Genomic DNA, 107,942 nt, shown 5'->3' with positions numbered 1-107,942 from the left:
GATAATTGAATATACTGAACATTGTTATATTTTTAATGTACTAAGTTAACTTCTGTGTATGTGTGTGTGCGTTTAAGCCCTATAAGTTTAAAACTATGTCTCGTACAAATAGAACAAATGTCTTTAGTGAATGCTGAAATTTTGAAAGAGATGTTTCTCTCGAACTATGAGAAGTCATATATACAACTGGTCCTTATTTAACAACCCGCAATTGTGGCCAGCAGTTCCCTCACTAAGTGATGTAGTCATAAAGCAAGATATCACATGACCATGATGGACTTAAAACTTCACTTATACCATGGTCATTAAGTGAGACATTGTTTGCAAATTTATTGCTAGCTTCTCCATTGATTCTGAAGCAAAGATCAACAGATAGCCATTATTACAACGTTCAAATTAACAAAATAATTCTGAAAAGAAAGCATTTTATTTAATAATACACAGAACAATGTTAACCCACTTTTTAAAGTAAAATAAATTATACAATTATAACAATTGTTTAAATGATAGCATTATGTTTTACCACCTTCTAAGGAATTTACACTTGTACCATTAGAAAGAAAGAATGGTTTTTCTTATTAGTTTCCAGATATCCTTTTCAAATAATTTTTACAGTTTTTGTTGAGTTATAAACCACACATTGATCCTTATTGTTGCTACTTATAAATTACTGTCAATGTCCTCCTAGAGTTAGACAAGCCAAAGTACACAATAATGTGGCAGTTTATAATCTAAAATAGTCAAAGCAAAAAATCCTTGAATACAAATATCATTTTCCTGTTTTCAGGATAAGGAGGAGCAAAAATTTTATTGATCATGCATAGAAAAATCTAAGTCCTCTTATAATACAATATATTTTCTAAATATTACAAGGAAGCTTTTTTTTATTTAAAATTAGCCAGAAAGCTAAATTTTCAAGTCCAAATAGGCTAGTAAACAGTTTGCATCAATTAAACTATTTTGGATACCGTAATTGACTGTGCAAATCTTACATTGTATATATTATTTATACTACTTGTGAAAAGCACAGAATCTTACTCTGATCCTTGGGAAGTACCTTGTCAATCCCCTGCTTCTGGGCATTGTTTGGCATGTTATATTTCATGTTATATTTGCCACCCTGCAAGCCAGCACACTGTATAATTTTCAAACCTGCAGCAATCACAAGAAGATAGAGCCAAAGAATCTCTCCTTTTTTCCAAGGTTTCTAACTGCATGGATTCACTAGTGGTATGTGTTGTCCTTGGAATTCTAAAAATGTTATTTTTGCTTAGTATTCTATGTAAGTAAGAGATTTGTAGAAACACTAGTACAATTTTAAGTGATATTAACAGTAAACAGTGACCCCTAAGCCCAGTGTTCCTGTATTTGTTGTACTCATAGCTACTGTTTCCGTAAATCTTGGAAAATCTAGATATTAGATTTAAATACTAAATTAAAAATAGATACAATAAGACACATACTGACATATTATTAGATTGGAATCCTCTGTGTCAGTGGTTCTCAATTTTTTCTTTGCCACAGATCCTCTTTAAATACTTTTTGTGGCCACGGACCATGGCTGCGGACCAGGGATGGGTTCCTGACAGTTCTAACCTCTTCTATAGAAGAGGTTCCACAAATCTACAGTGCCGTGTAAAACCGGTTCCAGCTCCCTCCCCCCTGCCCATTCGCACATCATCAAGATGAAGAGCAAGAGGAGGAATTCTTGGAGTTGAAGTCCACAAGTCTTAAAGCTGTCAAGATTGAATACCCCTGGGTTTTTTTTCTAAAGGATTAGGAGTGCAAGGGTCTTGTAACTTGACAGCTTTAAGACTTGCGTGCTTCAATGCCAGAGTTTCTGGGCCAACATTTTGATTGCTAAGCAAGAGAGTTGTTAAGTGAGTTTCACCACATTTACAAGTTGGCCATGCCCACCCAGTCACATGGCTGACAAGCCACTCCCACCTGGTCACATGTCCAGCAAGCCACTCCCACAAAGCAGGCCACACCTACAGAAGAGGTTCTAAAAAATTTTGAAACCCACCACTGCTACGGACCACCAAGGTCTTCTAATTCAAGATTTAAAGCACTAGATTGCATCATGCCTTTGTGAACACTCTGTGACAACATCATGGCCTCTCCAGGGGTCTGCTCTATGTTGTCATTTGGAAATGTTTTTAATGTCTCAGTGGCATTTATTTCTGAATAAGTCATAGCACACCCTTAAACACAATCCACCACAACTTATTTTTAGTTGTCCCTTCTAGATAATATATGATGGATGATTCTGGAGGCTCATCATTTACCTAAAACACTATACTTTTATTTTTTAAATCAGTTTTTTTAAATAAAAAAAAACAATGGGTAGATTTGCAGAATACACTTGCAAAGTGCAGTATGCAGCTAACTGGGTCATTGAAAAACAAAGCATGTCACAGAAATCTGGAAACATAGTCAATTGTGTTTCAGGACTGAGTCTGAACAATCCTCAATAAGTATAAATTAATATTGGGTTATATTTTAAGCCAGCCAGCCAGCTAGCCTGGACAAGAAAATGAGATGAAAGGACTATAAATTGTTTGATCAGCAATCAGCAGCAGAATGATCACATTTTCTACTTTCAAATTATTCTTGAGGTCTTATAGTTGATATTCGCCTTATAATTTACAATGAATGCAGTATCACTAACTCTCTACTAGCCTTTTTATTTATGTTTGTGGAACAAACAAAAGAAATCTGAGATGGGCTACACTTTTGAACCAGAAAATAAGATAATCTGAGAGCTTCACTGTGCTTGAGATGTCACATACTGAATGTATAGTAACATCCAGTGGTTAAGCTGGCTTTTTGTCTTTGACTTCAACAGTAAGGATCTCTCCTTCCCCTGCTACGTTTGAAGGAGTCATGCTGATAACAAGTGACTCTTTATTGATGCCAGACAGCACTGATGGCTGTGGTGAAGGTTTTGTGACTGGCTCTTCTTTAGGAGCACTGGACTCAGCTTTGGTTTCTTGGACTTTAGTCTTGGGCTCTTCAGCTGGTTTTTTTCCCTGTGGATTTGGCTTGGCATTTTCTGTCTTCTTTTTTTCTGCCTTTTCTTTTTCTTCCTTCTCTTTCTTTTCCCGTTCTTCCTGGGCTTCCTTTTCTTTCTAAAAAAAAGATTAAATATTGACTTAACTTTTTCTACCATCTTTCCGTGTTATTTGCTCCTTTTGTCTGCTTATTCTTCCTCCATATTTTCCCTCTAAACATAGACTAAATATATTAGCAACAGCAATAGCAGTAGCAATTAGACTTATATACCACTTCATAGGCTTTCAGCCCTCTCTAAGTAGTTTACAGAGTCAGCATATCGCCCCCACAATCTGGGTCCTCATTTTACCCACTTCAGAAGGATGGAAGGCTGAGTCAACCCTGAGCCGGTGAGATTTGAACCGCTGAACTGTTGAACTAGCAGTCAGCTGAAGTGGCCTGCAGTACTGCACTCTACCCACTGCGCCACCTTGGCTCTTATTAAATAAGAATGCTTAATTGTGTAACCTCACAGCTTTGTCCATAGTGACCAGAGAAACGCAGACTTCCAAGCACAGTTAGTAAACAACCCTTTCTCACTTCAAAGTGGTTTTCTGGTCATAAAGTACAGTAAATGATTGGCTGATTGATATAGCACCTGGACCCCTTCACAAATTCTGCTAACTACTAAGACAAGAGACTGCTACATAAACTGTCTTAGAATTTCCCAGAAGTGAGTTTGACCATAAACATCTCTAATTATTATTTATTTCTACCAGAATAATTTTTAAATTATTTTTTAAAACCAGTCATTTATATAACAATTTGAGCATTTCCCAATATCTCTAAATCTTGAGGGAATACCTGATATCTGTCTATTCAAACATTTTTCACTCGTATAACTAAAAGATTGCATGCCTTCTATAGCATCAGTAAGGTATACTATCTAAATATAGTTTTACACTTAAATCAACCTTTTTCAAAAACTTGTTTTGCAGACCACACAATAAGTTTTATATTTAAAGCAAGTTTCAAGTGTTGTGTATGAAAAGTGCTCTTTAACCCCAAAGCAGGGATCAAACTCGATTTCATTGCGGACCACATCAGGGTTGCATTTGACCTGGGGGGGGGGAGGGCTGGGGGGGGCATGACCAGCTTGATGTCACTCATGTCAGTGGCACCTGTGGTGACCCTAGCACTTTGCTAGTGAAAATGGGCACCCAAGGTCTGTTTTGACTGCAATGACCTCCTGCAACCCTCTGCCAGCAAAAAGGAAGCTGGGGAGTACCGCCCATGTCTCTTGTGAGCTCCATTTTCAGTTGCAATGGCCTCCTGCAACCTCTGTCAGTGAAAATGGAGCTCAGGAGTGCCACATGCAGCCCTCCCAAGCTCCGTTTTTGCTGGCAGAGGCACTGTGGGCCAGTCTTTCACTTTTTCCAGGGTGGCCCCATGGGCCAGATCTAACCACCCCATGGTCTGGATTCAGTCCCCGGCCCTTATGTTTGCCACCCCTGCCATAAAGATAGTTGCAAAATTAATTTCTGAAATCATTTTTACTAATTGCTAATGTCCTGAATTTTAGGTATTTGTTTAATTTGATCCATTTTCTGTCTTTCTTGTTTTATACTGGCTATGAAAGATACATACCAGGGCCTCGTTCTCTTTCTTCACCCTGCTAATTGCAGCTAAAATGCCTCCTTTCCCACCAGTTAATGCTTTGAGCATCATAGGTGCTTCCGCTTTAGCCATAAGGAGAGCTAGACCCTTTACAGATGGTGCTGGTGGTCCAGTAGGTTTTCCTGCTTTCTTCAAAAGTGCTCTAAATTGTAGAAAAAGAAGAGGGTGGGGAAAAATCATCAAATATAGCATCAAATGCTTCTTAATGATTATTCTAATCTCCGTTAAGTCTTCCAATCCTATTTTCCTAATTAGTCAATGAAATGCAGCAACTTCTGCTGGACACTTGGGACTCATCTTATGCCCTATCTTTGTTTCCATTATTTTTAACATTACATTTTTTTATTTTATCTCTCCCTTGTTTCCAAGTCAAGAGTACCGTATATGGTTGTCTTCTCCTTTTTCCATTGTCAGTTGTTATCATGACAGTTCATTGCCCAGTTAGCTGGATGGTTGAGACTGGATTGGGCATGTTTGCCTACTTATCAACTCCTTCCTAAGGACCAAGGATAGAGAGGTATTTCTTTTTCATGGTGTCAAAGTTATCACCACAGGATGTCAAGCTATTCCAGATGAAGCTGACTTTTGCAATTGATCGATGGAGATTTTGGCAATGCCGATCGTATTCAAGTGGTGTTCCAGACATTTTGGAATTGTAGCCAAGAGTACCTATTACTATTGGGATTATCTTTGCTTTCTTGTCCCATTGTCATTCTATTTTTATTTGTGGGTCTTTATGTTTTATTATCTTTTCCAGTTCTTTCTTTTCTACTTTGCTGTTGCCAGGTACTAGTATATTCATTATCCAGACTTTTTTGGTCTTTATTTTTGACAATTGTTAAGTGTGGGATATTATGTGCCAGGTGCTTCTTGGTTGGAATTCTAAAGTCCCAGAGCTTTTTATCATCTTCATTTTCTTTCTCTGTTTTGTGGTTCCACCCAGTTCTTGGTTATAGGCAAACAGGATTTCTTGTAGATCTTCCAATGCACAATTGTTTTTATTATTGTTATTATTTAAATGAACAATTCTGTTTTGCCTGTGCATGGGTAATTTCCATCTCAGTTGACAAAAAAAATCCCACACATTCAGTACCTAATTGTAATATTACTCAGAATATAATGCTACTTTGCAGTAAGAATCTCTAAGTAGCCCCATGTAGTGTTCACATAAAACAGTAACTTTTAAACCTTTTGTTTAGAATGATGTTTTTTTTTAACTTGGCAACATTAAGATATACAGACTTCAACTCTCAGAATTTCCCAGTCAGCATTTTGGCTGTGGAATTTTGGGAGTTGGATTTAGGATTTAGATTGGATTTATTACATTTATATGCCGCCCTTTTCCCCGAAGGGGTTGAAGTCTACCCATCTTTATTAACTTTGAAGAACTTGGTTTAGACCTATAGTTTTTAACATATTAATCTTGAATTGTTTCTCTTCCAGCACTAATCATGCTTCTCCTTTAAAATACTGCAACTATAATACTAACATTATGGCTAAGATATACCATAGTAATGTATCAAAACACTTATCACAGCAACAATTTTTCTATTCATAGACATAAAAAACACATACTTTCCCTTCTTTCTCAAGTGCCTTTCAGATTCAGGATAGTGCACAAGGATTTCATTCAGTGTCTTCTTATCAAGAATAAAAAGATTGGCAAATCCATAAGCAATCACATTTGCAGTTCGCCGATTTCCTCCACTGGCTGCTAATAGGCTGAAAGACAAAAGAAACAGGCATACCTCTGTTTATAGTTAGCCATCCTGTAACAACTTTTCCTATACTTTGAATATTTATCTTTATCAGTATTTGACTGGGGGGGGGGATTTATGCCTGTTATGGATTTTATTTATTTATTTAATTTATTTATTATTATATGCACTCTTTCTATTAGTTTTATTTATTTTTGTATTTTTTTTGAGTTTGCAGTTTATTGTTTTGAATAAAATAAAAATAAAAAATTGTGACACAAATGCTATATCCTCCAATGGGATCTTCTCTGTTCCAATTCTCTCTGATGTTCTTCACATGAGCAACTCACCAGGGTTTAACTTGAGCTATTTCTAGCTTTGAATTTAGCATTGAATGGCGACAGTGGTGAGATTCAGCCAGTTTGCACCACTTCGGGAGAACCAGTTGTTAACTTTCTGAGCAGTTTGGTGAACTGGTTGTTGGAAGAAATGATTAAGGCAGAGAACCGGTTGTTAAATTATTTGAATCCCACCACTGAATGGTGGGAAGCAGAAGGCTAGCATTCTTTGGAGCAGACAATCTTTTTGGGAGGTGAACTACCACTTTCAGCCGCAACCAATAGTTGGTAGGAAACTACTTTCTGTCTGTTTTGTTTGAATGAAATGAAATTAATACATTATAAATTATCCATCATTCAAGCAAAGCACCATATGAGACATGCATAGTAAGAGGGAAAAGGTAATTGCATTCAGAGAAGCCAAGAGTTACTAATGTCCCCTTTCCTTAATCTATGAGTTATTCATATAAATCAGGACTATTCAGAGTTCACTTTTGTTAGTACAATATTAGAGTGAACAAAATCATTTTTTGAAAGTATTAGATCAAGCTTGAATTATTTGTGATCATAAATCTAAACTAATCCCGATAGTTTTTTTTATTCTTGCATGTGAAAACACTTTACATGAAAGACAATTTATGTTTAGCCTATTGGGAAGGCATCACAATCTGGTCTCATTAAGATAAGACATTTGAAAGAAGGTAAAAGGGATAAGATAATTGGAATTAAAGTATATCATTGTGAATAAAAACCTATTACTGGTCTCTAATTACCTTCTTGGTATATTGTTCGAATTTATATGCCACTTTCATTTTTTTTATTGAAAAATAAAATAAAACAAGTCCAAACTAGCTTTATCCACATTAATGCTGTCAGATACACTGGAATTCTCAATAAGATAGCCTGGGAATTTTTGGCTGGGAATTATTTCAACAGAATTGGAAGCACTATCTTTAACTTAAAATTTACAGGAAGGGCCCTAGCCAGTGATAGATAATATGCTCTGAGGGAGATGGGTAGTTTAAAAATATGAAATATATATACATGCTTGGAATCTGTTACCTGCGTGCTAACTCTCAAGAAGAAAAAGATTTCTGCACAAGAATTGGGGAGCCACTGCCAAACAAAATGCTATTGAACCCCTCTATTATTATGACAGATGCAATAGCCATTGAAAAGGATTTTTATGGTTTTGTATGCCACCCAGAGATTAGGTAGCTCTGCTAAATTTAAATAAATAAAATAAATAAATAAAACTAAATAGATAAGAAAAATCATATTATATTATGTTCCAGCTGTTCTGTATAAAGCTAGAACTAGTGCAAACAAGTCAGAGTCCATGCAAATGTATATATTCATATATATTCCTATATATATATTTGTATATATTCCTATACAAAATAAAAAGGGATATGTTTACTGAAGTTATATATTGATGAAATGTTACTTCAAATATGACTGGGGACATTCTTTTATAGTCTTTTACACACTATAAACGTACAGGGACAATTTACAGCCTGATCTGATTTCTACTGGTCTAGTAATATTAGAAAACCTTTTCTGACTCATTCATAATGCTGAGTGTTATTAGAAAAAAAAACTTAGAGCTTCACCATAACATTAAGTGCCAAATGGTGTGTGTGTGTGTGTGTGTGTGTGTGTATGTGTGTATATAATTTGATTAGAATGAGATGAAATGTTCAGGGAAGTAAAAACATGTGCAAGGATTAAGTTAATTCACTTTCACATTTTGCATACTATTCCTTTATAATTCTCGTTCTTAAAGTTATGATAACTTTTGAGGTTAATAAGGATAGTGAGATGATTACAAGGGGATGAAGTGTGCTGTATTTCACAGAATTAGTGCATAGGTTTTCAGATGTCATCATCTTCTCAACATATCAGTTGCTTCTCAGAACATTTCTGCAGTGTTCCGAGTAATATTTGGCTGGTTAGCTTGACAGAGGCAAGGACCTTTAGTTTCTCCAATAACTCCACCCCTTATGCTATTGAACACACAGAACAAATTAGCTAGGTCAAAATGGAAAAAGATGGTGGAAGATGTGGCTTACAGATTAAAGACAGGAGGAATTCAGTCAAGAACTTTATATCTTGGTTCCCGTCAGACAATATGGAGAAACTCTCGTGTGCACTGATCTGTGATGGAAGAAACATTTCCTCTCTGGAAATGATATTCATATAATAATTTATTAAAATAGCTATTTGTTTAGCTCTCTGAAAAAAATCACAAGATGAACAAAGAAGAATACCTGATTTCTCCAAACACAGCTCCAGCTTTCAAGGTGACTAGGACTTTAGTGCCATCAGGACCTCCAAGTACTTGAACTCCACCATGTTTAATGATATACATTTCTCTACCAATTTCTCCCTAAATGCACATGACGGGGCAAAAAACATATCAGGAATCATATCCAATTATGTTGGATGCTATCTGAAGAAGAATCAGAGTTAAACATAAAATCCCATTTTCAACTGGTGAACTTCCCACAAACTGAATTCCTTCTCTCCACAGCAATGTTTTTCAAACTTGGGAACTTTAAGATGTGAGGGATTCAACTTCTAGAATCATGCTGGCTGCGGAATTCTGGGAGTTGAAGTCCACATGTCCTAAAGTTCCCAAAGTTGAGAAACAGTGTTCCACAGAATTGGCTACTGAAACAACTTTCTTCTATGTGGTAAGACCATTCATCTTTTCCCAAAGTTTATATGTATTATTATTCATTATAATTTTAGATGAGGACTGAGAGTGTTCTGGACTTCTAAATTGGATTACCTATGGTAAACTATAGAGTACAATATCACCTTAATTTTCTTGGACAGCTAAGCAGCTTTCAGTATCTTTGACCAATTTAGAACTGTTGAACCTAGAAGACATTGTACTGCAATGAACCTAAACTTTTTTCTATAAGAAGTAGATACTTCTACTTCTAATAGGTACCTGGTTTAGTTAGTATTACTTTGTAATCAATTTTGAGCATGTTTTTAGTGAGTTGGTCTTTATTTTTCTTCTTCTGCTAGCCTGTGTTATAAATTTAATGTTATAACTTGCTTTCCTGAAGACTCATGTATGAGATTTTTTTAAAATGTTAATTTAATTATAGTGGGAAATGAAGAATTGTTTACATATGCAGTAATTATTAGGGCTATTATGTCTGGATTGCAAAAACATGGATAGCTGTTAGAGATGGAAAACTCACTCTTTACTGGTATCTAATATGGACTTTTGCAGATCAGTTAGGAGATCAGTTCAAAACAAAGCTAATGCTTACACTGTAGAAAGAGATGTGAAACTGAGTAGGAGGTACATTTCATTCTTTTCAGCACTAGCTTTTTATGCCATATGGAAAAATTGATGGCTCTGAAGCTTAAGATTTGTATCTTGGCTTCAAGTCTAAACATGGATTGCCTAAAGAAATTCTCTGTCTTAAGAAATGTGAATTAATTTGATATCCCCCTTTTTTGCAATTTCTTGTTAACTAGGAAGATTAACCTTCATGGAGTTTATTCTAATAGAGTGAATCAACTTTTTCCTAATAGATGGAAGTCTGCAGTAAATATCTATTTAAATTCACCTTCTTTCAGTCTTCAAAGCAAGAACAGGAATAACAAAGCAGACAAATGAAACAATGCACACTCAAAAGTAAATCAGCATTTTAAGTATTTTCCTAATGATCATTTGCATAATTTCAAAGGGGAAATCAAGAATAATCAACCAACCAAAGCATCTGCTGTTTCTTGCATATTTACCAGCTCATTTGTGAGTTGATTAGCATTCAAATGAAGCCAATTATACCTGGACAAATAAAACTGAAAATTCTAAGCTTGTGTGATATATATATATATATTCCAATCAAGGTAATTGAGTGCGCTATAAAAGAAAAATAGCATACAACTGGGACATATCTATCATATATATAGTTAGGATGGTCCAGTGACTTGAACATTCCTTTAGTGCCCAATGGATTTATATGTTTAACATATGTATTATGCTCTGTAAATAGCAGCTATGGAATACCTGTGAATTGGGACTCTACCACGTTGGCTTAGAAATTATAATTTTTTTTTCTAATATGCTAGCATCCCAATAAAAATTATCTTCCCAAAGTTGCTATTTGCTCTTGGAAATATGCTTCCATTGGCATCAATTGAAGCTTCTTCTTTGTGCCAAGCAGGTGAACAGTATTTTTTCATGGAACCAGAGCCAGAGTTAGGAAACTACTGACCTTGAGCTACTGAACACATGAATATCAATGCTGATTATTCTTGGCAGAACACAGCATATCTGTATCTCAATTTTTTTTTTTTTTCAGATGGCAAGTGACAAAGTTTTATAACTCAGCCTCATATGTCCTCCTGGGTATTATGGAGTATTTTTGTGCAAATTGTGGCTTCAATATTTCACTTCTAATGACATGTACCAATATATAATTCATATTTAAATACTAAACATTCATATTCTTTTTAAAATTATCCTATATTTTCTGGACAAAGTAAGAAATCTGAGAACATATGTGATGATCATGCTCTGTATTATATACAGTATATATGGTATGTAATTTTAATGTTAATTTTATTCGACATTCATTTTTGATCTACAGCAGAACTCCTTATTAGTTTTTTATTTTTTTAAAACAAATAGATTGCATCACCTTTTTGCACACATAGTCACCAGGTAAATACACAATGGATTTCAATCTCAGCAACATGTCGCATATCATTTGGGATTCACATTCCTGTTTAAAAGGAAAGACAAACCTCTTTCAGGAATATATTTAAGTGAAATCTTATCAGCAAAATTAAACAGTGGGCAGCTTCTGGTGGGGAATTTTGGTGAGCTAATGTTTCTGAAGGAGCAGAGAGGCATCATAACTGAGAACACCTGTTGGAAGATGGATTCTGATTGGAATAATCTCCCTAGATCAAACAGAGATTGTGAGATCTCCATATGCATTCTGGGCAGCTGTTCCTCATGGATAAACGGCAGAAACAGAAAGTTTTTGCAGTCAGATAGGGAGCTGAGCTGCTGGCAGTGCTGGAATCCCATCTATGCTCACAGTTTTAAAAAATATTGAAAGGAGAATTGAAGGAGATGGAAATGGAGTGCTCAGAAGAAACTACACAAAAAAATTGCAAAAGATGCAACAGGAACTGGAAAAAAATGATAATGAAATTGATACCATCTGAGTATTGATCTTTTCAAATTTTTGGCCTAATTATGTATTACAAAAGTTTAACATGAAATATAAATGGAACAAAAGCTCTTCAAAAGAGGAGAAATATAATTGAAAATCTTAAAACAAGATAATTTTCTCACAAACGACTAATATCAAGGGAAAAAAGATGCAAAATATTTGGCCTATAAAACTTTGGCTTTCATTTTTTGTGTGTAGAAAAATTTAAGTTTTTTTCAATGTGATTATTTATGTGGTAATTATTTTATGAGAACCACAGCCAAGCAAGGTAAAGGTAAAACATTGACAACAATTTTACTCTTGTGGTTGTTTTTTGTGAGAATCAAGCTAAATAATGGAGAACAGCTAGGACACATAGAAGCATTGTTGTCCAGTAATTCCAGGTCTTTGCCGCTATTAGATCAAGCTCAGTCACTACTTCCATGTATCTTATGTCTTTCCTATCTTAATCTAAGCCAACATAAAGAAACAGATGTCCATTTATCTAACTGTTGGAAGCAAAGATTGGAATAGGAAGAGTTCAAGGAATAACTGTTTGCTATGTGGTATGAGTTAGTTCCTTTACTGTAATGGCCTCCAACATTTTGGGCACCAGGGACCAGTTTCATGGAGAGAGATTTTTCAGTAGACTGGAGGGCGCATGGTTTTGTGTGCTGCCTGCATCCGGTGGATGGGGCTTCGCTTGTTTGTGCAGCCCAGTTTCTGACATGCCATGGACCAGTGCCTTTCCATGGACTGGGGGTTGGGGACACCTGCTTTACTGAACCTTCTGGATGGATCAGCATCTTACATGATCCTAGTACCATCAGGGTGATGACTCCAATAGCTGCAATATCTCACTTTGATGATCAAATGTATTTGTAGAATCTCTATGGATTGTTCTTATTAAGCCACTGGTAAGAACTTGATGATCCTCACCAACCCCTTAGTAATTGCTGTAATTTGATTATATCTGTTGTAGTACAAACTGAACATGCTTGTTATAATTGTTTGCTATACATTTTTTTGCTAATGTTAATTGTTGCACTACACAAAGTTCTACTGACTTTGAACAAATCGACTTTCCGGACAATAGCAAAATTGACATCAGTAGCAATGTCTAGCTGCATTTTTCCAGGCATCTGCTCCAGTAATTCTGATTCATCTGCAAGACAAAATGATAAAAGGTGGTTTATTCTATTGGTGTATACTGAAAAATGATTCCCCCCCCCCCAGTGATTTGAATGTAGGTTTCAGAAATCCATCATGGCAGGTTGTGTCCAAAATGTCTGTCTGCCTATGCAGAGTTTATTTGACCCTTTTATACAATTTCATCAAGCGGAACAGAGCATAGACAGCAACAGTATTGTTTTTGGTTTACTCCCTCTTTTTTCCCTTGTGAATCCAGAAGGCCATCCCAGCCAAGGTTGAATCTCACATAACTCCCTGATATGGCCTGTCTCTGTTCGGTGAGATCATTGGTTAAAAGAGAAACGGCTACTGAGACCATGGCAGTTTGCTGCGCAGGTCTCTACGTAACCTTACTTCTCATTCCTACATAGAATAATGGCGACTCATCATATCATCTGAACTCAGTTGTTTAAGTGATATTATTCAGTGAATGTTAGCGCCAACTTTCTAATCCTTTTCAATCAAACCAAATGAAACTGGTATTCCCAAAACAGCGGACTCAGGAAAAGGAAACATTTTGAATTTTACCTAGCATTCCTTGTGAATCCCACGTATACTCATACCATGTTCGAATACGATTCTGAACAAGCCATGGAATTGTATAAGTATTCATGTAAGCAACTGTGTCATCCATACAGGCACGATAATAGTTTTCCCCTGCTGTTGCTGCTCCAATAATATCACGCATCTGCAAATATCAGCCATTATCATTATATGTTATATTATAATAGGATCTTGCTAACAAAATTTTAGTTGCAATACAAATTGCTGTCTATGTAGTTTGTACTGGCTTTTCTAAGTTTCCATATTATTTTATCTTAGAATATATTTTAACAGTTTATTAATTCACTAATTGAAAAGAAGGTCATTTAATAAATCGAACAGAGAGATCTGTGATATAGTAGATTATTTTCTATTTTAATTTAGGATTTTCTATTTTGGCAGTATTTATTTCCACCACTTTTCTTTTTGGATTTTAACTTGAAATCTGCATGTGAAGCATATGCACTGCAAGTAAGAGCTCTTTTTCATAACCAAACTAAAATGTTGTTCACCACCCTTTGAACTAGCAGAAAATTATACTGGCCTAAAATTCTTTATCTCTTATGATAATAATGAATAACCCATATTCTTTAAAATCCTTATCCTGCCACAGGCATGGTATCATCCAATTGTGCTGTTCTTATTTATTGTCCACAAGACATCATTCAAGAAAGGCAAGGATCTTAGGAAGAAACTTAAAGTATTTCAACTGCTTTTAGAAGAGACAAGAAGCAGTACCACACAACCTTTGTAAAGATATTGAAGATGGAAACAAATCTGGGAAAACAAAGATCTTGGGACTGACGATGATATTCAAATCTCAATTAGGTATGCTAAGGGATGTCAATAAGTATTTCAAAGAAGATCAATGAGAATGGAAGGAATGTTGTATAGTAGAGAAAACAAAGTCCTAGAAAACTTGGAGGATAATCTATATCAGGCGTGTCCAACTCATGTTGTCACAGTGGCAACATGTGATGTATTGGGACTTTTTCCCCCTTCACTAAGCTGAGCATGGCATGACCAGTGCATAACACATCTGGCCTGTGGGCTGGGAGTTTGACAGCCCTGGTATACACATACAAGAAATCCTAACACTAGAACAGAATAACAATGTTGGAGGGGATCTTGGAGGTCCTACCACTAGAAGATGTTCAGTCTACACTGTGATCATTACCAAGTTGGTAGGCTACAGGAATTGATGGAATATCTATAGTAATATGGCAAATACAGTAACACAGTAATATTTTTGTTTACCTGGCCAATCAAACTGGAGAATACAAAGACACCTGAGAAAAAATTCGTAAGTTGAAAGCATATTTCAAACAAAGTGACTGGTTCTGGTAGTCCACCAATAGTAATCAAAGTGCGAACAGCCCAGTAGTAACATCTTAGATACCTGTAGATATAAAACAATTACTGATATCATTATTTTTCTACAATGGTTGTACTGAATATTAACATTCAGAGTAAGGAATAATGCTTTTTTCCAAAGCAGTTAATCATGGGAATAATAATAATAATAATTAGGTAATGAAGCACAGAGATTTTCACTACTATTTTATCTAGATAAAGAGTAATTAAGAAATTGTGTACCCTGTAAGAGTAGCTGTCTAGTTGTACAAATCGAGCACTAAGCATACAACCAATAATGCAGATATGTTCTAGTCCAGTGATGGCGAACCTTTTCAGCACCGAGTGTCTTGAACATGACCCTGAAGAGGAGCTGCCCAGTTGGCATGCATGCCAGAAAATGAACTTCTGGTTTTTGGCGCGCACATGCACATCGGCCAGCTAGTCTTCTGGTTAATGGCATGCATGCATGCACAACAATCAGCTCATGCTCACACTGGAAAATGGAAGACTAGTTTCCAGAACTGCCGCATGCATAAAGGCCAGCTGATCATTGCATATGCATGCATGCCAGAAACCTGGAAAAGGGTGATGCTGCATGTGCCAGGCAACATGGCTTTGTTTGCCACTTCGAGCAAGCATGCCATAGGTTCACCATCATGGTTCTAGTCAGTTACATGGATGTAGGTTTTTTTGTAGATCAGAATCTAAATTGACCAAGGCAAGAAAGATTATGACTGGATTTATTAGTCAAACTATCATCTCCAAGGCATCAATGGTGACATCAATGGTGAGGTGCGAGCAAGGATGAATGTAGCCTGGACCCGTTGTTGAGAACTCATATGAATGCCAACCTGTCTAAGACAATCATCCACCCTGTTGCACTCTATGGCACTGAATGCTGGGCAGCAACAACAGGAACCAAAGCTATCTCCATGCCATGGAAATGTAAATGCTCCATTGGATATTGGGCATCCCCCTTCTGGACCACATCACAAATGATACCACATTTTGTTGTGGCACCAATTATAGAGAAGATGAGAGAAGGGCGACTCCACTGGTATGGACATCGCCAGAGAGCAGCATCTTCCACCATAGCCAAGACTGCCTACTAACTAGAAGTCAATGGCTGGCAACCTGGCGTCCAAAACAGAGATGGCAAGACACCATCAACATAGATATGCAAGCCGCTGGCCTGCACCCTGGAGATGCAGCTGACCATGCAAAGTGGCACTCAATGATGCTAAAGCGGACCCTGCACCTGCGGGAATACGCTAGGAAGAAGATTTATTAAGCCAAACTAAGCCATGCTTTTAAATTGGCTTCTAAGCTGGGCTTCCAGATTTGTTTCAAATCAACCTGCATTCTTCTGGATAAGCTCTTAGGAAATTGCCCAAGTAACACTGTGACTGAGCTCACAGAGCCAAAGTTTGCTTTAATCATAGCTTGTTAAATCAATACTGCAACATGCTAAACCATAAACTTTAAATTTACTAATCATACTGAGTTCACATAATCAAAGAAACGATGCTATTGGTTTGTGTGCTGTGTGAATGTTGCCAATGTGATTGCCATCTTTAAATACCTGCAGAATAGCCAAGTAAACAATGGAGCAATGTGTATGTAACATAAAATGTATATCACACACCGTTTGCAGTGTTAGTTGACTGAATTTAATGTTTCTGTTCCTGGAAAAGCAGATGGGAAGAACGAGACAAAACAATAAATGATAGAAAAAACACCTCGTTCATGTAGCACAAAATACAGTGGGCCTGTCTGTGTCATAAACTAGCCAATAGGGCAGGTGCTTTGTCAGAGAAGACACAACTCCTGCTTCCCACAAGATAATTTCCTAATAGAAGGGAAAGTCCATGTTGTCCTTGCTAGATGTGATGGGATGAACAAAGGCTATGAGGCAGATGGTCCTGCAAGTACCTGAACCCGTGTGTGTGGAGCTTTATATGTTGCGAGTATGTTATGACCAGCAGCTTGAATTGCACCCAGATGCTCGCTGGTAACCACTATAGCTCAAGAGTCAGAGGTACCATGTGAGTGTGTAGCAAAGTGCCCAAACTTCCTACCCTGCTGCATTCTGGACCAGCTGTAGCTTCAAGAGTAACCAAATGTAGAATGTATTATAGTAATCAAGTCAGCTAGCAACTAATACATGAGTTATTGTGAGTAGGGCATCCCAATACAGAAACAGATTTTAATTTAATTTAATGCCACTCATCTCACAAATGTTGAAATGTCATCTCACAAATTTTATAGTGTAAAATACACAATATCAAAATAAAAACTCATAGCAGATGAGCATCACAAAAACAACTGCCGACAAACCCAAGAGACAGGCTACATCGCATACTTAGGACTCCAGGTCTGGTTAGAAAGCCTTGGTTTGGGGCCTTGTAACAAGCCAACAAGATCAGGGCTAGTCTAATCTCAGGTGGCATGGTGTTCCATAAGGTAGGCATCATGGCAGAAATGGTTTCTTCCAAGCCCTACACTCCTTAGTCAATAGCACCTGCCAATCTAGGTTGTAAAAAGGTTCTCTAGTCTAAGGTGACCAGATTTTCAGATTGGTAAAGAGGGACACCATTGACCGGGGGGGGGGGAGGCTTGATTAAAAATTTTATTTTTTGTCAAAAGGTCACCCCAGGACACTGAAACCAGCATAAATACAAGTCTGTTGCCAAAGAAAATTTTGATCACGTGACCATGAGGATGCTGCAACGGTCGCTAAGTGTGAAGCCTCTTGCTTATCTACCTTCACCTTATCCGTCTTCTGCTCTTTCCCTCTCTTCCTTCCTTTCTCCTTCCATCATTTCCTTTCCTCACTCACTCCCTTCCTCCTTTTTTCTCTTCCTTCCTCCTTCCATTCTTTCAGCTTCATTTCTTTTGCCTATCTACCTTCTCTGTCTTTCTGCTCTTTCCATTTCTCCCTTCCTCTTCGCTTCTGTTCCTTTCTCCTTCCCTCCTTTCCTATTTCTTGCTTCTTCCTTCCTTCTGCCTATCTACCTTCACCTTCTCTGTCTTTCTGCTCTTTCCCTGTCTTCCCCTTTCCTCCCTCCTTCCCTTCTTTCCTTTCTAGTTCCATCCTTTCTTCTTTCCTCTCTCCCTCTTTTTTTCCCTTCCTTCCCCCTTCCTCTTGCCTATCAACTTCATCCTCTTTGTCTTTCTGCTCTTTCCCTCTCTTCCCCTTTTCTTCCTACCTCCTTCCTTCTCCCTCCCTTCTTCTTTTTCTTCCTTTCTTCTTCCATCTTCCTCCTTCTCCTTCCATTCTTTCTCCTTCCATCCATCTTTCTCCTTCCATCTTCTCCCCCCTCCCTTCTTCTTTTCCTCCCCCCTCCCTCCTTCCTTCCTCTCCTTCCCTTTCTCGCACACAGGAAGGGGAGGGGGGCTATCTAGTCGCTTTCACAGCATAATTTCTTTATCTAACTTTTAAAAAACAGTGTGCAAATCAAACGAGATTTTCGTAACCTGCGAAGCACCAAGTTATATTATGTTGTTACAAATTCGCAGGTACTCCATTCTTTCTGATAGGGAACTACATTTCCCAAGATGCCTCAGGTCCTCAAAGCGCTGAACGCAGTTTTGCAATTGACTCCAGCGAAGCCCGGTAGCCGCCGGCTGGGGTGGTTGTCAGGGCGCTGCGGAGCGGACGCGCCGTTTGTTACTGCTTCCAGCAATCAAGACGGACAAGGGAAGCGACTGAAACGGACGCTGGCCGCAGGAGAGCGAGGCTGCTGCCAGCCGTTTCACCTCGCGCAGAGAATTTCCACTGGGTCCCGGGCGGCACAAGCCCGGGAAGTGAATGGAAGTTTTCTGCGTGACTGAAACAGAAGCCGCGGCAGGAGAGCGAGGCTGCTGCCGGCAGTTTCACCTCACGCAGAGAATTTCCACTGGGTCCCGGGGCTTCTGCCGGGCGGCACAAGCCCGGGAAGCGAATGGAAGTTTTCTGCGCGACTGAAACAGAAGTCGCGGCAGGAGAGCGAGGCTGCTGCCGGCGTTTTCACCTCGCGCAGCGAATTTCCACTGGGTCCCGGGCGGCACAAGCCCGGGAAGCGAATGGAAGTTTTCTGCGCGACTGAAACAGAAGCCGCGGCAGGAGAGCGAGGCTGCTGCCAGCCGTTTCACCTCGCGCAGAGAATTTCCACTGGGTCCCGGGGCTTCTGCCGGGTGGCACAAGCCCGGGAAGCGAATGGAAGTTTTCTGCGCGACTGAAACAAAAGCCGCGGCAGGAGAGCGAGGCTGCTGCCAGCCGTTTCACCTCGCGCAGAGAATTTCCACTGGGTCCCGGGGCTTCTGCCGGGTGGCACAAGCCCGGGAAGCGAATGGAAGTTTTCTGCGCGACTGAAACAGAAGCCGCGGCAGGAGAGCGAGGCTGCTGCCGGCCGTTTCACCTCGCGCAGAGAATTTCCACTGGGTCCCGGGCGGCACAAGCCCGGGAAGCGAATGGAAGTTTTCTGCGCGACTGAAACAGAAGCCGCGGCAGGAGAGCGAGGCTGCTGCCAGCCGTTTCACCTCGCACAGAGAATTTCCACTGGGTCCCGGGGCTTCTGCCGGGTGGCACAAGCCCGGGAAGCGAATGGAAGTTTTCTGCGCGACTGAAACAGAAGCCGCGGCAGGAGAGCGAGGCTGCTGCCAGCCGTTTCACCTCGCGCAGCGAATTTCCACTGGGTCCCGGGCGGCACAAGCCCGGGAAGCGAATGGAAGTTTTCTGCGCGACTGAAACAGAAGCCGCGGCAGGAGAGCGAGGCTGCTGCCGGCCGTTTCACCTCGCGCAGCGAATTTCCACTGGGTCCCGGGGCTTCTGCCGGGTGGCGGGAGCCCCGGAAGCGAGTGGAAGTTATCTTGATGACTGAAACGGACTCCAAACGGACTCCACAGCAGGAGAGCGAGGGAGCAGCCGCCCGAGAACTTCCACTCGGTTCCAGAGCTTTGCTGCCCATGCCAGCGCAGCACAGGGGCTGGCTGTGAACTCCGCAAAGGGGGAGAAGGAGGGCTGTCTCCTCCCCCCAGCGCCTCCCGATTCCCACCGGTACCAAATCATAACATGAACATGATTTACTCACCAGTGAGTAAGTGCAGCTGCAACCCCAAAACAAAGACGAAATGAAATGGGAGACTCGCGCAGACGTGCTCAGCTAAGGAGTCCAGCCAATCAGTGAGCTGGTTGGGATGGAAAATTTTCAGCACGTGGCGTGCTGAAAATTTTCCATCCCAGCCAGCTCACTGATTGGCTGGAGTCCAGGCCAATCCAATCAGCGGCAGGCTGGGCTGGCTTAAATTTGTAGGAGGTAAAAGGCTAAAAGCACGCTTTTTTTGGCGCTCGCCGCTCCCGCCCATCAGCTGCTAGCTTGCTGGGCTGGCTCATCTGGTAGGATAGAGAACAGAACGATGAGCCAGCCCAGCAAGCTAGCAGCTGATGGGCGGGAGCTGCGAGCGCCAAAAAAAGCGTGCTTTTTAAAAAAGCGTGCGGGACGCGGGAAAATGCATTGGAAAGCGGGGGTGTCCCGCCAAAAGCGGGACGTCTGGTCACCTTACTCTAGTCATATCTATTACCTGATAAATTAGAAGCAGATGTGAATGCAGAAAGCCCCCCAAATTATGTTTGAGGAGTTACTACCCAATTCAGAGATAAAAATTGCAAATCTCTGGATCCAGGGGGCTTCAGAATTCTACTACTTCTCTGTAGATTGCAACCTGGGGTAGTTTTAGACTTCCCCAGGTTGCAATCTAGCAAATCTAATTGTGCTTTATTTCTCACTTCCCAGTCCTCTCTTATATTCCTGTGAAATAAGCTTCCTGAAACTAAGGAAGTGTTTATCTGAGCTGTTTGCTCCCTTCCTCAGATTGTTTTGGGCTTGAGTCGTGCTGCTCACTGTGTCACTGTGAGAATGGATCTTGCTTATCGCTGTCAAGGTCATCTTTTCTATTCTCTGCAAAATGGCACCCTGTGTGCTTATATTACTGGAGTGTTCCCACAGGGTGTTGTGCAAGCATGATTTCTAAGCTCTCCAATTCTTCAGTTGGGGGCTCTGCATTTTGTGTGCTTTTACCTACTTTTCAGAATAGTTTTACTTACTGCAGATGTCTGACATTTGTAGACAGTAGGACACAGGGCTTGAGATTTAAGCTGTCTTTGGACATTTCCATAGTAACTATTCACTTTCTTAGAAATATATACTTCAGAGCATGTTATCTTCACTTCATCACACCCACCCATTCGTTTTAGTTTTCCTTCTGTGAATTTATGTATGATATGGCATCTCTTCCCTAGTCACTTCAAGCAGTCAATTATAATAAATACTGTTATCTTCCACAGACATTATCTTTTTTAAGAACATGTTTGCATATGACCTTCACTGTAAGTAAAGAAATGGTGGAATTAGATCCTATAAAGCCTCTTAAAAGGAAAGATATTGTCTCTTATGATCTGAATGATGCATTATTTATTGCATTTAGACTTCTTTGATCTTTTCCAAGTGGTAATTTTCTTATCACTTTACACAATGAGTCAGTTTAATTTATGAAGCCATGTGATGGCTAAATGATTGAGGAAAGAGATGAAATCATTAACATTCACTGATAAAATGAACCGGATGCTAACATTCACTGTACCAGTCTTCCATATAATAAGCACATTTTACTGCTGTTAAAACTGGAGCAAAAGGTTACCAGTGGAAACGTTTATGAATGTTTAGCATTTAATTAGGATGACAGGGGAAATGTAACATAAAACCACTTGCATGTTTCCTTCGCCATCATACACCCATTTGGTACTACCAAGTCCTTGATAGGTTGAAGCCCAGTAATATATGCATGCATTAATATGCAAGACAAACAACAAATATCCAATAGTTCGAATGACCCTGTGAAAGAAAGAAAGACCCAAAGTTTATGTAAGTTCTGAGATGCATTTTTTTTTCTGGGTTTGCTTTTTCTTAGGAAATTTTGATTTTGGTCAATAGTAACACTGACACCCACCCAATATTAACAGGATTTAAAAAAGCTACTAATATATTTTACTCTTTTGAAATTCAATTCCTATTTAACTGGTCTAGGGACACTAGTGAATTATGTTTCCAGGAGGATAACACAGCTGGCTAATTAAATTTACATTGGATATTTGGAAATAAACATTTGTTTTCGTGAAATAATATTTGGTGGAAGCTGTTGATGTTAAAATCAGAAATCCTCAGACTAGAGAGATTTGAAATGAAAACATATTCTCGTTGCCTCCCAAGGACATTGTTTATTGAGAGGCAGTCTGGTCTGATGGTTAGGGTACCAGGCTAGAAAACGGGAAACTATGAGTTCAAGTCCTGCCTTAGCCATGAAAGCTGGATGTCTTTGGGCCAGTCATTCTCTCTCAGCCCAACACAACTCACAGGCTTGTTGTTGTGGGAAAATAGGAGGAAAATGATGTGGCTTGCTGCTTTTTGCTATTTGTAAAAATAATAAATAAATTAGATAAATTGTAAAGCCCCACGTGGTTGACAAATTCAAGCAGAAACACTGATTTCAAAAAGGCATATTTAATGTGCTAGCCAGAGCAAAAACATAATCTTGAAGACTGAAAGAGTACCTACCCAGGCAGATTTACAGTAAGTCAATTAAGACAGAGACTCTTTGAAACACTTTTTTTCCATACCTCTAAATCTAGGCTGTGTTGCTGCTTTTCAGTTAAAACTACCTTGACTGTTTTTACAATATCTGGAGTAGTCTATCACAGCAATCAAAATTCTAACAAAGAATCTTTTGCCACAGATACGTGGGAAGAAAAAGGCAATAATTAATACACACACAGACACATCTCTGAATGAACCATAAATCCTTTTGTTGTGTGAAGTAAAGATTCTATCTAGCAAAGTTTTGTCTGAGAGTCTTATGCTAAGACTAGCCAAGCCCAGGTATGAAACCTGACAGATTTTGCTAAGTATTGTAGATTCCATTATATCACACCGGAACTTAATTCTGGTAACATAAATATTGTTCATTTAAATGTCAAAATCTAGATTTCCCACAAGACTCTAGACTTTATAACATGTTCCATGTGATTGCATGAATTGTTCCATTACAGATTGCAGATAAAGCTGCAGAAAACTATAGAAAACTGCATCTTCCCCCTCCTCATCATCATTCCAAAATATTAAAATATTAATGAAGACTATACTATGTGATACTATAACATTGGTGACACATACCTGTAGATGTATGCTTTATCCATTACTGCCTCTAACTTGTCATTGAATTCAAAGAATGTGAGATACTAAATATAAAACAAGAAAAAGTAAAACGACCTCTATAATGCATTTTTCTCATAAATTGCCTACCTGTTCCCTTTTTTATAGGGGAGGTGATGTTTTTTTTCCCCTGATAGCAAATCAGTGTTTTTGACACTGTTGTTTTATTCAGTTAACCAAACTTTCCTGACTAAGTTTTGCTGATTATATTTATTCATGACTTGATTTTTATATAATTAGCTTTTTGAAAGCGAGACAATTGTCTGAATAACTTCTTCTTAAACTTTGCAAATTAAAAAGCATCTTTAATCCATTAATTTGAAATTAAATTAGATAAACAGATCATGAGTCAGGACACCTCTCACCCCAAAAAGTACAGAGTCTAAAAATCATGAATAAGTACTTAATTTGCAGCATTTACATAATGAAATCATCTTACATATATAAATTTACCCTTGACCTCTTCTGTGGATGCTCATGCCTATCTTTCCTGCTGCTTTTTAAATATTTATTTATTCATTTATTTTTAAAGGAAACCGATATACGTATTGCATATATGCAATATCAGTCACAGCTATTATACTTTACATGAATAGTTTTGGGATCCACAGGCATCTTAAGAAAGTAAAAACAGTAAGTAGTTATACCCACATGCATCTTCATTCCCTCCTCAAAACACAAACAGGCAAACATTGAAAATCAAAGATAAAAATATTTGTAGAAGCATTTTGAGACAGAAATTTCACAGCAGCAATTTTGTAAATATCCCCAAAGGGAATAAAATCTAGTCCACATTCCAAATGTACCCATTAGCCTAAAGAAGTGTTTCTCAACCTCTTCAAATTTAAGACGTGTTGACTTCAACTCCCAGAATTCCCTAGTCTGTCCACATATCTTAAAACTGACAGGTTTGAAAAACTCTAATTTAAAAATGTCTTTGTAAATCTAACTGAACACAGTGAGACCTATTTTTAGATAAACTTGTACAATTACATTTATACTGTAAATTTACATTGTAAATTTACATTGCAAATTTACATTAATATTAATTCATAAAATAAATGTCTCCTAGTGTCCAACATTAGTGTATAACATTTTAAAATTCATTCAGAACTGAAAGAAATGAATGAGCTTTTTTCCTCAAAGAAAAATATTTGAAAGATACTAGGAAAGCGTGTGGCATGTTTTCATTTTGAATTGGTCTCATCCCCAGTGTGATCAATGAACCATAAGGAATATGAATTTTATCCCAGGATTAAGAGTAATAATAGATAATCTCTTCTTACCTTCATTATCCTGTTTACTCTAAATATTGCACTGATTCCAAATATAACGTATAAAACATCAAATGGAATTACTGAAAATACATCAAGCTGGTGAAGCAAACAATTCAGTTAGTCTTGCTTAAATTAATATTAATCTAATACTTGTATTAAAAGTTACTCAAAGTTTTGATTATTAGGGGGAAAATGTTATGATAAAGGATACAGTCAAATAAAGGAGGGATAATGATAACAACATATGTATGTATGTATGTATGTATGTATGTATGTATGTATGTATGATACAACATAAGGAAATTGGATGTAAATTGTAAACAGTGATTTGGAAAGGAAGATTAGAAATTTTTGTTACTAAATATTATGGATGTTTAGCTAGAATAGGCCATAAGGATTCAGTGTTATTGGAGGATTTTAGAAATAGCAAATGAAATGCCAGTATGTGATTATGTTTTAAATCTTAATATATTTTATGATGAAGGATGTTTAAACAATTATAGTCAAATGAAAATGGAGGTATGATGATGGTAATATGTATAAATATATCTGACAAAATACTTGAGTTAATATGAATTATGGTTGATGACTGTGGAAGAGATGCACGAAAGTCTTTTGTAACAAACTGATACACTTTCTACAGTTTGTAAAGAAGGGGGATTCTTTGTGTTGTGTTTGTTTTGAAAATAAAAAATAATAATAAAAAAAAGTTACTCAAAGTTAATTTGGAGTTTTGAGTTCTGAATATTTGTCAGAATTGTCAGTGTCTAATTGAGAAGCAAAGTAAGAAGAATAAATTATTCTCATTATTCCTTGTTTCTACTGAAAATATTTACAATTTTACACAGCTGGGGAACTTCTAGTTTTGACCTCTAATCTAATGGTTGCTAAGAAAACAACCACATCAATAATGATGCTGTGATCTGTTCTTCTTTGCAAGATGTTGACAGAAACATGGGATAATCTATGTTTATAATATTTTAATTTATTGATTTATTTTATTCATTTGTAAAGTTTAGGTACTTCCCATCTCATCTTCACTGACTGAAGTTAGCTTTTCAGCCTATGATTAAAATTTTGCAAAGTATTCTGGGTGGTTTTAATCTATTCCATTTCTAGAGATCAGTGACAGAATAAGGGAATTCTGCATTACATTTGACTGCCATGCTTCCCACTGATATTTCTTAAACTGGCTTCAGAAATTTCACTCAGTATGGCAAACTGGTATTGGGCCCAGGCTGGTACAAGGTCTGGACTATGGCCACTGTTTGGCCATAACCTTACTTTCACCCATGCAGGAAATACAAGCCTCACTAACTGGCTTCTCTATAGACCAGTGATGGCTAACCTTTTTATAAAGATGTTAAAATTGTGTGCGTGTACACTATTGCATGCGTGTGTATGCCCCATCCTCCTGCGCATGCCTGTGCGACCTCCCTACGTATGCATGCACAAACCACCACCACCACCGCACGGGGTGGGGTAGTTTTCGCCTGCCCAGGCTCTGCAGGGTTTCCTGAAGCCAGGGGAGGACAAAAAATGGCCCAACGGCCCAACCAGAAGTTCAGGAATGAACTTCCAGTTGGCCCGTTGGGCCTGTTTTTCATCCTCTATAGGCTCCAAAGGCTTTCCTGAAGCATAGGGAGGGCGAAAACAGCCTCCCTCGACTCTCTGGAAGGCTGAAAATCAGCTGGCCGGTGCACGTATGCGCAACGGAGCTGAGGGCTGCCCTGCTGGCAAATATGGCTCCGCATGCCACCTGTGGCACACATGCCATAGGTTTGCCATCACAGCTATAGACTGTTTCCCCAGTGACTGCCTTTTCATTTAGGGACTGTGTCTCCTTACCACCCCTATATCTTTCCTTCATTTTCCTTTGGAAATTAAGTAGTTAGACAGAATCAGTTGATTCTCAAAATATTTTGATTTTGTTCCCAGCTAATAATTGTTTCATTATTTGTAAATTGTTGGTTTACATATTTTATTTATTGATATATTTTTCTTTTAGTCTTTTTATTTATGTATAGGCATTGATTCCTGACTTTGTAAAAATTTAGATAATTAAAACTTGAAAAACTGTTGTTATTGATTGCTATGTTGAAAAAAGACCAAATATATTAACAATAGTATAGTTTCCCAAAATGAACTAAAGTAACTGTTACTCTGTCAAGTTTACCCAATTTACTCATCTTACTTACCCGAAATTTTAATGAACTTCGGTAGTACTTCTTTATTTCTACTTTATCTGTCTAAAAGTAAAAACAGAAAGAGCAAGACAGTTAAAGTTAAATAATCTCAATAACATATGAGAATTAGTATGTGGAATAGGATCATATCATAATCACTTGCAAAATATATTATATTTATATTATTTAAACACTCCAAAGTTATTTATCTAAAGAATATAGTGCACCCTATGAATAGAAATTTACTAGAGGTACTTTCAAATGTATATGGTGGTGCAGTGGTTAAAAATACATTATTGCAGGCTAATTGATTGCTTACTCCAGGAGTTTGATTCTGAACGGTTCAAGGTTGACTCAGCCTTCCATCCTTCCGAGGTTGGTAAAATGATGACCCAGAGTTTTGGGGCAATATGTTGACTCTGTAAACTGCTTAGCAAGGGCTGTAAAGCACTGTAAAATGATATATAAGTCTAAGTGCTATTGCTATATTGCAGCCCAACAATCAGCTACATCTTAGCTTGGTTGAAAACAATGGATCTTAAATTACAAGTAGTTCTTGACTTACAACAGTTCATTTAGTGACCATTCAAAGTTACAATGACACTGAAAAAAGTGACCTTTCCCTACATGACCGTTGCAGCATCCCCATGATTATGTGATCAAAATTCAGACTCTTGGCAATTGACTCATATTTATGATGGTTGCAGTGTCCCAGGTCATGTGATGATCATTTGTCGCCTTCTGAAAAGCAAAGTCAATGGGGAAGCCAAATTTACTTCATAACCATGTTACTAACTTAATAACTGCAGTGATTCACTCAACAACTGTGGCAGGAAAGATTGTAAAATGGGACAAAACTCACTTAACAAATTGTCTCACTCAGCAACAGACATTTTGGGCTCAGTTATGTATTCACAGGGAGTTCATTTGGTTGCTTTATGCAGTCCCAATTTTTCTCTCAGCACTGACCATATCTAGAACTCCTAAACCTAATTATAGATTTGAAGAAAACTTTGGAAATTATCTAGCTGCCATCTTGTCAGAAATCCTGAGAAAATATTGAGACTAACGCTTATAATTTACGGCATAGATTCCTTCAAATAACAACATTTAGGAATCAGCACATTATTTACACCTAGAAATATGGTGTGATTTCAACTACTATTAAGGCTTTCCCTTGATGCATTACTTGTTCTTAGACTTTGGCCAATATTGCTTTGGAAACATCAGAATCTCTTTCCACAGGTACCTAAGTAGAAAATAACTAATTCAATGTTGCCTCTACTGTTGCTACGTGCCTTTTAATGTTTTAAGCCTATCTTTCTCAGCCTTGGAGATACAGGACATTAAACAGGAGAATATATGTAGTCCATATATTTTGTAAGAATGCTATTAAAGATACTTAAAGAACTAATATATTGAACAAGAGAGAGAGGAAAGATCATATTGCTGAAATACTGTCAGAAGTGGGCTTTTTTCAAAACAAAATTTGGGAATACAAGCTAAAAGAAGAATAGAAGGGTAGGCAAATAAAATTTTCAGGGAGAATAAAATTCATGGTTTTGGATAAGAAATCTTCAGCCTCATTTTAAAGCCATACTTTTTTATTTTGGGTTTTATTATGGGGTTTTTACAGAAAAATGTAATGATTATTGTAATCAATCTTTGCTGGAATCTATTGGTAGTAATTATAGCAGGGATGAGCCATTAGACATAACACTGCTGTACAAATGATTTCGTTTAGAAGCCGGATGGATGTGCTCTCATTAGCATTAGAACTGTCAGCATTGCATCTATTAAGAATGATTAGTTGTTTATTTTTAAGTTGTTCTCCGATGGGAAATGATGCTATCTCCTTATCAGAGAAGTTTAAAGAACTCTAAAAATAAATCTAGTCTTCTTTCACTTGGCAACAGCCTGCTTATAACTGAAGCCTTCCATGGGCATTTTAAAAGAATTGATTGCATGATTGGAACTGTCTTCTTGATTGAAAATGAGCAGGATTGTTCTTGAGTTGATGGGGTTTAAAGGAAGTTGATGAGGTTTAAAGGACTCAATGGCCAAATTGAAGGTTTTACGTTGTAGTCCTGGTTCCTAGCTGTAGGAAAATGCGATTCTAGGCAGTGGCTAGGAGGAAGAGCTGAGACCTTTTCTAGCAAAGACAAATCAGGAAAGAAGATAAGCAGGTGGTAGCAGCCAAGTTAAGATACTACTAAGAAAGGGAAGTGGTGGCTCAGTGGCTAAGATGCTGAGCTTGTTGATCAGAAAGGTCAGCAGTTTGGCGGTTTGAATCCCTAGTGCTGTGTAATGGAGTGAGCTCCAGTTACTTGTCCCAACCTCTGCCAACCTAGCAGTTCCAAAGCATGTAAAAATGCAAGTAGAAAAAATAGGAACCACTTTTTTGGTGGGAAGGTAACAGCGTTCCTTGAGCCTTTGGCATTTAATCATGCCAGCCACATGATCATGGAGATGTCTTTGATGGCTCTTCACTTTTGAAATGGAGCTGAGGACCACCCCCTAGATTCAGGAATGACTAGCACATATGTGTGAGGGAAACCTTTACCTTTAAGAAAGGCAGACTAAGTGATCTATATTAACATTTCTCAACCTCAGCAACATATGGAAGTTTTGATTTCAAATTCCAGAATTCCCCCAGCCAGTTTTAAGAGTCTGTACTTGTTAAAGTTCCTGGGGTTGAGAAACATTGATTTACATTATAGCAATTATGACAATATAATATTTACAATATTATTGTAAAAAAAATGTTGCTATTCAGCAGAAAGTCGCAGGTTAGTTTATTAACAGACTGTGCTTCCTGTTTGTGATGGAATATGCACTTGGAGAAACAGTGGAACAGAGCCTGCATAGCACAGAGCTTTCCCAGTGAGGAGGCACTACATCAGAGAGAAGACCAAACTAAAAGACTATGCAGTCCCAAGCTAGATGAGTAAGTGTGGAGAGGGGGGGGATTCAGGGTAGCCGCATCTTAGAATCTCTCAGAACATATCTATTAGGATCAGTGACGTGCAGTGAGGTTTATGGCTGGTGAGGCACTGACACAGGGGTTTCACAATTTTTTTAGACTTGTGGACTTCAACTCCCAGAATTCCACAGCCAGGCATGCTCAGTTCCGATTTAAAGTGACAGCATTTGTTTTTCTCCTTTGAGAAAATGTTTTCCTTCATTCTTTTTCTTCTCCCTCCCCCTCCTTCCTCCCTCTCTCCCTCCCTCCCCCTCTCTCAAACAGACACATGCACACAGAGAAGTTGGATTTCTCTTTCACTCACTCACTCTCAAACAAACACAAACACAGAAGTTGGATTGGATATATTTTCCAATAGCTTGAAAGCAGCTTCTCTGCCATACCGCCCCCCCCCCCATTCCCCTGCTGCCTTCCGATCCGAGCCTTTGATTGCAGGTGGAGCCATGTTGCCTTTTCAAACTTGTAATCAGTGAAGCTGGGCTTATATACTTTTATCCAGGTGTGTGTGTGTGTGTGTGTGTGTGTGTGTGTGTGTGTGTGTGTTTGAAAAGACAACGTGGCTCTCTGCATGCAATCAAACTTTTTGAATTCCTCCCTCTCCCTCCAACCCACACACGTACCTTTTCCAGCTTTTTCAGAGAGGATTTCAACTCTGCTCTTGCCTGCCATCATGAAAAGAAAAAAAAATGTAAAAGGAAATAGGCATGAGCTGAGGTCAGGCTGAGCTAGTTGCTGCCAGAGCCTCTAAAAAAAACGCCCTCTACCGGAGGCAGGAGAATGACGTACCTCATCTACGTCAGGAATTTTTTGGCTTTTAACCCTTGCTTAACTCTGCTCAAGTGATCATAAAGTCAGACTAGATGAGGCACCTCGTTCTCCTGCCGCCTCCTGTAGAGGGCACTTTTTTAGAGGCTTTTTTAAGCAGTTAAGCACTAAGCAGAATAATCCATGGTGATTCTGGCAGCAACTAGCTCATCCTTTTTTCTTTTACATTTTTTTCTTTTCATGATGACCGTGGTGAGGCTCTGCCTCCCCTGCCTCTCCTGACTGCACGTCCCTGATTAGGATAGAGGGTTATAGATTTGGTATCTAGCAGGTTAGAAGGTTTAGCAAGATTCTGTCCATTAGGTGTAAGCAAATAAAGAATCGGATCTGATTCAATTTACTGTGTCTTCTTTAGGCTTGGACCTAACACTATTGAACTAAAATGGTTACCACAACTAATAATGTTGTGTTAATATTGTAATTCTGATTTTTTTTTAACAAATGGAAAATTGTTCTTGAGTTTGGACTGGGTGTACTCAGTAAAAACACTGGCAGCCTGCATTATGCGTGAAGATAGTTTTTGGACTAACAGGCAGAAATTTTATTTTTCTGCATTGTGACTTTGAGGATTTTATTTTTGAGCATTTAATTCCTGTTGAACACATATAACCCCTCCCCTTTCATATTAGAAAAGTAGATCCTCAGGGTCACTAACAAGTCAGGACTTGCCTATCTACAAGAAATACCAGCACTCTTGGACTTTGGAATTCAAACAGATAAGCACCTGCCATATAACAGACACTACAAACACAGTACTGGTCAATAAGAAAGACGAAATGTCTGCATAGTGGATGTAGTGGTACCCGAAGACAGCAGAATAGAAGGGAATGAACTGGGGAAAATCACAAAATAGAAAGACCTACAAATTGAAATGCAACAACTATGGTAAAACAATGCAAAGATAGTACTAGGGATGGGCTTCAAAATTTTTAGCAAGGGGTTCTCTGTCTTGTTACTGGGTGGGCATGGGCATGGTGGCATGGCCTGTTCAGCCTCCTGCACCAAAGTGTGTGTGAGGGTGCACACTTTTGCTCTCGCCAGGCCCTGGAGGCTTTCTTCCAGCTTCCGGGAGGGCAAAAACGCCCTCCCCAGGCTCCGGAGGCCCTCTGGAGGCCAGAAACGAGCCCATTTCTGGCCTTCCAGAACCATTTTTTTTGCCTCTGCATGGGCCCTGTACTTACCTGCATCCAAAATGGGTCACTTGGGGACTCCTGGCAGGGATGGGTTGGGCGGGGCCAGCCAGGAATTGATTTGGGAGTTCTACAAAATGCACAGAATCTTAGCTAGAGGTTCTCCTTAACCCCTGTGAACCCCCAGCAGCCCACCCTTGGATAGTACCAATAGTAATAGGTGACATCCAATGGTTTTCTGAGTTCTGTTTGTAGCACAAAAGTTCTAACCCCCCAAATAACATTGAACTTGATCACTTGGTGGGCTTTTCAATCTAATATTTTCTGATAAGAAATATCAACCCAGCCCACTAGGCGTCATTTTTTCTTTCCTTTTTTTTAACTTACTATTATATCTCCCCCTCGCACAAATTGTACTCGAGGTTGAAATAACAGGAGATCACAGATGTAGCAGATGTCACTTAAGATGTCTACGGCAATCCAGTATATTATGTTGCTGGATGTTTGAACTGGGAATACTAATCGCAGTGGGATGAACCAGCAGTTCCAGTTATAAGCAGCAGTAACTAAGAATAACCACATTAAATAGCGACGATCTGGAAAAGAAAAATAATATGCTCGCTTAAATTACTGTCATTGGGATTTGGGAATGCATTTCCCCAGAAAAAATAAACGAAGCGCCTAAGGAAAGTTTCATAACTTGCTATGTTTAATTGTAGTCTGAGAAGTGATGCATAGATTATTTATTAGTTAACCTGTATACTGAAGTTATTTTTAGAAGGTTCAACTTCAGTCACTATCTTCAAACAATTAATAGATTCCATGTTTCGGGTCAGAGCTGAAGTTAACAAAGGGAAAACACAATGACTTATCTATACAATAGCACTTGATGTCTGCAAAGATCTTTGTAATGTCCAAAGATAATCATTGAGAATTTCACCATCTCCAGCACTTCCTTGCTCTGGAAAATTGGACTCATACCTGTGAATGCATCTATGGTGTCTGGCAGTTTCAATTTTTTCATATATTCTTTCATGGATCGTTTCTTGACTATAGAACTTGGCTTCTCCTCAGGTTTGCTTTCTTCTTTCTTTTCCTCTTTCTTTTCTTCTTTGGCAGCAGGGGGTGGCGGCTTCTTTTCGGGTGCTAGGTAAGTTTAAGAGTCAAAAAGTTAATACCACTTTCTCAAATGCATCAGATTCACTGAAACTACAGAATTTTATCCTAGATCCTTTATCCTTTTGGTACTCTTTTTACAACTTCCCAAAAAACATTTATTATTGCTTTAGAAAAAGGATCTGGGCAGGATTAATCCCCTTATGAACAGAAATATATTAGAGAAATTGTAGAAGTCTGGACTGACTGAAGAGGCGACAGACTGCTGAGGTGAATTGAACAGCTTTTATTTCAACAGAACAATGCTCAAAGATAACTATGTACAATTTAGCACCCTGCTCTGCTTGACAGCTTTTTATACGGGAGCTGTCAAGCAGAGCAGCCAATGGTAACAGTGTAAAAAGCCCACTTCCAGCCCGGCGCATCTTAGCCAATAGGCGTGAGCTTTTGGTTGCCAGGCTGTCAGTCGTATGTTGAGGACTTGCGGCCAGTCATAAGTCAAGGACTTAAGACCGGTCGCAAGTCGAGAACATTACAGAAATAAAGGTTAGAAAAGGCATCCAAGGTGGAATTTGACTTTTGAAATACAGTGGTCCTTATTTAGTGACCACAATTGGAGCTGAGAACCCAGTTGTTAAAGTGGATGCTAAGTGAAACTACGACTGTGCTTATGGTCTTACTTCAGTTTTTCTTTGCTTTACAGACCTGCAATGGTCATAAATGCGAGGATTGGTCTCAAAGTTACTTTTTCATCCCTGTCATAATTGAAGGGGGTCACTGTTCAAGGCAGTCATTAAATAAAAACTACATGCAACTGTGTCAGGTAGCTTCATGATAAAGGAAGCAGAAGCTTTAGTGCTGTACTCCAAAAGAGTTTTCTGAGTACTGATGTCTAATCAGCTTCTAAGATAAGAATTAAATTATAATGTGTCCTTACATTTTTTAAAGTGTTTATAAAACTTTCTACTGAACATGTGGTCTCTGTGCTATGCGTAAAGACTAATTCTTGAATGTAACACCAACAAAATATTTTAACAAAGAGACTGAACTGGGCGAATAATGCTTCAGGAATAAAAACCCTAAAACATTTAGACAGCATTTTAAAGCTGAGGCTTCTACTTTTTACAAAATTACAAAAATAGATACACTATAATCTCAATTTTCCACTACATATTTTGTGGCTTTTAAATGCAGTTAATTAAATTTTAATTGAACTATAGAATATACTACAGGTATAATTCTTGTTATTTTTTTAAAAAGAGAAAAACATTTATTCTGCCAATTATTATATATGATGAATATTGATGTCAGATAAGATTCACATCTTACTGTGGCTTAATGAATCTGCTAAGTCGTCAACTTGCAACCGATCCTAAAGTCCTTGACTTACGACTGGCCGCAAGTCCTTGACTTACGATTGACAGCCGCAACAGCTCAGTCGCGCCTGATTGGCTAAGGCGCAACTGGCTGAGCACGGGCAGCCTAAGCCTTCCTATTGGTCGCCCTGCTTGACAGCTCTAGTATAAATAGCTGTCAAGCAGGGCGAGGTGCTGAATCTCTGTACATAGTTTGTTGTTGCCGTTCTTCTGAATAAGTAGCTGTTCTCTTACCTCAGCTGCCTCACGCCTCTTCAATTAATAACGAACTTAACAGAATCTATTCAACATATCAAATAGCATTGGAATTGTAAGTAACTAAATAATTAGGATAGTAAATAGGGAGACTTTTTTGATGCACCAAAAGTTATATAATTTTATTTTATTGAAAATAGTCTCTGAATGTCATAACAAGTTGACTGGGCAAAAATATCTCTGGTTTCAGTTATGATTTTAAAAAACATATTTTTTAGAGTTTATGTGATTTTCCAGCTTGAACATTATAACTCTGAGAATCAAAAAATTAACAAAGACAGACAAATTAAAAGACAAACAGTAATGAATAAGCAACTTTCATAACCTTTACCTGGTGCAAACCATACTCATGCAAATAAAGCTAGTTCTTGACTTATGATCCCAACTGAGTCTTAAAATTTCCACTGTAAAGCAATGATGTTGTTAAGTGAATTGTGCCTCATTTTATGAGCTTTTTATGCTACAATTGTTAAGTGAATCATTACATTTGTTAGGGAATCATGTAGTTGGTAAGTGAATTTGGCTTCCTCATTGACTTTGCTGGTTGGAAACTGGTTGGGAAGGTCACAAATGGTGAACACATGACTCCAGGAGAGTAATCCCATCAATAAGGGTCCAAATTTTGATTACGTAATCATGGCGATGGATTGTCTTCTCCCAAAAATATCCTTCTACCCTATGTACTTCCATGTTGTGGGTATTCTTGGAAATAAATTCAGGGTTTCAGGTTGGGATCACGGGCATACTGAAACTTTTGAAGAACACAGTTTCACAGAGTTAAACATTTGTGACCCAGAAAAGTACAGACAGCTCACTATATTCTCACCATATTTCTGTATTGATATTTCTTTGAGGCTGAATAATTAAGACTCTTGTCAAGCATTGGACAAACTATAAAAATAACTTGGTAGATAAAGAGTAACTTCCTGAGTTAGTATTGTACATAACTGACCAGGATAGTACTAATACGCTAAAATTAGCCCAGCTCGAGAACCTGACTCACAGTCCCAACTCATTACTTTCAAGCCACTCATAACACAATGTAAATAAAAAAGGTACAGCTTCCAAAACTTACATGCAGTTGGACTGACTTCTGGTGAAGAGATTACTGGATTAGTCACCTTTTCCTTATAAGTAGCTGTTCTTTCTCGCATTTTTTGGACAATATCTTGCAGCTGTATTTGTGCATATTCATTGATAATGATTTCCGGTGGTTTATTTTCTGGGCTGTTTATGGGGGTGCAAGTGGTAGGGCAATGATTAATATCCTTGAAAAAATATGACTATATCTATATATTTAGATAAAGCTAAAAGTATCTAGTAATAACACAGATGGTTCCTTATCCTGAGAGTGGAATAATTTCATTATTAAAAGAGCAGACACTGCAGAAGTAAAATGTTAGAGATCTTGCTTACTCTATATAGGAAACATATGCTCAAGTGAGACAGCATAGCCTCATCCCTGCCAATAGATTTGTACCTTTGGCTATGCTAAAGAACCAATTTCTCTATACCATAAATTATGTGGACCATTCCTCATTCTTACATAGTTACCGGCAGAAGCCAAAATTCTTTCCTCTCATTATTCAATGTGCAACCTTTCAGCTTTTCTTTTGCATCCAATAAGCCTAAACAGGCCAATTTAAACATTGTATGAAAAAATAATTGGCCACTGATTCAAAGAAAGCACACTTGTCATCAACTGCATTCAAAAGTATCAGTATATCACTATTACATTTGTCTTTTCCTTCTGCTGGTATGCTAGGAACATAAGTCATTAATTGTTTCTCATTGCCAGTGTATAAATCACAAACTGGAAAATTAAGACTGTAATTATGTGTTTGCACATTTGGGTGATTTTTAAAAAGAAATATAAAACGCATTGTACTTCTATTTTTTATTCAATTCATCTTCAAAAATACAGTTTGAATCTTTTATGCTGCCCTAAAACCTGGCTCTCCACATTTCATGGAAATAAAGCTATTAAAATACAATTAAAACAGTTAAAACTATGTCCAGAAAATGTCATATATTTTAATTACTTATTCCAACATCAAATTATTTTTATTATAATATTTTTATAACACATAAATGCAGTGTCATCCTTTATGTGTCTTGTTCATAGGCATGTTAATGCCACTTGATGAAAAATGCTACTATATTATCCTTACCCAAAACCAAGGATACTTGCTTCTCTCAAATATAATTCAGAACAGATTAGAATAACAGAGTTAGAAGGGACCTTGTAGGTCTTCTAACCCAATCCCCAGCTCACACAGAAGACCCTATACCTTTTCTCACAGGTACTTGTCATCTTAAAACCCTCCAGTGATGGAGCATCCACAACTTCTGAAGGCAAGATATTCCACTAGTTGATTGTTCTCACTGTTGAGAACAGTGTCCTTAGTTCTAGGTTGGATCTCTCCTTAATTAGTTTCCATAAAACTTTGGTAAAATCAAGTTTTCATAAAACTTAGTTTCCAGTACTCTGATCATCATTATTCTCATTCACAAAAGAAAGAAAGAAAAGAAATCCAGTCACCACATCTCACTCTTACATATTTGATAAGGTTTCTGTGAGCATAAAATTAAAGGATGAATGTTATATGCATCATCTTGAGCTCTTAAAGGACAGGAGGGATAAAAATCTATTAATCTGCACATTCCTGGAGTAGGTAGAACTGTACTGAAATTTAAAATATTAGAAATAGTGGTTTTAGAAAGGTGCTTTGTTTGACTTGCCTTGCTAAGTATAGCAGCAACGTATTTAGGAATAATTAAAGTAAACATATAACTCACCTCTCCACGCCCCTACAGATAAAATGAGGTCAACTGCAGTGTAATTGGAGAATTGCAAATCTCAATATACACTCTAATTCATTCATTCCCTTTTTGGCATAACACCCTGACTGCTGACCAAGGACTTTCACCTGCAGACCTGATAATTCTGGTCATCTAAAAGGATGCAGATAATACATTCATTAGCTTTACCTTGTTCATACTACCTAGTTCATAATGTCAATAATGCTATTACAATAATAAAATGGGGACAATTTGCATGGCTTCTGGGTCTCTGGTGAGCTAATGTCTATATTCTATAAGCCATTGGTTCTCAAAATGTGGTCTGGGGACTGTCAGGAAGTCTGTGAAGTCAAATATTTTTAAGTGTCTTAGTTTTAATTTCCAATACAGTAAATATCAGTAGATAAAAGCCACATAAACCAAAGCCTTTTTTGGATCCTCAATCATTTTTTTAAAATGTAAAGGGCTCCTGAAAACAAACAATTTAAGGACTGCAGTTATAAGCTACTCTGGGGTTAGACAAGAGGGTGCTCTGCTTCCTTCAATGATACCATCAGCACTCCTTACCTAAATTGTAATAGCAATAGCACTTAGACTTATATACTGCTTCATAGTGCTTTTACAGCCCTCTCTAAGCGGTTTATAGAGTCAGCATATTGCGCCCAACAATCTGGGCGCAATATACCCACCTTGAAAGGATGGAAGGCTGAGTCAGCCTTGAGCCGGTGAGATTTGAACTACCGAATTGTGGCTAGCACTTAGCTGAAGTAGCCTGCAGTCCTGCACTCTAACCACTGCACCACTTCGGCTCTTTTTATTATTATCCATTTTATTATTATCCATTTATTCTATATTCCCTTTAATTTTTTGCAAACATGTATAAGATCTGTGCTAATGAGTCTTGTGGGTCTTTGTGAGTCCTGGTTAGGAGTCCAGTGATCATTGTATTTTTGCTAACTTAATAGAGAAACTAGTTTGGACCTATCTGGTTGCATTGACTTATTTCTTAAGGTGAGTTTTTGTCATCTCAAATGCATGTAATGAATAGGTTAGGAAACCTGCGTATTTTGTGTGTGTGTGTGTGTGTGTGTGTGTGTGTGCATTCGTGCGATTGCTTTATAGGACAACATCCCTATAAAGACCTTTTTCAGTACTGTCTGAAGTTGTAAAAGGAATGTTTCAATGAAGGGAGAAGATGCTACTTTGCAAACAGACAAAAGAGACAAAAGGTCCCAGTGACTTAATGAGAAATAAACTTAGGAAGGACCTGCCCCAATGAATGAAGCAATTAAAAGTAACGGTAGGAAGTTTATACTTTCCTTCTTGCAATATTATGTTAATGTAGCCTTACAGTAAAGTAGATTTAGTTCATCTAGTCATGTCTGGTTTACCTGGACAGAAGACCTCCTCTATAACCCAGGCGTCTCTTTCTAGGACCTAATTGAAGACATCTGGAGAACAAACCCAGCTGGTGATTCTATAGTGTTAGATTGCTGAGCAGGCTCTTATGTATGGCTCTGGTGCTGCTGTAATGAGGAGCTCCCTAACCAGAGGTGATATTCAGCAGGTTCTGACAAGTTCTGGAGAACCGGTAGCAGAAATTTTGAGTAGTTTGGAGAACCAGTAAATACCACCTCTGGCCCCACCCCCATCTATTCTCTGCCTCCCGAGCCCCAGCTGATCAGGAGGGAATGGGGATTTTGCAGTAACCTTCCCCTGGAGTGAGGTGGGAATGGAGATTTTCTGGTATACTTTCCCTGCCACGCCCACCAAGCCACACCCAGCAAGCATTTCCACGCCCACAAGCCATGCCCACAGAATTGGTAGTAAATATTTTTGAATCCCACCACTTCCTCTAACTAAGCGTAAGAGAGTAATGGGTGGGTTCAGGAAGGTATCATGGCTCAAACCAGGAAAAAAGGATGATGACCCAACTGCTGGATACTTATACAGTGTCTTTCTGAGAACCTTTGCAGAAATAACTTGTATCTGTGGAAGCATCCTAACCCTCTAAGAATGCAGTTTATTAACTGCCCTGAAAGCTCTGCATCCTATTAAATGGGTTAGTGCAAGTATCCTCTTGCAAACCATGTCCAGGTGAGCACTTAGCGAGATCAGTATGAGAGGCTTATACAGAGTTTTGTCAAATATTCTGGAAACGAACACCCACTTCCTCACCGACGAACATAACTAGATTAGCTAGCCCTTCAAAACAGCCAAAGGGTGCTGCTTCATTATTCAGTTTTAATACTACCCTGATACTGGATAATTCACTTCAGATGAGGCAAGGCACAGCCCTTCAATAGAAATGAATTCTTTTCCTGAATAACTGATTTTGGATTTATGACATGAATGTCAGTTGCCTAAAATACATTAAATTGTGCTGAGCTTGCAGTAAAGCTGTACATTCTCCTGACCTTCATTCACTCCTCACATGAAAAGAAATCTACTGGGACACAAGTGAAGCACTGCTAAAAGCAGCTGCAAGAGAGAGTCTGCATTTAATTTAAATATTTCTAACATATTCACTTAAAACAAAAATGGTTCCTGTATATGAGAGATTGCTTTTAGTTTGTATAAGTTACCAAATACTTAGAGCTTAAAAACAATCTTGAAGGCCTACAAGCCCAAACACGAAAAGGCATAAGCAAAAATCTTGCTCTAACTTTGGACATTTAAAAAGAAAAAAAGAAAAATCTCATCATAGTAGATGCACAAAGCCTTCATGTTTGTTAAAACTATTTCTATAAAATCATGGTCAGTCCTATTGTTTGCTTGCTTTTTCCACATGTTGCTGGTAAAGAGGTTTGTTTATGATTTCTATTTCCCCAAGTTCTTCTCTAAAGAAAGAAGTTGCCCATAACAACCAAGGTGAATAATAACCAACATGCTTGCGAGAGGCAAATATAAACTATTTATTTGTATTCTCCTTTTTATACAGATTTAGGGAACACAACAGCTCAACAGTTAAAGACCATGAGTTTGTCAGCTGGAACCCAAGTTTGGGACTCGAGCGCCAAGTGACAGGATGAGCTCCCATTATTTGCCCCAGCTCCTGTCCACCTAGCAGTTCAAAAGCATGCACATGTGATTAGAATAGATATCACTTCAGTGAGAATATACAGCATTCTGTGTGCCTTAGCATATAGTCATGCTAACTGCATGACCACAGAAAACGCTGGTTCCCTCAGCTAAGAAATGGAGATGAGCACCATTCCTTTGAGACAGGAATGAGTGGACAGGGGAAACCTTTACCTTTTTTTTTATACATATAAGAATAAATATGGACACTTGTAGAACTTCTGAGATATTTCTTTTTATATTCAGCTATTGGTACCATCAAAAAGCATTTAATATGATTCTGTATTCTAATAATGCCATTTCCATGAATGATGCATTTTCATTAATATTTGGATGAATTCCATTCAGTGAAATTTCCTACAACATTAATTAAAATCTTTCTTATAAACAATTGGTGAATTTCATTGCTTCCTGATAAGGTTTGCTAGTAAGTTAACGGTGATGTACACTAATGGTTTTCAACATGTGCTCTAACACATCCACTACTAATCAGTGAATCTTGGAGTGTTCAAAAATAAAATAAGAGAAAAAATAAAGACAAATATGATCAAAATTCCAGAAGATCATGAAATATTACAAGTTGTCATACTTGCCCCAAATCTCACAAAATTTCAAATGAAGCCATCACAACACATGAGATGTGATCATCTTACAACAATTCAGAGTTTCCTGAAATTATTATTTATATTATTGAATTTTGATTTCCATGGACATCATATGGAGCACATAAGCTATAATACAAGTGCTAAATTTTCAATTCCTTTTGTATAGTATTGCTTAAAAATTTTCAGGACAAAAGAATAAAAGAAAAGGTTAAATAAAATGTCTAGGGAAGGGTTTACATTACTCTCTCTTCATTCCTTCTTGAGAAGTCCATAAAAAATAGAATGAGTCCATTGAAATAGCATGGAAAGGGGTTGAATTCTTCATCCTTTGTATCTAAATGTCCCCATTATAGTGGGAGATACTATTTTATTAATAACTGGCTTGAATAAATTTATTTTCAAATTTATTTATTATGGAAAAAGGGTCTCTCTGGCTAGAAAGTACTTTCTTCATCCTGATCCGCTCCTCCTCCATCTTTTCTGAGGAAGGCGCCAATTCAGATACAACAACATTTGATTCCAGGAGTTTTCAATCCTATTTGATTTCAGCATTTAGGACAGCAGCCTTCTAATGTATGGTGTCAAACTCACCACATTACGTTGCCATCACGTGACATTTCACAATGTTTTCCCATTTGTGGAACTGGGTGGGTGTGGCCTGCGTGTCACACATCCGGCTTGCAGGCCACCAGTTTGGCACCCCTGCTCTAATGGAAGATTCCCATGGTATTTTTTTTTTGTTTGTTTCCAAATTACATTTCTCTATACAGTACCTGAAAGTTCCTTTCAACCATGATCTAGAGAAGTCACCAGCTTAGCTTTTGGCCAATTTGTGGAAGGAAGCATGAAATTTAAAATAAGTCTTAAAATAAGATTAATGCAATGTAATTATAAAATTTTCCTTCAAATTTCCCCTATCCACGTAACAGAGTTTCTCCTATTTTTAGTCACCAACCTGTTAGGTGTTGCCCTCAACTCCCTCCCCAAATGTTAAATGCAGAAAAGAAAAGGGTAATAATCATTTAATAGAGATTCACAAACACAACTGAGTTTTGAAAAAAATAAAATTTGCATAACAAAAGGGGTTTTGGCAAATCTTTGCCACATTATGCTTGACTAAAACCATCTCCTCAATTTGTCATAGTGTGCTCATTCCCCCCCATTTTTCTTTTGTACCATCACAACTTTAATACAGCCACTTAAAACTTGTTTCATGCTCCAACAGATAAGCTGAATTTAGATGGATGCAATGTTCATTTTATTAGGTGATTCTCTTAGGGATTCCTCTTTGTTATAATTAATGAAGGCACAGTGATTAATAGCATAATTAATTGCTCATTTAATAGCTCTGATTATGTGCCTAAACAATGCCATAGTTATTCTTGAGTGAGGCTAAATTATGGGCAGGCTAAAGCAAACTATCCATCACATTAAAGCTTCATAACAAAAGACATCTTCTAATGCAGACCTACACAATTTATGATCCTTCACTGCAGCCTGTGCCTAACCCCATTGTACAATCCATAGGGGAAAACATATCAATGCAAATTTTAGATTGCCATCTTATCTGTTCTGACTCTGAAACCTGGACTCAGTAGATACTGGAAATAACAATCTCGTTTTTTAAAAATAATTGTTCCTTTGAAAGTTATTTGTCTTTACCTTTATTTATTTGTCTTTCTATGCTTATTAATCCATTACAGGTTACATCCCTGCTGATTCAATCTTTTATATGTTAGGTTTAGATCATCTGTTAAGTGAATTGTTAAGTCTGTTTTATCCTGTTCTGCTGAACTGTTGTTCCTATCTTTTATATAAATTGCCTGGTTGCCTAGTTCAAGAGCACATCATCAGCTCCCGATCAAAGCATGATTTTTGAGAGGATCCTTGAGAGGAAAAGAAAGCAATGGCCCTCATTCAGTTATTTCAGCACTTGCGGCTATAAGAGGAACCATCAAACCCTTGCACAACTCTTGAACTCTGAACTTCTGTTCCTGTCATTCTGACTCTTGGGCCTATACCCAATCTCTTGCTTGACAATCAGATCAGATCATATAATTTCCTGTTGCCAAAATACAGGACTGTTCCAGATAATGTCTATGCCTTTTTCCTGCTATCAAAGTACTATTGTCTCGAGTATCAAGGCAAGTCTTAACATTCTAGCTATCTATCTCTGATTACTGTCAAGAATTTTATGACATGGCATTAAAGACTTTTAACATGTATTTACCTGACATTTTGTTTTTGTTCTGACCTAGGCTTCCCAAGAGCATGAAACGAACTCCTTGTCCCAGCAAAAAACCCTTTTATTAATTTACAGTGAATTCTGCTCATTCACAGCCGGCAAAGTCTTTCAAAGGAAGATTTATGATCACACACCTTATCTGGCTTGGCGAGCTGACAGGTCGATATCTGCAGAACTTGGCAAGGAGTCTTGGAAAGTCACTAACCAATTAGTGAACTAATTGTCTCCTGCAAACTCCACTCCCCTTTTGCTCCTCTTTTATTTCCTCTGGGAAGGGCCATTCATCATCTGGCCTTACTCCCAAGTTGCTCTTTAGTTGTTCTCTTCGTCTGGCAACTCTGTGCATGGGCACACTGGGAACAGGCTCTAGCTGTTTGTCTGCCTCACTGCTGTCTGATTCAGACAACAACTGATGACTGGCATACAGCTCTCGTCCCCTCTCTACCTCTGACACAGAGCCCTCATCAGAGCCTTCCCCAGACTCCAGGACTGGCCCATGTTCCTCCCCAACCTCCGCGCTGTTCCGAATCTGCTGCCAGCTCTGCTGGCTGCTGGCGGGCCACAACAGTTTTGCACTGTTTGGCATGGAACAGGCTTTGATGGACAATTTGATTGAGACCCTGGGAAGTAGGAGGGATGGTGGCCTGAGACAGGATTGCTCCTGAGCTGCCTTTCCCTATGTGCTAATTGTCATGCCCCACAATCTGGGAATTTTGGAAAATAAAGCATTAAAAAAAAGATATTGAGAGAAAGGCAGTTAGTTCAGCCAAACACATGTAGGAGTCTATATTAAGGCCTAATTGTGGAAATGTGTAGTAAAACATAATTATTTATCTGCTGTTAATGGTGTCTGCAGGGTGATTTATGACCCTGAATTTTAATCCTTATTTGATTTATGCTGTTTTTCCCAATGTTGAGTTTAATGCAGCTTTTCTTTTGGTTTACTGGTTGATTGGTTTTCTTTTGCTTTTAAAATGTATTCATTAGTTCATTGCATATTACCTAAATTTACTTTGGTGACTGAGGTAGAATAAGAGTTGGAAGGGACCTTGGAGGTCTTCTAGTCCAACCCCATGCTCATACAGGAAACCCTATACAATTACAGACAAATTGTTTTCCAATCTCTTCTTAAAAACTTTCAGTATTGGAATATTCACAATTTCAGGAGGCAAGTGGTTCTACTGATTAATTTTTCTAATTGCCAAGAAATTTCTCCTTAGTTCTAGGTTGTTTCTCTCCTTGATTAGTTTCCACCCATTAGTTTCTTTGTGGCAGCCCCTGGTATACTGGAATACTGCTATCATGTCACCCCTAGTACTTTTTTTCATTAAGCTAGGGATACCCAATTTCAGCAACCAATCTTTATATGTTTTAGCCTCCAATCCCCTAATCATCTTCGTTGCTCTTCTCTACACCCTTTCAAGAATTTCAACATCTTCTTTACATTGTGCAACCAAAGCTGGATGCAGTATTCCTAATGTGGTCTTTATATAAAAAAGAAAATTATAAAGAAAAAGAAATGCAATGTAGCTATTCCAGTTATTATAAACATAAGCTTTTTGTGGGCTTATACATTATTTCTGAGTTGAAATGCCTAGGATTTTGATTGCTAGTTCTAATATGAAATAGGAATTAAGATGAGTATCATAGATTGCCACTCAAAATCAGTGCACATTTTGTTGCAAATTAACAAGTTTTTGTAACTGATTTGCTTCAGGTTTTTCAACCAACCATCCAGCCAGCCAGTATACTATAACTGAGCCTAGAATAAATCAAATAAATTATGCTGAATTGGGCTAGATAAGCCAAATATTTTCACAGATAGATTCTGTTCCAATTTCCCATTTTTACATTTGGGAGATATCAACTATACCCTGCTATACGTGAACTTTTGAAGTTTGGATTAGCTTGAAAAAGTGATTTTCATTTGGCTCAGTTATACAGAAAATAACTCTGAAGCTTTGAAGAGTATTCATCTTTAAGGAGTTTAATTCCCTAAGGACCTTTTTTTAAAATTCCTGAAAAAAGGCATATTGTATACATAATTCGGGACAGATAAGCAGTGCTTGTATGAATTAATAGTAAGTAAAAGGGGGAGTAATGTGACATGTAGAGTTTTTGTACTTATTTCATAACTTTTTATGATATACTGTTAGGATTTAAATAGAAAAAAACATAGAAAAGAATATTGGTAGTTGAAAGCTTTTCAATTGCACCCTCCCTCCCTTTAGTTACTTCCATCCCTTGAATAAACGTACATTCCTAACACTTACAATAAAAGAGAAGATGCCAGACTCTCTCATAATAATCCACACTTAGGAAATTCTTCCTTCCTGGGCTTAACACATCCTCAGGGCAACATCCCTAGCATATCTAAACATACACCTCACAGTAAAGGCCTAGGGCATGAACCTCAATCTGCATATCTAAACATCAAATCCCATTTGTCATAATATATCTCTCTAGTATGGGGGTGGGCTTCAAAAATTTCAGCAACGGGTTCTCTGCCCAGTTGCTGGGTGGGCATGGCCATGGTGGGCGTGGCCTAGTCGGCCTCCTGCACCATGGGGAGGGGGTTTCATCTTCCCCAGGCTCCGGAGGCTTTCCTTGAGCCTCTGGGAGGACGAAACTGTCTCCCCCGGGTTCCAGAGGCCTTCTGGAATGTCCAGGAGGCCTGTTTTCTCCCTCTGCAAGCCTCCACATGGGCCCTGCACTTATTCATATCCAAAATGGACCACATGGAGACTCCTGGGAGGAGCAGGGTGGGGTGGGGTAGACAGAGCCAGCCAGGCGTGGGATTTGGAGGTTCTTCGAACTAATGTTAGCTGCGGGTTCTCCCAAATCCAGGGGAACCCATAGCAGCCCACCCCTGCTCTAGTAATACATATCTAACATTGTAGGCAACGATTGTGTGTGGTTGGCTGAATAAGCTACTCTACTTCTAAAAGCTGCCTCTTGTGTTGAACCAAGAAAATTCTTCTAACAATTTAATCCTGTGACTAAATAGGTCAGGACATATAGCTAGCCAGTATGTGAGTCTTTCAACCTGTTCCTGGCTGAGGTAGTAGGTGGAGTTTTAAATGATCTCAACAATGGTTGAGTTTCTTCTCATATATTTTAAGGTTTATGAATTTGGAAACAGATACATATATTTTCTTCTACAGATTTCAATATTTTTTTGGTAGTCTGCCCCAAAGCTAATGCCTCCAATTACAAGATAAGTATAATTTATTATAGAGAAGGCATTTCCTTAATGTTCCTTGAACTATTATGTGATTAGATTAATATTTCCTTCCCTTTCCCTTCGGGAGCTCAAGGTGATCTATGTCTGCAAGGGACCAAATGAACAAGTAATCATCTACACTTACAAAAATAAATACAGTAGAAAATAACGAAGACAAATGATTCAAACCATTATTCCACATCAGTAGTTTAATGTTAGCATCACAAGAACTCATTTAGGAAACAGAATTATTTTCCTGAATAATGATTTTAGTGGTATGTTTTATGTGTTATATTATTTCTGCAGGCGCTCTGCTTAATCAGCAAAGAGAGGGGGAATTGCAAATTAATAAATAAAGAAGTTAGTATCAGACTGAATGCAGCTTATCGTCAATTTCCTGCAAGTACTATCACCTACCCTCTATTGTACTTCAGGTTGCTTCCAGCAACCAGTTCATGGTTGCTTTTTCATCATACACAGCAGTGGTGGGATTCAAATAATTTAACAACTGGTTGTCTGCCTTAATGACTGGCTGGGTGGGTGTGGCTATGGTGGGCATGGCCAGAGGGTGTTGCAGGCAGCACTTGATCTCCTGCACCCCCCTGGGAGCAAAGCTCAGCCCCGGGGGGCACCTCCCCCTGCATCCCATTTTGGGCCTAGTAGGCCTCCTGGGAGCAAAAATGGGGCGCATTGGGACTCCTGAAGGGGCGGGGCAGGAAGGGTGGGACCAGCCAGCAATTTAACAACCAGTATGTTTGAATCAGCCTGAACTGGCTGAATCTCACCACTGATACATAGCTACACGAGACTTTCCCCCAAAACTGGTAATTAGAACAATTTCCAGTACTAGAGAATGCATAGTCATAATGATTACTTATCTACTTTCCTACCTGGGGCAGGAATAACTGATCATTTTATTTCTATGAAATTGTATAATCACTATGGAGTTCTTGGTTGTTTGCTTGCATATATTTCATTAGCCAAACAGGTAACATATTTAATGTGAATGACTGTGGGTTTATTGCCTATTTAAATGTTTGTCCAACCAGTTTAGGTAGGTGTGTAGTTTTCTCCTTGGTGATTCCTTGATTGAAGTATTGTTTTCTGCCTGATTGTTTGTCTGGTGCTGGTCCCTGCTTGTCTGAATATGGTCTGTTGATATGCTACAATATTTTTGTTTTCTTTCTAGATTTTTTATTGCCTCTTTTGAATGGTGTATGGATGTGGTTTATCTCCACGTGTCTATTGATGGCTGATTTCTCTGCATGCCAAACTTCCAGGAATTTTCTAGTATTTTGCGGGTTGTCTATGATGCAAATAGTTTCCCAGCTGAAACTGTGGTATGTCTGTCCATGTGTTGTGAGATTAAGTTTTCATCCTATGTTTAAACAGCTAGTTGGTGTTCATATATAGCAGGGATGTCAAAATGGCAGCCTGCGGGCTGGATGTGCATGCACAGGCCACGCCCACCCCAGATCCGTAAATGGGGAAAACATCACAACACATCATGTGACGGCAATATGACACCTTGAGTTTGATACCCATGATGTACAGTAAGGTGTTAATGTATGTTCTACATAATCTTTTTGAAACTATCCATCTTGATGGTTGTCACATTGCTGTATGCAACATAGTGTACTTATTTGCTTCATGTTGAAATATTTTTATCAGTCCTGGATTTTATAGCACTTTTTCATTCGGTAACTTTTTTTTTTTAGTACTGAGCGAAAGATGCTCTATTTTCTGCATAATATACATTATTTCATGTTTGTTTACATTTCTTTCTTAATTACTGCTTTATAACAAAAGTCTTTCAAAAGGCCTCAACCTTTCTGCATGCATTAAAAGGAAATCTAAGGGTAGCAATGTGAATATTCTTTAAACTTTTCCCTCTTATAGTAACAATTTGTAAACACAGTGCTTGAAGATCCACAATATGCATAAGCCTGAACCACTAACAGTTGAATCAGAATATCTGATCTGAATTTTATAGGTTACTATTGCAACCTATCAATGTTTGCATGACTGTTTTTTTTCTTCCACCATTTCATTGCTATGAGGAGTGACTGCATTATTAATTTGTTTCTAAATTAAATTAGAAAATAAGTAAATGAGTGTAACAGAGGTTACTTTTCATTAAAATTACATCGTATACATTATTTTTCTCAGTATAATTCCCTTCCTGTTTAAATGCATTGTACAATTTCTTTCTATACTATTATCATTGTACAGTCTTTTGATGTATGTCAGAATTATTTTTGTGCTATTAGAGGTGCCTTTTTGGATTAATTTCCTGAGATTAGATTCTTGTTAATATGAACTGACAACATGATCTGACAAAACGATCTGCTAATCTTGCTCTTCTTACTTTGAAGAAAATTCCTCTCCACATCTCTCAAAAACCACCAGTGACAAAATATAGCTATCCTGAAAAGCTATTAATAGGGATATGATTGTACTGTTATTAGAGGACAGAAGGGAAAAAATAGGTTGCTAGACAAGTCTGACTCAAAGTGAATCTTAATTTAAATTATTAGGAAATTGACATTAAAAGACTTTCATTTGCTCAATCAACATGTTTTTTCCAGTACATAGGGCATTCACATATGCCAAATTATTTTGAGACCTGGCAAATTGCAGCTATGTCCGCTGCTATTTGCCAAAGAATAACACAATGTATTTTTGTGTATTTAAAATAAGAAAGTACTGAGATGAAAGCAAAAGGGGGCCATTTCCTCCCTCACTAATGGAGTGCAAGGCTATTCTAAGGTGATCACCCTGTCTATCACAAGTTGAATGAGTCCTTTGACAAGCTAACAAATTGATTTTTTCCCCATCCTATGATGATAACGGTGAAAAATAGGCAGTTTTCCTTGGACTCTATATAAAATGATGCATCCCAAGCAGAGGTTGAGAACTGGTATATATTTGTGTACCAGTTACCATAATCCTAGTAGCACCAGCTAGTGTACATATACATATACATATACATATACATATACATATACATATACATATACATATACATATACATATACATATACATATACATATACATATACATATACATATACATATACATATACATATACATATACATATACATATACATATACATATACATATACATATACATATACATATACATATACATATACATATACATATACATATACACCTACACCTATATATATGTACATATAAATATACACAAACATACAGATACCGGTAGTTCTCGACTTACGATCATAATGGAGCCCAAAGTTGTTAAGTGAGACATTTGTTGAGTGAGTTTTGCTCCATTTTCATGAACTCTCTTGCCACACTTCTTAAGAGAACCACAGCCGTTGTTAAGTTAGTAAGTGAGTCTGGCTTCCCCATTGACTTTTCTTGTCAGAAGGTGGCAAAAAGGGATCACATGACCCTGGGACACTGCAGTGGTAATAACGGTTGCAGTGTCAGTCTCTCAGTATCGAAATTTTGATCATGTGACCATGGGGATGCAGCAAAGGTCATAACTGTGAAAAACATAAGTCACTTTTTTCAGTTCCATTGCAACTTTGAACAATTAACAGTACAACAGTACTGTTGTACGTTTACAACAGTAAATGAAGTGTTGTAAGTTGAGGGCTACCTGTACATATAAGTACCAGTGGTGGGATACGACCGGTACGCCCCGGTATGGGCATACAGGTGCCTGCTGGGAGCACCAGGTACATTCCGGTACTGTGCTCCAGAGGGTTCACCTGCCCACCCACTCTCCTTACCGCTATTTGAGCCAATTGGGGCATTTGCGCATGTGCATGCTGGAGCATCGTGGGCAGTAGGTACGCATGCATGCATGCTGAGTGCATGCATGTAGTGGGCACCCGGCCTCATTGCACCATACTGGTTGCAACGGGATCCGGAACCCACCACCGATAAGTAAGTATGTACGTATGTACACACACACACACACACACACACACACACACACACGGAGAGAGGGAGAGAGGGAGATAGTATATATAGATATTATATACTATCTACATAGTACTAAAATTCTTGTGTCTGTAACCTTTAACTGTTTAACCTTTAAGTGCATCACAAGGCAACAATTTGTGAACCAAGGTACCTCAAATGGGCTAACTTACAAAATGCATCCAAAATCTAGGTCCCATAACTCCCATAAGATTGAAATTGGGTAAAGTTGTGATCTTTCCAGAGTTGCTACCATGCTATACACAGGTTCAGTACATCAATCCCATTCTAGCCCTCTGTAGGCTAGGTGGAGTAGTCTCACCATCCACTGCCATAGTTGATCAGCAACAGTCAAGTCAGCAGGATGTTAGAAGAGGTTTCCACTCGGGCTACCTTTTTGCCCTTGGTCATTCCATTTCTCTGCTTGGGTAAGGAAATTGAATATGAATGAAGTGCCAGCATTTTTGCTACTCACGCTGCATTCTCTTCCTTCCCATTGTCTGCCTGTGCCTTCTCCTTCAGAGTTGGTTCCTTTGATTCCATTGGTTGTTCAGCTTTAGAAGGTTCTGATTTTGGAGTTGTTGGTTTATCTAGAATCAAATAATTAATAATATTATTATGCAAGCATGCTCTTGCACCCAGAATATTAATTCTTAAAAACCAAAGAATAATAGTGACAGGGAAAATGTAGCTAGAAGAATAACTTAAACTCACAAATATCAGCATTAGGTACTGCAGATACTAAATGTTTGTTGCCTGTCTCTTCTAGAGTTTAGATAGCTCCTGATATGTTGGAATAGTCTTTGCATCACCCTCTACCATTTCTAGTGTATGTTTAAAATTGGGAGTCCTGGATTATAGAAGGTAAACATACTTAGCATTTCAATTGAGCCTATAGCTTTAGGACAGTATCTAAATAAACGGGGGGAAAAAAACCAAAAGAAAGAAGGATATTTTAAGGGGTAATGACAGATTATTCTTGTGAAAGTTTTATCAAATTTAAAAAATGGCAGATTATTCTTGTGGAAATTTCATCAAATTAAACAACAACAACAACAACAACAACAACAACAACTCTTCAGATAGCTGGTCAAAAACTGCTCCAGGCCAAGTCCTTGGAACAAGATCCTCTGCTGAAAAAGGATAGAAATTAAGAACATAGAGGAAGGCAGTACGGAATGTTGTTAAGAGACCAATAAATTAACGCACAATAACTTTCTTTTTTCTGCATGCCCAGAAAGAAGTATCTGTAATCCTTGTATCCTGAGGCATATGGAGGAAAGGTAGTATTCAGCATGTTCTGACCAGTTCTGGACAACCAGTAGCAGAAAGTTTGAGTAGTTTAGAGAACTGGTAAATACCCCCCTGACTGGCCTCACACCGATCTATTCTCTGCCTCCCAAGTCCCAGTTGATCGGGAGGGAATGGGGATTTTGCAGTATCCTTCCCCTGCCACACATACCAAGCCACGGCCACCAAGCCACGCTACGGCCACCAAGCTACGCCCATAGAACCAGCAGTAAAATATCTTGAAGCCCACCACAATTATGGAGGGAAGAATTGGTAGTTGTTCCTTAAGCTTTATACACAAATATTGGCAAGCCTGGAGTGCCTGGAGGCTGTCAGGGTCTGGATGGGAGTAAACAAACTTGCTCTCAATCCTGACAAGACCGAGTGGCTTGTGTTTTTCCCTCCCAATAATTGGCCATGTTCTCCAACTCTCAGGTGCTAGTCGGCTGGGGGGTGAAATTATACGCCCCTCAGACAGGGTTCGCAATTTGGGAGTCCTCCTGGATCCACAGCTGACTTTAGAACACCATTTGTCGGCTGTGACCAGGGGGGCATTTGCCCAGGTTCGCCTGGTGCACCAATTGCGTCCCTACCTGAACCGGGAGGCTCTCACAACAGTCACTCACGCCCTTGTGACCTCAAGACTGGACTACTGCAACGCGCTCCACATGGGGCAGCCCTTAAAGAGTTTTCGGAGACTTCAGCTTGTCCAGAATGCAGCCGCGAGAGCGATTGTGGGTGCGCCTCGGTACACCCACGTTACACCTATCCTCCGTGAGCTGCACTGGTTGCCTATTGGTCTCCAGATACGCTTCAAGGTGCTAGTCGTCACTTATAAAGCCCTACATGGTATTGGACCTGGGTACTTGAGAGACCACCTCCTGCCGATTACCTCCCAAAGACCCATTAGATCCCACAGATTAGGCCTCCTCCAAATTCCATCTGCCGGCCAATGCCGGCTGTCAACCACCCGGAGGAGGGCCTTCTCTGTGGCTGCTCCAGCCCTCTGGAACGATCTCCCCATAGAGATTTGGACCCTCACCACCCTTCAGGCTTTCTACAAAGCCGTTAAGACCTGGCTGTTCCAGCAGGCCTGGGGCTGTTGAGTTCCATCCCCACTCGAATTGGTGCGCTTGTTGAGACCTTTTTAAATTGTTTTGTATTGTTGTTTGTTTCTGTTTCCTTCCCTTTTGTATTGTCCCCCCCTTCCCTTGGTTTTGTCAGCTGCCCTGAATCCCTCGGGAATAGGGCGGCATACCAGTTGAATAAAACCTAAACCTAAAACCTAAGCCCCATGGAGCTGAGAAACATGAGAACACTACATATTTCAGAAAGGATCTTGACTACTAATCAGTGTTTAAAAAACATTACTCTTGAAAGTGAGAAGAGAAATTCCAGGAAAATATATACCTAGTTGATAATGGACTTGACTGCCTCTTCCCACAACAACCAAATTCCTTGTCTTCCATTTGGTTCCCATAAATGCCTGGCATTCACAGTTAATGTAGAATTTCACTTCTGCTGACTGCTAGCTGCAGTTCTGCAGTTCAGATCTCACCGGCTCAAGATTGACTCAGCCTTCCATCCTTCCAAGGTGGGTAAAATGAGGACCCAGATTTTTTTTGGTGGGGGGAGCAATATGCTGACTCTATAAACCGCTTAGAAAGGGCAGTAAAAATACTATAAAGCAGTATATACGTTTAAGTGCTATTGCTATCCTCCCTCCTGGAAATCCACCTCTTTACTACATTCCATCACACTCTCACACCTATAAGCAGAATATGGATGGAGTTATTTAGTTTTCTCCAGGAGAAAGGGATAAAATCATTAATGGAAACTGAACCATAATAGATTTTCTATCAACTTCAATGTTTTCTAAAAGTGGGAGTTTTTTTTTATGACAATGACAATGACACAAACCATCTTGGGAGGTAATGGACTCCCTTCAGTTACTAGTTACTATTAACTCCATAATCATATGTCAGAAATGATGTATTTGTAGCCTGCATTATAGGCACAATTAAATAAAATCCAAGTTCTGACTCTGCACAACTTCTTTGCTTGGATATGAGGATGGTTTACTAATGATTTCCAGAGGAAATGTGTGTATGCCACCACATGTATCTAATCACCACCCACAGCTGAGATGTAAAGGTAGGTTTTGGTACATAGCTTTGAAAGTGCTATTTTGCCTCCTAATTTACTTCCAAACTCTGTTTGGGGAATGTAGGGTTTATTGATGTGCAGCCTAAAATAACAAATTCTTTATCCTCAGTCTGATGGTTCAGATTGATTCCCCTGGTTCTTATGGGACACTCCACCTTTCAATCATTCTTTGATCTGTTCTCTACCTTTCTGTGTTCTTTTTCCTCCAAAGGAGATCAGGAATCCTGATTTTCACACTTTATTTTCTAAATAAATGGGTTGGTGAAATCTATCACAGAGTGTGAAGCCCTAAATTGACCAGTGTTAATACTTATAGTTGAAACTGTATTCAAAATGACATGTCTCTTGTACTTTAGTGTGGCTGTCTGGACAAATTCTTTTCCTGATGACCATGGTTCCCAGGAGTGTCAGCACACCATTTCCTTTTCTTATATTATGTTCTGAAAGTAAGTTTGCAGCTTCCATATTTATTCCCATGCCTTGATTCTTTCTCAAAATCCAGCTCATCAGCATCACTTAGTTAATAGCTGCACAATCTGATTGATCACTAAGGTAAAGGTAAAGGTTCCCCTCACACCTACGTGCTAGTCATTCCTAACTCTAGGGGGCAGTGCTCATCTCCGTTTCAAAATCAAAGAGCCAGCGCTGTCCAAAGATGTCTCCATAGTCATGTGGCTGGCATGACTAAATGCCAAAGGCGCACGGAACACTGTTACCTTCCCACCAAAGGTGGTTCCTATTTTTCTACTTGCATTTTTACATGCTTCGAACTGCTAGGTTGGCAGAAGCTGGGACAACAGGAGCTCACTCAGTTATGCAGCACTAGGGATTTGAACTGCCGAACTGCCGACATTTCTGATCGACAAGGTCAGCGTCTTAGCCGCTGAGACATTGCGTCCCTGAATGATCACTAGATAGTAACTAAGAGGCATAAAAACTGCAATTCTTTCCTGCCATCTAGAGGTTAATCAGTTGATCCATAAATGACTATAGAGATTCTTAATCATCCAGATCATGGAAACATCTTGGATGAACTGAAGAAGCTACTTGGATGAGAAGCAAAATATCTTCAAAGAAAAACCAGAACATTTGCCTCTTGAAAAAGCCTCTTTGGGACAGTTGATCCATAGTTTCAAAGAATTTAAAAAAGGTTCAATCATTAATAGCAAAGAAAGAAAAGAGAGTTGTAGTGCATAGATGAACTAGATATTGTTCATGTCAATTGGAGACGACCTTTCGATTGTAGATAATGTTGCCGATAGACCACAGAATCATAGAGCTGGATGGGACCTTGAAGGTCTTCTACTCCAACCCCTTGCACGTACCTATCTGGACTAATGGCTGTCCAGTTTCTTGGAAACCTCCAATATTGGCGCACCCACCATTTCTGAAAGCAAGCTGTTCCACTGACTGTTTTCACTGTCAGGAAATTTGTCTATAGTTCTAAGTTGCTCTCTTCTTTATGACCTTTCATCCATTACTTCTTGTCATAAGTTGATTCCCTGTTTTCCCCCCTAACAGCCCCTCAACTACTGGAAGACTGCTATTATGTAATCCCAAGTCCTTTTATTCATTATATTAGACATACCTAGTTCCCTCAATCATTCACACTTGAGACCCCTATTCATCTTTGTTGCTCTTCTCTGTACTCTTTCTAAATTTAACTCATTCTTTATTTGTTTCTTAGTTGTTTTTTCTTCCAATTAGATTAAGGTTATACATAGCTCTTTCTTCTATTTAATCATAAAAACTATATGGTACAGATATATTGCTTGTACAGACCTGTGACAGTCATGTATTCCTGTCTAGTTCTTTGTTTTATGCTTCCTCTACAGCTGAAGATCTCATTTAGCATATTCAAACAAAATGTTTTCAAATGATTTTATAAACTAATAATTTTGCAAAGGTAAAGGTTCCCCTCTCATATATCTGCTGGTTGTTCTTGACTCTAGGGGCGATGCTTATCGCCGTTTCAAAGCCAAAGGGCCAGTGCTGTTCAAAGACACCTCCATGGTCATGTGGCCAGCAGATTCAATGCCAAAGTCGCATGGAACACTGTTACCTTCCCATTCAAGTGGTCCCAATTTTTGCTACTTGCATTGGTCATAAGTATAAAACAGTTGCTAAACATCCGAATTTTGATCACATGATCATGGGAATGCTGCAAAGGTTGTAACTGTGAAAAATGGTCATAAGTCACTTTATTCAGTATGCTGTAATTTTGAATGGTCACTAAATGAACTGTTGTAAGTCAAGGACTACCTGTATTTCATTCCATGCCTCCCTAGTACTAAATAAAAGAAAGGGGAATTCTGCGTCTTTCAAATAGTTGGAATCCCAACACCATTCAGCTTAGAAAAGGTATAAACCAGAGGTGGTATTCAGCAGGTTCTGGAGAACTGGTAACAGACATTTTGAGTAGTTACTAGAACTGGTAAATACCACCTCTGACTGGTCTCACCCCCATCTATTCTCTGCCTCATGAGTCCCAGCTGATAGGGAGGAAATGGAGATTTTGCAGTAACCTTCTCCTGGAGTGGGGACAGAATGGAGATTTTACTGTATCCTTCCCCTGCCACACCCACCAAGCCACACTCAGAAGCAGTAATAAAATTTTTGAATTCCACCACTGGTATAAACAAAGCAATCTTAAAATAGCCCATAAGAGCACATTTTCAAAAAAACTAAAATGACTACTTTTTAAACAACAATGGAGATTAGGTATAAACCTAAACCTATATATTTTAAAAAATCTTTGCCCAATGGTTAAAGCTTCCCAAGTGATAAGAAACCATAGCACTTTTGACAATTTGTCCTCAATAAATCCTATTGTTGATTTATTGTCCTTATTCCATGAAGAATAGATGCAGTATAAGCATTTGACTCAGTTCTTGTTCAGTGGACAGTTTGGTTATTGCAAAACATTGGAAAATGAAATCTATCTTTTACTGGATTACTTATTTTTAAATCAGTGGGAAATTGCTCTCATTGAAAAAAATAATATAATATTGATTTTGAAATGCTCTGAAGTGAAGAAAACATTATTCAAATGTCATCAGCATTTATTAGCTATTTTAACAATATTTTTTCTAAGAGTTATTTTTGTTGGTACAAATATCATTTTGACTCCTTAAGATCACATGTATTCCCAAAGGTGCTTTTCAGGAATACATATGTATAATATTAATAAATATGGATATGAACACAGGAAATGGGTACGAATAAATGGGGACAATAGGACAGGGGCAGTAGGCACACTGATACGCTTACACATGCCCTCTTACAGACCTCTTAGGAAAGGGGTGAGGATCATGCTAGACAGTTTAAAGTTAAAGTTATGGGGATTTGATAATGTAGCAACAGTGTCAGGTAGAGCATTCCAGGCATTGACCACTCTGTTGCTAAAGTCATATTTTCTGTAATCGAGTTTCCAGCGGTTTACTTTGAGTTTGTATCTATTGTTTGCCTGTGTATTATTGCAGTTGAAGTTAGTCGTTGACAGGTAGGACGTTGTAGCAGACAATTTTGTGTATTACATTATAGTTGCCTCTTGAAAAAGCACCTTTGAGACCACCATGACCTGGATGACTGAGTAATCCCCATAGACATTACATATACCCCTAAATTTTTAGTATTGTCTCTTTCCCTATCCTTTATCTGTGATTTGTATTTGCTTGTTGTTATGTATTTGTTCTTTCAACTCATTATTTGTACAGTAGCTTTAAACAATGCAGATGTTAATGTAGGGATAAAATGCAAATCTGAGGAAGAAAGCATTTAACTGAATTATTGAGAAAAAAAAAGTCCTTTAAATGACATATAGCTCTGCAATGATTAATTTTTCTACTTCCTCTTAGTTGGTATTTCATCTGTATTCCTATAAAACATAAGTTGCTGTCAGCAGTCTGATGTACTGCACAAAGAAGAAACAGTATAATTTTAATCAAAACAAAATGATTATAGGAAAATGTCTTAGCAGCGTATTCTTAATGCATAAATCTGCACCCTTTATTGTAAACTGTGATTTTTAATTTGCCTGGGATTATAAGAAACAGTCGTCATAAATAAGACTTTTAAATTCATAGGACTTAATTAATCTTATGTGCATTCCTGTTATTCATACTGGAGTTATTTGAGATGGTGTCCAGTTGAAACAAACATTGGTTTGAAACAAATAATATATTAGATTTTTCTTTTAAAAGGAAATTATGCTGCAGTTCGGTCAAATCATTTGCCTTATGCCTTTGAATTCCAAAAACTGAGGTGAGGTGAAGCTTTTTCAGACACTGAGCTTGTCGATCAGACATGTTGGCAGTTCGGCGGTTCGAATCCCTAGCGCCCCGTAAGAGAGTGAGCTCCTGTCACTTGTCCCAGCTTCTGCTAACCTAGCAGTTCAAAAGCATATAAGAATGCAAGTAGAAAAATAGGGACCATCTTTGGGGGGAAGGTAACAGGGTTCTGTGCCCCTTTGGCATTTATTCATGCTGGCCACATGACCATGGAGACATCTTTGGACACCACTGGCTCTTCAGTTTTAAACGGACATGAGTACTGTCGCCTAGAGCCAGAAATGACTAGCACGCATATGTGGGGGGACCTTTATATTTACCTTTTACCTGTCTAAAAACAATTTGGTAAGCCTCTCACAACTCACAGAATTTATTTGAATAATGTGTCTCTTAGGGGTTTGAATGCAGCTTTGGAATAATATTTTGTTTCCCTACTCCAGACAGGAAAGCATGCAAGAAAAGCAGGTTTCCCTATGAAGCGCTACTAGAGACTACAGATTTTATGATCAAGTTTTCAACTACTTTTGTCCTTGGTATCTAAAAAAAAACGGAGACTAGGACGAAGTTTATGCTGGAATTTAATAATACTATGAGCCATGGTGGTGCGTGGCTGCAGTACTGCAGCCTACTTCTTCTGCTAACTGCCGGCTGCCTGCAATTTGGCAGTTCAAATCTCATCAGGCTCAAGATTGACTCAGCCTTCCATCCTTCTGAGGTTGGTAAAAATGAGGACCCAGATTGTTGGGGATAATATGCTGACTCTGTAAACCTCTTAGAGAGGGCTGTAAAAGCACTGTGAAACGGTGGTGGCCTTTCAACTCCGATGGACCTTGGATGAAGCTGATTATCTAGATCTCTTTCAGTCTGGTTGTCATTTGGCGGCTCCTCGGGGGAGAGCCTTCTCTGTAGCTGCTTTGGCCCTATGGAACGATCTACCCCCAGAGATTCGGACCCTCCCCACTCTCGCGGCCTTCAAAAAGTCTATTAAGACCTGGCTTTTCCGGCAGGCCTGGGGCTGTTGACCTCTTGAATGAGGTCCAGCCCCACTATGGTTGAGTGTGTTGTGTTTTAACCTGCTTTGTTTTCTTTACTTTTTAAACTTTTTAATACTTTTTAAATTGTCTTTTATGTAAGCCGCCCGGAGTCCTTCGGGATTGGGCGGCATATAAATTTATTAAACTTAAACTTAAACTTAAACGTATATAAGTCTAATTGCTATTGCTATTGCTAGCACTATTGCTATCTCTCCTGCTCTTTTCTTGACTTGGAGGCCTCAGAAGGCTAGAAGCTGTTTATTTTATATTTTTCACTACATACCAAACTAAGAGATGTGATTTCTTTTACATTATTGTTATTTTTTTTTAAAAAAAATCATAACTAAAATATATCAAGAAAAAGGAAAAGAAAAAAAGGTAGAGGAAAGAATAGAGTTTAAGAAAGAAGTTAAAGAAGTGACTTCCCTCTTTCTTTACAGCAATCACAAAGAAATTCATCATCCTTCTTCCCTCTTTAACTTTACAGTAATCCCTTCAGCCATTATTCAATCTTTTTTTTTAATCAAAGGGACTTGATTTTTGAGTGGAGAAGCACTGGCAATGCCCTCCTTCAAGTCAAGGAGGCTATCACTCAAAGTCAACCAAGTTACTGTGGTCCCTGAAACAGATATTCCATGTTGTAAAAATTCAACAATTTATAGAAGTTGCAATTTGCTTACTATGATAGCATTCCCTATATTAATAAAAGAGAATATTTGTAACTCAGAGTTGAAATGAGGGTTCCTTGATGTTCTCTGAGCCTGGTTGGCTTCTTGCAGATGTTTCATTACCTAACTAGGTAACATCATCAGTTCTCCGCTGATGGATAAATGAAATGTCTGCAAAAAACAACCAATCTCAGAGAGCACCAAGGACCACTCATCCTCAATGTTCCACCTGAAGCCGCCATCTCATTCAGCCTAAGAAGAACTGATCACTTTCTTTAGGCTACTTCTTTCTAAATCCCATCATTTGCACATGAAATGTTCTAAGAATCTGAACCACTTTTTTCTCATCCAATGGTGGATGATAAGGCCCACTGGTATAGCTGTCTAAATTAAGAGCCTGTTTCTGAAGTCATGATGAGAGGGGAAGAATTGGGAAAATTACTTTACATAATTAAAGTCCATCTTTATCTTCCCCTCATATTCCATCCAATATAAAAGCTTCCGCTGTTCTAATGTGCTAGAGCAGCAAAAGGGGAATTCTACGCAGACAAGTTTTGCATTTCAGACTCATGGCAGGTACCATCATTCATTGTATGAAATTCTCTTGTCTTGATTCTAGGAAAGTTTATTTGGCAAAAATGTCCTTTTTTTGTAAAAAGGAATATCACACACTTAAAATATGAACAATAAAACTGAGCATCTGTATACATAGATGCAAGTATTTTATATTTCAGGGCTGACTTGATTCTGGAGAGATGCTATGAGCATAAAGTGCTGTTTTGATCCCTTTGGGTTGGAAAAGGGATAAAGTGCTGTAATAGAAGGTAGTATAAGTTTTGCTTATTTAATTTATTGTAGATGCTTCCTGATTCAAAACTGATTCTGGGCAACTCACAATAAAATAAACCATAAAAACATAATACAAAGCAAATATTGTTACCAAAAGAACACTATTATTATTGCTACTTTTAATTATTTGTTTGTTTGAGACAATGTTGACTTTTGAATAACTCCCTGCAGTTTTCCTGACAAAATTTTGGAAGTGCTTTGCCATTGCCTCCTTCCTAAAGAAAGTAACTGGCTCTAGGGTGATTCAGCTGGCTTCATGTCTAAGGTTGGACTACAATTCATGATCTTCATGAGGTTTATAGCCTGAAGCAATCTACTACCGCAAACTAGCTGTCTGTGCTATTATTGAATCAAAACCTTCGTAATATTGTTTACTTATCTCAGTGTTTTCAAACCTGAGTATTTTGAGTGGATTTCAAGTAACTCTCCAACCACATAATCACTGTCAAGAATTATAGCGATCAAAGCCCACACATAAAGAACTTTATTTTTTTTAAAAACGCTTTGTTGAGAAAAATGGTGGCATTTAACATTAAGTAATCACTTCTAATATTTTTCAAAAATCACTTCTAATGCTCTTATCACCAGCAGTAATGAAACATATTGATGGCTGTGTTACTCTCCTTTTTTCCTGTAAATGAAGATGTCTAGATAGAATCAAATGAATTGCTTTTAAAAGACTATTGATAATTATGCGTACTTTAAATTCTTTTAATTCCATAATTAGTCTATAATATCAGTAGACAAAGTATATGTGTTAGTAATATGATATACAAATATTTGAGATGAATCTCTTGCATATGTTTATAGTCATTCATGCATTTCTAATATCTGCTCAAAAATAATTCAAATGAAATTTTGGTTATAAATTTCAGGTATATAAGTATATTCTTCTTCCCACTACCCACAGTTAACCAGAGTATATTTTGCAGCTGCATTATTTATAATGAATATATATTGAATATATTTGTTTGCTTTGAGGCTATATTGAATATATTTTTTTGCTGTGGGATTAGACACCTGCCTCCTGATATAACAACTTGCCATATGTCTTAATCATAAACATAATGTGAATCAGCAGTGCAATATGGCTGTTCAAATAAAAAATAACTAACCACATAAAATCTTAAAATTCATTTAGAGCAGCATAGGTTTTAGATAATAAAAAGTCATCATTGGCTTCACTAAGATCACAGGCAAAACTGAGCCTTTAAAAAGTTTCTCTCAACAAGTATGACTCCAGGGGCCATAACCCAGGTGGTAAGAGTAGTGCTGTAGTTATCTCTGTACTTCAGGACTACAATCCAGATTCTACAAAATAAAGCAGAGGGAGCTTTCCTTCTCCTCTTCCTCCTCCTCCTCCAGAAGAATTTCAAAGTAGCTAGAAACATGGAAAATCAATTGGCAGGGAGTAAGGAAGTGTTACTGTTATGTGCCTTGTTGAAGGGATGGAGAATTATTGTTAAACAGGGATCTGAAAGTACCTAAATGTAGTTGAAGAACAGCTGAAAGAACTGGATCATTTTAATGATAGTTTAAGAGGTATTTTTTAATAATTAAGAGAATAATTAAGACATTATCATTGTTTTTAACTATATAGAAATAACCCAGAAAGAATGGAACTCACTTATTCTATATTATTACCAAACAGCAATAATAGAACCAAAATCTGACTTAAATATCTGATTTTCCAGTTAAGCTTAAAAAGCTAAACTATCTGGGCAAAATAATTCAGGATCAACTAAGCTAGGTTGCTATTTGCTGTGTGTATGTACAAATATACTATTGGGGATAGTTACTGTAATGATAGTTAACTGTTCAGCAAAGTTCATGTATAGTATTTCAACAACAGCTAATCTTGAATTTTTCATCTGGGCAGATGGATATTGTTCAGTTACCAGTAAACTTTCTGAAATTGTAAGTTTTATTTCAAAGAAGATTTCTTTATCTCTTCCTTTTATTCTAAATAGAATAAAATCATAACTGATTGTGTTTACGTGGGTGCTATATCCCAGTCATTGTTAATCCCCATTCCTAGCAAAAATGTCTAAAAATATATTTATCCTCCAATATAAGACTATGTGGAGCTAAGGGTTGAACTTGGTGTTCTCTGAGCTTGATTGCTTTCCTGCAGATGTTTCGTTACCAGACGAGGTGACATCTGTGCTGAAGCTCAGAGAGCACAAAGGACTTCACAGATTTATCCTCATTTAGATTGAACCCAGCATTTTCCAAAGAAATCTCTGTTTAACCATCACTCGTGTACTTTTTGTTAACTTTCTCCAGGGAAGAATTCACATTCAACATGTCTTTATGATCCTTAAAACCTGTAACCTCTCACTTTTCAGGAAAAAAAAAACTTTCAGGCAACTTTCCTTATGAAAAGATATCTTCAGAAAATGTCTGCCAGTTTTAAAAAGGAATGCAAATTTAGGTTATGTCTCTTAAAAACAAGATTTTAGAAGAATCATGATCTGAGAGACACTGGCATCTCCTGAATGAAATCAGAAGCGACTGAGAGACTACTTATTATGATGTATAGACTGTTAGGTTTTACAAAGGATTGTGAAACACTTAGTGTAGACCAGAGGTCTTCAAACTTGGCAACTTTAAGACTTGTGGACTTCAATTCCCAGAATCCCAGCATAGCTGTCTGGAGCATTCTGGGAATTAAAGTCCACAAGTCTTAAATTTGTCACGTTTGGGGACCCCTGCTGTAGACTGATCTGTAGACAGCTTTAACTATTTTCAGGAAAATAGGGGTTTGAAGACTAGACTGAGCATAGACCCTAGTATAATCTTAAAACTTTCAACAGATATTTCTGTAGTAATGAGTGCAAGTTCTGAAGTGAATGTATATGTGTAAAAGATTCTCTCATGGTTTTCTGCTATCATCTCGCTTTCATTTTTGGGACAGGGCTTAAACTAAATCCCATTGTAATACAGTAGTGGGGGGGGGAGCCAAAACTTTTCAAAGGATAATAAAATTTTTGAAAACATTGGTCGTGAAACCACATTTGGGGGATATTCATTAACAGAGTAACTCCAAAAGCAGTGAGTGAAAGACCTTTGCAGGTGACCTTAACACAGTGGAAGTCAAAATGTGTAATACTACAAAATGCTAAGTATACTACAGGTAGCCACTAGTTTATTATATTGAAAACACAACACTTTTTGTAACGCAAATAAACTGGGCAGATGGTTAGCTTATCAGATTAGGAAAAAAAGGAAAATTCGAAATGTAACCAAATTGAGTTATAGAGGGAAGGAGGTGTTTCAACAGGAGGAGATTCAAAAGGCATTTCGGGAATTTTTTACAGAATTGTATAAAGGGGACAAAATTAAGGGTTTAGATATAGACAAATACTTAGATAAAGAGAAAATACCCCTAGTTAGAGAAGAGTACAGGCAAAAGTTGAACCAACCAAAAACCTCAGGGGAAATCTTGCAGGTAATCAAACAACTAAAGTTAGGGAAAGCGCCAGGCACAGATGGCTTGACAGCGGTTTACTATAAAAACTTACAGTTAGAAATGGTAGAACCTCTTAGAGAACAATTCAAACGGAAGGTAAAGTGCCCCCATCTTGGAAGACAGCGTTTATATCTTTGATACCCAAAGAAGATCAAGATACTACCCAACCAAAAAATTATAGACCTATCTCATTACTTAATGTAGATTATAAAATTTTTACTAAAATACTAGCAAATAGGTTAATGGTGGTTATTCAACAATTGATACATACTGACCAAACAGGTTTTATACAGGGGAGACAGATGAAGAGTAATGTTAGATTAATCATTAATGCATTAGAATATTTGGGAAAGAACAACCAAATCCCTGCGGCATTCATATTTCTGGATGCTGAGAAGGCCTTCGATCGAGTTAATTGGCAATTTCTGTTGAAGATATTGCAAAAAATGCAGATAGGAGATAGCTTTTTACGGTCAATTAAAGCAATATTCCAACAGCAAACAGCTCAAATCATAGTAAACGGAAGTTTAACAGACCCTTTCCAAATTGGAAAAGGTACAAGACAGGGCTGTCCTTTGTCCCCATTATTGTTCATTATAACTTTGGAAGTATTGTTGAATAAAATACGGGGCTTGGATGGTCTAAAAGGGATCAAGATTAGGCAGCAAGAATACAGAGTCCGCGCTTTTGCGGATGATTTGGTCATAATATTGGAACAACCGCAGGAATCTAGTATGAACACGATTAATCAATATGGTCAAGTGTCTGGTTTTAAAATAAATTTAGGAAAAAACAAAATATTAGCTATAAATATGAATACTAAACAAAAGGAAGAACTAGGAGGGATGCTAGGATGTGAGGTAGTTAAAAAAGTCAAATATCTTGGGGTCAATATTTTAGCCTCAAACGGGAAATTATATAAGCATAATTATGAACCAGTTTGGCAGAGTATACAGATAGAGATGAAAAATTGGGAGAAATTGCACTTATCTTTGCTGGGTAGGATAGCGGCAGTGAAAATGAACATTTTACCAAAATTTTTATTTCTTTTTCAAATGCTACCTATACTTAAAAAAGATGCGAATCTTTCAGAATGGCAGAAGAGTATCAACAAATTTGTATGGGCCGGAAAGAAGCCGAGGGTAAAGATGAAAATAATGCAAGATGTACGCGAGAGAGGAGGCTTGAAATTACCTAACCTAAAATTATATTATGATGCAGTGGCGCTATTCGCAATTAGTGATTGGACCCATTTAACCAATGATAGAATACTGAATATCGAGGGACATGATCTGGTATATGGTTGGCATGCTTACTTGTTATTCAACAAAAAATTGGATAAGAATTTTAAAAGTCATATCTTAAGAAATGCTTTATTGCGGGTCTGGAAAAAATATCAATATAAATTAAATGATAAGTTACCCATGTGGGCAATTCCTAGACATGCAATTGAAAATATGAATATAGAACAAAAACACGATAGAACAACTTACAGACAACTTCTCACTTTGGAAAGGGGGGTTCTACAACTAAAATCTTTAGAAGTATTGAAAGAGGAGAAGGTAGTTCAAACATGGTTCCAGAATGGCCAATTACAGGCCAGGTGGAAAATAGACCAATTGGTTTTATCCAAGTTGAGGATAATTTGTTTAAACAAATAAGAGATCAAAGCTTAATGCATATAAAGAGGATATATAATGTACTAATACAGATGGATTCGGAAACGGAATTGGTTAAAGATTGTATGATAAAGTGGGCTCAGAATATTGAAGAACCAATAATGTTGGACACGTGGAAAAGAATATGGGTAAGAAATGTGAAATTTACACAAGCACAAAACCTGAGAGAAAATTTTTATAAGATGTTTTATAGATGGTATTTAGATCCTAAAAAGCTGGCTTCTATGTATCTGAATGTACAGCCTAAATGTTGGAGATGTGGTTCTCTCGATGCTACATATTTTCATATATGGTGGACTTGTCAAAAGGTTAAGGCATTTTGGATAAAAATGTGGTGGATCATGCAAAATATCTTTAAAAGAAGGATAAAGTTTACTCCTCAGTTATTTTTACTAGGTATAGGTACTGACTTTACAGCGGTAGAGACCAACTTGGTTCTGCACCTAATAATGGCAGCAAGACTGTTGGTGGCGCAATACTGGAAGAAGGAAGACTTGCCTACAACTCAAGAATGGACATTGAAAGTTACAAACCTAGCCGAGATGGCTAAAATATCGGCATATCTTAAAGACCACGCAAATGAGAAATATAAACAAGACTGGAAAAAATGGATTGACTATACACAAAACAAATACGGGACTAAGAAATTCCAGATAGCCTATGCTTAAGATTAGGAATAATCTAAATTGCTCAAAGTTAGTGCAACAGGAAGAAGCTGAGTTCAATGCAGAGATGTTATTAACTTTCTTTTTTTTAATTTCCTTTGTCTTAATATATTTTAGACTGTGTTTGTTAAAAATCTACACCGTGTACGGGCTCTGGGAAGTCGGGGGGGGGGGGAAGGGAGGTGGGGTTTTAGGGGGGGGAGGGGGATATATAGTATGTGTTAGATTTTAAAGTAACGTGATTGCACTTGTATACTGTTGCTCTTTAATTCCAGTGTAAAAATAGGATAAGCTGAATATATTAATAGATAGTAGAAATACACCGAAGGGAGGAGTAGAGGGATAGAAGAAAGAGGGGTAGAGAGGGTGGGAGAGAGGATTGGAGGGAGGGTGAGAAGGAAGGGAGGGAGTGTATCGGGAGAGAGGTGTGGTAGAGGGGGAGGGGAAGTAGGGTAGAGGGGAATGATGGAGGGAAGATGGAAAGTTGGAGGGGGGTGAAAGAAAGGGTGTATGGAGGGTCGAAGAGGTACATTGGGTTTCTATTTTGGGGGGTATTATTGACAAGAGGAATGGCTGTGTTTATTGTTTAAAGTTATAAGGCCCCGGTTCTGCACAGTATATATGTGACTGTATGAGAATGAAAATGGAAAATAAAAACACATTTACATAAAATGCTAAGTATACTTCTGAGTCGCCCCCTCATGAATAAAAGTAATGATTTTAGTTTAGTTAGGTTTTTTTCCAAACAAGAACAATATTTACTGGAATACACATAATGTTTACGTATTTACATACTTTTTGACTTAAGTTTACTTTACATGGTCAGCATTATCATGGACATGGTGACATTTTCTCCCAAAATTCAAACTTGACAGCTTTAAGACTTGTGGACTTCAACTCCCAGAATTTCTCCTCCAGTCATGTTATCTCAGGAACTCTGGCATTGAAGTGTGCAAGTCTTAATGCTGTCAAGTTACAAGACCCTTGCACCCCTAACCCTTTAGAAAAAAACCCAGAGGTGCTCAAACTTGACAGCTTGACAGAGGTTAGAACTGGCAGGAACCCACCCCTGACTTACCCCTTGGGTTTAGCAATCTCCCAAAACTTGCTATGGACTTTACTTCCTGTTTTATCTGCACAAGTCTCGGTTGGATTCTCTAGATAAATTGGAAGCAAATTTTGACAGCGTTCCAATTTTGATTATTTATAATATTTCTGGGACATGGTGGTTCAATTGCTAAGATGCTGAGCTTATCAATCAGAAAGGTCAGCAGTTCGGCGGTTTGAATCTCTAGCGCCGCGTAATGGAGTGAGCTTCCGTTACTTGTCCCAGCTTCTGCCAACCTATCAGTTCGAAAGCATGTTAAATGCAAGTAGAAAAATAGGAGCCACCTTTGGTGGGAAGGTAACAGCGTTCCGTGCACCTTCGGCATTTAGACATGCTGGTTACATGACCACGGAGATGCCTTCAGCTTTGAAACGGAGATGAGCACCACCCCCTAGAGTCAGGAATGTCTAGCACGTATGTGCGAGGGGAACCTTTACCTTTAATATGATCAGATTATCAAAAACAAAGGAAAATTGCAATTTAAAATATTCTTGATTCTGCTTTGCTTGCCCAAGGATTACATGTGCCTCCTAAGGCAAAAAAAAGGGTTTTTAAAATAACATTTCTACTTTGCATTTGCAAGTTTCATTAGCTTTAAGAAAACATTTCAATCTTTCCTGCCCCAGTTGTTTATGAGTTCCTGGGGGATTGTGGCTCACAATTTGGAAACACCTGCCTTAATGAATGTGGCAGATCATGCAGAAGAAAGCAATGTCTTACATGACTCATATCCAAGTCGTGAAGCCCTTTAAAAGTAATTACAGGATTTCACATTTGCTCTGAAAGCAAATCAATACAAACCACCATATTTTTCAGAAGTAATATTAGAGTCTTTAATTACAGTGATTATATTTTCTTTCCACTTTTAAATCAAATACCTATTTTGTATATGTGAACCTTAGTAACTGAGTATTTAATGCACATGTTTATTTAACAAAATGGCAAAAAATAATAATCAAAATTGCTCAGGCATTCTTTTGGTATAGAAAATTATACTCAAAATTATATTTAGCCCAAAATGATAAATCTAGAGAACTGTACTTCAGGGTATTTTATATAATATATTGAAGAAAGTATAAACTGCATGAGAAAAAAACATGGAATAATTTCTTAGAATATACCCCAGTATAGGATCCTGTGTTAATATTGCATCTTATATTACAATATTTGCTAAAACTGAATTAGCTTTAAATAGAATGTCTTTTTTTATCTATATCACTTTATTTTGGTCCAAAAAGATAAAAACATGTTAGCATTCACCATATAAATGATTCTCAGATGCTTCATTTCATTGATTTCAGATTTTTACTTGTAAATTATTGCCTATTTTAAATAAAAACTTTATGTACAGTGAAACCATCAAGATAAATAGTTTAAATAGTTAGATGACATTTTCTTTCAAAATATTCTCAACATCTTCTTCCATCATATTGTTGGAAAAATACTGTGGGAATTTCTAGTTTACAGGTGGTCCTTGCTTAACAATCAAAATTGAAACTGGCATCTCAGGATTGAATGTAGCAGTTATTAAGCAAGATGCCCATGTGGCTGCTTCACTCAGTGACTGTAATCTCAGCACTCCTGGTTTCTATCATTAAGTGACCTCTCTTGTTCTTAAGAGGATAGAATGAAAGAGCTACCTGTTAAAAGATTTCAGCTTCTCATGGATAGGATCCTCAGGATTTAAGATCTGTTCCTATAGCCTGCAGAAAAATTTCAGAACCCTCCATCCTGTGGTGGGATTCTCAAATGTTTACTATTGGTTCTCTGGGTGTGGCTTGGTGGGTGTGGCAGGAGAAAGATACTGTAAAATCTCCATTCCCTTCCCACTCCAGGGGAAGGTTACTGCAAAATCCCCATTCCCTCCCGATCAGTTTGGAGGCAGAGAATAGATGGGGACGAAACCAGTCAGAGATGGTATTTACCGGTTCTCTTGAACTACTCAAAATTCCTGCTACCGGTTCTCCAGAATGGGTCAGAACCTCCTGAATACCACCTCTGCCTCCACCTCTGCTTGTAACCTTCTCTGTGACTTACCCATTGACTTTCTGGGGAAGCTGGCAGAGAAAATTGCAAATGGTGATTACATAATCACAGGGCCCTTGATAATTTGTCATAAATGTGAACCATTTGCCAAGCATTCATAATGCAATTTTGTGTTGGCACAATGTTTTATGATAGCGGGAAGGATTTTATGGGCCATGTAGCAACCTTTCCAAACTCAAGTTGATATTTGTTTATTACATGTAAGAAAATGTTGTGGTTTTTACAAAATTAAACAATGAGACATCACAATACTGAAAAAATGAAAATCTATTCTTAATGAAAAAAATATGGAACCCTGGTCTGAAGATAAGTGAAATGCAAACAGAAGATGGCTTCCCGTGTATTTCTTCTAATTATCTAAAAGAGATCTATCTTTTATATTTTCCCAGTTTTATGTACTAAACCGATATGTGCTTTTACATCATCCCCATTTGAAGAACTGGCCTGAAATGACTCTCTCAACTTCTATTCCCCATGTTAGAATGATTAAAATTATTTTTATTGTAAATACCCTCCAAGTACATATCCGTTATAGCTATAATTACTTCTTTCGTTAGTTGACCCGAAAACAGATTTTCTTGGCTGTTGATCTGACTTTCTTTCAGGATGCTAACACTTTCATATTCACTTGACCCATTGGGTATTTTGAACTGGCTGTAAGCAGACCATGGTGTAGCTTAATTGGACACCAGAGGCTACTCTCCCTTCTTTGAAAAGACAGAGGCCAGGCCACCGAAATTTGCAATTTGTAATTGCTGTGCGCATTATCTGATGTTAAGCAGAAAGTATCTGTTACTTATCGCTTTAATTTTCACATCTACATAATTAGCAGCAGTTTCTTCTTGAAAAAAGTCGGGTCAGTATGGAAATGGTAGAGTAGATCTAATTTTCAGTTTTCAGTTGTCAGGTTGGATTTTCTAATTAATCTCTCATTGTTCTCTGAATCAAATGAGTCGTATTCTCAAGGGCTGTCTTTGTAAAAGAGTCCAAGAAAGAGCTGTATGACGAATGTATTTTTATTGCACTTAGAAATTCTGTGAAAGCCTTAAAGAGGCCATAGCTGTTACTCCATTGACTTATTAGCTGATCCCCCAGTGTTACATCAAGTTCACTTGATCCCCCTCTGGGAATAGGGCGGCATACAAGTCTAATAAACTCAACTCAAACTCAACTAAAGGTTGAACCAGTTGAATAATTACTCTAATTCTTTGTCTCTAGCCAGATTTGTTGTATCTTCATTTACAATATTACAGCAGAATAACAAGGTATTCAGATCCATGGACACTAAGGCAGTGGTGACATCATGTAAATCATGATTTCATTATACAACAGGAACAAATTACTCCTTTGTTTGATGATTTGATCATACACATGAAGTTATTCTGGCTTCTAAATGATATTTTCATTCAGGCTCATTCCATCTTTACAGGTTCAGCAATAAAGAAGCCTAGAAGTGAAACTCCATCAAAATAGTCACATCTCTACACCCCCCCCCCCCAAAAAAAAATATTGAGGCATTCAACCATATTTGGAATAGTTTTGACTCAGTGTTGGTGCATCCTTCAAAACTACAAAAATGAAACCCATTATGGTTTAACATTTATCTTACTGGGACAATGAATATCTCTTTATACTTCTCTGCATTTTTTATTTCTTTATCTTAAGGGCTTTCCTTTAAGGAGAAGAAAGAAATAGAGTTATTAATCAAGCCTATAATGCTCTTACTTTCATGTCCTTTTGTCTTTTAATGAATATCAAGGCTGGTCTGTGGGATTGTGAATTCATTTTATTGAAGGCCATAAATCTGGACCAGCAATATTCCTGGTGGTTGTTGTTTTCTGCCTGAATTCTATAATACCTATAGAACAGGGGTGCCAAACTCAATTTCATTGAGGGCCATAGGTTGGTGTTTGACCTCAGGGGGCAGGGTATATAGGGTAGGAGTGGGCATGGCTAGGGTGGGCATGGCCAGTTTGACATCATTGTGTTGGGGGCACCTGTGTTGGCCAAGTGCTAAGGTAGGACCTCCCTCAGATCCTCCCTCACTCTCATTATAATCTCCTTCCTTCCTTCCTTCCTTCCTTCCTTCCTTCCTTTCTTTCTTTCTTTCTTTCTCTTCTTTCTTTTCCTTCCCTCTTCATTCTCCTTTTTTCTACCTTTCCCTCTTCCTTATTTTTCCTTCCTTGCTCTCTTCCCATCTTTCCTTCTTTTTCTTTCCTCTTTCACTTTCTCGTTCTTGTCCCTTCATGCTCAAATGCTGAAGGGGAAACATTTCTCTTTTTGTTTTGTTTTTAGTTTGTTTTGCTAACCCTCTGCCAACGAAAACAGGTCCCTATTTTTGGCTGTGATGGCCTCCTGCAGTCCTCTGCCAGCGAAAATGAAGCCTGGGGCCCCCACATGGGGCCCTCCCAAGCTCCATTTTCACTGGCAGAGGCATCGCGGGCTGGTCCTTTGCTGTTTCTAGGGCAATCCCAGAGGCCAGATCTAAGCACTCTGTGAGCAGGATCTGGCCTGTGGGCCTTGAGTTTGACACCCCTACTGTAATTTTAAGCAACTGTTTTTAATAGTTCAGGGTGAGAATGAAATGGCTTGTTTTCGCAATTCCATCTTTATTTTACCAATAATTGTGTCAATGTCATGCTTGCTCATTGGAACATAGTAGCATATATCATGAGACATATTGACCCTTTTTGTTCTTATATAGGTACATTCAATCAAACATTGTTCTACTCAATGTCTATGTCATTGTAATGTCTTCTATATAAGGCCATTTGTGATGTGGTTTGTGGTTTGTGATGTAGGCTTAGTATGTGTGAAATGTCTATCAGCTAGAGTTGTGCTCTTTTTAATTGCCTTAAAAACATTTTTTTTAACTGCAAGGTAATTTCAGGGATAATATAGCTATACAGCAGAAGCATGTTCATGCTTTTCAGCTGCTCAAGAATATTAGTATAATAATCTTCTTTCCTTCTAAGTCATTTTGTATTTTATATCAGCAATTAGAGTGGTCTAGTTGTATGGATAGTGCCTCCTTATTTTCTGAGTTCCTAAAAGGTTCAGGGCTCTTCTAATTAAATATGATATGCGGTGGAAAAAACTGTTGCACAAGCATTGTTGTGTAGGCTAATATAGAATATGCCTCCAATATGCTTCATCTTTCTATACAGACTCATGAAGATCAGAAATGGACTGAACTTCTTTAATCAACCATATTATTTCATTAGATGATACTTTCTGTTTTTCATACTTTTTGTAGTTAAAAAGTTACACATTTTGTGTCCCATAGTATTAACTTTCTGCAGTTACATAGGGTAATTTTTAAAATCAATTTATTACAGTCTTCAACTAGAGACCAGAACAAATAAAAATGCTCAGTAAATATACAATTAAAAATTCTAATATAAAATAATAAATAACAACTAAAATCTATACTAAAATCCAGTCTGTCAATTATATATGGTCTAACTATACTACAATTACAATCCATACATAGGGTAAACTATCCAACAATTGCCTCTCCATGAAGCAGCCTTTTTACTAATTTGATTACTTTTTAATTTTTCAATACTCTTAATGGTGAAACATAAAAAAGAAAATAAAGGAAAAAACACCAAGAGGAAAAAAAACCAGAGATTTTAAAGCAAAATAAAATAAAATAAAACAGAGAAATTTTAGTGATTCAAATAAATCAAACCTGACCAAAAAAACAACAACGCAAATAAATATAATCTAACAAAAAATAACAATACAAAAACCAGCTTTTTAAAGTTCTAATTAACAGGACAAAATTCAAATGATATATAGATGTTAAATTAATTTAATCCTTAATCTTATCATTAAATCATAGAGCAACACATTGTATCACCTTCTCTATTTTAGCACAAGGGTCTATCAAAAATAGATAACAAACTCGTATGCTAGATCCTTTAAAAAAAAATCAAGTGAATAAGTTTCTTTCCAGTTATGTAAACTTATCTTCTTTTCCGTATCCTAAGTTTTAGAGAGCCAAGAATCTGGGAGATGATAGATTCTATATTTTAGGAAAGCAGTTTAATATTGCATTAAGAATATAATACTGTACTACAATATTTCAGAAATAATTACTTAATTGCAATGATTGAAATCCAAGACAATACATTTTTAGAACCTTCAAATTTCTTATAATCACAGTCACAGCCTTTTTTTTTTTGAGCTCTCAGGTTATATTACTCACTTTCTTGCTTGGGGTCTGAATGTGCCATGTTTTCTTCTTTCAACTTCCCATTTTCAACATCATTTTTCTTATCTTTTTCCTGCCCAAAAGATAACAGAAGTATTCAAGGTTTTTGCTCAGATAATAAATTTTGAATAAAATCCTCATTCCAGCATGTGAACAAGTTTTTTTTAAAAAAACATGTAATCTATAATCTGCCTACCTATAAAACTGAATATATAGAATTTACATTGCTTATTTAATCAATTTATGCTCTCCATGAGAGTTACAAAAATGTTCACTATTGTAATAAGAAGACATTGACTTTCACAAGATTGGACCAATTCCTATACCTTCTTATGAAACAAAATTTGTTTATTTATTTAAAAGATTGTTATGGCCCTTCCATCTTAAAACACAACTGTGGGCAGCTCACAACAATAAAGTTTCCATTAATTTTTTTTACCTCTTATACCCATTTTCATTCTCTTGCTATTTGTGTCATTCTGTACGTTTTTATTGTTCTCTTGATCCAAGACTGTAAATCAATTAATTAAATGAATAAAAATGAGAGGGCAAATGTAGAAACACAGAGACAAAATAAATCCAACATATTTCTTCATTTCATTGAAAACATTGAGGTTTCCTATGACCTCTGCTGGTAAAGGACTTGGAAAAGATAACTGACTCCAGTGAGGAATACAAGGCTCCATTTTATTGATATATGAGAAGCATACCGCTAACAAAGACTAACTTTCATGCTACAGTTATTTCAAGATATTTCAGAATGGGGAGGTTTTTTTCCCCCAATGACTGATAAAATGAATAGCATTCCCCATTGCCATATGAATGCCATGATCACACCAACATTTGTGATGGATTTCCCATCATTGCTTTTTAAATGGCAAGCGGCTGTAGAATTGGGGTAGAAGAGTAAAACAGAAGGATGGAAGGTGAAAGAAATATTTTATTCTCCAGTCATGTTTATCTATAGGAGTGCTCCTTCCATATGCTAGTGTTAATCCATTGTCTCAGGTGACAGATGGCCTTTGGGTGAGGGAATCTGCCTGGCATTTCCACTCTGCCTTAACTGATCTGCTGCCCTCAGCTGTGAAGAAAGTCTTCTTCTATTGTCGCGACTGAAGTAAGATTAAGTGGCCACTCCACCTGTTTTCTCCATCTGGAATGTAGAATGTGACATTTGTCCTTTGCCTCCAGCAACAAAATGCTTTAGGCTGGTCCTGTTTATCCAGTCTGAATCTTCACATTTTTCAAGGCTTCTATCAAAAGTTTTTTCTTCTCCCCTACGGCTAACTGCACTTGGAAGAGGCAGTTGGGAGCACAAAAGAACACGAGGAAAAGTTTCAAAGCAGAGGTGGCATCCATTTTGATTTTGAGAGTGGAGGCATGCCCCCCCCCATGATGTCTAATGTAAAGGACCATCTGGTGATATGACATTGTTGCAGTAGGCAGAGACAAAATATTTGGTCCTTTTTGATTTGGGTGTTGCTTCTTAACATCATTTGAATGATAAAAATCAACTGGTTCTTTCTGCGATTTGGGGAGGTGGGTTAATTCTTTTTTTTTTGTAAAGGTCTCATGCTTCTCAATTTCATATTACAGGGCATGGAGAAAATATAGTGCTCAGAACAACATTCGACTCTGCGTGGTAGCAGCACAACTGACCATTCAAAGACTGAAGTTGGCTCAGCCTTTAGGGTCTGGAGTACCAGTCAGTATGATGAAAGATACAGACCTTAGTTAAGGAGGGTCCACAGGCTGTATTTCCTTCCTCTGCATCCTACCCACTCTCATGGCCTTCCGAAAGGCTATTAAGACCTGGCTATTCTGGCAGGCCCGAGGCTGTTGACCTCATGACTGAGGTCCAGCCCCGATTAGACTGGGTGTATGTTGTGGCTTTTTTAATCTATGTTTCTGTGTTTTTAACTTTTCTATTTTTAAAATGTACTGTTGTAAGCCGCCTGGATTCCTTCGGGATTGGGCGGCCTATAAATTTTATTAAATCTAAATCTAATCCTCTTATTCCGTTCGTGAATCAAAATGGATCCGCGCGGCAGGAGGAGAGATTGGAGCGCTGGCAGCCGCCCGCAGACAATTTCCTCTCGCTTCCGGGGCTCCCACTGCCCGGCAGAAGCCCCTGAACCGCTTGGAAGTTGTCTGCGGGCAGCTGGCAGCGCCCCAACCTCTCCTCCTGCCGGGGAGTCCGTTCGTGAATGAAAATGGATCCGTGCGGCAGGAGGAGAGGTTGGAGCGCTGCCAGCCGCCCGCAGACAATTTCCTCTCGCTTCCGGGGCTCCCGCTGCCCGGCAGAAGCCCCTGAACTGCTTGGAAGTTGTCTGCGGGCGGCTGGCAGCGCCCCAACCTCTCCTCCTGCCGGGGAGTCCGTTCGTGAATCAAAATGGATCCGCACGGCAGGAGGAGAGGTTGGGGCGCTGCCAGCCGCCCGCAGACAATTTCCTCTCGCTTCTGGGGCTCCCGCTGCCCGGCAGAAGCCCCTGAACCGCTTGGAAGTTGTCTGCGGGCGGCTGGCAGCGCTCCAACCTCTCCTCCTGCCGGGGAGTCTGTTCATGAATCAAAATGGATCCGCGCGGCAGGAGGAGAGGTTGGGGCGCTGCCAGCCGCCCGCAAACAATTTCCTCTCGCTTCCGGGGCTCCCGCTGCCCGGCAGAAGCCCCTGAACCGCTTAGAAGTTGTCTGCGGGCGGCTGGCAGCGCCCCAACCTCTCCTCCTGCCGGGGAGTCCGTTCGTGAATGAAAATGGATCCGCGCGGCAGGAGGAGAGGTTGGGGCGCTGCCAGCCGCCCGCAGACAATTTCCTCTCGCTTCCGGGGCTCCTGCTGCCTGGCAGAAGCCCCTGAACTGCGTGGAGGTTATCTGTGGGCGGCGTCCGTTCATGATTGGGTTCGATCGCCGCCTCCGAGAGGGTATACAGAACACTATTTACCTAAATGTGCATATATACAGTTTAGTATTTTAGCATTTATTTTTGAAAAAAATCAAACTCCTAAATCATGGTGTATAGCTTATTGCTCCTATCTTGGACATATTTTTTCTGATCAAACATTTGTGTTTACTGTGGTGGTGCATAAAGCTGAAAAGAGTTATTGTTTGTAATTTTTCTACATTATTTTGCTGTGAAAGAAGAGTTTTCTTCTTGGGGATAGATATTGATGGAGATTTCTTGTGCCATTAGGAATTGTTGCAAAGAAAAGATAAAGAATCTTATGGTGTGATATTGGTGAATTTTTTTTAAAAAATAGTCTGTGTTGTCTTTCTGTCCCAAATAGTTAAATATAATTTCATTATGAACATCTGCAGGGCTTATGGGATTCCCATAATATGGGAGAGTCATGCCTTTCTAGATCATATTTGCCCATTTGTGGTTTTCTGTCTCATCTGTGAAATACACAACCTTTTATTTGTTATGTTCTGAATTTTTCTCTTTTTAGAAAGTGATAAGAAATCTACCTGCAATTTAATCTTGACCAGGCATCCTGACTTTTAAGAAGTCACTGACATGCCAGTTTTAAAATTGTTTTTTTTCTTGATAGTTAAGGTCAAAAATTTAAACTTGCTGTCACAACTTTGAGCAGGGTTTTTTAGGTTTTTAGGTTTTATTAAACATTTATAGGCCGCCCTTTTCCCTGAGGGGACTCAGGGCGGCTTACAATAATAAGGGAGGGGAGTGCAGAACAAAACACAAAAAGAAAATGTGAGTAAAAATAATTAACGGTAAAAACACAACATTCATTCAACATTCGGGAGGGGCGAGAGTAAAGTCTTATCCCCATCCCAAAGGGTGTGAGATTGTTGATGTCCATTTTACTGTCTTTCAATAACTTCTGTATAATGTTCCAATCAAGCCTCAAATTAAGATGTTACCAACTAGTATGTGAACTACTGGAAAGATTGTGTGCCTATAGACCGTTGCAGCATCCTCATGGTCACGTGATCAAAATTTTGTTTGGCAACAGATTCGTATTTATGCTGGTTTCAGTGTCCTGGGGTGACCTTTTGACAAAAAAAATTTTTTTTAATCAAGCGCGCCCCCCCCCCCCCCGGTCAAGGGCGTCCCTCTTTTCCAATCTGAAAATCTGGTCACCTTACGGAACAAGCTACACCCACATTCCTTTTGCAGTCCCCCAATTTCTCCAGAGCGTCTCAGACTATTGTAAGGAACAATTTTAGCTAATTTAGAGATTGTCCATATGGAGGGAATAGAATTCATTTCACATACCCCCCTAAAAAGATCAGTTTTTTCTATATCTACCGGTAGAAGCCTCTGTATTCTTTGGCTTGTCCCAGCTTTTGTTCTTAACTTTTAAATTTATTTATTTAACAAAGCTTTTGGCCCCTGCAGCCAGAACTATTGCTGACAGCATATAGTTTCCAGCTTTATAAATCAGATTACAGCAAGAGAGGGGGGGGGAGTAGGGAGAGGGAAGGAGAGAGAGAGAGGGACCAAACCTTCATCATTTCATAAAATTACATGGATGGGATCTTATCTTCCTTCTTTTGGATTAGTTTTGTAATGCTATTTTTGGCTCACTCGCAGGTTCTATTTGATTCTCCAGTTGCCCAAAGATTTTGCATGGAGATACTTATGTGCTCCCAAGATGAGAGACTTTGACTTATTCCATTGTTACTGCTAGCTCATTTGCTAGGTTTCAGGGGACACAACATGTCTATAAAGTAAGACAAATATCCAGATCACTGTTTGTTCCTTATCTGTACACTACTAAAACTCTCGTTTCAGTTTGATATTTGTAACTTTTACAAATGAAAGCTGCATCAGAGGTCAAAGCTTTGTCAAGAAAGGTACTTCAAATGAGCTAATTTACAGAATGTTGAGGCTCTCTACTCTTGAGAGAATAAAATTCGATGGGTTTTTTTGCCCACTTCAGTGCTGTCATGTGGCTGCTGTCAGCTGTCATCTAAGGATGCTCATTTTCAATTCTCTATGACAGCTTCTCACAAGGCAAAGGGGAAGCCAGAAGGAATTGATATGATTACTGACACTCTTATGCAACTTCTTACCTGTCCACTAGCAGACTTTGCTCGCGGAAAGCTTGTAGGGACAGGATCAAAGGAGAAATGGTCTAGTCCAGTGATGTCTAACCTTTTTGTCGTCACGTGCCCACACCCATAATGCAATATGCATGCAGCCCCCTACATGCCCCGCCCCTGCACATGCATTTGCGACCCCTCTGTGCTCCTCTGCGCATGCACATGTGATTTCCTCGTGCCCCATTTTGGGCCTAGCAGGCCTCATTGAAGCCTCCTGGGACCAAAAACAAGCTATAGGAGGGGTGCCGCACCATCCCTGCAGCCCATTTGGTCCTAGCCAGTCTCCTTGAAGCCTCCTGGGACCAAAAATGGGCATGGTATGTATGTTTTCCTGATGGTCCCCTGCCCCCCATGCATGCACATGCAATCCCCATCCCCCGCACATGCGCATGTATCTCCTGCATGTGTGGCAGAGAATGAAAATCAGCTGGCCAGTGGGAGGCATGCACGTATGTGCGATGGAGCTGAGCTGGGCGCCTGCTTGCGTGCCCGCAGAGAGGGTTCTGTGTGCCACCTATGGCATGCATGCTATAGGTTCGCCATTATAGGTCTAGTCCCTCTTGTCCTGTGCTTGTCCTGTACCAGCCAAGATGCACTTGTTTTCTCCCCTACCTCACAATAGCCACTTACCTGTCTGCTGGGAAGGATAGAAGGAGGAAGGGAGATTTCTTATGCTGACTGCCAGTTTCCTTCCAGGAAACTCAGTACAGACGCACTGAGGAAGCTCATAGGAAGATGGAAATAACGCCTGGAGTCCTTCGGGAGTGGGCAGCATACAAGACCAATAAACTCAATAAACTCAACTCCTATTCCCACTGACTTTTTTGCTTGCTTGTGGTTATTCTTTTTTTTTGGGGGGGGGGAAGGATTTACCCTGAAGCATTTATTCAATGGGTCATGGATTATCTAGTTATATCTAGTTTGGCCATTTAATTGCATTTGAATATTGTATAAATTATTTAGGAAATGTTTGTGTTACCACTGAGAATGAGTGGTGTAATAAATATTAGCCTAAACATTTGTATTGATGTTAGGGTAAAATTAAGATTAAACTTAATCTTCTTTGTGCCTGATGGTCATATTTCTTGTGAGAGTTAACATTGGAAGAATTGGTTTGTTTTGTGGGAGTCTTACGATTATATTATGGATTGTACTATTATTATTTTTTTGCAATGAGTACTGGGAGAAAAGAGTGGGATAAATCTTTGCATTGGTATTACTTATGGTTAGGTATATGCTTGAGGTTTATGATTATATTGGGGGGCTGGAATTAGGAAACTGGTTTATTAGGTTTATTCTATTTGGATTGTGTGCTGGGTTAGTGTGTGTGTGTGTGTGTGTGTGTGTGTGTGTATAAAACTAAAATAAGAAGCTTATTTTTCTATGTTAAAGTTTATTGTAATAGTACTAGTAGTCTTAGGTATATATTATTGTTTAGTGTAACTTGACTAATTATGTACCATCAAGTCAATGTCAGTTCTTAATGAACACATAGATATATATTTTCCAAAATTAGTGATAAAAGAAAACTTTTTATTTATTAAAGTTGATGTTATTAACGGTAAAGGATCAGCTTTATTGAAGTTTATGATAATGTTTAATTTAATGGATTGTAATGTAATTAATGGATGAGTTTTGATGGTTTAAATCTAATTGTATGGTTAAAAATAATATATAGCCAAAAACTAATGGTAACCTTTATGTTAAATTTAACCATAATAGTCTTAGGTGTGTGTTATAATTGGTACTAAGTACTGGAATAAGTAGTAAGGTAAAGTTAGAGCTGGGCTAGGATTTATTAAAGTATGTGGTTAAATTAATATCAGGGTAAATTTTTATGGACTTTGGCAAACAGTTTTATCTTACATTTGAGAGTAAACTAGCCATCAAATGCTTTCCATACTCTTCCATACTGATGATAAACACATTTATTGGGAAGCATGCTCTCTTCTGTCCAATAAAGTTATCCTTTGCATAAAGCCTGTTTGGGGTCACAGCCTTAATTAAATGACTTTAACCAACAGAAGCAGAGTTTCCTTTGCTCATAAGGAAGCAATTAAGAGGAAGGCTCAGAGCTAACTACTTTTTTTCTTCTTTAGCTATATCCTAGTGGTACAGTTAATCAAGTCGTTTTATGGTTCCTTTGGTTTGTATAGTTGGTCTACCAGATTTACAGCAATCCAAATTGTCTTGATAGTTATAACAAAGAACACAAACACTACTCTTTAGCTTTTTAATAAGTTTGTAAGCAGTTGAATAATCCTTTAAATTAATCTAAAGATTCCTTTCAAGCAACAATTAGGGAAGCTATTAAAAGAAGTGTTTAAACTTTGCATTATAAATCTATGAAACAGGACTGTCAGCTTCAGATCTTGACAGCCCTTCAGATGTTTAAGACAAATTCAAATGCCACTGCACTAATTGCTTTTTCCTCAGTAACGAAAGCTTTTATGAGTGCTAAAAAGGAAACTAGCTTCTTCTATTGAATTTGATGCAAAATATTCACTGAATTAGACATTAGGAACAAGGTTAAACCGCTGATAAATTACTGGCCTGAAAGAGTTGAACTGAAATAATGAAACAGTTACTACAAAATAATATTGTTTCTAATACTAATACTAAACTTATTTATATTATTAAAATGTTCAGGGCAAAGTACATGCCTTATTTAATACTTCAACATCTCTTTTTAAAATCATACTTATAATATATAATTGTATAATACTGAGTCAAATGTAAGTAACAAAAAAAATCCCCTCAATCAATCTGTCTACTTGGCTGTATCTTTATTTCATCAAAGAATAATTAATTCCAACGTATCTACAAACACTTCTCTCTAATGTTTTGCCAGTGAGAAGTTTCCTGAGTATGTGCTCCAGTATGTGTCTGAAAGCTCAGAAAACTAAAACTAAACCAACCTGGATTGGATCTTGCAACAGGAAGAGCTCCTGATTGTGAAAGTTATCCATTAAATAGAATAGAATAACAGAGTTGGAAGGAACCTTGGAGGTCTTCTAGTCCAACCCCCTGCTTAGGCAGGAAATCCTTCACCACATCAGGCAAATGGTTATCTAATCTCTTCTTAAAAACTTCCAGTGTTGGAGTATTCACAACTTCTGGAAGCAAATTGTTCCACTGATTAATTGTTCTAACTGTCAGCAAATTTCTCCTTAGTTCTAAGTTGCTTCTCTCCTTGATTAATTTCCATCCATTGCTTCTTATTTTACCCTCAGGTGCTTTGGAGAGTAGTTTGATTCCCTCTTCTTTGTGGTAACCCCTGAGATATTGGAACACTGCTATCATGTCAACCTCATCCTTCTTTTCATTAAACTAGACATACCCAGTTCCGGCAACTGTTCTTCATATGTTTTAGCCTCCAATCCCTTAATCATCTTTGTTGCTCTTCTCTGCACTCTTTCTAGAGTCTCAAGGTCTGTATGATATAGCTGTCAGCATTTACTTCATTTAGTAATCAGGAAAGAAATCACTGGATTCCATTTGGATTGAAATCAAGTGTGATTTTACTAATTATAAATGAACAGTTGCAAAGGAAAGCTGAGTCTGGTTAATTAGGCGCGAAAGCGGATAATATCAAGTACAATTCAATCCCCTCCCCTCGGCACCCCTGTACATAGTCCAATTATAATGCACCCAACTGTCAGGTGGGAGATAACTTCAAAAAATCTCATCAGGATGGAATGCTGGACAGTTGGCCTTGGTAGTAAACTCCCTTCTTCCACATGTGCAGTAAGGTGGTCAGATCAGCGACTAGAAACTTCCTCCAGCACATAATGATTCCCCTCCCAGATACCATGCCCCCCTCCCCGTTTCAATGACAGCCAAAGTAGCAGCAAAGCAGAGGCTGACATCAGCAGAGTATTGATTTCTTTGTTCCAGTACCATTTGAGGATTATAATGGTGATTTTAATACCCCTCCCCTTTTTATCATGTTTACATAAGTGATTTTATATATGCTATTGATTATGGAAACTCTTTGATTTTCTTGTTAAATGCTAATGCCAAGATATTGAGAACCAATCTAGCATGCAGATTACAGATCATACCACCAATGATTATCCATTTTCTATGGTCTGGTGGTCTAAAAGGTTAACAAGTGTTTGATAATATTAAAATATTAATTGATATTCCAAGTACACATTAAAAATAACAAACATTAAGTGCATAAGGGAAACTAGCTGCACTAAAGGATGGCTTATGCTGTAACTGCATCCAAACATATTGTACCCAAATGAAATCTAGATAAGTAATGCCAAACATCTTTTCAACAATAGTTATGACACTATAGTAAGATTTGTCAGGATTCTAATAATTATATTGATGAGACAATTTTGCTACATTCTATTGTTACAAAGAAATTTACGTCATTAGGAAGAATCATATGAAGTTGAATTTCCTTATCAGAGATTAAGGGCATAGAAACCAACATTTGGAGGCATAGAGCTATATAAATAACAACAGTTATTACAACAATAATCAGTATAATGTCAACTAAGACTATATCTGGTTTCAAAGATCTTCAAACAATTTTCATTCAGTTCAGTGGAATTTATTTCTGAGTAAGTGCTGAGTAAGCTCAACTAAGGTTGTATTCTGATTCAATTAGCAAACATTTATAATGTTTGTGGATGATAATATTCACTAGAAGTCTTATCCTACAACAAATATAATGTCAACAAAGCAATCAATTATGGAAACCTACCACAGAAGGTTGCGATGATGGTTCTGGAGTGTTCTCATTCACATTTTCCTCTGTTGAGTGTGGTATCACCTTGGTGAATTTTCCTTTCAATTTACTGAACATATTTGTTCACAAAGATCTATAAAATCTTTGGTCATTTGTAATTAAATGCTAGAGGCATTTAGCTTTTCAGGGCAGTATTATTCAAACCAATTAGATGTTTAATCGGGGCTTAGTTTTGCAGAGTACTTCATAATCTCCTGCAACGACAGCCTATCCAAGTGATTGCTTTTCTTGGCATAGTTTATTTTTATTTTTATTATAACATTACTTATAGATTTATATTGAAAATGTGCTTTGAGATTTTAGAGTTAAAAAAGAACAACCAATGGATGTCTAATTATTTTCATACCTTTTTGCTGTAGTATTGCATTATTGCTCAGCATTAGTTTACAATACTGTGCTTGCAGATAAAGTTTTAATTAAAATGGATTGATATAAAATGAATAAGGGAAAGTGATCAATGATTTTGGGTCTCCATAATAATAGATTGCATGAATTCACTAGAATTATTTTGTTTTGTTATTCTGTTACATGTGCCTCCGAGGAAGGAAATTTTTTAAATTTGGGTTGTAATTATATAGTTTGAATATTTTAGATTAAAGGTTAATAAAATCCAACATGAACAATGTTTAAACTATGAAAATTATTTTGCTCACTGTGCTGGCTTATCTCTCAAGAAGATGAAGCTCATTCAAAATGATTTGTGTTTATAAAATCATACATGAAAATATCAAATCAAAGATAGAAGTCTTGTATTCTATCTGAAAAATAGCTCTCAATTCAATATATAAGTATATGGTGAAGTTTATGCTCATTTGTTATATTTGGAAGAGCTCTATACAAGTAGTCCTTGACTTACAACAGTTCATTTAGTGACCATTCAAAATTACAATAGCACTGAAAAAAGTGATTCATCATCATTTTTCACACTTACACTGTGAACTAAAGTTGCAGCATCCTCGTGGTCACATGATCAGAATTCAGATGCTTGGCAACTGACTCATATTTCTGACAGTTGCCGTGTCCTGGGGTCATATGTTCATCTTTTGCAACCTTCTGACAAGCAAAGTCAATGGCGAAGCCAGATTTACTTAACAACCCTGTTAGTAACTTAACACCTGCAGTGATTCACTTAGCAACTGTAGTAAGAAAGATCATAAAATGGGGCAATGGAAATTTTGGGCTCAACTGCAGTCATAATTCGAGGACTATCTGTATATGAGGATAGCCAGGTGGAGTTTGGGGAAGCATTATTTCTTACCTCTTCTAGAGATTGTTATCCGGACACAATTAGAGAAATCAGCCACTTCCAATGAATTTGAAATTTATATGGAACAAGCAGAAGCCCTAATAGTAAAGTCAACTGGATGAGCTAAGAGTGTTGTTTTTGTGTGTCTGTAAATGCATAGTCTTTTTATGAGGAATTTATATTAATGAATTTTCTTGGAACATATTGTGTTGATTTTTTAAAAAAATGCAATGTCTCTGTAGCATAACATAGAATTACAAGAGAGGCACTGTTTTGTGCAGAGTTTTGATGAACTCAAAGGAAGTCCCTTCTGCCATTGAAGTTTCAGCTTTTTTCGATTATAACACTATGTACTGTTCCTCACATATATTTAAAATGCATGAGAAATCAATGTAATAGATATTAAACAAGGAAATGTTTTTGGGGACTTGTTAATAATTACTGGCATTTATGACTAATGAATGTTATATTGGTTTAGGCTGTGACTAATAAAATTAATGTTTTGAGAAACCTTTCTAAGTTACCATTCAAAAACAATAATCAGATCATAATGAACCTGATAGGCTCTTACAAATGAAACAACTTGTTCCATCACCTCTTCTTTCATTTTTTTTCTTGCACTATATCTGTGTAGCGGGTGATTAACCTGCCTCCCTATTTGGTGGTCTTTTATGCACAATAGCTATTTAGCTATATTTCTCATCTAGTGAACACACCAAAAACACTTCAATTAATTGGATATCATGACCTACTGTTAAGTAAGAAGATTAATGTTGCAGGAGGCAAGGTGGCTGGTCAGTATCCAATTAGCTTCTTAACCATGCTGACTCTAGCCAGTATAACTACTAACTAAAAGCTCTTCATGTTTGACAAGAACAGGAAGGAGTATGATGGCGTTTTTATTCTTAAAGTGAGTCATCACAAACAACCAGTTTCAAAACAGAGACATTTCTTTGTCCCCGGTCCATTCAGACACCAGCGACAATGAGCCCCACTGATGGAAAAAGAAATGAAAAAGAATAGGAATAGAGAATTCTTCTTCGTCCCCATTTTTTAAATGCATTGTTTAGACTGTTGCCATAATCCTCAGTCCGCTTATCATGAAGCAGCGTAAAACTGCTATGATAAAGTGGCAGATATTGGCAGACCAGGAGCGGTAAAAAGATGTCAACAGGATAGCAGATTCATTCTGATATAAAGTTGCCTTGTGTTCACTACATGACCCCTGTTGACTCCTGATTCACTGCCTTAATGCATATGTTAAGGTAGGATTAAGCTGCCAGTTTATCAGCTTAAGTTCAAAGTATAGATTGAGCATCAGTGTGCAGCTGGTCTAATTTTGTACAACTACTAAAGCATGATAAATCATAATGAGAATTAACGGACAATTGGGAAAAAAGAAGCTATTGCTTTCTTAGGGATTAGAAGGACTGCCCTTCTAAAAATGATACGACTAATAAATAATTTGCAAACTGCCAAGATTCCATGGAAGTCAGGTGGCATATAAATGTAATTGATAATAATGATATTTGTGGATGGGCAAAAGTTAAAAATTGCTAAAAAAATTAAAATTACATTGAAATTCAAATAAAAATATTAAAAGTTAAGAACCGAGATGATGGGCAGCATGGGGACAAGAATATTGTCTACCTCATCAACCACCCCAATATAGCAGACTAAGATTGAAGGCTCTTCCAGGAATGTGCTCATGGATCTCACCTCTGATGGGAGAATATTCTAGAAGGCCACAGTGGGAAAGGCTCTTCTCCTGGAATCCTGCCAGCAAAAATTCTTTGGCAAATGGAATCTGAAGTAGGTCCTTTCTGCTAGAATGTGGGTTATCCCATTGGGGTAATATGGTTCCTCAGATACCCTGAACAGAAATATTATATTACCTCTCTTTAAAATGGAGATGATGTCCATATTTATTTCCTGGCATTTGCAGTTAACATTTGTGGAATAAATCCCTAGAAAAAATAAGAATCAAATAAAGCATGAGAAGCAGAGGTGATAGTCAGCAAGTTCTGACCAGGTCTGGAGAACCGGTAGTGGAAATTTTGAGTAGTTAGGGGAACCGGTAAATACCACCTCTGACTGACCCTGCCCCATCTATTTTCTGCCTCCTGAGTCCCAGCTGATTGAGGGGAAATGGGGATTTTGCAGTAATCTTCCACCGGAGTAGGGAGGGAATGGAGATGTTACAGTATCCTTGCCCTGCCATGCCCACCACGCCATGCCCACCCAGCTATGTCACTCCCACCAAGCCACACCCACAGAACCAGTAGTACATTTTTTGGAATCACACCACTGATAAGAAGTTCCCTATTTGATGAAACAAGAGAAAAATTAAGAAGTGTAGCTAAATTATTCGTAGAAACAAACTTTGGTTCTATCTGTGGATAAATAGAACATGACTTTTTGTACCAAAGCTGCCTCCTCATGCTCAAGCCATCATTTAATTGCCCAGGTTCATCTGAAATGCCACATGACCCCCAAGTGAATGAAGAATGTCAAGAGTTGGGTTGATCTCTGAGCCAGACTTAGCTATTTTACATTCCAGTAGCAAAAACAGTGATGATTTTTAAAAGATTTTTGCCCAAAACAAGAGAACAAAAATGATTAACAGACACATTATCTTTGAGAGCCTTCCGCACTTTCAAAATCTTTGCATATTTATTTAGATGTAGCACCCCCTGTGTTTAATGAAGCTTCTTTGCTGTTTAAGTATTTTGACAACAAACAAAAAAATCTCACTATTTAACAGTGGACTGTGTAGTGGTTGCATTTAATCCTTTTTCTCTTTTTACCAGACATAACTGGATATTTGAGATACTTTATAAAACTTCTAAAGAATGCTTTAGAAGTTTAGGCTTTAATTTAAATTCAGATTTAGCTATTAGATACGATGGAATTTATAAAAATGGCATAGGATGCTCAGATTCTTTACCAATGTTGCTTTCTCAGGACAGGAGCTAGTTTAACTTCTTCTTCTTTTAACTCTCCAGAATAAATAAACCTCTGGAGAAATGAATGCCAAATGATTGTAATTTCATTAGCTAAAATACATCCTTCAAGTCCCTTTCAAAAAATAGGCTATAGTATATTATTCTGTTAAAGAATGACCAATTTCTAGTAGTTTTGCTAAGGTAATATGTTTTATATTCTTTCAACCCTGGGATTTCTTATATCTTTTTCTAGATCTTTAGTGGGTTTACAAATATAAATGGATGGACTTTGCCTTGTAGAAGACTTATCAATCTTTCCCCACTCTTATTATAGAGAAAACACACACACACACACACACACACACACACAATAGGATAAGGAAATGTAAATTAAGCCAGAGTTGCATTGATGAAGAGTATTCTGATTCTGAATAGTTTTATAATATTTTGCTGTCCTTCACAGTTTGTTATGATATTGTTTTATTTCATTTAAATGATTTTTGTCCAATGGACATTTCTTGGGAGTCTGCATGATAAACTTTATAGCTTTTTCACATGCTCCAAGTCACCATTTTTACCACAAAACTCACATTTTACTTGCTCCCCTCATTCTTCTTGAAAAGACTCAAATCTGAGGTGGACTACTTTTGCTTATAATGGTATTGCACTGCTTTGTGTGTGTGCTTCTACTCCCTCGTCACAATGGCTTAGCAGATGTCAGTTTGACATGGATAGGTCAAGCTTAACTGGTTTTGTGGAGAAGGGATGTTTCTGCATCAGTGATTTATGTCAGTCTTTCAGACTAAGGAAGTGTGACATAGCTATACTGTGGATGGGCTGCAAAGGACCTGTTTCTGATCTTTTTAAAATATGTGTATGTATATTTTTTAAATGAATGCTAAAGTTACCTTTCTAAGTGTGTCACTTCGGTCTTTATGCTGAGGATTGGATTGTAAGTACTTGGAAAATATATCGGAACTTCTTATACACTGGCTTGCATGAAAATGAACAATTCATAATCAGAAATTTGTGGAAAATCTTTGAGAAATACAGTTTGCATTCCAGTGCATTTTAGGGGAATACAATGGGATAAAATGCAATGAATGTTCAGTTGTAGAATTCAGGACACCTTTAGCTGGCTATGTAACTGGCTTTATTTATATAAATCCTGACCAGAAAAAATATCTATTAGAAAACTATGCAGTCTGCAGTTTGTACAACACAGCCAAGATTTGATACAGAAAAATACTGATAATACAAGCATTGTATTCACAAGAAGAATAAACCTACTACAAGAATTTAACTTGCACCTACTTTTTGTGAACTGGAAAATTCCTCAGCCTTAGCTCTTTCACATGTGCTGAATTATAATATTAAATAAATGTGTTTTAAAGCCATGTTTAACTCTTGCTGCTCCCATAATTCTCAGTCTTTTGTGGGTTGTTGCCTAACAAACTGAAGGGTAGTACATTAGAAAGGTTAATTAAAAGGCAGGACTAGTAATGAACAAAGCATCCTTCCCTCTCCTCAGGCTTCATTGACTGAGTGGAAGTGATGGCTAGGTATTCTGCTAAGTCCCATTCACTTAGTATCTTAAAATGATGATATGGCTGAGCTTCTTAAGAACGTCAATACAGTGTACAACTCCCAAATGCCAGGTTGCAGTAGTATGACTGCACATGCTACAGTGGTATGGTTATCTGTTTTGCATATTAATCATAGAATCATCTCTAATCATTACAAAGTGAACATAAAAGACATCAAGCTAACTATTCCTTCAGTTTGAGAGTAGCCTTGGTACTATACTATATGAAAGTTGTGTAGCACCATATTATCTAAACGATTCAAGGCCAACGTATTTCTATGTATCTGATGCTGGGGATAGACTGATACAGTCATCACCTTTATGATGTGCTATTAATAAATAATTTAATTTCTTGTTCTTGTAAAAATTAGTTGGCTGTCCACAAGATTTTCTGCTAATTTTATATCGCATTATGCTGAAACTGATGAGCACTTCTTTGTTCCACACAATTCTGGATCCTGTTTTGCTGATAAGTTAAGTTTGGGACATATCAAGCAATGTAGATAATGTTCCACATATTACTTGTCTATGTAGTTTTCCTCTATAATTTGGACAACTGTTTGCTTTCCTTCCTTTAAGTTGCTCTGTCAATGTAATAGAATTATACTTTCCATCCCTTGAGACAGCTGTCAAACCATGATATTAAAATATATGGATCACTGGCTTCTTTGGATATGAGTGCCATTGTAATATACCTGTTTCTTGACTTTCAGTTGCTACGGCTGAGGTACTTTGCTCAGATATATCTGTATATTTATTCAGGCAGCTGTTTCCTATTCAGGTAGTGGAGGAATTCAATCTTTATTCATGAACTGTCCTCATAGGAACACTAATAGAGTTGCCACAAGCCAGGAACCTGTCAGTTCACAAAGAGACCTTCTGAACATTTCTCAGAGGGAGACATCACCTAGTGGAGTCCCTAGAATGCTCCCTACTACTCTCTGATCAACATTCAGGGTGCGTTTGCTTTATGTGCTAGTGAATTCATATCCACATATATTTTGCACCCTTTATTTTCTGAGGAGGTGTGTGAGGAGAGCAGCAATGCACAATTTCCTTTTATTTTATATAAAATAATCTTAAATTAAAAAACCCCTAAGTCATGGAATTAGTGGGGCAGAAGGCAAGTGTCTGTAGGCTCAGTTAATGGAGGCACACTTTAGGATCTGATATCTCAATTAGCCATAAACTTCAAACCTTATCAAATTCATGGAAATAGGTGTGATATGTTTTGCATCTCCTAAATGTATTTTCAAGAGTTTTTGTTGTCTACTTTCACCTATGGCATGGGTTGTTTTGTTGTTGCTTTTGTTTTGCAATACATGCATGGTAGAAATGGTAACCATTCACTTTTTAAAATGCAAAATATAAAGGGCTTAAATAAATATTTAACATGCTGTCCTTGAAGCCAGACTTTAATAAGATTTCATTAATTTAGTACATGCAAGTTTCTTAAGGTTCAGTAGACATCAACCAAGTTACGGTTTCTGTGTTTCTCTGGAGAACAGAGAATTATTCTATATTTATGAGCAATTACAAAATGCATGTTACCAGAATATTGGGCGATGAGGGGTGGGAGGAGAAATGAATTCCAATGGTTCTTATATGGTAGAGTTATTATACTGAACATGTTTACCTACAAATACATATCTTAGTATATTCAAAAGGTCTTACTTTCTAGTCATTGTGTATAGGATAGCAGCTTTGATGCATTCAAAAACTATGGGTGATAGTGAGCTAAAACATGAGAACCTTATTATCAGGGGTGGAATTTATTTATTTATTTATTTTATCAAATGTGTATGAGATAGCAGGTGTAAGTATAAACATGTACATGAACACAGGAAGTGGGCACAAATAAATGGGGACAATAGGACAGGGATGGTAGGCACGCTGGTGTGCTTATACACGGCCCCTTATAAACCCCTTAAGAATGGGGTAAGGTCCACACTAGAAAGTTTAAGGTTCTAGTTATGGGGGTTTGAGGATGTAACAACAGAGTCAGGTAGTGCATTCCAGGCATTGAGCACTCTGTTGCTCATATTTTCTGCAATTGAGTTTGGAGCAGTTTACCTTGAGTTTATAACTATTGTTTGCATGTGTATTAATGCGGTTGAAGCTGAAGTAGCCATTGACAGGTAAGATGTTGTAGCAGACAATTTTGTGTACTACGCTTAGGTCAGACTGAAGGCAGCATAGTTCTAGGTTGTCCAAGCCCAAAATTACAAGCCTGGTGGCATAAGGTATTCTATTGTGAGCAGAGGAATGGAGTACTTTTCTCATGAAATATCTCTGGACTCGCTCAATTGTATTAATGTCTGATATATAGTGTGGATTCCAGGGATACAAGCTGTATTCTAGAATATGAATATGAGAATATGAATTGAGAATCGAGGATTCTACTGGTTTGGATCTGTTTGGGTGAACCAGTAGCTTTGCAAAGCGTGCGCTCAGCAAACCGGTTGTTAAACTGGTAGGATCGCAATCCTGCATATTATGTACACATTTTTCAGACCATTAAAATGAAATGCAATCTGATCTATTTTAGCATTTGCTGCTACATTAACTGATAAGGCAGCCTTTGTTTCTTGACAAATGCTTGCCCATGTTTTACCATGAAAATCCCCAAGAAAGACAATCCTAATGTAAAATCTAATTAGGAACAGGGATTTGATAGGCACAAGGGGAAGTGTTGGAAAGCTCAGATTAAGACTGTAGGAAGTTATCACCTAGCCCTCTCCCAGAAAAATGAAATATCCTAGGAAATATTGAAAAGGCAGAATATTTCTCTGGATGTGAAAAGGGAGAAATTTTGTCAATGGGCCATTAAGAAACCCAAGGCAGTCCCTTTACATAATAAAGAGTTCTCCCCTTCAGCTCCAGGGGGATGGAATTAAGGCATGATAATAATGGCCCTTTACCCAACTCACCACATGGCATCTGAGAATTCAACCAAACCTGGATTTAAAACGCAGCCTAGAGAGTTGACCCTGCATGGTCCCATGGGAGTCTGACAACCAGAATACAAGCTCAAGATCAAAGGCCAGAGAGGGCATAAAACCAGGAACTCAGCATCTTAGGCTTCCTTTCTCTTTTTCTCCAACATTGAAGCATGTGATCACCTTTTCTGTTCAGGACTCAAGCCATGTGGTCCTGTCCACCATTAAAACTATCTTTCCAAGCAGGCTCCATGTCTCCAGTGTCTTTTTCCCCACTTGGAGCTGAACCCAGAAGGACATTTCTTCCAACAGACAAACTAAGACAATTCAAATTGCTTTTTCTTAAATTATTAATCTTGTCTCTAGCTCTTCTTCCCTCTTCCTTTTTTTCTTCCTCTTCTTTGTTCATAAGAATTTTATAAACTTAGCTAAGCCTGCAGATGGAGCACTTTTTCAATAATACATCTGTAAAATATAGTAAATTATGTTTTAATAATTTCCTGAATGTAAATGAGTATCTTCCTGTGCCAAATCTCACCCCTAAATTATTTCTTACAATAGCAGTTTGTAAACCGAAAGCAAAACAATAAATCTATTCTGAAAAGTTATATGTAGCACAGATTTTCAGCAGTGTCAAAAGTCCAATAATGTTGGTTTATTAAATTTTTAATTGGAGTGGCAAGGTGTGACTACAGATAAGCAGCAGAACTGGACAGTTTTCAGAATTTTTGCAATTCATAAACAATATGCTTCCACCCCAAAATTGCTTTTAACACTTAATGTAATTGTAATGTTTCCAATGCAGAAGTCCCAATTTCTTTCCCTTAAATTCATGAGCTAAAAGCTCATCTTGTCTTTTCATTATCCATTTACTTCACTATAATGAATGTTCATTAACCTTTAGGGCACAATTACTCCACAAGGTAATTTTCTAATGGAAAGAGCTAAAATGCAGATGGCAATAGGTTTTTTTTTTTTACCACAATAGATTTGCCTTGAAGACCCTTTGGTAGAACAGAAAATTGTATAAAATTGTATATAGTGCTGCACTTGGAACTGTACAGGTCATTTATAAATTAGTTCCCTCAATCTATTCAATAAAGAATTATTAAAAGTCTCAACTTTGGGATTTTTAGAGACAATTGAGAGTACCAAAAGTTCAGCTTTCCTTGATGTTCTTCTATTCATTGATAGAAATCCCTGGTAGGATGAACTTGAAATAAGTAAAGGTGGCTAAAATGCCTGATTTGAGGGGGAAATCATTTCTCCAATGCACAGTTTTCCAAATCTGCCCATCTATTGTGTCCCGTCTTTCCCATCATATAGTAAGTTGCAAAGTGGATCAAATGCAGAAAGTGTTACCTCAACCTGATCTTTGTTGCTAGATCTCTTTGTAAAATGGACATCTGCTTTCTCCTTTCAACATTATAGAAACTCCAGGAAACTAGACCAAACAAAGAAACAGTAAGTCTTTTCCAACCTGATACCTCTAGAAGCGTTGGACTTTGGATCCCATATTTCTTGACAAGAAAATATATTTTTGAAATGATGGTGGTAGAAAGCCAGCATCTCTGGAGAACTCCAGATTGGGTAAAATGCTTTAATCTATCTATCAGGCATCTGGAAAATACCAATTTATAAAAGGCAGTCTTTCATTTTAAGAAATGTTTTAAACAAGATGAGGTTAAAGCCAGATAAGGAGTAAGGTATATATAGCAAGACAGAGTAATCAAGTATACAAAACAAATTACTTTAAGGGTTCTTCTTAGCATGTAGAACAAGCTCATAATTACAGCCACAGGTAAATCTAAGGTTGTTTCCTCATTATCTTGTTTAATCATTCCTTCCCCTTTTGAAGCTCCTTCTCTTCAGATTGCTAAACTTAAAGAAACTAAGGGAAGATGTAATCTTAAAGTATTTAAAATCAGTTCTGAAGATCAGAAGCAGCAAAAGTTTATGTTAATTTCATTTTAAAATAGGTTACAGAAGAGCACTTAAAATGTTGGAACGTCTCAGCCTGTGCTTGCTTATTCATTTATTACATATCCATTGCTTTTTCTTCAGATTTCAATAGATATTCCATATCTACAATAACAAGGATTGAAATGCTTAAAGTAATAATAATTCTCCCCAAATCAGTGTTGTATGGAGAAGCTGCCAACATATGCAGAAATTCCATGTTCCATTTCTGGTGTCTCCAGACAGAACTAGAATTAATGAAATTCTAGAATGTTGCTATGGATAGTTTGAAGTATGAACATTTTGACTACGTACAAGACATTGGTCCTCTGTTCATATTTCACTCACACAGAAATAGCACTATAGCAATAGCACTTAAACTTATATAGCATTTCACAGTGCTTTACAGCCCTCTCTAAGCAGTTTACAGAGTCACCATATTGCCCCCAACAATCTGGGTCCTCATTTTACCCACCTCGGAAGGATGGAAGGCTGAATCAACCTTAAGCCTGGAAGGATTTGAACTGCTGAACTGCAGCTAACTGAAGTAGCCTGCAGTACTGCATTCTAACTACTGCACCACTGCAACAAACTCTAGAAAGGTTTGTTTGTTTTTTTAAAAAAATGTTGGAGGTAGAACTGTTTTGTGTCTGTGAGAGCAAGAATTAGAAAGCAAAGATTTTCAAGACAGGTTTTATAATAATAAGAAAAGGAGATTTATTTATAGTTTATAAATTCCAGGGATAGGTTAAAGTGCTACATATACCTACCTTCATCTTACCTGGAAGAGAATCAAAGAGCAGTTGCTATGTACAAAGAACAGTTTGCTCTGGGAAGAAAGGAAGTGGCTGAGATCCATAATGTTATAAAACAAAGATCAGAAGAGGGATAGAAACAGAGGGGAAATAGAGTAAATCTTTAACTATACCCAAGTGTTACTTTATGATCATCAAGTCATGAAGCACTGTAGAGTCAGTGTCATTAATTCATATCTTCCACTTGAGATGTTTCTGGCTGAAGCAGTGAAAAGAAGGCTTGCCTTGGTATAGAATATTGCCACATTGCCTGCAGATCCAATCTTTATCAAGCAACGGGACACATTGCATTCAACCTCTCCCTTCCTGATCTTCCATTTATCCTTCATTTCTCTTTCTGTTATGTGGTCTAATGCACAATATAATTGGTATAAATAGGTAGAGCAGGTAACCAATAAGTATTGGTTGAGCAGATAAGGGAGGTGGTTTAGGGAAAGAAGTTATGATCACAACAATTTAGTTCTCTATTGCATTCATGGTGTAAAAGACAAGCATGCCTTTTCTAGGTGGTAGCAGATCAATCTGAGGCATTTTGTGCAAGAACCAATTAGTGAGGTTACACAATTAAAGAACCAAATAGCTCTGCCTCTTCATCAGCTTCTGACATTCACGTCCCTAGCCAATGCAAACAAATATTCTACATATCAACTGCCTGTGGGGGAAAGTGTCAAGGTTGCTAAGCAACCTGTGTGATGATGGCTGGAGAATGGCTTGGAGTGATTACTGCTGTTGGCCCACATAGGACCCAAAAGGATGGTAACCTATATCATAGCTCAAGGTGCCCATTATCCTAATTAAACAAGTATTAGGAATGAAGCTAATGAGACATAAACTATATATTCCTAGACTCAAAAGAAATATTATATCAACTTTGAAAAGAATGGCCAAATTTCTGTTGACTTGGAAGGTAGCAGTAGGCCCATGCCTAGAATTTAAATTCCACAGAATAGATCTTTTTGGAGACTTTTAAATGTGGTTCACCAGCAAACAGTAGTAAACATGAACTTCTTTGTTCATTTTTGACCGTAATAAAGAAATTAAACTGTACATATTGTGTCAGTGAGACTTCTGGGAAGCCAGTTTCTAAATATTAAGTTTGTGTTTAGAAAATTTAGTCTTATTGCAGAAAGTTGCACCATTAAAACCATTGTCCTTATTAAAATGAAATGTTTTTTATGAAGGCAAGGCAGGTGATAGCAAATAGAATCTTGTGCCCTTTTGAAGCATTGGTCTAGTCCCAGTCATATCACCCATATATCTGCCATTGACAATTGGTCTGATGTGGCTAAGTTCTACATTTTCATGTTAGATTTAAGATATATGCATGAAAAAAGTTCATGCATGTGTCTCAACTTTCTACCGTCCTCAATATTTTTAACTGAATTCACAAATTTTTACTATTTTGAAGAAATCTGAGAATTGATCCGTTGTCTTTTAAACCACACCTTTTTCATTTTAAAAATATTTTAGCTGGCATACTGCAAATAGTCTTTGTGTCTGCAAATGTATTTGCAGTATATAGCATTTCCCTTCTCTGTAGTAAATCATAATACAACAGCATCACATGTAGCTTAAAATACTTTATGATTATATGGCTGTGTATATGTATGAAACTATACCAAGACAACACACATCTATTATTACATACGTATCTCATATAGGTACAGTATTAAAGTCATCACTGTTGCCTACAGTACTAAATGAACTCATCACTCACAGATTATAAAATTGCTCAGTCGATGAGCATGGCTAATGTCTTAACTGGTAACAGTATAGCATATTGAAGATGTTAAAAGTTAAGATGTTAAAGAAGTTAAAATCAAACATGGCTTAGAACAGCCTCCAGCGCTCTTATTTCACAGTCATAGGTGAAATAGTAGAATGATGTATAGCTGTGATGGTGAACCTATGACACACAAACCTCTCTCTGCGGGCACACAAGCCATCATCCCAGCTCAGCTCTACTGTGCATGCGGGCGGACCTCCTGATGGCCAGCTGATTTTCAGGTTTCTATCGCTCACGTGCAGGGGGCGGCACATGCAGGAGACATCTGCTCATACTTAGGGGGGGGGGGCAGGGAGGTCACATGCGCATGGAGGAGAGGAAGCGCAGTGTGTGTGTGTGTGTGTCATGCACACATTGCATTATGGGTGTGGGCACATGTGCACGGTCACATGCGCATGTGCTCTCAGCATGCGATGACAAAAACGTTAGCCATCATTGATGTATAGGATACTAGATGGCCTCCAAAAGGGAATATATGGCTATATATTGTGGATTTTGTTGTCTCTGTTTTCACTGAATGAATGCAATTATCTTTGACTATTGAACATTTTGAAAGTAGGATTTCTTATGACCCCTTCTCCCCACCCCTTTCTAACCTTACCTTTCAGAAGACAACTGCTTTAACTGCACAATTCTCTTCTCTCTTTCATAGACTTTCAAACAGTTGCCGGTGGTATAAATCTCCTTGGTCTAAACTTCCATCATTTTTAAAAATGGCAATGACCGTTATGGAGGCAAAAAATAAAGTAAATAATGGAAGCAACAGCATTATTAAACCCCTTTATTAATAATGAAGAAAGTGTCTTTGTATGTGTGTGCAGTTGGCTTGGACTGATGGAAATCCAAGGTGGTTGAAATTTCCAAAGAGCATATATTTTACAAGAGGGGGAAAAAAAAAAGAACTCTGAGGCAGAGAATCTGTTCTTTTCTTCAGCAGAATTACTCATTAACTCAAACCCCTTAAGCGTGAGGAAGTATGGCAGATTGCAAGGAAGCACATTCCAAATAGAATTTCAGGGAGAAAAATGGTTAGATCTTAATGTTCCTCAGTGCTTACTTCCAATTGTTCTCAAAGTACGGAGGGTGAGGAGAAGAAAAAGAAGAAGAGAGAAGGAAATTACATTTATGACTCCCATAGCATTCATTATTCCATTTCCAAGGTAATGAGGCAGGATACTTCATATCCTTTAAAGTTATTCTCCTTGGAGAATATACATACCATTGCACATTTTCCCAAGACAACTAAAAAAAAACAAAACAACACTGCAAGGCATTAGTAGCAGTGGGACAGTCCCCTTTAGAAATGGAAAAAAGGATTTTTTTAAAAAAAATTTTTTTGTTTCATTTATATCCTGCCCGCCTTCACAAGCTGAAAATGGCTTACATAGAGCATTTTGCTCCATATTTTTCTCATAGCACCAAACTGGATAAGGAGGATGGGCTGAGAATGAGTTTTTATGGTGATGAAAGAAATGTCCTTCTGGGTTCGGCTCCGTGAGGAAAAAGACACTGGAGACATGGAGATTGCTTGGAAAGATGGTTTATTGGTGGACAGGACCACATGGCTTGAGTCCTGAACAGAAAAAGTGATCACATGTTTCAATGTTAGTGGAGAAGAAGAGAAGGGCTGAGGGAGGTGCTTGCTAGGCTTTTTATAACCTGTTCAATCCCATCTATCTGTTTCTTGTTCCTGTGTAAGAAATGTATTCTGATTGGTTGCCAGACTCCCATAGGGCCATGCAGGGGCAACTCTCTAGGCTGCGTTCTGAATCCAGGTTTGGTTGAGTTCTCAGATGCCATGTGGTCAATTGAGTAAAGGGCCAATATGATCATGCTTTAATCCCATCCCCCTGGAGCTGAAGTGAATAAGTCATTATTATGTAAAGGGACTAGCTTGGCCTTCTTAATGGCCTATTGACAAAGTGGGGATGGGCAGGAAGCTACAGGCAGCTATTCTGTGTTTTAAAACATGTTTCTTTCTTTTCACATCCAGAGAAATATTCTGCCTTTTCAATATTTCCTAGGATATTTCATTTTTCTGGGAGAGGGCTGGGTGATAACTTCCTATAATGGTTGAGGGTGTTTACTGAACCCCTTAATCATTAGAACTTAGACTTAAGACTAATTTTATTGCCATTTTGAATTTACACTAATTAGCATACATTAAAATAAAATTTCAATGAATGCAGCTTTCAAAGTCTCCTAATTTCTATTATTTATTTATCCCATCTCTAATATTTATTTATTAGATATAATAAATACCTATATCTACATAAGCATGACTAAATAAATAAATACAAAATTATGCATATGCCCACATATATTATATGACACAGAAAAACAACATAGTCTAATTCAGATCTATACATGTACAAGGTGAGAAAAACGAATCTTGGGAATGTGGGATTTGGGAGGGGGGGCAACCAATTCAGAGCATAATAGTGCAGTAGTTAGAATGCAGTACTGTAGGCTAATTCTGCCCACAGCCAGGAGTTTGATCCTGATGGGGCTCAAGGTTGATCCAGCCTTCTATAATCATTCCAAGATCAGTAAAATGAGAACCCAGATGGTTGGGGGCAATATGCTAACATTGTAAACCACTCAGAGTGCTATATAGCAGTGGTCCCCAGCCTTTTGGGCACCAGGGACTGGTTTCATAGAGAAAGGTTTTTCGTAGACTGTAAGGGACATTTTTTTTGTATGCTGCGTGCATCCCACAGATGAGGCTTCACTTTTTTGCATGGACCTGGCTACTGGCATGCTGAAGACTGGTGGCAGTCCATGGACTGGGGGTAGGGGACTTCTATTGTAAAGCATTATGGAGCAGTATATAAATCTATATGCTATTGCTATTGCTTTTAAAAGTATATATTTGGTGAAGCAACAAAATGGTTACAAAGATTGGCATTTCCCCAAAATATTAATGTACCAGAAAGAGACTAGGTAATCATACAAAACCACTGTCTACCAATCCACAAGAATCTTTCTGAGAGTCAAAGGCATTCCTGAAAATAAATATAATATTAAAAATGAATGATTTATTTGAAACTTGCCAGTTTCCTAATAGTATATCCCTTTACTGATATTAATGTTTGTATTATTAAAAGAATAAAAAAAAACAGATGGTGAATAATGCTTAGCATCGTAGTTTTTCTATGAAAATTGGTTCAGCTGATTATGATGATCCCATCCATTTCACCTTGGGAGTGCCAATGTGGTGAAAAATCCTCACTATTTGATCTCTGTGAGAGCCATTTTATGAAATTGGTGCTGCACAAATTGAAAATAAGTATTGGTTTGATTAGGACAAATGCCAGAACAGACGTTGAGGAGGAGCCAATGTCCCAACGGTATGGATATGCGGTCTCGATGTTCTGAGACTGCAGCTGATACTTTTGCCACTGGGGGGTCCAATCAGACCTAAACCATCCCGAAGAGAAGGTGAACAGGAAGACCACGTCTTGCTGATATCAGGGACAACGCAAGTCCCTGATTGATACAAGAGAAGGGCTTCAAGCTGGTGACAAAAGGCAGCCTAGGCTGATGAAGTGGGGATGGCTAAGGAACGGAAGGAAACGGAAAGAGAAAGTGTGATCATCTGGTAAATCCTTTCTGTTTTGAAAAAAAAATGCCCAAAAGAATCTCTTTTTTATGCTAAATTAAATCCTTAAGCAGAAGACATTAGCGACGGAACTGATCTTCATTGGATTGTTTTGGTTAGTATGCTTTTCTTTTTGTAACTACCCTTTGTGGATTGAAATGTTCCTCACAATTTTTTTTCTCTCTCCCCCACCCCTTCTTAAAGTGAACGAACCAGTTTTTCTTCTTCGGCTCCTTCCTGCTTTATTTTTCAATTTAAGGACTAAAATCTCCCTCTCTAACAAAAATCATCTATTATTTGCTATTAAACTCCATTTAAGAACTTTGTCCCTCCTAAATCTGAGAAAACACAAGAAAGTGAAAAAAAATACTTGAATTCTGCTGCTCGAAGGCTACAGGCTAGAGTTTTTTTTTTTTGAAACCACGCATTTGTTCTGTTTCTCATTTGATCTCACTGTCTTTGTGCTTCAAAGCTCTGTAACTAAAAGTGAACAGAGCAACCTTTTAAGTATTTAAAAATTTGATCAGTTGAAAGCAGTTTTAACAATAGCTGAAAATACAACAGTAATATAATCTTGTTTAGAGTAAATTTATAATAGATTATGTTTTTGTAAAGGTATGACATGAATTCAAACTATCTTAGGTTTCCATCAATTTTTGTCACTTTACTTACAGGGTATAGAATACTTGCTGACTGTATTCCCCACAGATTTTTTTAGTATTAGAGGTAGATGTATGGAATACTTACCATATTTTTGGAGTATAAGACGCACCAGAGTATAAGACGCATCAAGATTTTGAAGAGGCAAATTTTTTAAAAAAGTTTTTGCACTCTGCAGACCTCCTAAAACAGCCCGTTTTTGGGGAAAACTGGTCTGTTTTTTGTCAAAAAAGAGGGCATGTGTAGCCTTTAGGAAGCTTATAGTGTGCTCCTGGGTGCTGGGGAAACAAAAACGAGCAAAAAAATGGCCCATTTTTCATTTATTTCTGCTCACCCCAGCCCCTAGGAGCACTCTGGAAGCCTCCTAAAGGCTATGCACAGCCATTTTGGTGAAGGGGGCAGGGTTTCAGGGGGCCAAAAATGCTATATTCAGTGTATAAGATGCACCCAGATTTTCATCCTCTTTTTGAGGGAAAAGGGTGCATCTTATACTCTGAAAAATACAGTACCCTTTTTTTCTCTCACTTAGAGTTTTTGGCAGATTTTAAGTTCTTCCGAGAAATGGCATTATGATTCCAAACTATCAGTTTTGTAAATAGGATATCAGGTGCCTATCCTTATTTTTTAGTAGGTTACTAAAAACATCTGAAAGATAGTTATAGAATTAAAGCCACAAAATATATTCTAATAGCAAACACTTCAGGCATGGAAGAAAGAGTTAATTTTATGGCTATGGAAACTGAATTTCATCTTCATCAGATAATGTACTAATTATTAATCTGAGAAGAAGAAAAATATCACTATTATTTATTTGCTTCACATATTTTTCTTGCAACAGTTCCATAAGCCATATTATCAACAAAAAAAGTGAATTATGGGAGATTAGCTGCAAGCCAAAGCATTATTCAAGAGGTGATCATTTAATTGTCACCATATGAATTACTTGAAGCACACTTTTTACTAGGTAATAATTAAGATGAAAGGAGAAATAGCCACAAATTATTTGAGGCGAAATGGAATACCAATTACTGACACAAAATAGTTCTTTTTTGTCTATCAAATACAGGGCGGGGCATAACCTTTTCCTAGGGGGTCACAGCAACACTTGTAATAACAACACAAATAATTCATACACCATTCGAAAGCCCATCAAAAACTGAGTTTATTGACATGATTTAATAGTCAGTATGACCACCATTAGCCCTTCGAACAGCATTCAAACGAGGTGGATAAGAACACAACAAATCTTCAAACAGTTCCGTTCGATTTTCCAGATTTTTCAACACAGTTTCCAAATTCATTCTCAAAGTTTCAACCGAATATCGATTTTGACCTTGCTCCTGAATCATCAGAGCTTCCACTTCATCCTTAATTATGGCCCCAATGTTCTCTGCCGGATTGAGATCTGGCGAATTTCCCGGCCAGACGTCATTGCCCCAAAATTCGACATTGTTTTTCTTTAACAATTGCTGAGTCGCATTTGCACGCATGCAAGGAGCTTTGTCATGAAGAAAGACAGCCTCACCAACCACCAAGACATTGTCTGGATCACTGAGAAATGTAATGACATTCTCCAATAAAATTTTCTCACGGAAATAACTGCCATCCCAGGATTCCCCTTTATCCTTCAAAACCCAATGCAGTTTCTTGGCTGTGAAAATGACGAAAATCCCGATGCAAGTCGGATTGCGAACGATTTGTCAATATCGTTCATGTTTGGCGATGTCATCAACGTCTTTAGCCCAAATTCGATCGTTCTGGAAATTCGGTTTTCGAATGGCATAAACGAAGAATTCGTCAGATGGCGCCAAATGAAGAAAATCTTCCTCGGTCCATTCAGACAACCAATCGCACAACCAAAGCCGATCTTGAACGTGTGTTTGAGTTTTCAATGGTTTGCAAATGATGTGGAATGGCTTCAAACCTTCTCGTTCTCGATATCGGCCGATTGTCCTTTGATCAACTCGTTTTCCACGAATTTGAAGGATTTCTTGGGCCACTTTTCGGTTTCCTTTTCGTTGTTTGCGACTGCCAGTTGCAATGATGGCTTTGCTTTCTTGGGACAGTTGCAGAGGACGCCCTTCTCCAAATTTTGTGAAACATTCTTGGGCTGTTTTGTTCCAATTATCAGTAACCCAATCCGGATGACGTTTCAATTTGTTTGCAACCCATGTTCGATTGATAAACGTCGCTCCAGCATCGCGAGCCTCTCGAAAGGCAATGCATTTTATTCTGTCAATGATCCTTTGTTCTTCCGAATCGAATTTTCCAGCCATTCTTAAAGCAAATTTAACATTTAATAGCTCATTCAATTCAGTTTTTTATGGGCTTTAAAATGAGGTGTCGCGGAAGTTGTAAACTGCTGTCGATCTTGCTGTGACCCCCTAGGAAAAGGTTATGCCCCGCCCTGTATAATATTTTATTTAACAATGTGAAATTTTACAATGTTTCTCAGGAAATTACACCTTGATGGGCTTAGTAACATCAGTGACCCTTTAAGAAAAGAGAAAAAGGCAGCCACAAGACTTAGTCTCATTGATAAGGTCAAAACAGAAAATGAGATGCTAAAACTTATCAATTTATCTTGTGATTTATCTCTGTTGTTTCAATGAGCTAGCTGCTTCCATTTGAAAGGCATGATTATGGCTTGAAAAGCAATAATTTCCATGCATCTGCAGTGTGTTCTGGGGTCCTACCAGAGTGATACACAGGCCCTAAAATCTGCTGTGTTGCAAGGTTTTATGTCTTGGTAAAAAAATCCAAATATTGAACTGCTGGCATATTACGTACTATCATGGGGAACAGAAGATACATATGTTGTTTTATTTTGGTGAGAGTTTTCTGGCAAGACCTGAAAGGGCAAGAGAAAGCTTTGAATTACTGGCCAACAAGCCATCATTGATTGTCTGACTGTTGTCATTGAACTATTGGGCAGAGAAGGAAAGTGATGCTCAATTGTCAGTTGTTTATACTATGACATATGCACACCTCCTATGATCAGAATATTGTGCTATTGAGAAAAAAAATCAAATGTATTTGGATGTGTTTAAACTGTGTTTAAACTGGAATCAGAAGGATTCGGATGCAAACCATTTGCTAACCATTTGGATGCCTTTCCAGATGGGGAAAAAATGCTAAGTTACATCAATTAATGGAATAGACTTAAGTAATATCCTGCTAAAATGCTATTCCAAAAAAGGTTGCAAGTTTAGTACTATTGAAAAGGAAAGCCTAGAACACGAGGTACAACTCACTTAGAAATTAAAGTACAGTAAGCAGAGACTACAAGAGGATTTGTGGAGGAAAGTGGCGAATGTCACAAATTCAACATGACGGCTCTAATGGTAGCACTTTAGTTACTCTTCTTATTGCCTCTGGCAGATGCCCTTGAATAATTAGCTATAAATAAAGACTGGACACACGAAAGTTGAACAAGAAGCAATGGGTGAAAACTAATCAAGGAGAGAAGCAACTTAGAACTGAAGAGAAATTTCCTGACAGAACAATTAATCAGTGGAACAGCTTGCCTCCAGAAGTTGTGAATGCCCCAACACTAGAAGTCTTTAAGAAGATGTTGGATAGCCATTTGTCTGAAACGGTATAAGGTTTCCTGTCTAGGAAGGGGGTTGGACTAGAAGACCTCCAAGGCCCCTTCCAACACTGCTATTGTATTGTATTGTATTGTATTTGTCAGGTAAGCTCCCCATTGGGAGAACGAGTGCATTCAGAGAAGTGTTGTGAGAGTGGTGTTGGATAACACACAAACCAGCATACAGAGACACTGCAGTTTAAATAGGCTTTTACTTTCATGGAAATAGAGGTATCAGAGTCCATCAAACAGTCCAAGTCATACACGGTTAAGGCAGTCAGTCATCAACGTTTTTCAGTTAAGGGATAATCCAAATAACATAGTCCATAATCATACAAACAGTCCGGTACACAAAGTTTGCTAGCAATTGCAAAACTTACAATAGCTCACGCTGATCACTTTATGGCACCTCTAACAGCCAGCTTCCAAACACTCAGATCAGATCAGTATCTAACAGTGATTCTGGCTCCATCTTATGGCCGATTGAGGAAACAGCAACCAATCACATTTTACAGCATGATTTAAAGAAAAAGGTGTAGCATTGTTACATGATTTATATATTGCCAACCCAACCATTAGATTATATTCCTAACAGTACTGTAAATTGTGAGTTGTGATAAATGGTCAACAACTTTATGTTATCTGAATATATTGAAAGTGTAAGGGCAAATGTTTTGCATTTTGTAAATTAACAATAATATTACCTGATTCCAAACATCTAATAAATTCAAGGAAGAGGTACTACATGCTGTATAATCCTATGCCGTTGATTATGTGACTATCTAAGATAAAGGGTATGTATGTATGTATGTATGTATGTATGTATGTATGTATGTATGTATGTATACATGCAGTGATGAAATTCCAAATTTTTTACTACCAGTTCTGTGGACGTGGCTTGGTAGGCATAGTGTGGCTTGGTGGGCATGGCTTGGTGGGCGTGGCAGGGGAAAGATGCTGCAAAATCTCCATTCCCATCCCATTCTGGGACTAGTCAGAGGTGGCATTTGTTCTGAACTACTCAAAATTTCTGCTACCAGTTCTCCGAATTACTTAAAATTTCCGCTACTGGTTCTCCAGAACCTGTTAGGACCTGCTGGATTTCACCCCATAATGTATGTCTGTATTTAAATTTATATGACTGGCCATCTCAAATATATAAGGTGACAAGCAACCATGGTAAGTTTAGGATTAAAACTGTGTTTCCATCCTTGATAAAGGATGCTGATCACATATATTAGGCAAGCTCATATATTTCATGACTCATTATTGTTTCATATACTGATTGAAAATCTGCACTCTACCTTCCTGAAACTTTGCTGGCTTCATTTCCCAGCCTTTCAGAAACACATTTTGCCCTTAAATCTGACGTGTCGCCTAGTCCCAACTCGTAGATATATATGTATACACACAAGCGTTGGCTGCAATACACAATTTAATTATTAGATTCCATAGGATTCTGTTGTAGAAAAATGTGACACTGAAAACATCTTTGAAAATGAATATGAGAATAATTATCTTCTTCATTTGCACATCCATGTTCTGCACTGTTAATAAGACTAGTGACTATACTTTAGATGATTATGCCTTCATTTTCTCTTTTGTGACTTCATCCATAAGTATTTCAAAATTCTTAGAATTTCAGTTAAGATTCTACTAGTATTACTTCAGAAGAAAACACAGCATCACAGTTTTCTATCTCTACACATCTAAAAAATGCTGACTGGTATGTTTTTGTTTCTTGTTATAGCACTTTGAGATTTATGGAGTCATACTCAAAATGTATTATTATTTTCTTAAAGTTTATTCAAAAGATACATTGAGTTCAGATAACTCTAACATCATTGATTGTTTTTCTATGATCTTAACCTTAGGAAATAGCAAAGCTATTATTCAATGCATTCAAGGAAATAATTTGTTCAATTTGTGACCTGTCAGGCTACTCCAATCCATCAGTCATGCTGGCATCTATACTTTTAGGCAAATAGGCATGTATGAAAATCTGCAGCCATATGATGGATCCTCTCAAAAAGGAACTGCCATAGCTAACCACAAGATATCACTTTATCAAGCACAAATATTTTCATATAAAGCCTTCACTGTTTACCTTTTCTAAGTACATTTCTTTATGCAGACCTGGAAATATTCTTGGGAAATTATATTTTGCTTGAGCCTGTGATTTGCTATGTATTATTTTAAATTGCTTTGTAAATTAATTAAAAGAATCTGTTGGCTTATCCTTCTGCCTCATTAGCTGTTCTATCAAGGTCACATCCTCATGATATGGCCTATGGTTCATCCTTAGTTCACAGTGGAAGTGCCTTACATTCATATAATACTTCTATTTTTTTCTCTCTTCCCAAGACCAGTAGAAGAATGATGTGGAGTTGGCAGGCAATAAATTTAACCAACCAACCAACCAACTAATCAATCTATGTCACTTCACTGACAATATTCATGATGGTACAGTTGGAGATTGGGATCTGTCCAGAAAAATTTATCTACTTTTCCTGGAAGGATATGTCTTTCCTTCCTGTCACCAGGCACTACTTTTAATTTGGGCTTGAAATGCAGAATAGACCAGGTACCTGCTTCCAGAAATGCATCTTCCAGTTCTCACCAGTGCTTTGCAGTTCTCATCAAGTTCTCACCAGTGCTTTCCTTATAGATAGCACTTTTGAAAAAGTGCTAGACCACAGTGTTAAACATGGGTTTAGTATTCTTCTAAAAGGGTTCTATATTTGTCTTTAAAAAAAAACAGTACAAGTACTTCTGAACAGTGCAGGTTCAAAAGGCCAATTGAACTGGAAAAGAAAGTTCAGTTCTGGCAGTCACATGCTTCTGTTCCAAAGGAATTGCATTTGAGTTCTCAGTTGCTTCTGTCAAAGGGTAGTTTCTTGTAACTATTCCTAGGGTGCTTTTTCAAGAGGCAACTGTACTTTCTGTTTTTTCTTTGAAGACTTTTCGCTTCTCATCCAAGAAGCTTCTTCAGCTCTTACTGGATGGTGGGGAATGGAAGGATTTATACTCCTTGTAGACAACTTGTCATTTGCATTCTTTTAGTGAGTCGTTAAGACCACTTGGAGATTTATCTGTGTCATGAGGGTTCCCTGAATGGTGCAAATGGGCGTGGAACTATACAGGTAGTGCTCAACTTATGATCATAATTGAGCCCAGAATTTATGTTGCTAAATGAGACATTTTTAAAG

At 37.8% G+C, this 107,942-nt stretch overlaps 1 protein-coding gene across 1 annotated transcript; it reads right to left on the bottom strand.

Moving 5' to 3' along the window:
• Positions 1 to 2,338: 2,338 nt before the first annotated feature.
• On the bottom strand, positions 2,339 to 83,701 carry CNGB3 (cyclic nucleotide gated channel subunit beta 3). The gene is made up of 18 exons (XM_087706891.1): positions 83,564 to 83,701; positions 73,778 to 73,856; positions 50,774 to 50,888; positions 35,458 to 35,609; positions 32,617 to 32,781; positions 32,023 to 32,231; positions 26,710 to 26,760; positions 24,521 to 24,607; positions 23,196 to 23,260; positions 21,738 to 21,860; positions 14,890 to 15,031; positions 13,618 to 13,777; positions 12,966 to 13,063; positions 11,377 to 11,460; positions 8,977 to 9,095; positions 6,247 to 6,393; positions 4,642 to 4,813; positions 2,339 to 3,131 (listed from the first exon to the last, which is right to left on the bottom strand). Exons 1-18 carry the CDS (start codon positions 83,663 to 83,665, stop codon positions 2,817 to 2,819), a joined length of 2,385 nt encoding a protein of 794 aa, XP_087563017.1. The 5' UTR covers positions 83,666 to 83,701; the 3' UTR covers positions 2,339 to 2,816.
• Between the last annotated feature and the right edge of the window lie 24,241 nt (positions 83,702 to 107,942).

Source organism: Thamnophis sirtalis, unplaced genomic scaffold (genome assembly GCF_051295495.1).
Source record: "Thamnophis sirtalis isolate CommonGarterSnake01/CBP01778 unplaced genomic scaffold, rThaSir2_p1.2 scaffold_2, whole genome shotgun sequence".
NCBI classification, from domain to species: domain Eukaryota; kingdom Metazoa; phylum Chordata; class Lepidosauria; order Squamata; family Natricidae; genus Thamnophis; species Thamnophis sirtalis.
The sequence above is the reverse complement of the archived record's forward strand: the minus strand, read 5'-3'. Positions and strand labels throughout refer to the sequence as shown.

Coding starts and splice junctions, on each gene's coding strand:
- CNGB3 (XM_087706891.1), bottom strand. CDS start 83,665: ATGTTCAGTAAATTGAAAGGAAAATTCACCAAGGTGATACCACACTCA. Junction 73,857..83,563: donor CATCATCGCAACCTTCTGTG/GTAGGTTTCCAT, acceptor TCTTTTGGGCAG/GAAAAAGATAAGAAAAATGA. Junction 23,261..24,520: donor GAGTAAACAGGATAATGAAG/GTAAGAAGAGAT, acceptor TTTTATATTTAG/TATCTCACATTCTTTGAATT.